The sequence below is a fragment of the Jaculus jaculus genome, chromosome 13, assembly GCF_020740685.1.
Source record: "Jaculus jaculus isolate mJacJac1 chromosome 13, mJacJac1.mat.Y.cur, whole genome shotgun sequence".
NCBI classification, from domain to species: Eukaryota; Metazoa; Chordata; class Mammalia; order Rodentia; family Dipodidae; genus Jaculus; species Jaculus jaculus.
In genome coordinates this window covers 85,446,242-85,590,420 of record NC_059114.1, presented here as the reverse complement: position 1 = coordinate 85,590,420, position 144,179 = coordinate 85,446,242, and the positions used below count along the sequence as shown (strand labels likewise).

At 40.8% G+C, this 144,179-nt stretch overlaps 1 long non-coding RNA gene across 5 annotated transcripts; it reads left to right on the top strand.

Annotated features, from left to right (window-relative positions):
* Positions 1 to 59,020: 59,020 nt before the first annotated feature.
* On the top strand, positions 59,021 to 141,604 carry LOC123454242. 5 transcript variants are annotated; one of them, XR_006633229.1, is made up of 7 exons: positions 59,021 to 59,425; positions 113,676 to 113,773; positions 114,156 to 114,231; positions 117,935 to 118,399; positions 122,361 to 122,441; positions 138,315 to 138,423; positions 139,324 to 141,604. It is a non-coding gene; the product is annotated as an uncharacterized LOC123454242 (long non-coding RNA). The 5 variants fall into 5 exon arrangements; XR_006633231.1 differs by lacking the exon at positions 122,361 to 122,441; XR_006633233.1 differs by lacking the exons at positions 138,315 to 138,423; positions 139,324 to 141,604 and adding an exon at positions 126,238 to 126,603.
* The last annotated feature ends 2,575 nt before the right edge of the window (positions 141,605 to 144,179 follow it).

The following is a 144,179-nucleotide window of genomic DNA, read 5'->3' as shown; positions in this document are numbered from 1 at the left end:
CATGTTGGGTGGAAGAAACACTTGCAAATTGTAATAATGCTTTTAAAATTCTTTTTCTGGCTTCTTTCTCTACCCACACATCTCATATCCTGTGACTGTTACTTAGCAGAAACACCCTCTGGCCCCATTTCAATCTCCAGTCGCACCTCAAACCCCCTTGTGTGAATGCTTCCTCCAGATGGATATCACTATTACCATCGTCATCAGAGCAGATGTGATTATTTGTGCAAGATCCCCTCAAGACTGGGACCATAAATACTCCTCTGTGAAAGTTAGACAGAGCTCATGGGGCTCATAAAGGAATGGCACACGAGAATCACAAGACCCCTCCCCTCCTTGGGCATACGTAAAGCACTAACAGAAGCTGGCATGGACGGATGCCCTTTGGTGGCGTAGTTGCTATCAGTTGCCCATGTTCCTGTAAACAACCCTGATAAGTTCATTCATTTTCCAGGACGGACTTGGGTGGAATCTTTGTTTTGTAGCTGCCTTTCCTCTCTGGGGTGACTCCCGAGATAAAGTGACACGTCACTATCAATCCTATACTGAGCAAGAGACAAGCGTGACCACGGACAGTCTGTTAATGTCCATTTTACAGGGCAAGGGCGCATCTGAGTGTACAGCAAAGGAGTAGCTCTGGTTCAAATAAGAACGTTAAGGAACTGAAGGAGTGAGCTGAGCAAGGGGAAGATTGGATAAAGAACTACAAATAGTGGTGCTTGGGTATGCCAACCTTTTAAAATGGAGTAAAGGAAAGGAATATGAGACAGCAAGAAATAGAGCAAGAGAGAGAGAGAGAGAGAGAGAGAGAGAGAGAGAGAGAGAGAGGGAAACAGAGGGAATATAAAACAAGGCAAAGTTATGATCTAAAGACCAAGGGAGAACAGTGCGTTCGGGACATGGGTGTGAAGAGCTAGGTAGACATTGGTATTGGTTATATGGAGACCTAGAAAGAGCAGGTTCCATGGAGTGTCTGAAATGAAGCAATACTGGAAGGGTTTTATAATTTTTTCTACACTTCTTTCATAGAAATCTCTGTCACCGGGGCCAGGAAGGTGTTTCAGTAGCTAGGAGCACTTACTGCTCAAGCATGAGGACGTGAGTTCAATCCCCAGCAGCTGGGTAAGAGGTCAAATGCGCTCATGCACTTCTGTCACCCTAGTGCCCAAAGGGCAGGGACAGAAGAACGGCATACGTGAGAACAAGAGGCTCCAGCTTCAGTGGGAAAGTGCCTCAGGGAAGCGAGGTGGAAGAGCCGTCCCCCCCACCCCACAGACACAGAAAATCCCTCTATTCTAACAAGTGGGGTGCAGTCCCTTAGCTCTGCCCAGCATGATGTGCTCACTTGGCAGTAAATCATGGTACATTTAAGTCAAAACCAGATATTATGGTTATTGTGTTTCTGTGTACACGGTCAGGGGCAGATGTGGAGTATCCGGGTGTATTAGTCAGGGTTCTCTAGAGGAACATAACAGATAGAATGAATTGTATTAAAAGGGAATTTATTGGACTAGTTTATGTTAATTCAACAATAGCAGGTTGCGGGCCTGAGAGTCAAGGAACCTGGTAGCTGCTCAGTCCACGGGCTGGATGCTGAACTGCCCCAATCCAGCACTGAAGGCCTAGAGGTGTCCTAGAGAGATGCTGCTCTGCAGTCCACACTGCTCTGCAGTCCACACTGGAAGGCAGCAAGCAACACAGGCAGCCAGGTTGGAGGAGGGCATACTTTCATTCCCAGAACTTCTTGAAGAACTCTCTAGAGTGGAAATACTGCTCCATCGAGGTGACCTACCTCTTTGCTTTAGCTCTCAATTCCTTGTGTCTCCCTGAGTATCTTTCCCTTGGCTTGAGGTTAAGCACCACCTCAACCCGCTTCCTCCGGGGTTATGTGTGGGAGTCACTATAACTGACCACTCCTTCTGAAGAAATCTTAGATCTTCAGTCTTTTGTAGGCTGAGATCAGTGACTGGTCAGCAAAAAGACGGCCAGCTTGGCTCCGTTTTCTTCTCACCCTCATTGTAGATCCCAAAGGAGTAGTTTAGCCGTACCTCTATAAAATACAGGTATGCACGGAGCTCCTTGCTTGTACTTCATTGTAGAAGGAGAAAGAGTAACATCTACTAACATGGTATATTCCCAAACTGGAAAGATCCAGAAAAATGGAGATGAAGAAAGCATACAAGGATGCTTTGTCAAATGGAATGTATAAAAATGGCCAGAAGATCCCGCAATGTGAGACATTGGCCACCAAATCTGAAGGGCTGGTTTCGGATGCTCAGAATAGAACCTTTCCAGTTTGGACTTGGAATACCAGACCAGGCATATCTTTCCTTAAAGTGATCTGTCATTTCCCTCGTCCAGGTTTTGACCCACCACTCTGACACTGATGAGAAAGAAGACAGTAAAATCGAAAACCCAGAGGATAAGCATCTAGCTCTGTTTGCTGCATCTTTATGCTTGCATTTCCTTGGTCTTAGGAGACTAATTCTAGAACAAAAACTACAGAACTCTACTGCAGCCTAGACAAATCATGCAGGCAAATTTGCAACCTAAGATGGACCTCATGGAACTAAGATAATTTTGTTAAATTTATTTTTATTAGTTATAGACATACTTAGTATGAAAACAACACATGTTGGTACCGTCCTTTCCCTCATCCCTGCTCCTTTTCTGAAGGGGCCCTCCTCGTTGGGGAGACAGATTATCCCCATGGGGACTGTGGGTCATGCATTGTGGGGGCAGCAGTAAGTTATTGGAGAGAAGCCAGGCCTCTGTGCACAAGGTTCCAACTTGTGTCTCTAACAATCTTCCCACCCACTCAGCCACAAAATTCCCTGAGCCATGTCGGGTGCATTATTAGTCTACTTCACTGATGGGCTCCTAGGAGCCTCTGGATCTCTGCTTTGGTAGGTGCTGAGTGTCCTCAGCATCTGTCTCCTTCGCCCTTGTGCTGACATCAGGTTCACTGAGAAAGCAGCACTTTTTCTCATCTCCCCAATTCCTCTGTGGTTTCAGCTAATCTTGGACTATAAGAGGGATTATGGCCATTAAATTATCTCCAAATTTACACTTCTCATCCCCTTTAACCTGTGTGGACTTCACTCTCCATTGGAGAAATTGGCTTTTCTTTTACAGATGGGAGTGGAACCTCATAAAATAATTTTATTGCTGCTTCCATTTCACATTTTAAATGGAAATAGAAATTTATTGGTTTGAATGATTTGGTGACTCACTGATTATATTGTTCATTTCTTATAGAATGAATGATTCTAGTTATTTGTGTCATAACTGGGACATCTATTTGTGAATTATCTCTGATACTAGATACTAATTTAGAAAGTAAGCAAACAAAAACATTATAGAGACTGACATGTATTCTTAGATTTATTTGCACTAAATATTGCTTAAAAATAACACACTGGGGCTGGAGAGATGGCTTAGCAGTTAAGGCATTTGCCTGCAAAGCCAAAGGAGCCAGGTTTGATTCCCCAGGACCCATGTTAGCCACATGTACAAGGAGGCGCATGCATCTGGAGGCTCTGGCACACCGATTTTTCTCCCTTTCTTTCTGATTCTCTCTTGCTCCCTACTTCTCTGTCAAGTAAATAAATAAATAAATAAATAAATAAATAAATAAATAAATAAATAAAAATATTGAAAAAAACACACTGGTAGGAAATTTTTACCTTGGCTAATCCTTGCTTGTACTTCATTGTAGAAGGAGAAAGAGTAACATCTGCTAACATGGTATATTCCCAAACTGGAAAGAAAGATCCAGAAAAATGGAGATGAAGAAAGCTATTTAGTTATTTAGGTTATTTAGTTATGTGTAAAATCCCTAGATAGGCTTTAATTTGTTTTTTTTTTTTTTTTTTTTACATTGTCAAGAATAATTTAAGGTAGTATATTTTTGAGAATTTGAGAATTGGTGAAAAGAATTATGAACACTATTTAAAGTTATTTAAATCATCCTAACGTTTTGAATTGGGCCCTCCCTGTGCACATTTCTCAGGCATGCGAAAACTCAAATGCATTTCCATGAATCAATTTTTGATTGGGGTGAGTGTGAATTAAGTAATCTATAACTTGGTTCTAGGTCATTTGTCCTCCCCTTTCCCATTTAAGTAGCTGTGTAAATACAACAGTTAATTAGCTCATGGCACAAGGTCACTCAGCATTCTGCAGGGCAAATTAGGTGGAATTTCAGAGATTTTTTTTTTTTTTTTGCTTTGTTTTTGCATTCCTTGGGTTTAAAAGCCTCATTAAGTCATAGGACCACACAACTTGTGTCGCTTTGCTCTTGAAAGTGGTAATTGTTCCACTGTATTGAGTGCTTTCTGCACCTATATCTGTCTCTATAATTGTATAAAAGCAAGACTTAGCTAATAAGGTGTCATGAGATATGCCCTTCCCTTTCAGAAATTAAGGTCATTTTCAACCTGTAATGGTTATTAATGTTAGCTAAGCTATTTCTCATTTGTACAGCTTATTTCAACTCACTGCAAACTTTCAGATGCCCCGTTGATAACCCAAATGACTGCGTGCTCCAGCTTAGTCTGATATTTTTTATAGAAGTTTCTGTCTCATGTGAGCCTGGGAAAGTCTGTCATGTATTAGTGCTGTAGAGGCACAGAAAGCTGCTTTCTTGCACAGCAAATCCAATCATTTTAAAAGGTCTATTCTTAAATCAAAAATATGCCTTCGTAATGATGCTTTTAAACATGACAGTCTTAGAGTTGACACCGGCCTAGGAAGCCATGAGCGTTATTATCATTGGTCAGCTCTTCCATTTGCTAATGCCATGCTCTAGTTTTAAAGTTCAGTATTTCTTACAGCATTTCTTTGTTTTTTTGATGTGCAGTTGTGTTAAAATGGAATGTTGATATGCACAACATTGTAGGCTATAGCATGTTGGGATCTTCAAACAACAAAGGTGGAATTTTCATGCATAAATCAACTGAGAAATTCAGGAAACAAAACCTGAGACATTTAAGGACAGTATTGGTGAATCCAAAGCCACAGCAGAATCTTCAGGGAGGGGAGAAGCAAGGGGAGCCCCCAGAGTTGTTTCAAATGGCAACAAGGAGGCAGGACCCACATTTTATATTGGTGAACATTCATTTGTTCTTGGCTGTCACAGTGGAGGGCAAGTGAGCTTGGGTTGATCACTTGGGTTAATGACTGCTCAGGCAAGGTCAAATCTAGGAGAAAGATTCAGCTGAGGACATTTTTTGTTTGTTTGTTTGTTTTTTGTTTTTTGAGGTAGGGTCTCACTCTAGCCCAGGCTGACCTGGAATTCACTATGGAGTCTCAGGGTGGCTTTGAACTCACGGTGATCCTCCTACCTCTGCCTCCCAACTACTGGGAAAAGGTGTGCGCCACCACGCCTGGCAGAGCTGAGAACTTTTGGCTATCTGAGTTAACTCAGGAGATGAGTGCTTAGTCCACAGGAAAGTTCATATGGCAGATGACTGGGATCAAAACAATAGGCTGAAAAAGTTCAGAAATTTAGGCAGGAAGATCGTTGCTTTAACGGGACACTGAGCTTACCACTTAACATGAAAAAAAGTCCCACAACTATTGAATATGCCTTATTAATTTTTATGAACTTCCTTTAATATGACTTAATAGCACTGCAGTTGCTGAGTCAGTAGTGAGATGAAAATAGGAAGCAAAGATAACTTTAGATCCTAGATTTTAGATCTCAAGTGAGAGGAGAGCAGTTGTTGAGTTTCACGCATTCCTGACCAGTGTCTGTAATGTTCCAGATACTGCAGGGTGTGGAAACACAGAGAAGAAGCATCCTGTCTTCAAGGCTATCACCTTGGTAGACATGTTAGCAGTCATTACATAGCTAGCATGATGCCATGGTGTCACAGGAAGATCGAAGGCAAGTGATGACATACTACATTCCATGGTGCGTTAGAGTTGGCTCAATGCAGCCATTCATCAGAGAAGGCTAAATTTTCAGAAACTTTGCCATCTTGTTGCTAAACCCAGACAGTATTAAAAATAGCATTAACCTGGAGTGGTGGTGCACGCCTTTAACCCCAGCACTTGGGAGGCAGAGGTAGAAGGATCTCTGTGAGTTTGAGGCCACCCTGAGACTACATAGTGAATTTCAGGTCAGCCTGGGCTAGAGTGAGCACCTACCTCAAAAATAAAATAAAATAAAATAAGAAAATAAACTAAATAAGATTATAAAAAGTAACCATACAATAAGTTATTTTAAGATAAGTCAATGGGTATTCAGAGCTCATCCATTCCTGCTTACTTCACTCTTGCCCACACTAGCAGCATTCCTCATTTCCTTTGGGCCTGCCTGAGGGAATTAGCAAACCATAGTGGGCAGTTCTTCATATCTTCCCATTTCTCTTCTCAGGAGCATTATATTGAAAGCTTTGAATGGATCATGGTGGCATTGCCCAACGCTGCTTTTATCACTTCATGTGGCAGTCCTTGATTGATTACTGCATTGACTATCTAGACTTCAGAAAACAATGGAGAAAATGTGAAGAATGTAGAAAAAGTTTACGTGTGCACCGTTTCGCCAGCCAGTACATGGTGAATAGTAAGCAGAACCTGATGAAAGCTCTTCCCAGGGCTTTGTGCTGTCATGGATGAATGACTGAAGTGATCATCTGCATCTACAGTTTTTTCACTACTTTCTTAATGAAAATGAGAATATCAACCAAGATTTTATCAACCAGAAGGTCTTAGTTTCCCAATGATGTAAGCAACTACTTTTTAAAAATATCTTATTTATTTATTCTTGTGTGTGAGAGAGAAAGAAATAAGCAGAGAGAGAGAGAATGGGCATGCCATGGCCCCTAGCCATTGTAAACAAACTCCAGATGCATGTGCCACCTTGTGTATCTAGATTTGTGAGGGTATTGGAGAATCAAACTCTGGTCCTCAGGATATAAATTCTGCAGTATAATTTTATTTAGCCATGCAGAAGACAGAAATCATGACATCTGCAGGCAAGTGGATGGATCTGGGCGTTATTATGGTAAGTGAACTAAGCCAGACTCAGCAAGCCTTATCATTTCATATCTGATTCCACATGCTCTAACTGTTTGGACCAGATGAAAGTACTTAGATGAGTCTCCTTTTTCAGTTGTTCCAATTTTTGCTACAGCCACTGATACATGTATATGATCCCCCTACCACACATGGAATAAATCATCCATTTACTCACTTCCTCACGTGTCTTTCCAGTCAGTCAAGCAGTCATGAAGTATGCAAAGATGAACCTGCATCCTGTTGCATAATGACCACACATATGCCTCTGTCCTCACGTGCAAAGGAAAATATTAAGGTTGTGCCGAAAATGTGATAACAAAAAGCACCTCACTTGTGGGCTGGGGAGATGCCTTAGTGGTTAAGCACTTGCATGTGAAGCCTAAAGACCCTGGTTCGAGGCTTGATTCCCCAGGACCCACGTTAGCCAGATGCACAAAGGGGCACATGTGTCTCGATTTCGTTTGCAGTGGCTGGAGGCCCTGGTGCACCCATTCTCTCTCTCTCTCTCTCTCTCTCTCTCTCTCTCTCTGCCTCTTTCTCTCTCTGTCACTCTCAAATAAATAAAATGATTTTTTTAAAAAAGTACCTCACTTGTACATCTCTGTGTCAAAGCGCTTAGGAAAGTGATAATGACCTTGAAAACATGGAGGAGGATATCAAACTCATGCTGAGACTCCAGACTATGTAAGGGGTGGATCAACACAGGAGGGGAACCCATGACTCACTCCAAACGTACGAGAAAGAATGGCTATGGTTATCTGGCAGGGGAGCAAGAATGTCTTCGTGGACAGGAGATAAACACAGAAGGATACTTAAGGTGCTCCGAGGGTTTCTCACCTTGGTGGAAGTGGTGTAAGGATGAGTTCCCAGGGGGAGCAGTTGGGAAGATGGTGCAGGAATCTAGGTGAAAGCAACTGCTTAGCCCCGTGGCCTCACTTTGTGGCAGTGGAATTGGAGAATGGCAACGTCATTGAAGTAAGAACTGCTATCTCAGGGATCAGGGAGACCATGAAAGGACTCTGATGAATGCATCTGCAATCAGAAGCTACCAGCAGGCATGTATCTGGGCACCAGTCAGAGCTTTGAAATGACTTCTGTCAGAGTACTTGATGACCCACCAAAGGCCAGTGGTAAGACCCTATTGCTGAAGACTCCATACACAGCTGACGCGTAAAATGGAATGACATGGCTGGAAGCCAGGAGAGAGTCAGTCCCCAGACAGTCAGCGTGTCTAGTGCCAGAAGGTGCTGCATAGGCGACTGGGGGAAATGACCAAGATCTGTCCAAGCAACACATTGTTTAACCTAAGTAGCAACAAATAACCGGATGTGATGCCCACACAAGTGCCATAGTGGCACACAGCCATGGTGAGGAATCAATTGCTCTTGATTTGGTAATGATTTTTTAATAATTTAGTTATTGGGAGCTATGGTGTACTTTTTCCACTTGAACAAAAATGGATTTACCTTTGTTACAAGAGAACTGTTAGAGGAAGCAAAGAAGAGAAACACTTGTTTGTTATTCTTTATATTTGCTATATACTGCAGAAGCACTTTCCGGGCAAGATTTCCAATGGTGCCCAATCTACATGCTCATGTCTGGAGTTATGAATATAATATGGTGGACAGATCACAGATATAACCACCATCTCCCATCTTTCTCTCCCTCTCTCTCTCATTAAAGACACTTAAGAGATTTCTATTTAATTTATTCCCATGCCACAGACATATATTTCAAAAATTCTCAGGCATTTGTATGAAAACAGCATTTATTCACTTTATTGCTGGTTACTGGTTCTATGAATTTCAGTGTTGTGATTATTCTGTGGAACCCATAATTCCCATTTTCAAGGGTCTTGCAATTAGTAAAAACAATGGTTATTTTCACTAACATATGTGGGAAGCTCTTATGAAACAATTAAAATTTTTTTTTAATTTACTAATTTGTAAACAGAGAGACACAGAAAAGAGAGAGGAAGAGAGAGAGAGTGAGAAAGAGACCTGGACCTCCAGCTGCTGCAAACAAACTCCAGGTGCATATGACACATTGTACGTCTGGCTTATGTGGGTATTGGGGAATTGAACCAGGGTACTTAGGCTTTGCAAGCAAGTGCTATAACCACTAAGCAATCTCTTCAGCCCCAATTTTAGTAAACTTTAAAAAAACATATTTATTTGCGCGCGCGCGCGCACACACACACACACACACACACACACACACACACAACTATGTGTGTGTTTCATAGTCTTTATCCACTGCAATAAACTTCAGATGCACGTACCACTCTGCATCTGGCTTTATGTGGGTACTGGGGAATTGAACTCAGGCCATTAGGCTGTGGAAGCAAACACCTATATCTACTGAACCATCTCTGTAGTTCTCTGTAATCTTTTCTGAGGGAGATGAAAATCATGGATAAGGGGTTAGAGAGATGGCTTAGTGGTTAAGGCAATTGCCTGCAGAGCCAAAGGACGTCAGCTCCATTCCCCAGGACCCATATAAGCCAGATGCACAATGTGGTGCATGTGCCTGGAGTTCATTTGCAGTGGTTGGTGGCCCTGGTACACCCATCCCCTCCTTTCTCTCTCACTCTCTGAAATAAATAAAAAAATTAAAAAAAGAAAATCATGGATAAAGAGAAAAATCTTGTAATATATGCTATGTTTAACCTCTCCAATTGAGTCATTAGAAAACAAATGTTTCAAATAATAATTATTTAATGAAGACATAGTATTATTAGTTTATAAACTGTTTTAAAAAACTTGAAACTACAAATTTACTCCTATAGTATCTATTTCAATGCTACATAGATAGACTTAAGGATCACCATAAGCTAATGTTATCTTTATTGAATGTTAGATCATACTTAGTGATTTTTATGAGTGGTTTACTTTTATCACTGTAGGTTATTGTTTTATAGAATTTCAAACTGCCCATTTTTGAAGATAATTTTATTTATTTACAGATGAAGAGGACCTTGAATGTCTGAGATTGCCTGCAGCAGTCCTAATAATTAAAGAGATGGTTTAGTTCTCCTAGAAAGGAAATGTGACCCTGGGAATACACCCTTAAGAGATGATACTTCAGTTCAAATTGGGATTTATGGAGTAATAGCAGCCTGTGGTAATGCATCCTCAACCTCTTAAAATAGCAGTTAGGTGGGTAAAGCTTTCCCCCAAGGAATGGCACTGCTCACTAGATGTCTTGCTTCTCCCAAGCCACCAGAGCAGCCTCTGAACAATTCACAAAGAGACATTATATGTGATAGTTTCTGGAGTGGTTTGAAAATTGAGCAGTAACCAAATATAATCTCATCTCTTTTGGACTGTTCTACGAATGAAAAATGAGTCCAATGAATAAGTGGGAGAGCATTTGGAAAGAGAATGTTTTGTGCATTCCGTGTTTCTTTAGCAAATATGAGATTTAAACTTCTTTAAGCTCTCCTGTAGTGTCCAAAGTAGCTGAACAAATTCCTCTTTGTGGAGGTCATTAAGCCTGCTATGTTTGTATTCTGAGGATAAACATGCAAAGTATTGCCATTGTGATCCCCTGTAAGTGAAGAATGACAGCAAATACTGCCTCATTACTCATTTTTCTTCTGTATTGTACAAATTATGACAAAAGTTTTCTCAAGTAGTCAGTGAATAGATTATTTGACTAATATTTCTTTAATCAAAATCTGTACAGGAAATAATAAGATCTTCCAAGATGTCTTTAGATGCGCCTTGCATTTTCATAGAGGATTACAAAGCACACACACACACAAAAGTGAAGATGGAACCCAAGGTGGCCACTGCACACCTGGAAGGTAAGAGTGTGCCGGGACAATGGGTTCTGGGGTGCACAGAGCTTTCTTGTTTGCCTCCAGAAGCTGCCTCTGACAAATCTTGTGGTGGACAGGGAGGCCTGGGCTGGGCTGAGAGAGTGAAGATGATTATAGAAATGCCATGCCCAGGAGGTAAGACGAAGTCCAAATCAAGACAGGTGAGGAGGCTGACTCATGGGAGAGTGTTTTCATTCAAGTAGGAAGAACAAGAAAGTAAATGAATAATAAGTCTTAAGGTTGGGTGGCCAAGGAGGTTGGAACAACTTGAGGAACACAGGGTACTGCAGGCTGACATGATCAGCATGGGAACTCAGTTTAGTCATTGACAAGCAACAGGAAAGTTGACATTGAAATTGATTCTTTTTTTTTTTTTTTTTTTTTAGAAAAAGCGCACAAGAGAGAGGAGAGAAAGAGAGAGAGAGATTGAGAGACAGAGAGAGAGAATTGGCACACTAGGGTCTCAGTCACTGAAATTGAACTCCAGATGCTTGTGCTGCCTAGTGGGCATGTGTGACCTTGCAGTTGCCTCACCTTTGTGTGTCTGGCTTAAGTGGGATCTAGAGAGTAAATCATGGGTCCTTAGGCTTTGCAGTCAAGCACTTTAACCTAAGCCATTTCTCCGGTGCTGAAATTGATTTGTTTTTTTTTCTTTTGATTCTTTGAGGTAGGGTTTTGCTCTAGTGCAGGCTGACCTGGAATTCACTATGTAGTCTCAAGGTGACCTCGAACTCATGGCAATCCTCCTACCTCTGCCTTCTGAATGCTGTGATTAAAGGCGTGAGCCACTACGCCTGGCTCGAAATAGATTTTTAAATAAACTTTTTCGTTCTATTCATTTATTTTTTGCCACATATTGTTTTGCTTTTAGTTAGTGCATAATAATTGTACTTACAAGGCATGATGTGATATTTAGCTACTTGTATGTTTTGTGTGATAAAATTAGAGACTTCCACATATTTTTCTCCTTAGGCATTTATTGACTCTTTGAGATGAGCATTCACAATCCTCTCTCCTGGATGTTTTGAATTACTCAATACAATATTATTATGTCTATGACCTTAATACACAGCTGATCATGAGAACAACTTGAACATAATGGTAACTACTTAAAGGAAAAGCCTTCAGGCCAATAAAGGGCAAGCATAAAGCTGGCATCAAGAACCAAATTTGAGGGCTTAGCAGTTAAAGGTGCTTGATTGCAAAGCCCGATGGCTCATGTTCCATTCTCCAGAAGCCACATATATCCAGATGCACAAAGTAGTTCATCATCTGAAGTTTGCTCAAGGGAAGGAGGTCCTGGAGTGCCCATACTTCTCTCTCTCTCTCTTTGTGTGTGTGTGTCCGCCTCTTTCTCTTGCAAATAAATAAAAAGGTTAAAAAAACCCCAAAATTTACAGATTTCATCCAGATGGGCTGTGCAGGTTCCATGAAAATAAACGGAGATTGGTAGATGCTGTGGTGAAAGAGCTTGCAGACCAGGTGTGCCCACCATAGTCTCATTGATGAAGCTAAGGAATAGGGCAGACTCAGGTATAAGCAATGAGAGGAGCACGAGTCATGTGACTAAGCTGTGGGGGTGCACCGGATGTGGCGCACAGACATTCCGGGGGTCAGTGGAGGTTCTGACCTGTGAGACTGGCAGAGATGCTAGTGGCAGCCACTCCTCAACTCCACCGAAATGAGTGACCTCAGATTCCTGACAATGCTGCAGGAATGTGTATGTGTACGTTCATTTCCCTGTATTCATAGGTGGGTCGAAGGCTCCAGTCAGCCTGATCTGGCTGCTGAATGTGACGTGAGTTGCAATGGTTCTGAGAGATGTGATTGCTGAGTGCATGGAAAATAGGCTGACACACTTTCTTGATATGTGTCCTGATCTGTCTTCTGGGCATGCCACCATTGGCTGATAAGTAGAACTATCCTGCTGTAACCCCAACCTTAGCACATCGAGCTCTAACTTGCAGAATAGGCATGCAATGTGGTACAACAGATAGAAGAAATGATTTGATTTGCTATAAGGCTTAACCCCTACTTTATGAAGTAATTCAATTTAAAAGTAAGAATGGGGCTGGAGAGATTGCTTAGTAGTTAACGCTCTTGCCTGTGAAGCCCAAGAACTCATGTTCGAACCTCTAGGTCCCTCATTAGCCATATGCACACTGATACAAGCATGCAATGTCACACATGCACACAAGGGGGGGCTCACTTGTCTGAAGTTCATTCACAGAGGCTGAAGGCCCTGGCACACCTATTCTCTCTCTCTGTGTCTGCCTCTTGCTCTCTCAAAATAATATTAAAAAGCTGTAAAAGTAAGCATGTAGGTTAGGTAATGGCTCAGTGGGTAAGATCGCTTGCTGTGTAAGCATGATGCTCCAAGTCTGGATCCCCAGAATACACATAAAATAAGACAGAGTAGCTTGCATCTGCAGTCCCTGCACACCTATGGCAAGATGGAAGACAGATACAGGAGAGTGCCTGGAAGATCACAGACCAGCTACCCTGGCATCCACCATGGTGAGCAGTAAAAGAGTTTGCCTCAAAGAAGGTAGACGGTGAGGACTGGCAGCGAAGGCTGTCCTCTGACCTGCACACCTGTGCTGTGGTGCACATGCACAGCCTTGCAGAAAGGTTTCAGAAGAAACCAGCAGGCATGAGGGTACCTTGAGGAAACCTCCCTGGCATTGATGACATGGTCGCTGCCTTTGCATCATCTTCTTTACAGGATTGTACCCGTGTGCCAAGTGGAAGCATTCGTCTGGTGAGGGGAGGCCTCCTCTGTGCAGGACTTTCTTTTCATCTTAGATGCTTCATCCCTCTGTCTGCATTGAGCTCCTCCTTACCCACGACTGCATCCCAAGAGTACAGGTACGTGCGCATAGCTCTACATTTAGCTAATTTCCCTCTAGCTAAGCAATTCTCAGCATGAGGTCTTCAAGGATAAAACTAAAGTAAGTATCCTATTCCCATCTGACCTTGTTTCTGACCTCTCTCTCTCCCTCTCTCTGTCTCTGAGCTCCTCCAACAATTTGTGTATTTCTTGTATTTTTGAAGTTATCAGAAATTACTATGAAGAGCAGACTGGGCTGGAGAGATGGCTTAGCGGTTAAGCGCTTGCCTGTGAAGCCTAAGGACCCCGGTTCGAGGCTCGGTTCCCCAGGTCCCACGTTAGCCAGATGCACAAGGGGGTGCACGTGTCTGGAGTTCGTTTGCAGAGGCTGGAAGCCCTGGCGTGCCCATTCTCTCTCTCTCCCTCTATCTTTCTCTCTGTGTCTGTCGCTCTCAAATAAATAAATAAATAAAGATTAAAAAAAAAAAAAGAGCAGACCAACTTTTTTGTGGGTTTTTTTGGGGGGCGGGGGTTTCGAGGTAGGGTCTCACTCTAGCCCAGGCTGACCTGGAATTCACTATGGAGTTTCAGGGTGGCCTCGAATTCACAGTGATCCTCCTACCTCTGCCTTCCAGTGCTGGGATTAAAGGCATGTGCCACCATGCCCGGCCAGACCAACATTTAAAAATTTTTTTTTTTCTGAAGAAAATCTCATGTGAGAGTTTGAAAATATTTACTTTCATTTTTGGGTGCTACATTTGGACTAAGTTTGATATTTGACAGAATAAACCCAGGCAGTATTGCAGAGCTGCTGGACAAACACAGTTCCTATCATATGGAGGTAGCATGTCCTCAGGTACCTGCCGAGATCATCTGTCTGGTGTCAGCGTGGAGGATGGGCAGTGGGGTAGAGTCTGGCTTCACGCATACTTTTTTTCTGTAGTTCTTGAATTCATGCCAGAGGTCCTGTTACTGGCCCTCAATATACATGAAAGCAGAACCTTGTGTCCAGGATATGGGTTCTTTCCAAAGTGAAATAATACCATTTTCCTCAGGGCGAACATGGCATCAGTTTTCCTAGTCATGAAGCAACCCGAGTTAATTATTAAGGATTAAGAAGGAAAAATGGCATCGTTTTTTATGAACTCTGACATAGTTGAGTTTTGTTTAGTATCTGGATGCACATAGATTTAGCCTAAGACAACATACACCTGGAATGAATCATAAAGCATCTTAGGATGTGTGCCCTGCCTTGTCCATCCTGTTGAGCTCTTAGTTTCAAAGGAGAGAGGCCCTTCAATTCAAGCACAGCTATGAAGAAGTTCCTGGAATTAGAGGAGAAAAATCCTGTCCTCTGGAGTCCCAAGTGCCTAGGCTCAGTCACCTGTATCAATATGTTACTTACAGAAGTAAGAAATTGTGAAAAGCAGAGAAAGGAGATTTGTTCAATGTGACCATATTGGGGAGATACAGAAAGAGGAAATCATGAATGTAGAAGAGGCCTTCAGAGTCCTAACATAAGGTTTAGGTTGAAATAGAGAAAGCACTGGGGCAGGGCAAGATGCGTGCATAGTTAAGGAGTCATGGTCAGCCTGTGGTCTAGTTGATCGTTGCCTCAGCGCCGCTTCTGCAAAGAGGTTTAGAGAAGTCCTTGTTGCTTCAGGGGACAAGCCCGTTCTCAGGAGCTACCGATTACAGTTGACGTATCTGCACAGCACTGCTGCTTCCACGGTTTACAGTACCTGCAGGGCGGGGGTGGTGACTGGAAACTTCCAAATCCCTCTTGAAGCTTGAAGGGACATGGCGAAAGCTGACATTAAGGTACCTCAGGTGCTGTTCTTTAAGTGCCCTCAGCCTTGCGGGGTGGGATGGTGAGCGTGATTGGCTTTAGGTAGATGCCTCTTGAGTGAATAACCCGCATATACGTGGAATTAAGGAAGAATCGTACAGAAATACAGGAGGCAGATACAAAATGAAGGCAGATATGGCAGCCTTCCATCCAGATTTTAGCCACCTTGTAGTCCTAGGGGGGAAGGGCCAGCGCTTTTTAGAAAAAAAAAAAAGCAGTTTTTAAGTACCTCATAGATTACCTCTTATACTGGCAACTGCAATAGCTTCTTATCATGTCTCCACTTCCACAGCGCCTCTGACATGTCTTCATGAAACAGCAGGCATTGAGCTGAGGACTGGATCGCAGCAGCTCCTGACTGAGGTGTGTCAGGGCCCCATGATCGTTCTTAAGATAAATTCCAGTGCCTTCTCTGGCCCATCTGCCTTCTGCTACACAGACGTCTGCAATGCCCGTAATGAGCCCTTCCTCTTCTGTTCATGCTCCCGTGCAAAGCCCCCTTTCTAGGTTGATTTTTGCTTGGGCTTCACTCAGGAGAACAAGACAGCAGAGATGGGGGTCTCACTTCTGTGTTCAGACTTCTAGACAGTTCGCTTCTCAGTTTGTTTGCACCCATGAAGTTACCATGCTGGACAGTCCACAAGGCAGGGAGCTGAGGGTGGCCTCTAGCCAACAGTCAGAAATCGATTGCAGGCCTCAGTCCGTGCAGCCTAGACATAGAACTTGAATTCTGGCCAGAGCCGCGGGAAGGAGCCTGGGAGAAGAGCCTCTGTCGTCGAGCTTTCCAACAGCCACAGCGCTCATCGCTCCCTTGACTGCGGGTCAGGAGGGGACGAGAGTGAACTGGCAAGAGCGACTGCAGAGGGTAAATGGTGCACGCGTCCCTGGACTCAGCACAGCTGCACCAGGATTTCTGACCTCCAGCCCCTGTGAGACAGCTAGGGTTCCCAGCCTTTATGTCTCGGGGTTATAGGTTCTGAAGCAAGAGAGAACTGCTTCATGGCCTTACTGGATCTGGCTGCTCCTGAGACTTTACATTCTTTTTTAAAAAATTTTATTTATTTATTTGAAAGTGACAGACAGAGAAAGAGGGAGAGAGAAGGGGGGGGGAGGAGAACGAGTGCATCAGGGCCTCCAGTCACTGAAAACGACCTCCAAATGCATATCTGTATATCTGACTTATGTGGGTGCTGGGGAATGGAGCCTCAAGCTGGGCTCCTTAGGCTTCCCAGGCAAGCGCTAAAATGCTAAACTATCTCTCCAGCCAGGCTTCATGCTCTTTCACGCCATCTTGGTTTCTTTTCTCCTCTAACTCTGCCCTTATTTCTCTTTTCTTGGATATCCTGAGCCTAGTACAATTCTGAGAACATTCTGTTTGCTCTTCCGAATGTTCCTGAAATGTTCTAGCCCGATGTCTGCCCTTTCTAATTCTAGGCCCGTTTCAATGACCAGCTTTACAGAGAAGCCTGACTGGTGTCCGTCCATGGGGCATCTGCCTCTGCTTCCTCCTCCTTTGTTTTCGTCTCTGTACTTTATTATGAATTATTTTATTGTACTTTTATTGGTAGAGGTGTTAAAGCTTGTGTATACATTCCTGGATAGCTATAACCCTGATCTTGAAAGTTGTATGAATATTTCAGGTTTTTCTTCACACACTAAGGCCTTAGAGACAATGTTGCCTACAGTGTCTGTAGTGCTCCACATTGATGGCCAACTTCACAGGGCCTCGGATCACCTGGATTAGATTTACTGAGCTGAGAAGACTCACCTTAACCGCAAAGGGCAGCATTTCATGGGCCAGCATCCCGGACTACATCAAAAGTGACGAGCAGGCTGAGTTGCCAGCCTCTGCCTCCTCCTGGCTGGACAGAACGAGATCAACTCCCGCCGCCATGTCTTCCCTGATGCCAGGATGATCTGGAACCTAGATCTGCAAGCCAGTGTAAATTCTCCCTCCCTTAAACTGAGTTTTGTCAGGTACTTTTTTCCCAGCAATAACAACTTTACTATGATAATTAGAGATGGAAAACAAACAAACAAAAACTGATTTATTCTCTGCTTGTGTATAATTTTGAGGGAGTTGAACATCCCTGATCCATTTCCACTCCCTCAGAGGAAAGCGGGAGCGACACTATTTGTGTCCATGTTCCTTTGCATGAGCATGCTCCACACACATGGGATATTGAAGTAAAGTTAACTTTTAAAATGTATTGGAAGCTCATTTTGGTTTTAGAATTTTCTGTTGAACTTGTTGACTATAGGAATGCTTATGCATCTTCGTTTTAGTTACTCCATCTGCCTTAACAAATTGGTCTTTCTCTGATGTTACAGCTCAGAGAACACTTCATTGTCCATTCTGCTGTGTTAAAATGATCTTACATTAATCATAACTCTTATTGGTGTCTAAGGTGCTTAGCTGTATAAATTTCTGAGTGCATTAACTAGCCCTCTCCCTAAACTTATGAGGATGCAGATTTCTCATGGATAGGTATATTCACTATTTTGCCTATATTTTAATCTTCAGTGAAGGAATTCTATCTGTGTATAGTAAATATTCAATAAATAATTATTATCTAACTCCCAGGAATAGTCTTGAGAAGCCATGTACTGTTTGTATAATGTGTAATATTGATTGAATTTATGAGTTTTCCCACTTATCAGTTATAACACCATGGCTACCGTGGAAGCTATATTTTCTTAGATTAGACACATTATGGGTGGCTGTGGGAAATACAGATCATTTGTCATTCTGAATCCAGATTAAATATTCCTGCCAAGATTCCACAGTGTACCACAAATCTCTTTGAAATTCTTCTCTGTATGTCACTGAACCTGGAGCTTAAGATAGATAGATGTAGACACATTTTTAGACCAGGCAGAGAGTTCTAGATTTTAATTAGTGTCTATGTGCTACAATATTATAAGACAAATCTAAATGCTGTGGGTTTTTTTCCCCCCTCAGCACATTGTATAAAAGTCTGAGAATAGTTTTGGATTGCATGTAATTCACAATTAAGTGATTTTACTCTGCAGTCCTTGCTGGCAGAAGTTGACATAGTGGTTAATAAGCAAAAAAAATTCTAAAAAGATTTCTCTTGGCATTTGCTAGTGTCAGCAAGCAGACATTGTGCTGAGGTGAGCTCACAACTCTCCTGGGCTCTGGGGGATTGCGGGATCATTAGTCACCTACCATGGCCATAACTGTGGTAAAAAGTGCCTGTGACTAGTTGCCAAGAATGTCAAGCCCACAGAGGGAAAGAAGCTCAAAGGAACCCTGTGATTCCACAGCATAAATGTCTCAGAGCTGACTCCTACTTGCGGCCAGGATCCTGATACCATGGCGCGGACCTTCAAAGAGATTTCTGTAGTGCAGAAACTATTCTTAGGACTCCAGAGCTGTAGAAATTCCTCCACGTCACAGGCCACCTCAATCTCACCCAGACCAATTCCCAGTGATCTTGGGCTCTGAGGACTTGCATGGAGAAGGCATAAAATTTCCCCTTCATGACTTAATTACATTGTTTCAGATATTCACATTTGGAGGCCATCTTGTGATTAATTCATGAACCCCTTTAATATTAAAAGAAGATCCAGGATTCTTTTTTAATTTTACTTTTTTATTTTTAAAAATATTTATTTATGAGAGAGGAAGACAGAGTGGGTGTGCCAGGGCCTCTAGCCACTGCAAAAGAACTCCAGATATATGTACCAGATTGTGTATTTGGCTTACATGGATACTGGGGGATTGAACCTGGCTCCTTAGGCTTCACAGGCAAGCACCTTAACCACTAAGCAATCTCTTCAGACCTAAATTTCTTTGTGTGTATGTGTGTGTGTGTGTGTGTGGTTGTGGTGTGGTATGGTGTGGTGTGTGGCACATGTGGTATATGTACATATATGTGCCCATGTGGTGCCCCATACACTCATGTGTAGGGGTCCCAGGGAATGTTGCCCTTCTGCCCATTCTAATGTGAGCTGGAATCTCTTACTGATTCTGGAGCTGCTGTGTTCTTATAAGCCCTGGTGGCTCTTCCGTGTCTACTCCTCGCAGAACTGAGGTGAAAGATGTATATAGCCATGCCCAACTACTAATGTGGGTCCAAAGAATTGAATGTGAATGACCTCTGAGGCCCTCGTGCCTGCAGAGGCAATGATATTAACAGTGGTGCAGTCTACCTAGCAGCAGTATTTTCTTCTGGCATATCATTGGGTAATGAGGGCACCCTTCAAGCAGGCATTCTCAGTCTGAATAATTCTGCTTAAGAAGAATTAAAATGAGGAGCCCTATTGCAAAAGTATCTTAATGACATATTTGTATCAATTTTGAGTTAAAAGTGCCTTGGTAGTCAAAGAACTCCAGGTATGGTGAAGATAGTTCTGGATTAAAAGTTGTGACATTCAATGGTACTAATTGCATATGATGAGCTAACTCATTCTTCTGTAAGGCTGTTTCTTTGGTAAAAGGGTGGATGAGGAATGACACATGAGTTTTAAGGCAAATGGTAATGCTTTTCTGTATACTGAGAAATGGACGCCTTGACGCTTATAAGTGGTGAGCGTGTGCAGCCCGCTTCCAGGCTCCTCAGCACCTGTGAGGGTTGTGAAAGCCTCCTTCAGAGTCAGAAAATGCCTTGGATGCTGAATGACTAAGCTGACCTGTAGGTTGCCTTTATGATAAACTCAAGCTGATGATAGGAAAAAAGCTACTTAGACACATGCTCTCCAGTTGGGAGAACGAGAGAGAAAGGAGCGCTGGCTTTCTTCTCAATGTGCCCACTTGCCACAACTTCTTGCAACTCTCACTCTCAGAGACCTCGAATTACAGAGGCCAGGATTTTAATTATAGAAACAGAAATCAGTTTGAAGATGGCATGTCACAAAGAGAAGGATGACCTCAAGATAGCCTTTCGTCAATTTAGCCCTAATTGAATATCACAATGGCAGGATTTGAGTGATATTTAACTGACAGAGGCCACTGCAGTCCCTCAGAAAGTAAAAGGGATTTATTTCCCCACAGCATAAGAAAATGATTTGATTTTTCATATAATCAAGGGTTTCCTACTTTCTGCAATAAAGATTGGCTTAGAAAATCCTAGTTAAAGCCAGTTATCCCAAGGTATTCCTGGGCAGAGAACCAAGTCTGGCCCAGTGAAATATAAGAGAAGGTTTACTTGGAATTTTGTGGAAAGAAGTGCTCTCAATCTTAATAAAACCTTCAAGAGAAAGGCTCTTTTTATTTCCCTTGAGACTGATGTAATGAGGAGACGTACAAGTGTTCAATTCATCTCTCTGAGCCCAAGGACCAAAGAGTAAGAGTGGAACCAGGGACTTGGACCTTAAGTTGTCTGGCATGTGCTTACCGCCATCCTTCTAGCTGTGACGAGTTGACCAGGATCAATCTTGGTGTGGGTTTCTTTCGGCTTATCTTCTTTCTGGTTCTACTGTTTTCTTGACTCAACAGTTACAGTTTTTGCCAAATGTGGAAAACAATTTAATACTTTTGTGAGTTTTTTTTTTTTTCTCCTCTCCATCAAGGGCTTACTCAGAAGACTTGAATTTTAGACAACCTTTTATACATGCTTTTATAAGTTCCTAGGATCTTTCCTTCCCATACTTATTTCCATATATGTTCTCTGCTTTATCTTTGAGTTCACAGTTCTTTCCTTTACCTCCTCAGGTTGCTATTGTGCCCTCCACTGACATGATCGTTGTTATATGCTTCAACTTTCTGCCATCTGAAGTTTTTCCTTTATGTATTTTGTTTAGTCTTTCTATTTTTTCATTTGTTGTCAATGGGCTTGCACATTGATTATTTATGTTTATGATGATTGTTTTAGAATCATTTTCAGATAATTCCAACATCCTTGCCATGTGGCTATTAGGTACCTTAAGGGACTATGAAGAGTTCCCATTGACTTCTCGCCTTCAGTACTGCGGTAGCAGAGAAGGACGCCTTTACTGAACCCGTGGGCTGTGAGTGTCTCGCTTCAGCTCCAAGGGGGTAGAAGTCTGAAAATCTGGGTACTCCAGCTGTTCTTTGATGAAGAGTGTGGGAGAGGGGTCACTGGGTTTTCCCTTGTGCTGGCTGGAGCAGAGTGAGTCCTGTCTAAAGGTGACTGTCTTGCTAGGCTGGTCTTTGGCCAGAGAGAGAGAGAGAGAGCACACTTTCCTGGGAGTTGGTTTTGGTCTTCATTACTGAGTCACATGTGGTCTTTGAAGCCCAAGGGTGGGCTGAAAGAGGCACAAAAGACAGCTGGGGTGCTTTCCTTGATGGTGGCACTCCATGTCTTCAGGCCTGTCTCCTGTCTTTGATTCATAACACTCTATAATGTGTGGTTTTAGATAATGGCAGTGAATATTAGAGTCACCTAGTGGACTAAAAATGGTATGCTTACTCCATTTTCTAGAAGTAAGCCTTTGCATTATTTCTGTCGTACATTTATTTTTATCATTTATTTATTTGAAATAGAAAGAGGGAGGGAGGGAGGGAAGGAGGGGGAGAGAGAGAGAGAGGGAGAGAGAGAGAGAGAGAGAGAGAGAGAGAGAGAGAGAGAGAGGAGAAGGAAAGAGAGATAATGAGCTTGCCAGGGTCTCCAACCACTGCACAGCAAACTCCAGACACATGAGCCCCCTTGTGCATCTGGCTAATGTGGGTCCTGGGGAATTGAACCTAGGTCATTGGCTTTGCATGCAAACGCTTTAACTACCAAGCCATTCCCCAAGCCCCATCTTACATTTTTAACCAATTCTTTGATAAGACTAGATTTAAAATAAACTTTACTAGAAGAGACATAATAACAAGTGAGATATGGGCCAAACACTACCTTTCTCTCTAAGATTTTGCCCTTCTTGTCTTAACAACACCTGGTGAATAATCCATCTATTTCTCAGAGTCTTAAAGTGGCAATGTTACCATGGACTGTTAGATTTAATATTGCATGTGGAGAAATTCCTTCCTTCCTTCCTTCCTTGGAAAATATAATTTAACTATATTATTATATATTACATATTATTACATTAACATAGTATATCAATATATTAATATAATTAATTAGTAATTATTATATTATTATAATTATTATTGATAATAATTAATTATTAATAATATATTAATATGTTAATATATTATTGTCCAGAAATTTCATGTGTATCTTTGTGTTTTCTTTCCACAGACTGTTATTTTTAAATAAATTTTGGGGCTGGAGAGGTGGCTCAGTGTATAAAGTAGCTACTGTGTAAATGGAAGTACCTGAGCTCAGGCCGCCAGTGCCCATGGGCATGTCAGTTGCTGTAGTGAGAATCTGCAGTCTCAGCATGCCTTGGAGAGGAGAGATGGAGACGGGAGCATCTCCCGTAAGTTCACAGGGCACCTAGTCTCGCTAATGCGGGGGTGGGCAGGGAGCGACGGGAGACTCTGCCTCAACAAGGTAGGAGATGTGGGCCGACATGTGAAGTTTTCTAAGGACACCCCCTCCACGGAAATAAAGTGAGGTAAAATAATAAAATAAGATGTAAAACTTTCTTCGGCTGAGAAGACGAATCAGCCATGAAAGGCAGTCATCTGCAGAGCCTGCTGGCCTGGGTTGGGTTCCCTGGCACCCAAATCCAAGGCTGGATGCGAAGTGGCACCTGCATCTGTGCTGCTGCCAGGGTCGCCTTGCTGGCAGAAATCGCCCGACCAAGAGCAGCTTGTGGGGGAAAAAAAGAGGCTTATTTTGGCTTACAGGCTCCAGGGGGGAAGCTCCATGAGGCAGGGGAAAACGATGAGCAGAGGGTGGACATCACCTCCTGGCCAACACAAGGCGGACAATAGCAACAGGATAGTATGCCAAACACTGGCAAGAGGACACTGGCTAAAACACCCATAAGCCCGCCCCCAACAACACACTGCCTCCAGGAAGCTTCAGTTTCCAATTGCCATCAATCAAATGGGAAACTAGCATCCAGAACACTTAAGTTTACAGGGGACACCTGAATCAAACCACCACACATCACGCTGTGATCCCCAACTTGCTGAGGACAATGAAAAGTGGTTAGGAGATTCCGAAACTCATAGGCCAGCTCGTGTGGCATTCATTTGCAGCCTGGCAGTTCTTCTGCACTGGCGAGAGATCCTGTTTTGAGGAAGGTGGAGCATGGACACACTGATGTTCTCCTCTGACCCCCATAGGTGTACAGTAGCGTGCGTGTATGCACATACATGCAGATAAATACAATACAATAAGATAAGACAGGGCTGGAGAGATGGCTTAGAGATTTTGCTTGTGAGGCCTAAGGATCCATGTTTGACTCCTCAGATCTCACTTACGCCAGCTGCGCCAGGTGACGCATGCGCAAAGTTGTACATACGCACAAGGTGGTGCGTTCATCTGGTGTTCAATTGTAGTAGCCAGAGGCCCTGGCATGCCAATTCTCTCCCTGTCTCTCATCAAAAAAAATGAAAAAAAATCAACACGTTCTTGTTTGGATTTAATATTGCAAATATTAAATACATTAACAAGATACAAAATGAGTCATTCAAAAGTAGTCTCTGAAATTATTTATGATTATTTTTGTGTCTTAGTTTGATATGATATTCATTCTTGCTAAGTTTATTTTTATTAGCTATTTTATCTTAAAGAAGCAACAGAGATATTCCCTATTATTTTCATACCTATTGTTTTAGGAAAGAAATACATAGATTTTATTATTAATTTGGCAACAAATAAATTGCCAACAAATCAAATGCTCTTGTAACAGTTTTTATTCTATGATATTCAATTATATTAGCAATGTAAAGTTTTTCTCTTTCTAATTTTTAAATTCCTTTTCCCATTGTTTGCCACTAGCAGGTTAAGAGTAATCTTAGTTAATGTTGTGTCGCAGACTTCATCAAACTGAAGACAGAAAGGATGCTTTGAGGGTTCAGGAAATCAAGTCCAGAAGGGGTCAACAACCACTCCCCAAGGGTGTGCTCGCTGGAAACTGAAACATCCCTTCCTGGGGAGTGTGGGGAGCAGGAAGTTCCTGAGCGAGAACGGGTGGTAAGACCATGTCCCAATGCTCTGGAAGGGCCCTGCCTGCAAGAGGTGCAGTGAGCTCCAGAGAGGAGCTTCCCTGAGCAGTTGCCAACGCCGAGGTGGGCTTTGTAGAGATGCAGCCACCTTTGAGGTGGAGGCCGTCCTCCAGGGTGCGATGAGACGTCTCGGGGTGCGGTGTTCGAGTCATCTAGTGCTCCTGTGATAACCCCCCACCCTGCTCTGTAAGTGACCCCCATCAGCACACTGGCTCACCAAACTGGCTTTGGTGTGATTGTCCTTTGCTCTGTCGTCTGTGTCTTGCCTGAGGAGAACACGTGTGTTCATGTCAACCCAGGGAAAAGGTGACAGTTAATAAAGGAGATAGTAATGGGCTGTTATCTGAAATAATATACTACTAATATTTAATCAATAAGTATAGCCCTGGAATTTGGTTCATGATGTGAAAAGTTCATAAAGTAGTTATCTACTTGTAAGTTATTAGAAGCCTGAAACTGTAGGAAGAAATTCTATCAAATATTTACTTTTGTAAACTCATTTGGAGAATGCTATCAGATGTTCTTTTGGAAACTAGAACGTGATCACCACATTTCGTTTCACCTCATTTGAGCCATGTGTATTCAATTTGATATTAATTGTTAAGTCACTCTTGCATTGTTAAATTTGGTCATCAAGGAATGTGGTTCTGTTATATTTTAAATGCTGAGACTTCAGTTTACTAATGTTTGAGAATTTTACATTGGTAATCATAAGTGAGATTTGTCACAGGGCTGTCTTGGTTTTCATGTGCTATTTTCTTTTTGCGGTAGGGTCTCACCGTAGCCCAGGCTGACCCGGCACTCATTCTGTAGTCCCAGGCTGGCCTCCAGCTCATAGCCAACCTCCTACCTCTGCCTCCCAAGAGCTGGGATTAAAGGTGTGTGCCTCCACACCTGACTTTGTGCTACCTTTTCACTGATATTAAAATTGAAAAATTTTAAGAGAAGCACTGGAAACCTTTCCTTCAGAAAATTTAAATAGTATTCAAAATGCCTGCTTCTTATTATATTGTTAAAAGTGATGAACTCTTTTGGTTTGGTATTGTTTGAGGAGGCGCTATCTGTTTGAAAGTTGGCCACTTGTTCACATTTATTTTTATATTAATTGATTTGATTAGTTACTTTGAGACAAATTCTCACACTGTAGCCCTGGCTGGCATGAAACTCACAGCTATCCTCCAGCCTCAGTCTCCCGAGTGTTTGAATGAAAGGTGGGAAACATCATGGTCATATGTAATAGTCTGAAACTCTGACTGGTGTCATTAAGATGAAAAGAAATCTTATTGGAAGTTTGTTTTATTACATTAAACTTTTTTTCAGAAAAAGTTTTTATTTCATCTAGTTTAAATTTATTGGCATGGTGTTAAGCAAAAAACTCAGTCTTTTTTAAATTCCTCCCTGTATCTGTGCTTAGTTTAAGCCTAGAAGTGTTTTTGCATTTGCGTCCTTAAGTTCTTTCTGCTTGATTGTAATACTTTAATGGTTTACATAATATTTTTGTAGAACTGGCTCTTGAATTTATTGATTAGTTCTACTTTTCATGTGCCGAGCTTCTCCATTTATTTTATTTCTTAATAAAGTTATAATTTTACTCTCTTCTTTTTTGGTATCTTACTTTGAAGCTTTTCATAGTTTCTTGGGTTAAACATTTAATTGGCTTATTATTATTATTTCAGGGTTTCTAAAAGTTTGTAAAGCCATACATTTTAGGTGCTATTTAACTGTCTATTACATCTTTTTTTAATGTACTTTTTTCATTACCTTTTCCTGAATTACCATATTCTGTAACTTTAGATTTCATTTCTTTAAGATAATTAATATTTTCAGTTAGTTTAAACATTTTTTTAAATTTAATTTAATTTATTAGTTTTCTTTTCAGCAAATACAGGCAGTTTTGGTACCTTTGTTTAGGTTCATCCATGACCTACCCCCTCCCAATGGACCCTCCTTGTTGATGTAAATGGGTCGTGCATTGTGGAGTTAGCCCACAGTTATTGGTATGATAAATGTCTCTGCATATCATGACCCAACATGTGACTCTGACATTCTTTCCGCCCCCTCTTCCACAAAATTTCCCTGAGCCATGTTGGGTTCATTTTTGGTCTGCTTCAGTGCTGAGGTGTTGGGGGCCTCTGAGGCTCTGGCTCTGATTTGGTAGGAGTTGATTTTTCTCTGTATTGGTCTCCTTCCCCTTTGTGCTGGTATCCAGTTCATCAGGAAAACAGCACCCTTGCTTATTTTGCCAATTTTCTTTAGTTTCAGTAGAGTTTTTCACATTGCATTTTAAAAATAATTTATTTTTATTTATTTATTTGACAGAGAAAGAGGGAAAGAGGGGACAGAGAGAGAGAGAATGGGCACGCCAGGGCCTTCAGCCACTGCAAATGAACTCCAGACACATGCGCCCCCTTGTGCATCTGACTAACTTTGATCTTGCGGAATTGAACCTGGGTCCTTTGGCTTTGCAGGCAAACACCTTAACTGCTAAGCCATCACTCCAGCCCTCATATTGCATTTTTTCTTTTTTTTTGGTTTTTCGAGGTAGGGTCTCACTCTGGCTCAGGCTGACCTGGAATTCACTATGTAGTCTCAGGGTGGCCTCGAACTCACAGCGATCCTCCTACCTCTGCCTCCCGAGTGCTGGGATTAAAGGCGTGTGCCACCACGCCCGGCTCATATTGCATTTTTAAGAGAAAGTTTTCTCTTTCATTTTTATATTTTAGAAGTAATATCCAACACATAGAAGTTTTGAAAATTTTCTCTGGAAACTTAAGCACTTTTCTTGAATGTTTTTTATGTTTGAACATATATTGACCACAGATAAAGATGGATGATGTTCCTGGAATGATTTGTACTAGTTTCCCTATATGTCATTCGGTGAGTTTTCTCTTGAATATAGGTTCTTTTTTGTACTTTTTGTTTTATTTTTATTTATTTATTTGAGAGTGACAGAGAAAGAGAGAGAGAGAGGCAGAGAGAGAGAATGGGTGCACCAGGGCCTCCAGCCACTGCAAACGAACTCCAGATGCGTGTGCCCCCTTGTGCATCTGGCCAACGTGGGTCCTGGAGAATCGAGCCTCGAACCAGGGTCCTTAGGCTTCACAGGCAAGTGCTTAACCATTAAGCCACCTCTCCAGCCCTACGGTTGTGTTTTAACATAAGGGGTCAGGGGGTCAGGTTTGGCACACATACCTATAACACGAAGATCTGAAGGTGAGTTTTGGATAAGCCTGAGTCCCCTCCTCCCGTGAGCACCCCAAGGTGAACAGCCTCTTTAGACTTCCGCTCCCACTGCACGTGCTCGGCCTCTCTTTATGTCCAAAGCCATGGAGCCAACTGCCCTTGGGCTAAACCCTATGAAACTGTCAGACAAAATGAACTTTTCTTTACCTTCCATCGTATTTTGCTATAGGGAAGGAAAATAATACTGATTGAACCAATGATAAGGAGAATTTCAGACATGTTGTGCAGGAAAATAGCAAATCCCAAGGTAAATGGACCAAACACCAGGTACTGAGATGGAGATGGTCGGAAGAGGTTAGTTTTCCTCTAGTTATGCCTGGCACAGTTCTGTCTGAAGGAAGGAGGTGAAATGTTTAGGAAAACAGGCAACAGGAAGGGCCAAGCAAGCAGCTGGGAGGGAGAAATCTCTGAAAAGAGAAAGGGTGCTGGACAGGTACACTGAGCCCTCCGTGTCAGGAGAGATGGTGTGTCCCAGACGCCCTGCGAAGGCTCTGGGAAGCACACAGGGTCTCCTCCCCTCCCCACACCTGTGCTCACCCCAAGTCGCCCCAATTTTGCTTGTGGAGCTAGCACAGGTTTCCCACAGGCTTTGCTTCCACCTCAGCTCAAGACTCCCTGAGTGAGACCGTCACAAAGTGTGGACGTTGGGAGAATATGAACTGCGTGATTTATAGTCTTAACCACTGCCTTTCCTTGAATGAAAAAAGCTTCTGGATTTTCCTTTGTCATTTATGAGACAGAGTCTGGTTACACAGCTCAGGTGGGCCTCAAACTGGTAATCCTCCTGCTGCTACCTCCTGAGCTCTAGGCATGTTCTTCCACATTTGGCTGAAAAAAAAAAATTAAGTATTTTCAGAAATGATGTTAAGGAGCAGAGGAAAGGGGCAATATGACTTCTTGAAGGGATGTTATGTATAATAACTAATCAGGAAATATTAACAACAAAACCTTGTCATTTCTTTGTTGTCTACACTAAATGGTGCTCAGGAGTCAATGATTTGCATATGTGGGCAAGACGACACATGGCCACATTTTGATGACTAACAAATCCTGCTGGCCCCTGAACTCATAAACCCATGGATCTTTAAAACACCCAACTGCCAAGGCTTTCTCTTGTCACTCGCAGTGAGGAAGAAAAATCTAAGTGGTTTATTTTACTTTCTTTTTTTAAAGGAATTTTATTTTTATTTATTCATTTGCGAGAGGGAGGGAGAGAGAGAGAGAGAGAGAGAGAGAGAGAGAGAGAGAGAGAATGGACATGCCACTGGAAAACACTCCAGATACATGTGCCACCATGTGTATCTGGCTTACTTGGGTTCTGGGGAGTTGAACCTGAGTCCTTAGGTTTTGTACGCAAGCCCTTCACCATCTCTCCAGTCCTATTTTACGTTTTCTAGTCAGTCATCAGAATCTATTTTAGGACTTGGGAGTTGGCGAGTGGGTAAGAGGACTTGCTGCTCAAGAAAATCTGGTGGATACCCCTACATCTATCGATAAGTCAACTTCTTGAATGCAATGCTACTTCTTAACTAAACCTTTATCACAGTAGATCACTGACTGTGGTAATGACTAAGCACTTGCTGATGGAGCAAAGGAGTAAATAAGTTAAAAATAGAAGTTTTCAGGCAAAGCTCTTCCTCTCTTACTAGAAAAGATACCTACAGCAGTCCTGTCCTTTCCAACGGGCACATCCTAAGAACTCCTCCAAACCTTGAAGCGTTGGACACCCTATGTGGGTATATTTCTTTAGTATATGTACCTCAGAGAAAAATCAGTCTATGAATTAGGGATAGCAAGAAATTAATAAATTAACAATCAAATAATTAAAGCAACATAAGTCATTAGGTTGTATGAATACGGCCTCTCAATATTTTATTATACTTTCCATTTTTCACTGAAAATAGTTGCTTGTTACTAGTTTTTAAAAAAATTAGCATACAATTTAATTGGCTTCCTTATGGCATTTTCACACATACATTACTTTTGGTGGTCTTCCTCCCCATTCTCTCCCTCTCTCTCCCTGCCCCCCTTCTGCTTGTTCCCTTCCTCCCTCCAGTTACCCCTTTCTGCTTTCATGTTCCATGCATTCACTTATCCTCATTTTCCCATCCTCAGCCTTCCCTTAAGACACCTTTCTTCCCTGACACATCCTCTTTTTAGTTTCATGAACTGTACCCCATTATACTTTCTATCATGTATCTATGTATCTATGTATCTATGTATCTATGTATCTATGTATCTATCTATCTATCTATCTATCTATCTATCTATCTATCTATCTATCTATCTAACATGTATCTATCTGCATATCTATCATCTATCTATATCCATCTATCTAAATCTATGATACACATATGAGAGAAAACCTGTGGCATTCCTATTTCTGATATGTATATTTACATAGGTCATATTCTTGTATCCCTTAAGCCCTAGTGGGCCCTCCTAAGTAGGATCCTTAGTGCTCATTGTGGGGTAATTAGGACCCTGCCAGTCTCTGGGAGGGTCTGAGCCTCCACATGCTTCTATTGATCATGCAGTTCTTACATGACCACCTCTTCTGCCACAGCCCTGGAAGCTAGGATGTTTTCATTGGCATCTATTTAGGACATCCAAATTGCCAAAGTCACTACTTTTGTACTTTAGGGTCATTAATTTAGTAAAATAAAGGTGACTTAAGCACAAGCACTTTCTATCTAAAAACTAGAAAGGCCACCGAGTGACTAATTGGTGCAATGTATTCAGCAGTAATCCGCTGAGCAAAGGGATGTATGGCTTCCTGGGTAAGAAGGAACAAGATAGCATAAGATGTACTCAAGCAGTCTACAGTTTAACTTATTTCTGGACTTTTCTGTTTAATATTTTAGGGGTGCAGTTGATCGTGGGTAGCTGAAACTATGAAACTTCCCTCCTTATTTGTCGTTACTTTAGTTGGAAATTCCTTCCCTACAAGCTAATCACTTCTCTTTTGTCCACCTTTTCTAAATTTTTTAAAATTATTTTATTATTGTGAACTTCACAGTATGAATACACTACATTTTGGGCACATTCCCACCAGGTTATACTTTACTATCTCCTCTCCCACACCCCATTCCCCTGAGTGGCCTCCTCAGTGTTGGTGTTGGTATTCACTGTGTAGTCATGAATGAACCAGTATTTAAGGTGTTTGCCTTTGAAGCCTGAAGACCCATGTTCTACTCTCCTGATCCCATGTTAATCAGACACAGAAAGGTGAGACAAGTGCAAGGTTGCACATTCCCACTAGGTGGCGCAAGTGTACAGAGTTGGATTGCAGTGGCTGAGGCCCTGGCATGTCTCCTCTCTCTCTCTCTCTCTCTCTCTCTCTCTCTCTCTCTCTCTCTCTCTCTCTCTCTCTCTTTCTCTCTCTCTCTCTTCCTCTCTCTCTTTCTCGCACATTCTAAAAAAATAAAATAAAATAAATTAATCAGGCCAAAAAAAAAAAAAATCCCCAATAAGCAAAAAGAAGGAAAAAAAAAACAGTGTCAGATCTTCCTAGGAAACATGTTTTATGTATTGGACAGGGGAAGAGGACTCTATATAGGATAAAAGCCTTGTCCCTCAAATAAAGAAAGACAGCCTAAAACCATGTCACTTTGGAGGGAGGAAAGGGAATAGTTTCAACATACACATTGACCAACTCTTTCTACTGGCAGATGAGGCTGTCATATACATTAATCTCCAACCATTTTTTTAAAAAAATTATTTAATTTCAAGAAGAGAAACTAGACAAAAAGTGCCACAGAGAGAGAAAGGGAGAAAGAGGAAGAGAATTGGCTTGTTGGGGCCTTCCACCATTGCGAATGAACCCCTGACATGTGAGCCCCGTGCGCACGTGTAACATTGAAGGCTTGTGTCGCTGCGTGTCTGGCTTACGTGGAACCTGAATATTCAAACATGAGTTCTTAGGCTTCTCAGGCGAGCACCTTAACTGCTAAGTTATCTCTCCAGCCTGTTTTTAGAACTTTATTTTGAGAGAGAGAGAGAGAGAGAGAAAGCCAGAATCCAACCACTTTTAAAACTCATTCTCTTTATTCTTCTGGCTAGTTTGTGTTTACCTTCACATCCCAGCATCACTGTCCCACTTGTTGCATTTTGTCACTTAGAAAAGTTTATCTTTTGTCTCACTGGACACCATCACGGGGATGGCTGCCTCTAGGTCTCCCTTGTTTACAAGCTAGTGAATATTTTTTGGAGTCTTCTCTACTTCATTTGTCTATTATTTTTTGACTCACATTTATTACTCTTCTCTCTTTACCTGCTTCCCTTTCTTCCAGAGTCTTCTGTTCTCTGCTCGTTCCTTCTCCTACAGACCCTTTCTCTATTCTCTCAGTGGAAGTTGCTCAGGGATGTATCCGTGTTCTCCCCCACTGACATCCTTATTAGGAGATCTTATGTATCTCTGAGCCACACTGATGACTCCCAAGTGTATATTTTTAGACCTGATCTTCCCTCACACTAGACCATCTAGGTAGCAGTGTATGCTCACCTGCAACAACTCAGCCAAACAACTCGCCTCAGTCCTCTTCCCACTTCTCTTGCTGGAGTCCTTATGCTGAGGAGTCAAGGTCACTAAAGTCATCAACAGGAGGATCATTTAACTTCCTCCTCTGCCTCACTTGGAAATTAGACTTTGATCAACATCCCCCTATCCTGTGTTTTACCGCATAAAGCTGTGTTCTCAGTGTCCACCAGCCAAACAGGATTTCATGGTAAATGATTGTGAGTTCTAAACCATAAACCACTTCCCGTACACACGGGTGAGCTTCCTGCTACGCTTTCTGCCATGGGCAAAAGAACTAGATCCCTAGAAGGATGACGCCTACTGGAGCCCTTCCATATCTGGTTCTGGCCATCTCTTCTGACTCCTGACTCACCTCCAGTGAGTACTGAATGCTCACAAGTTTGCTTCCAAAGGTCTCTGTTTGTACTTCCTGCCTACCCTGGCTGCCCTCACTCCCATGGTCATCTTGTGTCCCGATGACTTAATTCTTAAAACTTTGATTTGGTATCCCAACTTCTTTGGAATCTTTCTTCTGTTTTTAGCCCAGCATATTTTAAGGATCTGCCTTTGTGAGGCCTTAGCTTTCTAGGGTGTGTGTGTTTCTTTCACTGTTCTGACCAACGTGCACCGTGGCTTCTCATTTATTCATCTTTTTGCCTCTTTTTATGTACAAAGTTGTTCAAGTGCTATGATAAAAATGATCGTTTCTTTCTCAAACCAAGTTCACTGAATACCTAAGTGAAATGCTTCAGAGATTTTTGATAGTGGATTAAGGGCAACCTGATATGATTTAACCTAAGCCAACTAAAGTATCAACTGTTTTATTCATTTTAATCTTAATTCTCTTCCTGTCATGGTTTATATGCAAACATGACTTCCCAGTTACCTATATTTCATTGTCTGTCATTAATTTTAACGGTATTTAATGTTGGTCCTCCATCTTTACAATTTTTTCATATGTAGGGACCTTATTTCACTAAATTACTAGTATCATTTATTGGCATAGTCTGTTATTTCTGGCCAGTAGAGTTTTATGTCTTCTCATTTATGAACAAGACAGCTTTGCAGTTCTTACTGGATATTTTCCCACCCCAAATGCTCACTGTCAGAAATGTAGTTAAAGCAGGGGCCAGGTACAAGCCCAGTCCAGGACTGTCCTGCCTTCGCAGCCAGGGGGTGTCTTTCACTCACACACCATCACTTCATTTTTTCTAGTAGCATCTTCTTTTGAGAATAATGAGATGAATACCAGGTCAAAAACAAAGAAGGTGGCATATTACCTTAGAACTATTGAAAGAGAATCATTGCTATGAAAATTGGATAGATACCCCATTTTATTCAAATATGTGAAAGGGTTGAGCTCAGAAGAAATTAGCACTTGGGTTTTAAATTCATAACCTTAGCAGGTACCAGTGATGGATTGTCCTACCCTCTGTTTCTCTGAATTTTTTCCCCATTAAAGTAGTTGTTAATAGACAGATATTGGCTAAATTATCAAAGCACAGAACCTGGAATATAACTCCACGGATATCTTTGTTTTAAAACTTGGCTTACATGTGTTTGTGTATGTAGCATGTATGAATGCAGGTGCAGGTGTATTCAGGTGCATGGGCACAGCCATTTGCATGTGTGGAGAGGCCAGCGGTTGATGCTGGATATCTTCCTTGATCGCTCTGTACTTCAGTAAGGCAAGGTCTCTAAATGGAACCCAGAGCTCTTGATCGCTCTCTATTTCAGTAAGGCAAGGTCTCTAAATGGAACCCAGAGCTCTAGATGGCTAGTCTAGCTATCCAGCTTGCCCTTGATACCTGCGTGTCTCCATGCCCCAGGGCTGGCATTTGTTTGGTTTCTTGGGGGATGTGAATTCCTTTTCTTATGTTAGCAAGGTATAAGCCATCTGTCTAGCCTCTTGTGGGCATTTTGAGCTTACACAGAGCTCAAAATATTTCCTGTATGTACTTATAGCATGGAGTCTCAATAGCTCATTATTGTGGCTATTCAGCTTTCAACAAACCTCAGTATTTTGACACCTGCCTTAAAAAAATCAGGGCTCCTTAAACATATTATACTAGATGTGATCTGGATCGATTTCCCTAGTTCCGACACATGCTGCGTAGCTGCATAGAAAAGCTTGGACTTTGTCTCCATCTTGAAATCTCATCATTATTCAAAACAGAAATCCAGTGGTCATTTATTATGTTGTTGTCTGTTGTTTTCTAGAAGGTACCCTTGGATTTTCAAATGTTAGCAATAAGCTCAGGTAGACTGTTTAAGGTGGGAGTTCCGAGCCCTGCGGGAAGAGAGAGTGTCATGACGGCACAGGAAGGGACCTACTCTGAGCTAGTCAAGACTTCACCTTTCTTAACCCGCTCCACATCCCCTTATCCAGCCCAGGCACGGGGCCAGTCTTGATCCGTGCAGGCTCGCCTTTTGTAGGGACGGTCTCTTCTCCCTCTACCCATTACATGGCCAGTGGATGATGACGTATGTATTTTTTTTTGTTTAGTTATTAATTCATTGTCTGTAATATTAGTCAGTCCCCGTTATATAACCAAAACTTTGGGAAATATAAGGAAGCATTCAAAATGTGCTTTTAGTATTAGATTACATATTATAAATGACTTCTACCTGTCAGGGTCTCTTTTATGGGAAGCTATTTTGATTTAAGCATCATGACAACATTCCCATTGGTGATCAATGTTACTGATTCTTCTTATTTTCCTGACCACTCAGAGGGTCATGCTGCCCTGCACATTAAAGTTAGGCATTCCAAGCACCTTTCATAGTCAAGAAAATGTGAGTAGAGACTCACTTCTACATACAGTGCTTAAGATTGTCTTCCTCACTAAAGATACTGGAGGGAGAGGGAATTCATGGCGGGGGGGGGGGGATCGAAGAAAGCAGGGAGACAAGGATCAACAAAACAAATTGTGTCAGAACTTGCCAGAATGAATAATATTTAAATCTCCATGTGCCAACTAAAATATTAAACTATTGTTTAAGAGCAGTATGAGTCTCATGGTGGTACTTATCCATCAGAAAAAAAAAAAAAAAAAACAAAAAACAAAACATAAGTGGCTTTGTCTTGAAGAGGCCAGTATCAATAAATTCTTAGGTCTGTACTACCTGGCCCTTGAGTAATTATAATGGACAGAGCTTTAAATGTGATCAAGGTTGGACAAGCAATCTGTATGAGATTTACAGTAAACACTCATTAAGTACATCTGGAAAAAACCGTGTTTGGATGGTTTGAATACAGAAGTTGCCCCCCTCATGAAGTTGATGTTTTGAATGGCTGACTTCCAGGGTGGCTCTCTGGGGAGGGTGTGGAAACCTACTGTGGTGGAGGTCTACCCGAGGAAGTAGGTAACTGAGCCATGTGGTCTTGCAGGTCATGCCAGGTCCCCCGTCCCCTTCCCTTTCCTGTCGTTGTGAAGTGAAAAGCTCTCCCCTGCCACACGTCCCTCTGACAAGATGCTCTTCCCAAGATCCTGGAGTCTGCCAACCACGGGTTGAGTCCTCTTGAAATCGTGACTCAAAATATATCTTCCATCTCCTAAGTGCTTTAGGTCAGGTAGTTTGGTCGCAGTGATGAAAAGTAACTAATACACCATGCATGAAGTTCTTTTAAGGAAACGATGCATTATTTTGGTGGAAGAGCATCCCCGAGTCTTGGTCCCTAGACGGGCTGTCTCTGCTTCTATTCTGTAGGGACAGCGTCCCCAGCGGTTATTCCCCCAGCTCTCTTTCAGTAGCCTCCTTCCTCATCTTCTACCTCCCTCTCTTTTCTTTCCTGCCAGTGTGTGCACATGCTCATAGCACGTGGGTGTCCTGGCACACATGTGGGGTCAGAGGACGGCTTCAGGCCTGGGCGCCTACCTCCCACCTTGTTTGAGGCAGGGTCTCCGAGAGCGCTTGCTGGTGCATTGCTTCAGGCAGTTCTCTCTGTGCTTCCCTTCTCGCCCTTTGAGGAACAGGGTTACAGACACCAGCAGTACAGTGTATGCTCTTACATGGGATCTGGGGGCCCAAACGCAGGCGCTCTCGCTGGTCCAGCAAGCTCTTCATGCTGTGTGCCATGGCCCCAGCCCTAGAGTAGCTTTTGCAGGAGAGATCTGTAGAGGTTTGAGGCATATGCAAATTTTGCCATGTAAATATACTTTTTCAGTCTTAATGATCTTCAGGCCTTTGTGGATTATTCCTGAAGTTCAGAGATATAAACTGACTCAGTTTTGCTTCAGTTTCTCAGATCAAATGTGTGTCCTTTAAACGTTAATTTTGAGAATAAAATTGTTTTTTGTTTTTTTTTTCCATTATGGGTTGTCTTACTGAGAGTTTTATATGATGTGTTGGTTAAAGCACTGCCTGAAATCCATTATTCAATATATTTTGGTTAAGTGAAACTGAACTACACAGTACAGAAGTCAAACTCAGAGAGATGAAAGAGAACCAAGACATCTTAATCTTTATCTTTTCGTGTTGGCATAGAAAAGTCAAGACTTAAAATCTGAGACGTGGGAGACGCAGGCTATTTTAGAATGTAGAAATATTTAATTGGCTAAATTTTATGCATATTAAAATGGAAGATTGCATAATTGAGTTAAGAGAAATATTTCAGCCTGTTAAAGTGGTACCGTCCATTTCAGATTTTAGACAGTCATAATAATTGCCAAATCCCAATTTGCTTTCAGTAAAGGAGAAAATAAGCAGAGATTTAACTGCCTCAGGGATTTCTTCAACACAGCATCAGCTTTTATTAGATGTATGGTTGATTTTTAAATGACCAACACGGGTTTGTGTAGTTAGAAGTAAGAAAATAGAGCAAGCATCATTTTCCCTTTGATTTTCTTCAGGTTAGTAAGCAGAGTGAGTGTGGTGTCTCTCTTCTGCTTCCGTTGCTGCCAGTTAACTCTTGCCATGTCAGTAATTTCAGATGTGGGTGGCTGGGTCTCCTGGGGACCACTCTAATCAGAAAAAGAAAGAAAACTGTTGGCTAGGAATATCAGCATTTGTGCTTCAAACAATGGTGGTCATGGTATAGGTTCTCAGTGATAGTTAAAATGGTAGTAGAGAGCTGGGCGTGGTGGTGCACGCCTTTAATCCCAGCACTCGGGAGGCAGAGGTAGGAGGGTTGCCGTGAGTTCAAGGCCACCCTGAGACTACATAGTTAATTCCAGGTCAGTCTGGACCAGAGTGAGACCCTACCTCAAAAACAAAACAAAATAAATAATAGATGGTAGTAGAGCTAATCTTGAAAATTTGTCATGTAGGAACTCAATGGCAGACTGAATATAAATTTATTTGCAAAGTATAGGCTAAGCAAAGGGGAAAGATCGTATTTCAAGAGCGTGCAATTTATAAACGGAAGTAGATTCTGCCCCCCGCCCCTGCCCAAGAAGGCCCAGTGGATTAGCAGCCAGAGTGGCAGTTGGAGATGTGTATTGTCATAGGGTATAAATTAGCTTAATTCTGCAATTAGCAGTTGAGTGGATGAACTTTCCATTTTTTTCCCTAACACGATAGACAGGTCTGTTTCAGAGTGCAGCTGACTAAGCATTACTTCCCAGTGTGTATTAAAGGCAAGTAAAGCTTTCTTTCTCTTTTCATTTGTGTCAGTAAGTACTATTTTGACATTTTATCAAACTGGATTGTTTGAGCAAAAAGAAGATTGTATAGAGAGCCCATGATAAATTAATCAACTGCTCTAATACAATATTTACATGGATTATCATTTTTAAATTTTTATTTATTTGTTTTTTAAATTTTTATGAGAAAGAGAGAGAGAATTTGTGCACTAAGGCCTCCAGCCACTGTAGTCAATCTCCAGATACATGGACCATCTTGTGCAAATGTGTGACCTTGTGTGCCTGCGAAGGACTGGAGAGTCAAACATTGTTCCTTAGGCTTTGCAGGCAAGAACCTTAACCACTAAGCCATCTCTCCAGCCCAATTGTCAATCTTTTTAAAGGCAGGGATGGTGGCTCATGCCTTTAATTAATTAATTAATTAACTTATTTGCAAGAAAGAGAGATAGAGAGGGGAAGAGGAAGAGAGGAAGGGAGAGAAAGAATGGGTGTGCCAGGACCTCCAGTCACTGCAAAAGAACTCCAGACATGTGCCCCCTTGTGCATCAGGCTTACATGGGTCCTGGGAAATTGAACTGGGGTCATTAGGCTTCACAGGCAAATGTCTTAACCACTAGCCCATTTCCTCAGCCCAAGATTATCAATTTTTATAAAAATATATTCTAATATTTATTAGAGAAAGAGAGAACATGAATATGTGAAGGTGTCTTGCTGCTAAAAATGAACTCCAGACGCAAGTACTACCTTGTATATCTGGCTTTACATGGCATAGTGGATTAAATGTATGACTCCATAGACGTCGATGTCTTTGATTAAGATAGAGCTTGCAGCTTGAGCCTCCAGCTGGGGAAGAGGTCAGTCACTAGGATCTTGCAGTCCATCCCTGTGGTGTGTGAAGAGCAGTTCGAGCTCTGGCTGTTTGTGTTTGCTAGCTGTCCAGTGGTGTCTCTGTGCTATGAATCTGTGCAAGTGAGCCAGCCTCTCCTAACCATGACGGAACCTCCCCTGCATTCTGTAAGCCTGAAATGAGCCCTTTCCTCCCATAAGCTACTTCTGGTTGGATGTTTGTCCCAGCAACAAAGGTATCTGCAGCATGTGGGTACTGGAGAGTTGAACTTAGACCAGCTGGCATTGCAAGTAAATTCCTTTAAGTGTTGAGCCACCTCCTCTGCCCTGTACTGTCCATTTTTATCATGTACTATGTGAAATGAAATGTTGTATTAATAGAAAGGGCCATTCCATTGTTTCTCACTGTTTAATACGTCAATTCCAAATACTTATTTTCTAGTCATAGAAGTACTGACATCAGATTCTTCTAGCATCTTTGATAAAGTTCTCAATGACTTTATATTAGATGACTTAGTGATAAAAATTTCTGTGTTTCATTTGTGTGCATGGAAGAAAACAAAGCCTACAGTTTTCTAAAAGCATTTGGAAATTCCTTAATAAAATCTAGTTTAAATCAACCCCTAGAATTTCAAAGCCACATCAGTTCCGTCCTAGGAGATGTGACATGTAAATTTCCTTGCCCAAATTCACCTATGGAGGCAGTGCAGAGTAATTATAAGTGGTACCCTGGCAAAAGAGGTAGGTTCTGAAAGATGCCACATCGACCTGGCATCTGCCTTTGAGCCCAGATTTATCTGAAGGACTTCATATCCATTATTGATCTCTTTACTCACATGTTGAAACGTAATAGTTGCTGTGCTTGGAAATATCACTACAAAATTTTTCAAATGGAAAATGGTATTGGTACTGAAACTACTTCGATTACATTTAAAAAGACAGTTTTATCTTGTCCAGTGTTGCATCTTTCCACTGTTCACTTTAATAAATACAGTATTTTATGTAACCAATATCAATCATTACATCTCAAGATCATTTTGTAGCATCTTTTTAAATTTTTTTATTATTTTTTAATCTTATTTTATTCTCAATTTTTTAAAGCAATTTCCATGATTATAGAAAATATCCCTTGGTAATACCCTCTCCCCCCTTCTCCCCTTTGAAATTCCATTCTCCATCATATCCCCTCCCCATCTCAATAAGTCTCTCTTTTATCTTGATATCGTGATCTTTCCCTCCCCTTATCATGGTCTTGTGTAGGTAGTGTCAGGCACTGTGAGGTCATGGATATCCAGGCCATTTTATGTAGCATATTTTTTGTATGTGTGTGGTGTCTGTGTGTGCGTGTCTGCGTGTGTGTGTATGTGTGTATGTGTGTGTGTTTGTGTGTGCATGCGCATGTGCACGTATGTGCACATGGAGGGCATAGGTTGCTGTTGGGGTCTTCCAGCTCCTACTTCATTGTGTGACACAGGTCTCTTGCTTATTGCTGAGTTTGGAGCTCACAGACTCTGCTGGACTACATAGCCAGTGAGGGCATTTCCTGTGAAAGAACAATTGATTTTGGTAGAATTGCCTGCCTGCGCACGGTCCTCACAGGGAACCCAGACCAGGGTGCTTAAATCTTTTTCTTTTATCCAATCAACAAGATACATTTCCTGGACCACATAGGCTGGCATCCAACCACTAGGTGAAGCAGGGCATCTGATGAAAAGTTTTGCTAAGAAAGTTTTAGTACTCTATATCAAATACCTCTTTGGCTTAATAAGCTTTCAACATGATTTTCAGCCTTTATTTATATACATCGTTTTCTGCTCCCTTAACTAAGTATTAAATTGTTCTTTCACCCAATGTTCTTTTAAGTAAAAAGGGAGGCAGGGGAAACATGCATTTTTGTTCTGATATCTGCTACAGGGAAGTGCTTACTTCTGTAAGTTACTAAGCTCTGCTCATAAGTACCACCACTTCAAGTTCTACAGAGGTTGCTCTTTTATTTTAAAAATTTATTTATTTTATTTATTTGAGAGAGAGAGAGCAAAAAAGTGGAGGAGAGAGAAATAGGGAGAGGGAGAGAATGGGCATGCCAGGGCCTTCAGCCACTGCACACGAACTCCAGATGCATGCATACCTTGTGCATCTGGCTTACATGGGCCCGGGGAATCGAGCATGGCAGGCAAGTGCCTTAACTTCTCATCTATCCCTGCAGCCAGAGGATGCTCTTCATTAAGACAAAGATGTAGGTCACTTCTTCTGCACTCTCCAGAAATCCTATTATGCATTTCAGGGGTTTTGGTGGCCATCCCATCATTAAGGTCCTGTCACCACGTTGGTTTCAGAGACTGTGGTTATAACATCTGATCCTCTTCTGAAGGATGCTGATTCTTTCCTTGAATACCTGTGAACAGTGCTCGTCTCAAGCATCTTACCTTATTATGAACTCATTGGCATGTGAGATTGTGTGCAGGTAGTTGTAATGGAAGTCCACTGAGATGAGAAATTGAGCAACTGTGAATGTGATGTTGAAAATTCAGTGATGCACCTGGAGCAGGTTGTGTGGACCCCAGGAGAGGCTCTGTCCCTTGAAGTTTTGGGATGTATTCATGCCCATTCACTCTGAAATACCAGGATGTCAGTTTTTCTTTTTTCCATGCAGACATTTACTATTGTCTGCTTGTGCTGCACGGTTGTATAATCTAGCGCAGAATATTGCAAACTCTGAATGTGGACCTCAGAGGATACTGAATACCTTTTAAGGGGTAATTCAGATCAAGATCTGTCAACAATATTTTATGTCTTTTTTGCATTGAAGCTGTCTAAATAACAATTGCACAGCACCTTTGCCTGAATTGAGGCAGCAGCACAAACCATAACTAGCCATCACTGAATTCTATTTTTGTTTTGTTTTCTGAGGTAGGGTCTCACTCTAGCCCGGGCTCACCTGGATTTCACTATGTAGTCTCAGGGTGGTCTCAAACTCATGGCGACCCTCCTATCTCTGCCTCCTATCTCTGCTGGGATTAAAGGCATGCACCACCACATATGGCTCATCACCGAATGCATTTTCAGCTTTTAAAATGTTTTTTAATATGTTGATTTCACTTGAACATGTCTTTGATGAAGCTGGAAAGTTATTATTTTAATTAAATCTCTACTCTTGGCTTCAGCATTCTTTTAATATCCTGCTGATGATGTGTGAAGTTTTCTGAGGGGAAAATAGTCAGGTGTTTGTTTGCTTGACCTGTGAACGGGCTTCCTGCTTCTATACCATACTGTGAAGAATGACTGGCAGATGAACTGTGGTCTTGGACGTACAGGTTTGGTAAAGGTTTTTCTCAGTAATGAATTATTCCAGCCTGTCACTGCCAGGGAACACTGTCAGAGGACAGTGTATTTTAGCCAGCGGTAAGGTTTGTGACTTTGAGTGCAAACAGTCATTGTCATCACTGAGTCTGTCAGCTTTGTGGTACATGAAGTCTCTGCTGACAGGAGGGTAATAATATAGTGAATGTGGGTTGTGATGACATGTAATAAACTCATAAAATATTTGGAAGGTCTGTATAACCTCTAGAAATTCTCACTAGTTGAGTTTGCTAAAGTATCAAAGGCGTGTCGGCTACCAATTAAAATGCTCCATGTACGCACCTGTGGGGGCTGCAGTGTCTTCATGCTCATATTTTATTGAGAGATTTTATGACAATATATCACAGCAGATTGAGAGGACAATCCTGCATAAGAGCCAAACTGTCATCTAGACAATAGAAAGCAAAAATACAAAAAGCATTTTATAACATTATTTTCCTTTGAAAAATGTATTTTTGTCACATTTTCTTAATATATAAAAACATCACCATTGTTGCCTTTTTTTTCTTTTGGCACACATGTGTGTATGTGTCTGTACATATTCATGTGTGTGAACACAGGCATGAGTGTGTGTGTGTGTGCATGCATGCACACACGCATGCCCATGGTGTGTGTGAGAGGTTAGAGGACAACTTTGGGTAAGGTTCTCTCCACTTCCGTCTTGTCTGAGGCAGGGTCTCTGCTTGTCACCACCGAACTCACCAGGCTAGCTGGTCTGTAATCTTCCAGATGATTCTGTCTCTGCCTCCCATCTCACCACAGGTGTGCTGGGACTTGGGAAGCCCTCTATAGTGTCCAGCTTTATGTGGATTCTGGGGCTCAGAATTCAGCTGACCACACTTTATCCTCTGAGCCATCTCCCCAGCCCACCTCTGTTAAGTTTAAATGATGTAATAAAACAGTTCAAACATTTTTTTCAATTTCAATTTATGTGGTAAATAAAACCCACATAAACAAGGTCTATTTGATATTTTTAATCATTACTTGGTGTAAAGTCAGTCCCAGGGCCTATCTTTTGAGGAGCTGAACTCACCATGGGAGGTTCACCTTCTCCGTACATTCTGCCTTTCCCCATTAGAGTCACTTCCACGGCATTAAACAGTGACTGTTGCCACCAGGGCCTGCCTGGGTGAGCTGGAAACTGGCACAAAGATCAGCTCCTTATGATGCCCAGGGGCAAGGCTTGGGGCTTTGACTTTGTGGTACTTTCTCATGTGTCTGCTGAGAAAGCCCTGCTAGGTGTGTGTCCAGAATGTTCTCATTAGTCATGTGCAACTGAACCTGAACTACTGTATATATGATATGCTCTCCTTCTCTGTACCTGGCCAAGAACAGACCAAACCAGTCAACTATCATACTATAAATCCATCATGCTAAGCACGCAATGCGGACTCCTCCCCTGTGATCATCAAACCAGCCAGTCTTGTAGGAACAGCTTGATATTATCATGTTGTAATTGATTGAATGTTAAGGTATGAAGAGAACCAACTTCACTTTTTCTGCTACTAACCGTGAAAGCCTGGACTGTGTGTATGAATCAGTCTTTTGTTGTCCTTTGATGAACTCTCAGGTTGCATCACAGTTTTGCTCAACTTAAGCTTAGATAATAAAGAATTCAAATAAAACTCTAAAGAACACCCTGACTGCAGCTATTAAAATGACCAGAACAGAGTAGAAAACAAATCAGAGATTAGAAAGTAATGCTTCCTTCTACTTGGCTCTGGCTTGAAAGGGCTACTCACTCAAAATCCCCAAATCAACCTCCCTCCCTCCCTGCTTCCTGCTCCTCTCCCTTCCTCCCTCCCTTCTCTCTTCCCCTTCCTCCTGTTCATTCTTTCTGCTCTAAGCTCAGGCCAACAGCATCAGCTCCTCGCCTGACCACCAATTCTCCCAGTGTGAAACGAATTCCAGTCAAGGTGGCCTTTTGTCAATGGTGGAAACCAGCAAATTGATACGATGTGGAAATACTTCTCTTTAAGTGTTGGTTCCAACTTCCTTTTCAATCAGGCACCTTTCTCCTATGACTGCCACATGTCCACCGTCCAGCAATTAGAAGGTACTTTCTAGCACTGCAGGCTCCAGGATGCCTGGCAAAGCTTGTCAATGCCAATGGGGCAGCAACTTCATAATATGTCCAATATCACCCCCCAAAAAAGCCATGCCCCCAAATTCTGTGTACCCTGGCTAAGCACCTTAGTGGTCCCTTCTGACCCTTCCCTGCTGGCTGCCTTCACACTTCATGGGCAGTTCTATCCAAAGAGAGGCCCTCGTTCTCCCTGTGGGCCCGTGACAGAACTGTGTCAGGCTACCCTTTGTCAAGTAATTCATGGACCATCCTTGCCTTCAAACAGACAGGATGCTTGGCAACTTACCTTCACGCGATTTGGAGGTTTAGATGAAACACTAAAATGCTCACCTATTATGCAGTGAGCACAAATCTGTCAAGAAAATTCACATATTTAACAACTGCATTTTTGGTGATATGTTAATATTAGCTCTGTACGGAGATGTAGAAGGTGTTTTTTCTTTGAGGGACTAGGGATAATGTTACATGACTAAGGAGACTAACCTGACAAAAATTTAGAAATAAATCTTGGAGTCTGTGTATAACTATTTCCATAACTCATTAGATACACATGCACAGTGATACAAAAATACATATGTGTGCATATAATACTTAACTCTTCTCTTTTTTTCTCACCTGTCATCTATTCTCATCTCTGTTCTATGAGTTTCTTACTGGAGCTCTATAGCATCCCAGGAAAAGGTATATGCACCTACTTAAAGCAAAAAATCTACCATACCAAGCAGGAGAAATGAGTCTTCTGCTTGTAAGAGTGCCAAGTGCTTAGTCAGCATAAAGAGAGGAGTAGAAAGGATCTAATTGTTCCTGTGATGCACTTTGAAATAGTAGTAGGTCAAAGATTATGACGAGGAAGTGAATCAGAACAGAGAACCTAATAAGCTTGCTAATTTACCTCAAATGAGCACAAGATGAATGTGCTGTGTTTTGAAAGCATTGATGAGTTTTTGCCGAGGGTCCTTGTGTGTTTGTGGTGGGGTCTTCATACGCCAGTGCCTCTGCCTAATTAGGGACTGACATTGCTAGTGCAATGAATGTCATGGGCCTAGCTTTCCACAGGTTTTCACTGTCCAATCAATAAAGAATTACCTATGGTCTTCATTCACACACTCAACTAATCCTGGATATCCCTTTTCTGTACTTAGTCATGCTCATGCCTCAGATAGCTCTGATGAATTTGAAAACCTTTTGAATGTGAAACTAATGAATTAGAGGCAAAGAAAGATTGGCAAGTTTACTCAAATATATCAGGACTATATCACAAAACATATGCTACACCACAAAGAAAAGAAAAAAACAAAAAACAACCCTGATTTAATCACGTCTTCTATCTGTGTACTCAGGTAATCCTCAAATAGAAATGAGGGAGATGAAGCTGTAGTTAAGAAGGAATTCACTAAATTAACCTTAAAAAAGTATTGTTTCTGGTGCTGGGGTAAAGTGGGTAAAGTCATTGCTCTGCAACCGTGAGGGCCGGAGTTCAGTTCACATAGCTCCTTGGCCTGGTGGCTCAGGCTTGGGATACCAGTGCTGGGGAGGTAGAGACAGAGACCTCCAGGGCTTACTGCTCTGACAGTCTAGTATAATTGTTGTGCTAAAGGCTATTGAAAAGACCAGGTTTCTGGGCCAGATCGATGGCTTAGTGGTTAAGGCATCTGCCTGTGAAGCCTAAGATCCTAGGTTTGACTCTCCAGGTCCCAGGTCAGCCAGATGCACAAGGTGATGCATGTATCTGGAGTTCATTTGCAGTGGCTAGAGGCCCTGACATGCCCATTCTCTCTCAATCTTTCTCTCTGTCTCAAATGAAAATGAATAATATATGTGTGTATATATATATATATGTATATATATACACATCACAAAAGAACAGGTTTCCAACAAAGGTGAATAGTGTTCCTGAGGAATAACACCCAATGGTTTACTCTAGTGCACACACACACACACACACACACACACACACACCATGTTTGCTTTTTAACTAGAACAAGTCAACTTAATCTCACAATATCTTTAAAGCCACCACACATGATGTCAATTATGCACACATTTTACAGTTGATAATTTTAGCTCAAATTTGCTGCTCTGAAGAAATATTGGTGCAAATTGAGAATTATAATTGTGTGCAAGGGTGGGTTACCAGAACAGACACTAACTAGATAACCTTCTTGACCATATTATAGCAACTTATGAGAGGACTATGTTGGGCTTTAGAAACAAAACCATGCTTAAGCATTCACTTACTGTTATGTGCTATTCAATTTTACTTTCAGTGGTAAATAGCTGCACTGTCATCTCAGAGGTCATGGGCCATGCTGCTCAACACACGCCTTCAGCGTGCAGCGAGGGCAGAAAGCGAGGCAGTCTGGCAAGCATGCTGCCCTGTGCCTATGAAGACAACAGTAAGGCTGGAGTGTTGTTGAGGGATTTCGTCACCCTCTTTACCCGCGTGATCAGCCATCTGCTGTTTTAATCACACTGTCGGTGACCAGGTTTTCACATGTTCCTAGAGGGATCATCTCAGGGGGCACACCCAGCTACATTTTAAATATCTAATTTCTGCATTGAGGATCAGAATTACACGGCGCTTCTGTGGACCTTTTCTTCTTCCATTATGTTTGTCACTTTGATCATATGTTCCTAACATTCAGCGAAGCCTGTGTGGGTGGACAGTGAGGAGAGCTGGAGTGGTAGAATTGTGCGGCATTCCCAGAAAAAGCATCAGCGTGAAAGGAGGTTAAGGAAGCCGTTTTATAATGTATTCATTGAAGACTTGTGACAACAGAAGTGCGACGCCCAGGAAGTCTATTTTTTGGGGAGTCATGTCACACCCCAGTCTCCACTCTCCCAAAGATTCCCGAGTTGGTCTTACGCTCTTCATCAGCCCTAGATTCACATCATTCTGTCTCTGACCCTGCACTCTCCTTCCCTGCCCACACGCACACTTCTGACTCTCTTCTCTCTTTTCCCGTTTTCAAGATTCTGCATTTTTGGAACCAAATTTTGCCAGTAAACAAAGCCCTTTCATGCTTAACTTCTATGTTCTCAAATATCCTTTTCAAGTCCACACCGTTACTGGTTTCCATTGTCCTTTTTTTTCTTCCCCCCTTGGATTATTTCTTCATTATTAGCCTTCCCCTCATTCTAGGATTCCCCCGAAAACATTTTATATTGAGCTGACAAGGAAAACGTAAAACACATCATGCTCACAACATTTGTGCAACTTCTTGTCTGTCATGGATTCAAAATGACTCTACTGCTAAATAGACAGTGTGCTTGATGGTTTTCCCCTAGCTTGTATGAACACCTCTGCACTCCCAAGTGTCTGCCCATGAATGGTCACGGTGTCTTGTATTTATAGTCACCCCCACCAATGGTTACCAGAGTTGGTGTTGGTGATGAATTAATTAGATAAAACACACAATGTGTGTGTGTGTGTGTAAGTTGTAAGCTGTGATATGTCAAAGGGACAAAGGTGGCAACTGAATGAGGTTTCAATTTGCAAAATAACATAGTGTGGGATTAAAAAACAAGGTCTACCTAAACCCCCACAACTTCATTGGGGAGAATAGACATGTCTACTATGAAAATATTCCAAATATTTTTCTGTGTATCATTTCTCCTCAAGGAAATAGGAAATATTAATGTGTGTATAGAAGAGGAGTCTTGGTAACTTATTTATAGAGTATTTAGAGTGGGAAATGATGAGGAATAAAGGAACTTTCCACTGAATGAAGGTAAAAATCCCCATGGAGGACAGATGGGAAAGCTTATAGAGTCAGTGAAAAGTCAAGTTGTTTGGCCATGTTTTGACATGCTGGGATCGTGGCATCTCAGCTCTGAGGTTTGCTTCCTCAAAACCCATAAGTACGGAATAATCATGAGAACACTCCCAGCTAAACTCAATTTAGGGCAAGTTGACAAAATACCAACCAGTATACACCAAAACAGACTCATAGAAAGGTAAAGTTCAAAAACATTCCACAGCCAAGGGGTGTCTCAGGAGAAATAATGTTGAATGTGATGTGCATCACTGGAAGTGATCCCATAGTGGAAGAAGATATCAGGGAAAAGTTAGAGGTGACAGTTGATTTTCACCCTCAACTCCACTGGATTTAGAATCCCCTAGGTTGCCTACTTCCAGGTGTGTCTGTGGTGGTTTCCCAGAGAGGCTAACATAAGGAGGGAAACCCCACCGTGAGTGTGGTTGGCGCCAGCTGATGTGCTAGGGCTCTGGAACGCATGTAAGAGATGAACAGGAGAAAGTGCTCTGAGCGTCAGCAGTCCTGACCACACCTCAGTGTGCTCAGCCCCTCCCTCTCCTCCCACCGACCTTTCCCCTCCATGATGGAACATCCCCTCACACTCTCAATCCAAACAAATTCTCCCTTCCTTCAGTTGTTTTTGCCCAGCATTCTGTCATGGCAATTATGGAAGTAACTAATACCTTAGGATATCTGGTAAAGTATTGATTTTAGTTAACAATCATGAAATACAGATTATATGTATATATTCCAACAGCACGACTTGGCTTGTAACAGCCTGAATTGTGAAACACTTTTTTTTTTATTTTTAAAAATATTTTATTTATTTATTTATTTGAGGGAGAGTGAGAGAGGAGAGGAAAAGGCAGAGAGAAAGAGAGAATGAGGGAACCAGGGCTCCCAGCCACTGCAGAAGATGAACTCCAGACACATGCACCCCCTTGTGCATCTGGGTTACTTGAGTCTTGGGGAATCAAGCCTGGGTCCTTACGCCTCGCAAGCAAATACCTTAACCAGTAAGTTATTTCCCTATCCCTGTGAAGAACTCTTACTGAGTCAGCAGCCCGGAGGGAGGTGCGTGAACACATGGGAGATTGTGTGTTAGGGGAGATATGCACATGGATTTGGAGGAGCTCGATGGAATATTTTTATGGTAAACTATATAGACTATTCCAGATGAAATCTGTAAAACTGTGTGAAGTGCGAATCAGCTCCAAGAATGTTGGGCCATGGCATAATGCAGACACTCTTCCTTTGTGAGTGATTAAAGGCTAGCTGTACAAGTGTTTGATTCTTTGCAGTGTGGTTTTCCATTGCTTTGCCATGGTGGAGAGCATAGATTCTCTACAGATGATTATTCATCCAGAAAGCTTAGTAAAGTGAACGTGAGTGGACAGCATTCAGGTCATGGGTGAGGATATGTATAATACTTGAAAATGAGAATAAGGAGCTGGACACCAGAGACCATGAACAGGTTTGCTTGGCTAAAATGAGCCAGACAGTCCTGGATGTGAGACTCATGGAAACCAGTCAGCAATGAATCTTGATGGAATCAGTAGCTTGGTGGATAGAGGGGTGACAGCGGTTAATAGTGAAGTTTTGATGTTTAAAGATTAATTTTATGTCTAGTTGTAAGAGAACCATTAAGTTACACTGCCTCTCCCTCCCCTACCTTGCCCCCCCCCAGCACACACACTGAGGGAATAATGGCCTCATGCCCTTCTGATATATTAGTATTTTCTCAGGTGCTTTAATTGGATACAAAGTGGTCTTTGCATTCAGTGCTGGGTAATCTCTTTGCCTAATTTGTCAGGAGGTGATAAATCCAATGCCTTGTTGAGCCAGGCTATTGGGTTATTAGCCAGGTAAGTAACTATTCAGCCATGGAAGTCTGTCACCCCTGTTAGGGCTGAGGGAACACTGCAGAGGAACTGGTGGATTGAATATGAGAGTTGCTGTCACTGGCCGCCACTTAGCTGTCTTGGTGGAGATGGTGGTAGACACTGCGGAGAAATAAAAGTATTCAAAGTAGGAAATGAGAGGCTGTCAAGAGCTCAGCACTGAAGGAGAACTCTAAGACGCCCTCCAAGGCTCAGGGAACATTGGGGGGGAGGGGTGTAAAGAAAGTAAGAGCCACAGGGGGGGACAAGTACTTTGGACCATTCATGACCTCACAATGAATCCTGACACCCCTAAAAGACATGCACCGTTATGAGCCCATAACATCTTGATACAGAGGAGGGGGGGTGGCAAAAAAAGAATGAGACAAGACAGAGAAGGAACTGCCTTGAAAGAGGAGGGTCCTCAGTGGAATGGGGTTGGTGGAGGGGAAAAGGAGGGAAACATGATAAGAACATGACCAACTTATAGTAGGCTCATATATTAAAATACCCAATGAAAGGCTGGGGAGATGGCTTAGCAGTTAAAGCACTTGCCTACAAAGCCTAAGGGTGCATGTTTGGCTCTCCAGATCCCACATAAGCCAGATGCACAAGATGACACAAGCATGCAAGGAAGCACATGTGCACAAGGTGGTCCACATGTCTGGGGTTCGATTGCAGTGGCTGGAGGCCCTGGCATGCCAATTCTCTCTCTCTCTCTCTCTCTCTCTCTCTCTCTCTCTCTCTCTCTCTGTTTTTCACTGTCTACATACAAAAGGCCAGTCTTTGGGGCATGGGTCAAAAAAAAAAAAAACCTCCAATACAAATTAAAAACATCCTAAGACAAAAATAACCAAGTTTTAATGTTAAATTATACTTCAAAATATAAAGAAGTACCTTGAATCCATACTCACATGAAAAATAAGCAAAGATATATATATATGTATGTGTAGCATTTTTCCATTCTCAAACTTTCCATATTAAATATGTTACATCTAATGAAGTTCGCGTGATTTCTGATTAGCTAAAGATTGCCTTTTTATCCTTGGGTGGCAGCCTCTCGAAGGTCCTCATCCTGCCACCCTTTTGTACTGGCGTCTGTGTAATCCTGGCGTCTTAAGTGCGCACTGTACATTACAGCCACTTCAAACACAGCAGTATGGCAAAAGGGGCAGGATGTCGCTTTGGGGATTGAACTACAAAAAGGACATGACTTTCCTCTGTGTGTCTGTGTCTCTATTCTTCTCTCCCTTATTATTATTATTAATTATTATTATTATTATTATTATTTTGCATTGAGAAAGCTAGCTGCTGCGCTGTGTGTTGTCAGTAGTTTTGGGGGTGCTCTGGTAACAATTGAGTCAGGACCTGAAGCCTGCCAAAGGTACGTGAGTGAGTCCCAGAGGCATTTCCTCCTCTCGCCGCACGCTGCCACACTGTGGCCCCGCTTGAAACCTTCATGGCAGCTTCAGAAGAGATCGTGAGCTAGTGAACTCAGCTAAGCTATGCCAGCAGCCCAATCCAAAGAATCTAGGAGATAACAATGTTCACTGTTTTTAGTTGCTAAGTTTTGGAGTAGCTTGTTATGCAGCATGATACAACTAAACCAATTATATGAATTTCATGTCATATGCAAGCCAAGCCACCAGAGAAGCTGCTGCTTATTTATTTATTTATTTATTTTAAGTTAAGGTCTTTCTTTAGCCCAGGCTGACTTGGCATTCACTATGTAGTCTCAGGGTGGCCTCGATCTCATGGCGATCCTCCTACCTCTGCTTCCTAAGTGCTAGGATTGAAGGTGTGTACCACCCCACCCGGCAGCTTTTGCTTTTAAGCAGGGTAACATTGAATTGGCTGTGAAAATACCTGTGAAAGGTTTGAATTTATGCTCACAGAATTCCTTCTGTAACATGGATGATTTTGAAACTAAACACTGAGAGTGCTATTTCTTTCCTTTTTGCTATGAATAACAAACAATATGTTCCGGATTTCAAAGAAAATTCCTTCATAGCTGTGTGAACACTCACAAGTCATCCTCTGCATATCCATTTGGTCTACCTCCCCATTAACCCACTGGCCAATCATTTACAGAGAAAACAAGTGTGACTTTCAACATGACATCGGATAAAACTGAATGGTCTGGTGACATCTCTTTGGTGCGATGCGTCTGTCTTTAGCTTGTGGGAGGTACCCGCTTCTTGCGCGTGCCATTGCTAATGGAGCAGAAGGGAGGATGTTTCAGAGAAAGAAGTAGGCGAATGAGGATGGGAAGGGAAAAGAAAACTGCTTTCCTGACTAGGAGAGTTTTTTCCAAGTGGAATGTACCTGGTTTCTTATTCATATCACTTTCAAAACCATTCCTTCCACTGAATTCTTCCTCCTGCCCAAATGTGGCCCACTTTCTTTTCATGCCCTGTGCTAATGTCCCCCGTATGCACCACCAGACCTCACTCTCCCCCACGCTCCTCTCTCCTCTGTTGGCCTGTGCTCTGCATGCCCACCGTGTGTAAGCACACTCGCAACGCTTCCAAACCCGACTTAAAGTTTGAAATGTATCCGTCCCTCACTTTGTATTTTTATACCTTTGGAACGTGGCAAACGTTTTCCCCATTAAAATTGGACTGATCTGTAATTCCTAGCAAGTTAGTTTCCAAAAAAAAAAAATGCATTGCCTTACACTTTATTTCATACTTAGCCCAACTCTGTGTTCAGAGAATAATTCATAAAAACAAAACAAACAACAACAGCAACAAAAAACCCATAGTAGTGTATCAGCAGATCCCCTTTGTTGGACTGTGGAGGAAATCCTGGCAGATGGGGCATCTTCATGGGTAATTGGATGAGATCAGAAAGTTCTTTAAACTTCCAATAACTTGTCTGTTGACAGCCTATGTTGACTCAAGAAAGGTACTCAACATACTTCAGCAACTGAAGTTTTTTTTTTTTTAATTTTTATTTATTTATTTGAGAGTGACAGAGAGAGAAAGAGGCAGAGAGAAAGAGAGAGAGAGAGAATGGGTGTGCCAAGGCTTCCAGCCACTGCAAACGAACTCCAGATGCGTGCACCCCTTTGTGCATCTGGCTAACGTGGGTCCTGGAGAATTGAGCCTTGAACCGGGGTCCTTAGGCTTCACAGGCAAGCGCTTAACCACTAAGCCATCTTTCCGGCCCACTTTTTTTTTTTTTAACCACAGGAGTGGAAGCTAGTCAGGGGACCCTATAGTTTAAAGTGTAGGACATAAAACTACTTGGTGCGATTGCCACAAAACTAAACCTGTGTTGTTAAATTTTTTCCTTATAACTGTTTGTTCGCAAGTGAAAATACCTACAAATATGGACATTGTCCACCATGTGACAGGTGAGAAAAATAGGCAGGTACACCTCATGGAACTTTCTTCCTTTCCTCTCTTCCCTACTCTGCTTTCTTAGATCTAGCTAGAGTCCTTCTCTCCACAAACCCTTTAGCAGTTCCTTCCATATTGATCTCAACTTCCTGAATCTTGTGCAGTATTGACTTTCTCATTTTAGTTCTTAATCATATACACTTACGCAGCCTGGAATGTTCTTCCTTTTTTTCTGCCCAACAAACATGTACTCATTATTAAGAGATGGTAAACAAGTATTCTGAGCGCACCCCTTTCTGCTCCCATCCTCTATGTAAGAGAACAGATATGTACATGACCCTGCCCTACAGCGTCCTGCGCACTTGAGAAGGGAGGCTGTAGTCCTCTCTTTGACAGACGTTTGCTGTCCCCACCTCCACACTATAAAGCAAGCTCGTTGTGATCTATTCTGCCTATGGACAGCCAATTCTGGGAACTTAAAGAAGGTCAATGGATATTTGATGACAGAAAAAAATGAATGAACACAAAAGAAAGAACAGACAAATGTGAAGAGTTAGTCTTTACATTGTTATATGTATCAAAAACGACCAAATGGGGGCTGGAGAGATGGCTAAATGGTTAAGGGCACTTGCGTGCAAAGCTCAAGGGCCTGGGTTCAATTCTCCACTATCTATGTAAAGCCAGATGCAGAAAGTGGTACATGCATCTGGAGATTGTTTGCAGTGGGAAAAGACCCTGGTACACTTATTCTCTCTCTCGCCCTTTGTCTCCCTTTCTCTGTCTTTAAGTAAATAAATAAAATTTCAAAACATGAAGAGATGCTTATAATTTGGTCCATTTCATATATTATAAATAAAACAACCATGTAGGTGAATGAATCAACCAATTATTATATCAATTAGCTTATGGACTTCGAGTTCATTATTAATATATATCAGCTTAGTATCATTTTCATATGCATTTCTTTCTGAATAAATAAACATTTGTGGATCAGATACATGGAGATTTCATATTTAGTTGACAGAAGAGATACTATAATCACATTTTATGCATTTTTAAATAAAAGGATTTTATTAGAAATATAATTTACTAGATTTAAAAATATAAGAAAGTAGGGAAGAAAATAAGATGGAAGTTATCAATGATAATGATAAAAATCCTTTACAATTAAAAAAATAAAACTTTTATTGAAAATTTCCATAAGTCTAGACAATATACTAGGAATATAATTCCCTCCTGTGATCCCCAATATTTCCCCTTCTTTTTTAAATGTTATTTTATTTATTTATTTGGGAGAGGGGAGAGAGAGAGAGGGGTGGGGGAGGGAGAGAGAGAGAGAGAGAGAGAGAGAGGGAGGGAATAGGTATGCCGGGGCTTCCAGCCACTGCAAATGAATTCCATATGCATGCACCATCTTGTGCATCTGGCTTACGTGGGTCCTAGGGAACTGAACCGAGGTCCTTTGCAGGCAAGGACCCTTAACCACTAAGCCATCTCCCCAGCCCCAATTTCCCCTTCTTAAGTCCCCCCTCCACTCTACCTTTTCTTTCCAATTAGGCTCTTCTATTTTGATGCCAGTATTATGCAGGCCTTGTGTAGGCAGGGTCGGTCACTGTGAGGACATGACTATCGAGACTACTTTGCATCTGGAAGACAGCATTGTAAGGAGTCCTCCCCTTCCTTTGGTTCTTGCATTCTTTCCACCATTTCTTCCACAATGGTCTCTGAGCCTTGGAGGGTCCAATAGATAATCTCTCTTAGTGTTGAGCACTCCACTGTCACTTCTCAGCACTATTGTGAGTTAAACCACAGCATGTCCAATGTCTTCTTTCCATGGGTTTCATGTAGGTATAGGCGTGCTTTACTATTCTGTGTGCTATTATTAGAATGACCAGGTACTTATCAATATCATAGACTGTCATGGTAGAAGCTATTGAAATCTACCTTCCTTAGACCATGAGAACCCATTCCTGCCATGAAGGAGAACATTCAGGAAAGGAACTGTGTCTTTTTTGGCAGTAGGGTTCTGAAAGGTTTGGGAATTATAGAGTGTGATTTTTATGGGTATTAACCAGGAGAGGACCATGCCCTACTTGGAGGGTGTTAGAAGAGAGAACCAGTTTACCATTTAGCTCCTTCACAACTACTCTTCAGTAGGTGAGAGGGGCAGGGCAATACTTGTGGTATTGGTAAATAAAGAAATAAGCACTTAGTGGCAAATAAATAAGAGCAGGTTAGTGTGAAGAGGGTAACGTTTATTTGCCTTGCCTGAAGCTTCGCTTGTTTGTCTCCACGGGAATGGAGGCCCGTGTCACCTAATTTTGTTAATAGTTTGGGTCCATCATTTCTCACAGTCCAGTGCATAATGTCCCCTGTCAATTTCATTTTCTGAATTATTTAGCTAGTGGGATATTTGTGCTTTTTTATTTTTTACATTTTTCCTCACTGCTGGCATAATAGGTTGGGCTATAACCAGTGCACCGTTTCTTTCAAACTAAAGCGCCAGAGACGGCTGCTAGTGTCTAATGAGTGGTCACTGCCCTGGCTCTAGTCTGTCGCCATGTCTCTCTGGCAAGTGCTCTGCGCCTTTTTGACCTATCAACGGTGCTCTGTGATGTGACACCTCTACAATTACTGTGCATTCCATATTTAAAAAATAGACTCAGTAGGTGAAAGTGGAATTTGTCTTTTAGCCACATTTGAGCTGATGTGCTCACTCGGAAGAGGAATGATGAGCCTGAACCCACATCGCTCTTGTTCTCTGTCAATTGGCTAATTGAAACCTCATGCTTCTCGCTGAATGTGTGCTAGCTTTAAGTACAAAGTCAAAGACGCTTTTACGGTTAGTTAAAATAATTTACAATTTCTTCCTCACATGTGCAAGCCAAGCATGTTGACTTCTTCCTGGAGAATTGGGGTCGTGGCCAGTGGAGGCTCAGGAGGGTGAGGAAGGAGGGAGGGACGGTGGCGTGGGGAAGGATTAGATAATGGGTACGAAATTCAGGTAGCTAGGAGGCCGTGGCCTCAGTGCTAGCCACAATCTATACCAGCTAGTGTTTGCTTCAAAATGGCCACAAGACAAGTGCTTAATCACTCCCATCACATTAAATTTTCAAGTGTTGGAGGAGACAGATTTGATAATTATACATTATGTATATGTATCAAATTACCATACCTCACTCAACATGTGTAATTGAATGTGTCAATTAAAAATAAGAAATGACCTTTACCATATTAAAATTTTATATTGTTCAGCAGGTCAAATATTTCCCTTGGTGTACATGATTCCCTTCTTACTCTCATGCATCTTTTCAATCGCTGAACCTTGTTTCTGGTATTAAGTCCAACTAATCTATCTGGAATTATTTTGAGGCATGGCAAAAAATACCATTCTAAAACATTATAAATATATTCTTAATTATCCTGTTCAGTAACAGATATTTTAAGTAGCATCTTAGAACCTACTTCAATAAAGTTGATAATAAAATTGAATAATACTTTTAAAATGATGTTTCACAGGACAAACTCTTTAATTTCTTGAGGAAAAAATTGCTATTGGCAGTCATAACTATAATGGATTTGTCAATAGTTATGGGAAAAAAACAACTGGTTATAAGCATCAAGCAAAATATCAATATTTTTGAGCTGCAAGATCCTCTATAAAATCTGTGCATTGAATTTTCAAACTGAGATCATTGTGTTTTATTTTAGGTAGCTATATTTGTGATAATTTGTTATTACATAGTAGTCGTATGCAATTATTCTATGTTCCAAATGATTTTGTTTGGGATTCATCTGTTGAATAAGAGAAACTTCTTGAAGAAAGCTGTCTATGATGTTTGTATCTGAATTTTTGTTTTATGCAAGCTTAGCTTCAAGTTAGACTGATAAAATCCTGGAGTTTATCTCATAAATACTTGTTGGATGACACAATCCATAGTTAAATTAGAATTTCTGAAATCTAGCATTTCAACTTCATGTGTTACCCCAAATCAAATTGGACAATTAAGTAAATATAAAATATAAGAGGCATCTGAACTGACTTGGAATTAATCCTCCTTGTCAAAAGTTTTGAACTGACTTTTCATATCTGATTGCAGCTTTGAGGTGGAAAGTACTTCTTGGTTGCGGAATTGGCTCAGTGGTTAAAGGTGCTTGCTTGTAAAGCCTGACAGCCCAGGGTTTGTTTCCCAGGATGCATGTAAAGCCAGATGCACAAAGTGATGCATGCGCTGGAGTTCATTAGCAATGGCAAGAGGCCCTGCTGTGTCTGCCCATTCTCTCTCTCCTCTATCTCTCTCTGTCTCTCTTTCTGCACTTGTGAATATAAATAAATAAATGATTTAAAAATTCTTGTGGGCTGGAGAAATAGATGGCTTAGGGGTTAAGGCATTTGTCTGCAAAGCCAAAGGATCCAGGCTTGATTCTCCAGGGCCCACGTAAGCCAGATGCACAAGGGGGCACATGCATCTGTAGTTCCTTTGCAGTGGTTGGAGGCCCAGCTGCTCCCATTCTCTCCCCCTCTCTCTCTCCATCTCTGCCTCTTTCTCTCTAAAATAAATAAATTAAAATATTTTTATTTATTTATTTATTTATTTTGAGAGCGACAGACACAGAGAGAAAGACAGATAGAGGGAGAGAGAGAATGGGAGCACCAGGGCTTCCAGCCTCTGCAAACAAACTCCAGACGCGTGCGCCCCCTTGTGCATCTGGCTAATGTGGGACCTGGGGAACCAAGCCTCGAACCGGGGTCCTTAGGCTTCATAGGCAAGCGCTTAACCGCTAAGCCATCTCTCCAGCCCAATTAAAATATTTTTAAAAGTACCTGTATTCAGTGACATCACAAAATATATGTTTAAGTTGTTAATGTATTAAATATGATCTTAAACATTTAAGTCAAATGTCCTTATAATAGATGCCAATATCCATGTACATTTTATATGCATTAATTTACTTGTATCCATCAAGAATATGTGTTTAGGGGGTGAATAGATGGCTTAGCAGTTAAGGCGCTTGCCTGTGAAACATAAAGACCCAGGTTCGATTCCCCAGGACCCAAGCTAGCTGCGCAAGGCGGAACATGTGTCTGGATGTAGTTTGCAGTGGCTGGAGGCCCTGGTGTGACCATTCTCTCTCTAACTCTCATAAATAAATAAATAAGTAACAAAAAGAAGATGTGTTTAAAATTGATATTGCTTTTAGAAATGTAAATAATTCTGTAGGTACTGAAGGCCATTGCTTTCCAGAACTCCCTTCTTTGAATGTGATGTGCTTCATTCATTTATGACAGTCTTGTGACATCAGTCAGGTCTGGCAGCCAGCTACTGCAGCCATTATATCACTCAGTATTTTCTTAGTAATTATTTTTATATCTTTTTCATACTACTTTGTACAGTATGTTTACTGTCATTATATGGCAGCAAACAGTTTAAATCCATGTTCATGGGATTTTAGCCAATGTTTATTTTTTTTTCTTATTTTGGGTTATAATAAATTTTGTATTGATGCATCTATAAGATACCTGAAAATTTTTTTTGCTCTTTTTTTTTTGTTTTTCTATTTGAGGTAGAGTCTCACTCAGTTCAAGCTGACCTGGAATTCACTGTGTATACTCAGGGTGGCCTCAAACTCACAGCGATCCTCCTACCTCTGCCTCTAGAGTGCTGGGATTAAAGGCGTGCGCCACCACGGCCAGCTTAATTTTAAAATTAAACGTGTCTCAATAGTACAATCTAGGGAGAAAAAAAAATTCTACTGTCGACAGTGAAGCTTAATTCATTTTTTTTCATTTCTTTTTCTTTTCTTGGCATCGGAAAAAGCAACATTCACGTCTGCTGTGCCATCCCCAGCCACAAGGTTCTGATTATGATTAACGAATGCTCTTCAGAATTCAAACATCTTGAAAAACAGCCAGTGCCTTGAAAATAACAATAAAAGTAAGGTGGCGCAGGCTTTTGAAGTCGTTAGGGAAACGATCACTGTGATCTTTGTACCACGGCTGCAGAGAGAGGACATCATTTCACATTTTTGGCGTTGTTAATGACAGCACAGCGACAGAAAGCAAGCAGGAGTTTCTGGGAGTAGCGTTAGGATGCGGGCTCCTGCTGAGCGCCCCATTCCTGGCTCTGCACAGCTGCCTTCTCAGCTGGGGGTTTGAAGTCAGCACTGAGAAAAGACAGACGTGCCCGTGGTGAGCGCATGCTCCTCGCTATGAGACAAAGGTAATGTTCAATTAATGCTTCAGGCTTCTGCTTGGTGACTTATTTCTGTCTTGTTTGTACGTTTTGCTTTGCATCTTTTTTTTAATGGTTCATTTTCTTTAAGTGGAATAAAATGTCTGAACTAAAAATTTCTTTGTGCAGTACTTATGGAAAGAACCTACACTTGGCAGCGTTATTGAAATCCGGGGGAACGGGGTGTACACCCAGACTCCCCGGGCTGGGCTCTGTTTATGCTCTGCTTGCATGTGTTATCAGTAAAAAATACCACAATTAAAAAGTAGAGTCCATGTCAAAAGTCACTTTTTAAATGCAGGGTTTGACTTGGTGAGAGCTTATGTGGAGTTTACAGACTCCTCCATTGTAAAATTGCATCTTCCACAGTATTAATGTTGATCTGTCTTTTGCATATGAATTAAGGCACGAAAATATTTATTTTCGACAAATCAATATTTAAATCTTTCAGCCATAAACAATTACTTCACCTCCATTTTTGTTGGTTAAAAATTGTACCTAGGTTGCATAGATAAAGTTTAAAAATAAACATGAGTTTATAGAATCCTATTCTTTAAAGAGTTATTTGATTTTATTTCTTGGAGTAACAAGCCTCTGGGAAGTATTAGCTTATTTACCCTCCGGGAATAATTTGCTTTAATAGTATAGGTCAAGCGATCTGAAAAACAATTCTCCATTGATGTATGAGTGCCTATATATATCCTGAAATTTGACTTGGGTCTTATGAATTTTCTCTGAGATTTTCACTAGCCTCTGGTTGGAAATCTGAATACTTTTGAACTTGTACAGTATTCTTGGAACAGGGTTCATGCACTGACTGTCTGCCAGAAACAAGTTAAGTGAGCTATATTTTAATGGTGTAGACTAAGGCATTAATTGATATCACTTTGATGGGCATTAACAATAAAATCATTTTTAGCAACAAAAATCCCCTCATTTTCTAAATCTGGGTTTGATGAAGGGAGGAATAAAATCTCAGCATGTGGTCCTTGCTCTGAAGCCATCTCTGTCTCAGCTGACCAGTGAGGTGTTTGCTGAGGGGATGGGATTTAACTCTCTTGATATGCAGCCCAGGCTATGAGGGAGTTTTGTAGACATCAGCGAATTTTATCTCAGGCTATACAATATTCGTTGATGACTGACTGCTCCGCACCAGTCACTGTTGTAAGCACTCTGATAACAGCTGCAAGCCAGGTGAGCAGTGCGGCAGGGAGCCAGGAAGAAGAAGGTAGGACTGTGTTTCAGCCTTGCTTTCTGAAGGATGAGGGGGTGAAAATGCCCTGGAAATGGGAGCTGCTGGCCTGATCCCGTGGCAGCTTCTACAGCCCTCTTCCTTTTCACATGGTGTTACACTGATCGGCAGGAAAGGAAAGAAAGCTGTGTTAGGAGAGTTGGGAGTGATTTCAAAGTAAGTAAGGAATAGCTCGTGATAGTGTAACAAAGCCTTCCAAACTCTGCGTTGAAACGCATATGAACGCTACTAATTTTACTCACAACATTGAGAAATGCAGAAGTAGTTAGAGTTTCTTACCTGGTTCTTTCCCTAGGCTTGCCCACCGGAAAGGCGCACTGTGTCTTTCTGTGTGCTGAACTTGCTTGTCATCTCTGGCTATGAGTAGCACTCTCTACAAAGTGAGCAAACTTCTGATAGTCCCCTGTGGAGCCAACTTGGAAACGTTTATATGTGGTTGCATTCCCAAGCCTTCTGCTTGTTTAGCATGTCTGCCTATCATGTATTATCTATTGTCTCTATCAGATAATTGCCTATTATTTCTCTCTCTACACATATTTATATATGTTAGCTATTTACCAGTCATCTATCATATATATTTATCTATTGTCTTTCATATAAATTATCATATTGAATATCATATCCAAATGAACATAGTATTTTCACTTATGCTCAACTATTTCTACTCTATTTTTCCATTATCAGCTCGGCTGTATTAGCTCTAGACCTAAGCTCTCACATTCTCTTGTAAGTGAGTGGTCATATCCTTTGATTATGGACAATGAGACATGAATATAAACTTCCTAAGTTTATGCACGACTTGGATTTCCCTGATATATGGGTACTGCATTAAGGCATTCCTGATACAAGTTCTGGCATGACTCCTTCACCTTTGTTTCTTGAAAGCAGATTGTGATGCTGAAAGCTGCTGTATCCACTTTGTGGCCATGAGTAGACAAATATGAGAATTTTGGAAATGGCAGCACCAGTGTGATCACACCTTTGGCTCAGCACTTCCTACATATCCCAAGATGACTTGTTTTAAAAATTATTCATTAATATATAATCTTTGGGCATATTTATTGGATTCATTATGTTATTGTTATACATGCATGCCCTAAAATTGACCAATGTTTACTAAGCCTCTCTAAATATTGTTTCCTGTTTATCTTTGAGAATATTGGTAACCAGCAACACTACAAATGTACACATGAAAAAATTGTTACAGATTGTTGAAAGTTAAACATTATTTTCAAAGAAAACAAGAATGCAGTTAAAGGCAAGTGTAATTTTTCTTTTGAGGCATTAGTTTTTTAGTTTTAGAGAGACAGACAGAGAGAAAGAGAGAGGGAGGGAGGGAGGGAGAGAGAGAGAGAGAGAGAGAGAGAGGGAGAGAGAGAATTGGAGCTCCAGGGCTTCAGCCACTGAAAGACAACTCCAGATGCTTGCGCCACCTAGTGGGCATGTGTGACCTTGCACTTGTTTCACCTTTGTGCATCTGGTTTACGTGGGATCTGGAGAGTTAAACATGGGTCCTTAGGCTTTGCAAGCAAGCACCTTAACTGCTAAGCCATCTCTCCAGCCCAAGGCAGCATTACTTAATGTAGTCCAGGTTGGCCTTAAACTTTCTCACTAAGGATGACCCTCAACTCCTTCTTCTACCTCCCAATTGCCTATGTCACCCACATGATTTATGTAGTGCTGGAGACTGAACTCAAGGCTTGAGGAACCCCATTCCAGCTTGGAACTCATTTTGTAGTCAAATATGAGTTTGAGCTTGATAGCCTCTCTTCCCCACCTCCCGAATGCTGGGATTACAGGTAGGCACTACCATTTCTGGTGACTATTCACGGTTATTGAACCCAAGCCTTTGTGCGTGATAGCACACTTTTTTCACTGATCTACATCCTCACAATACAAAAGTAATTCCTTCAGTGAAGAAGTTATGGCAAACGTTTATATATCAATTAAAAAATCAGTAGATTTTTGTTTCTGATTTTCCTCCAAAGTCTATGACTAACCAGTCCATTTGGTGATCATTTTCTCATATAAAATAAGTGGTTGAATTATTTTTCATGTTCATTGTAGATGTAAATTTACAAGTGAATTCGAAGAAAGTATACTTGAAACCATGAATTTATAACCCTACTTGTCAAATGGTATTGTAACATGTATATTCCACACATTGGATGTGAGCAAGGGCATTGTACTTCTGTTCACACTTTGGCCTCTGATACTGTTCACTGAAGAAGATAGGCTAAGTTTTAGCCTTTAATATGCCATTTTCCACACTAAAATCCAATTTATCCATTTACAGAAACACAGTACCTGTAAGCATCTCTTGGATGCCTTCAATGATTTTTTTGTGGTCATTAAATCCAGACAAAGCAATTCTACTAATGCGGGTATGTGTCTGAAACATGAGACTTCCCAGGTTTCTTGACATATCCATATCCAAACATCACCAGTTGTAAGAAACATGAGTTCCAGATCCTCTTGGAAGGAAAACCATAGTGAATGTTAGTATTTTATTTGAAAGCTGTGAACAAATAAGAACTAAAGGGAAATTTATTATAAGTAACATTGACTTCAAGAGCTGTTGTAGTTTTCCATCTCTCCTTGCAATACTACGGGACTACATGGGCTATGTAGTTTGGGCTCCAAACATGTCTTTATAGCCATGACATGTTGCTTAATTTGATCTCTAATTTGGTTAGTATTAGAAACTAAGATATTCAAACAAGGCATTGCTAGAGGTAGGAAATAAGCAAAATGGAGAAATGTAGTAAATTGATAGGAAGCATAAATATTTACCACATAAAATAAAATGACAGGTGATAGAAGAATGATCTACGTGTGTGTGTGTGTGTGTGTGTGTGTGTGTGTGTGTGTGTGTGTTGGCATACCTGAGGTCCTTTGGGTGGGAGATAAAAATATGCATCAACATGGAGGCTGTATCTTTTTCCTCAGTGCAGGAAACAGTTGCCTGGTAATTAAGATTCCCTCTTGTTTTGCAGAGTAACTTGCATTCTGCCCCCGAGAGCTGACTGCTACTTAAAAATGGAGGCTCTCTCTTTCTCTCTGAAGCAACACGGCATCTCTGGGTGTAGCTGAGTACAACACAAACAGACACACATTTTTCCCTACATGCTGGAAGCAGTTACCCGGTTGCCAAGGAAACGTCCTTATTTGGCCAGGGTCACCTCTGGAAACAATTGCAAGACTTCAAGAGCAGATCAATAGGGAAAAGCCACCAGGACCTCCACTTGCCAACATTGTCCCTATTATAAATGTCATTTTCAACAAACACTTGCTCGTGTAATTACTACGTAGCATGGAGTACCACATCAAAACGGAATGTGCACCAAGTCGAGCCCAGTCTTTGTGAAGCTTTGTGCTGAGAAGCCCAAGACTTTTATTAGAGAGACTCTTAGTGTGGCTATGAGCAGGGTCAGCAGCCTGAAGGTGGACCGGATCCAGCTTCAACTAGACTCCATTTAAGACAGCATTTACAAGATTCATTTACTATTCATTTATCTAAGCTAATGAGATTTTCATTTTAATTTCTGAAAATAGTTTAGCGTATATTAGATTGGTGCAGGTTCTTCTTTGTCAACAAGACACTTTCATTTATCCATTCAATGGGTTAATTTATTCATTCCTTTATCGGGTAATTTTGTTTTCATACCATGCCTTGTAATCCTTTGAGCATGAAAAGTGACTACAATACAATCCCTACATTTAAGGGTTGGGAGTTTCAATAGGAAGGAAAATGGCAAGGAAAATGCTTGCCCTGTGGGGCCTGTTTATCACCCAAATAAGCAGTTCTTCTGGGCTCACCAAGGAGAAGCTCTGGGGGAGAGCAAAGGTCTGCTCTTAGCATGAGAGTGGATAAGCACAGCGCCAGGAATCCAGGCCTGGGAGACCATCCTAGGGCAGAGATATCAGCAGACACAAAGGGCAGGGGTGTGGGGAGGAAAATGCATCTCTGGATGCAAGATGTGCAAGGGAAATGTGCATGGAGTTGAGGCTGGGAAAGAAAACCGGGACTCAGTAGAATTCTCTGTCATCTAGAAAATATAGACTGCAAGTTTTCCAGACTTTCTCTGTACATTATAATGAGCTTTAACTAGCTTTACATTTTCTTTCCTTTTCCTTTGACAGTCCAAGATTAGTTACAAATACCTGTGTGCTCGGGGTTGGCCTCATGGGATTGGAATGTCTGTGGTTGTTTATCATTTAAAGCAAGAATTGTGAAATCTGACATCCAACCCTCTAGCTTTTAAAATTCATAATGGTATCTGATTAATTAAAAGACCAAATGCTAAAAATTTATAGTTAGGCTTTGAGATGATTTCCACTTTGAAAGTAACCGGCGTAATTAAGAAGTTGGCACGGGTTATTTTGCAAATTAAGAAACCATTGCTTTTCTCAGAAATGTATAAAAAGCAGGATATATGCAGAGAGCAGTCCTATTTACATAAACGCTGTGAGTCACACTGAAATATACCTTGTTAGCTTTTCTGTATAGAGGACAAGAATCCACTTTGTGCACCAGAAAGTGTGACTGTGCCAGTGTTACAAAGCAGACGCTTTCTGACAGCATCTACGTTAGCCACCTGTTCTAGCCTGCATTTGCTGAATAGATTAGATGCTCTTGGGAGAGTGTAACTAACTGGTCTGTCTTGTTTCCAAGGCAACCATCTTTCTCTCTGTGGTATGACTCTGAAAGGGTTCATAACCCATTAGTGCTCCTCCGGGCAAGGATACGTGAACATTCTTTTCTTTCTTTCTTTTTTCCTATTCCATTTTCCCTCCTTCATTTCCTGTGGAAGATGATGTATTTAATAGATACCTTTACTGTATCTGCTGATTCAAATAGCACAACTTCCAAAGGAATGAGAAATTCAACTGTGAACCTTCAGAGCACGTAGTAGCTAAATGGAGGGATGTGAATAACTGTGAATGGAAAAAAAAAATTCAATCTCAAGTGCTTTCAGAAAATGAAAATATTTGTCATTAAAGGCCTGTACATATAGAAACACAGATTCAATGATGTCAGTGAAGGAAAAGCCATTGCATACACGATTAAAAGTATAATCTCTACCAGCTTTTTCTCACTTTGCAGAGCCAATATGGGCAGAAAGGACAACATTTAGTGAAGTTTTATTTAAAAAATACAATTTATCAAATCATGAGTTTGGGGCCAAATGATCATTTTCTGAATGCCTGAGGGCCAAGGGAAATGAGGGATGAAGGCCAGCTGACCTTCTACTCTGGTCGCAATGTGAGAATCCATACATTATGCCTGGGCCCATTCCCAGGTGACTTTCAGAATCAAAATACTCATTTTCTTCTGCTTTTAATATAGACTTGTTGTTTCTTTCACCTTTTGTATGTTATCCCATGAAGGACTTGCAAATAGGCACATTTCTCAATGACCATGTTCATTTCACGTGATCACACTTGCTCACACTAACTCAGTGAGCTCGATGCCATTTATCTTGCTTCACACTTGGGGAGTTTGAGGCTAAGGAAAGTGGAATTGGTACTTAGACTGAGTTCTAGTTCATTCTAAAGCAATGTTTCTTCACTGTGATTGCCCAGTCTATAAAGTTCTGAAACAATATTTGTAAAATACAGCTTTTCTGTGCCTTCAAATGTTGGGAAGAATAAAAATTTTGATGGAAGCATTGAAGTTTCACTTCTAGGAAGGTTCTGATTTGTTATTAATTATTAATTATTGGAAAACTCACTCCAAGTGTTTCCAAATTCACTAAAGATTGAAGAGTTATATATATTCCTTATAGGAAATGACTTCACTGTACAAGCCAATTCCTCTAACACTTCTTTATATCATCTTTCTATTAATGCTAGAGGAAATAATTGCATTGAGTCTTCAGCTTATGACGACATAATAACATAAAAAATTACAAGGGGTAATCTCAGCACTCAGGAGGCAGAGGTAGGAGGATCGCCATGAGTTCAAGGCTACCCTGAGACTACAGAGTTAATTCCAGGTCAGCCTGGACCAGAGTGAGACCCTACCTCCAAAAAAAAAAAAAAAAAAAAAATTACAAGGGATGCTCCAACCTGCGTGAGAAATGAGGTCCAGTTTTTGACTGTGGACAAATGTTAGTGCAATTAGACTTCCCCTGATTTCTGATTTTCCACTTATTTACATCCCAAGATCTGAATTCTCAAAGGCATTTTTTAAAGTAAATGGTTCTTTTATTGATACAGCGGCACTTTATGATCTGATCACATCCTTCATAAACAGTTCATAAAAAATTAGTTTATAATAGTATATAATAAAGCAGTATAAATATTTTACTTAGCTTAGAAGAAAAATTGCATATATTTTATTTTATTCATTTCCTCAATTAATTCTGATTGATCCTGGTTCTAGTTAAAGATTAAGTTGTCACCACATAATAACAAATATTCTGGAGTAGCTCAGAGGTATTTTTCTCTAAGAATAGAATGATTTGACAAAAGACGAAATACTTTATTTGTGATAAGTAAATTAAAATTACACCTTTCCTTCCTTTTTCAGCCTCATATTAATGTTTGTCATTTAGAAAGGTATGGAAGTTATTTTCAGTCCAAAAAGAATGTCATAAAAATTCATTCTATTTACATCTTTAGCAACTTCTTTACTTTAGTGTCTTGGCTTATGCCCTTCCCCCACCTCCACCCCCACAGTTATCCGTGCTAGATTTAAATAAGACGTTTGTGCTCCACAGATTGCTCTTTTACCCTAGCATATTCAGTAAACGAGCTTTTAGCAAACATTTGTGGTCTCTGTTTGGCCAGTTACTCTGCTAAGTGCAGCCCCCCCCCCCCACACCCAGATCAACAGGCAACCCCCTTCCTCCCTAAGCTCAGTTTGAGGAACAGCTCCAAAGCAGACATTGGTCTCAGGAGTTTGGTCCTCTCAGAGTCTGATAAGATCATGCACAAGTTCATTGGTTAGGTTTATTCCAATATGCTTTAATTTTTTTTGAGCAATTGTGAATGAATTGTTTCCTGGTTGTCCCCCTCAATTTGTTGACTGCATATAGAAAAACCACAGATTTTTGTGTGTTAATTTTATAACTTTCCATCATGTTGCAAGTGTTTATCAGCTCTATGAGTATTTTTTTTTTAAACATTATTTGTTTTTCAGTACTGAAGTTCAGACTTAGGGCCTTCCACATGCTAAGCTACACTACAGACACGACATAGCATTGAAATCATTTATTTGGTCATTACTAAACTTAGAAGCTGTTGACATATCCACCAGTGGTCCGTGGCTGTGTGTACAGGAACATTTCTTTCCTGAGGGATTCTCAGGCTGAGTGAGTGTGTATTATAGGTGCCCTTGAAACACAATTATCACAGCTCATAGGTGCCAATACATCTGTGTTGAACATTTCCATCCCTATAATCAAGTCATATGATGCCAACCACGCTGCCAACTGTAGAGCATCTTGACTGTAGTTATGAAAGTGAGCGGGAACCTCCTGAGAGCATTGGGAATAGACATAGCTCCTCCATCAGAATTTATTCTGGGGTTTTACACGGAAATCTTCAGCACCATTCTTCCTCACAAAGGGAATTACTTTGAACATGCTGATACGTAATATGCCCTGTTGGTCATTACCTTTCCTATACAGAAAGTCCTTAATCGATGCAACCATGCTTGTCTATGTTTTGCTTTTATTCCCTGTGCTCTAGAGACTCCATGAAATCCTAGACCTCACAGTCTGACTGGCTGGCTCCTCAAGCACATGGGCACCAAGATTCTTGATCTTTTCTTGTTTCTGACTTACAATAGCCACAGTCTCTATCGTTCTAGCCTGGAAAAAGTTCACAAAACAAGAATGGAACCATTATTTTGTTTTGTAATGATAAAACATTATACTTTATTGAAAGCTTTCAGGAAAGACATAAATCTGAAATGAATATAGAAATCATACAATGAAATCCTCAACCCTAATGATGATTATTGCTATCCTTTTGTTGCATGTTTTTAGACTTAATTAAATTTGTACACTTTATTTTAACTGATCTGTACAAGTGCAATTTGCATCTCTCTAGACACAGTAGCTTAAGAATTCTACCCTGTCCTTTAGTGCCTGCTTGGGAATCTATTTGTCCTGTAATTTAGATAACAAATCCCCTGCTCATGGGTACTGAAACATTTCCTTTTTTTTTTTTTTTTTTTTATTTTTATTTATTTATTTGAGAGCAACAGAGAGAGAGAGAGAAAAAGAGAAAGAGAGAGAGAGAGAGAGAGCAAGAGAATGGGTGTGACAGGGCCTCCAGCCACTATAAATGAACTCCAGACATGTGCGCCCCCTTATGCACCTGGCTAATGTGGGTCCTGGGGAATGGAGCCCTGAACCGGGTTGCTTAGGCTTCACAGGCAAGCGCTTAACCACTAAGCCATCTCTCCAGCCCAATTTCCATTTTTTAATAATAGATAAATTCAGAATAGGTATATCACTACAAGTATCTGCACCTTTGTTCATTGTTACCTAGGCTGCTTCTGCTTCAGTTGTGTAATCTCTGATTAGAGTTAGGAATGCTAACTTTAAAAAAATATTTATTAATTTGAGAGAGAGAAAGAGAGAGCACGAGATACAGAGAATGGGCAAGCCAGTTTCTCCAGCTGCTGCAAAGGAACTCCAGGTGCTTTCACCCACTTAGTGGCACGTGTGTGACATTGTGTGCCTGCCTCACTGTGTCAGGTTTATCTGGGACCTGGGATGCCTGGCTCACACCTACAGATATGGCTTCCTGCTAAAATTTATTTATTCTTCCACCTTTGCCCTGAACATACTTTTCTGAGAGCTAATTTTTCTCTTTCAAATATGAAAATGCTTTCCTTTGCATTGGATGTTTTAAATGTTTTGTTTATTTACTTATTTATGAGCATGTCAGAAAGAGGGAGAGACAGAAAGAGAGGGGGGTGGAATTCCAGGGTCTCTAGCTGTTGGGCTCTGAGAGGCCCAGACATGAGGCCTAGTGGAACTTCCTGAGCCTGGCTAAAGTTTGGCGACCTGTCTCTGGCCAGCTAGGACTCAGTGAGATGCCTAATGGCTTCTGGCCTGCTACTTCTGCGCAGGAGTTGAAATTACCATTTTAATAGTCACAGTTTACTATTAGCCCTTACCTCCCCCAACCCAGTCCTAAAATCCCCGCCTTCATCCCCAACAGGATATAGGCAACGGCTCATAGCAATAAAGCGAGGTTTTTCTGTGAGTTCCTGCTTCGAAAAGACTCCCGAATCAGTGTGGTTTTTCTCTGGTGGCCAGGAGAGGTTTCTGAGTCGTCGTACGCTCATCATCCTTCTCAAACCCTAGGGAGGAACCAGCAGGCCTGGTCCTTCCCTCAGCACTACCTACCTGCCTGGGAAGGAGCCTGGCAGCTGGCGCCCAACGTGGGGCTCTGGGACCCTGGCAGACTGGTGCCCCCGTGAGAGGCAGTCGTTGAGGAGATAATTGGTGTACATGTGCGGGTGAGCGTAACCCCACGAGTTATAAGGCAATCTTCATATTTAATGCACTAAACTTTGCTTCTATAACCTGTACTTGTTTGTCAACATCTCTTTGTTCCCTTTCTCTTTCCCTTCACCTTCGGTTCGACAGCGGCTTTTGTATTTCTAAAGGCTTGTGCTTCTCTCTCTCTCTCTCTCTCTCTCTCTCTCTCTCTCTGCTTGGGCCTGTGAAGGCAGGCCAGCTTTTTCTGCCATTATGGAACTTCTCTTGGATCCGTAACCTTCAATAAATATTCCTTCCTCCATAACTGTACCTGGTATGGAAGTTTATCTAAGTGAACCTAAAGCTGTCTGATGAGCTGAGATAAACCTGACCATGTGGATGTTAATCTTTTGGAACCTTTGTTTTAAAGAAATAGGCATGAACTTGATGCTTACAACTGAAGGTGTCTTCTGGAGTGGTAAGCCAAATTTTATGGACTATTCAGATGAAAGTTTAAAAATACTAAGTGCAGACAGCATTAAACTTCGAGGCTTGGCTTATAAGCTTTCTAAGAGGAAAGAAAGACTACAGGGAACTTCATTGGAACTGGGCTACTGGCATAAGGGCTGGCTGCGTCCTGCTGCCCAGGCCCAAAGAGTTTAATCAAGGTTAAATTTGTAATAGACTGATATGCTTAGATAAAGATATTGGATTAAGAGATTTAAGATTTGGTGGGTTGTTTTTGTTGTTGTTTTTTGTTTGCTTATTTTGGTTTCTTGAGGTAGGTTTCACTCTAGCCCAGGCTGACCTGGAATTCCCTATGGAGCCTCAGGGTAGCCTAAAACTCATGGTAATCCTCCTACCTCTGCCTCCTGAGTACTGGGATTAAAGGTGTACACCACCACACTCACCTAAGATTTAAGATTTTAAGCTAAAAAAACCTCAAGCAAGTTAAAATTACAGACACAGAAATTGGCTTTAAATTAGAAGTGTTTAACTTATTTAATTTTACAAATCTTAATATCTTAAATTGGTCAAAACTGAGGGGACCTTTAAAATTAAACTGAGTACAATTTATAATATATGATAATTATAATCTATTGGAAGACAGGGGTGGAATTTGGTAATTTAAATAGATGGTCCCCCTCCTGGCAGCTTGTGCCCAACCCTCCCCTACTTGGAAATGGCGGGCAATCCACCTCCTGGGAAACTTTCATGTGGTCCTCTTGGACTGACCCAGGTGGGGACAGGGGTGAAGTCCGCCCTCTCATGGTGACTGGGCTCACTGACCTTTTCCCGTGCCTACTGGGCATCAGCACATGCCGGGAAAAAAAAATCTAAACATGACATTAGTCATATGCTTCAATGTTTTGCCACTCTCAGGCTACCTGATCAAATTAAAACAAATAATGACCTCTGCTTCATAAGCAAGGCCTTTATAGATTTTCTCCAGACCTGGAAAATCTCACATTTCACAGACTTCCCATACAACCCCTGGGGCCCAGCTATCATTAAAAGATATAATCAAACTCTCAAGTCTCAATTACAAAAACAAAAGGGGGAATCCTTACCCCCACACAACCAACTAAAAAGGCATTATTTACCCTAAATATTATTTATCCTAAATATTTAAATTTTTCTAACAATTTATAATGTGTAATAGTTATAAATCTATTGGGCTCCACAGGCAGAATGTGGCAATTTAAATAAATGGCCCCCAATATATTCAATTGTTTATCTTAAGGTGTGATAGTAGGTTTCAGATTTCAATCTAAAGTTATACAAAGTGTGCCTAGCAGGAGTTACTGAAGTGTGCTGTGACATTTGGCTTTAGGCTTGTACTTTTAATGTCTAACTATCCTTCATACTCACAGCTTTAAAGTAGCTCCTGAGAAAATTCAAACTGTACCTCCCTTTAAGATCTTGGGCTCAATCCTTACCCTAGATACAGTTTCACCTGTAAGACGCTCTGTATACTAAGGTTAAAAGTTAGAACTCATTTGGAGTGTCGTGTACATTTTCAATGGATTTGTGTTACTTCTTAAAAAATATAATAACAGTCAACAGCGTTAAAAAATCCATTTAAGAGGCATTTGGCATTACGATAATATTTCCTTAGATCTGATTCAGTTACATTCAGAGATTTTGTCTTTACAAAATAATCATCTTATTTTTGATGCAACTAAAGCTGCTGACAACTTAGTATCTGCTTTTAAGTCTGCCTTGCCTGGATGAAATTCTCTCACTTCTTGGATAGAAAGCTTTGCTGCTACAGGTGTTTGTCTTTTACTCATTCTGTGTCTACTGCCCATACTTGTTAAATGCCTTTTAAGATCCTTTATGGGTATCCATGCAGAAGTACATAGAATACAGCTGCAGACCCAACCCCGGCTTCCTGAGACATTATCTTAAAGCCCCTGCAGAGGCTGGTAGTCAAAGATAAGTAAGATTCTCTCAAGTTAGGTCAACCTAAGACAGGGCATGAATGATGAAATTCATGTACTGATGATGGGTAATAGAGGACAACCCAAGACAGACACAGTCTTTCTGCACTGTGGCCTGGAGGGGCCCGGTTAATAAAAAAATAATAAATAAAAAAGGGGAAATTGTCTACAACCATTTGGCTGGCCTTGTGTCCATAGCTCTGGGCCATTTGACAACAAGACTTTAACACTTATATGTAAGCAAGATTATGCACATTCAGTGTTACTGATAAGAGCTGGCCATTCCTTAATATTTATGCTTATATTGCTAAGATCAAAGGGTTTGTTTGTTTCCCAACCTTTGTACTAAGAAGTGATTAAAATGCAAAAACTCTGTAACAAAATAAAGTTTTTTGATAGAAACTTAGGTAAAGCTCATAAAATTTTTGTCCGTGGAAAAACTTTATTAAAAAAAAAAAAGACCCATTTGGGTACCAGCGAGAGACCTAAAATATTTGTCCCAACAAGGGAACACTGACAATCACTTCTCTAGGGAGTGTCCCACCCCTGAGGACTGTTTCTAAAATGGTCCTTCACCCTGCTAAACTAAGTAACTCCCTCCCTTGTGGAGGATTGTTGGCTTTGCCTCCGATCTGGGCCACTCTGGCTGCTTGCAGTACAGTTGCCCATATGATCTTAAAAATATTGCTCAGCCACCTTAATCCCAGATGTAGATATCATTCCTGGAAATGAGGCCCTCCCTATGCCTTCTTTTGATTATAGCAGAGGGAGACCTATCTCCAACAACAGCTAGATTCCCTGGCTGAGGTAGTCCTACAAAACAGGAGAGGACTAGACCTACTAATGGCCGAAAAGGGAGGTGTATGTTGGTTTTTACAGGAAAAATGCCACTTTTACGCCAATAAATCAGGAATTGTCCAGGACAAGATTAAGAGGCTCCAGGAAGACTTGGAGAGGATGCAACAGGACCTCCAGGACAACCCGCTGTGGACAGGCCTACGTGACTTCTTACCTTACTTTCTCCCACTACCTGGACCCCTCCCCCTCCTTCTCCTTCCCCTCCTCCTTCTCCTCACTGTCGGGCCTTGTGTAATTAACAAAATTACACAATTTATTCACCAGCGGCTAGAGGCAATAAAATTTCATCAGGTCAAAATACATTATCATAAGCTGGCAATCCAGGAATTAAGTTCCTCAGATGACCCACTGCCACCTCCTCTGCCCTCCATGTAACCAATGATGGGTAAGATCCCCAGAGGGGGACAACCTAAGACAGGGGCCATGGTGACTAATGCTCTTACAAAAACAAAAGGGGGAGATGTTGTGCTCTGAAAGGTCCAGGCGTGAGGCCCAGTGGAACTTCCTGAGCCTAGCTAAAGTTTGGCGACCTGTCTCAGGCCAGCTAGGACTCAGCCAGATGCCTAATGGCTTTTGGCCTGCTACTTCCGTGCAGGAGTTGAAATTACCATTTTAATAGTTATAGTTTACTATTGGCCCTTACCTCCCCCCACCCCATCCTAAAATCCCCGCCTTCATCCCCAACATGATACAGGCAACTGCTCAGAGTAATAAAGTGAGTTGTTTCTACGAGTTCCTGCATTGAAAAGACTCCTGACTGAGTGTGGTTTTTCTCGGGTGGCCAGGAGAGGTTTCTGAGTCGTCGTATGCTCATCTTCCTCCTTCAACCCCTTGGGAGGAACCAGCAGGCCAGGTCCTTCCTCAGCACTATCTGCCTGCCCGGGAAGGAGCCCAGCATCTAGCCACTGTTAACGAATTCCAGACACACATGCCACCTTCTGCTTGTGGTATGTGGTTACTGGGGAACTTAACTGGGTCCTTCTGCATTTGCAGCCAAGTGCCTTAACAGCTCAGCCATCTCTCCAGCCCTTTGTTGGGTACATTATCATCAATAGTCAACCTATTCATATTTGTCTAGGATTGAGTGATGGTAAATTGTTTCACCTGAAAAGCAAGCACAGAAGACCCTAGTGAGTGACATTAGTAATGCACATCAAATTACAGGAAAAATCCCTGAGTTGTTTTTTTTTTGTTTTATTTTTTTCCTTGAACAACCATGTGAACAAATTCTGTGGCTCAACTTCCAGATTCCAAGGACTACATCAGACATAAGACTTGTCCTTTGGAAGTCACACTGGCCAGAGAAACCCCATACACCTTGGGCATTATTTCTGTCCTATCTTCGGTTTCCAGTATACTCATGTGCCACAAACTCAACTGTGTTGGATGGATTGGGATCCTGGAGGAGATGTCTATTCGCAACTGACAGCTGAGGAAAGTCTAAGGCTATTGCATTTCATAGTTCTGCCCTTGTCTTCATGGGACCAGATACCAGAAACCTCTACCTCCACTGCTATATATTATTGTTTGAATCAGGCAACACTTTCCTAACCAGTTCTTTCTCATTTTGTTTTCTTCCAATAGCATATGAGTTATTTAAGGTCACAGAATCTTTGTAAATGATCTCAGAATCCTCCACACTCTCATTCTGTCACAGGATGTATTTAGGATTCAAAAGGTACTGAATGAATTAACTTTTAACTATGACTCATGCTTCCAAGGAAGAAAGCAGATAAATCAAAGGTATAATAAATTCACAAGCCATTTCTATTTTATTGCCACCACATTGATTCAGGCTACCTCTAATCTCCTACACCTCAAAGCTTTACCCAGCAACACAGAAGAGGTAAATGGCCGGGCCTGCCTGTGATCTTCATGGCCTGTAATCTGTTTCACAGCCAAGGAATTTGGTCCTGTGCAGAAGGCATATGGTCCCTGGTGATTCAAAGGTGTGCTTCTGTCTTTTATCTTGGGTGTGTTGTGGATCTTTGGTCATACTCTCACATACTAATGCTAATGTCTCCATATATATATATATATATATATATATATATATATATATATATTTGCCCATTTGGAAGCAAACCTTTTCAAGGCACTTTATAGAGTTCTTTTCAGATTATTGTTTTGCAAGGACAGAAAAAAAATCCGTTGAGACCTCTTAAATAATCTTTTCAAAAAGAGAATCAAGATGAGCGCCGGTTTTTTCTGGCTGTGTCATTGCTTTTGAGCCAGGATTATAAACCCACTTGAAGGGACTGACCACATACAACCAAAGGAAAGTTGGGCTTTTCTCATTATACATCTTTCTGTACATGAGGGAATAAAGTCAATTTCAATATTTACATATTTAATAATTCCTCATCATGAGTCTAATAACAGCTGTGTACTGATATCTAATCATCACGAACTTGTGGAATCTTTGGCTAAGACTGGTAGTGCGTCATGAAATTTGACCTGCAGGAAGCCCATGATTTAGAAAAGATGAGAAAAGTAAGATAAATAAGAAAACCGTGTTCCTTCTGACCACACGCAGTGTCATTGACTGTGCAATCTTGCCGTTGGTTGGTGTCAGTGCTTACAAACCTCACTGCACGCTGAAAACCCAGGAAAGGCTTTAGTGGTTCTAATAATGATGGCAATAAGTATGATGGTGTGTAGTGAAGGCTGCCTCTCATTCTGAACATTCTGCTTCACATCTGAGATTCCCGTCTGTATATTTCTACTCCTAACACTTTTAAGCAGTACTAATGCAGTCTGCCTGGAAACCACTTGTCAATACAGTAATGCATCGCCACATTCTGATAGTGCCCTGGAGTGATTGCCTACCAAATTTGTCATAAATTTTCTTAGTTCCTCACAGCATTAGTACATTGCCCTGGCATCCCTTAGATATTTTATGCCAATATTAAAAATATATTCTTTTAATAAGTATATTGTTTTCTTTTGTCATCATTGGGACAAAATATCAGAGAAGCCACTTAGTTGAGGCATGTTTGATTTTTATTTTGGTTTGCTTGTTTTGGATGGAGGTGTGCCTTATTTTGGTTCGCAGTTTAAGGATACAGTCTGTCCTGGCTGGGAAGGGAAGGGCAACTTATGGCTCAGCGAGTGATATGTCAGTGGGCCAGAACCCAGAATGTGATGAGAGGGAAGGCAGAGATCATAATTCAGGAGGGAAATAGGAGACTGGAATGCCTGTGATAAAAAAAACAAACAAACACGAAATTTACTGGAGGAAGGAAGGAAGGAAGGAAGGAAGGAAGGAAGGAAGGAAGGAAGGAAGGAAGGAAGGAAGGAAGGAAGGAAGGAAGGGAGGGGACCAGCAGAGAGCAGGGAACTGGGGGCGGGATGAGTGGGAGCCAAAGATAATGACATTGAATGATGCCATGATGTGGCCCATTCCTTTGTCTACTGACTTTAAAAATTAATAGTTGGTGGCTGGGGAGATGGCTTAGCAGTTAAGGTGCATGCCTGCAAAGCCTAAGGACCCAGGTTCGGTTCTTTAGGTCCTAGGTAAGGCAGATGCACATGGTGGTACATTTGTCTGGAGTTCGTTTGCAGTGGCTGGAGGCCCTGGCATGCCCATTCTCACTCTCTCTGTCACTCTCTCTCTCTCCCTCTCTCTGTGTCTAATAAATAAGTAAATAAAAATAAATATTTAAAAAGTACATTTAAAAAAATTAACAGTTGGGGGCTGGAGGGATGGCTTAGCAAATCAGGCATTTGCCTGCAAAGTCAAAAGACCGTGGTTCAATTGCCCAGGACCCACGTACAGATGTACAAGGTGACACATGTGTCTAGAGTTTGTTTGCAGTGGCTTGAGGCCCTGGGGCACCCATTCTCTCTCTCACCTCTCAAATAAATAAATAATAAAATTAGAAAAAATTAACAGTTGGAATGAGCGTGCGCGCGCACACACACACACACACACACACACACACACACGAGGGAGAAAGAGGGAGAACAGGACTGGAAGCCTATGGCTCTCAAGGCCTGCCCCACAGCTTCATGCGCCAAAGCTCCCCCCTTTGCAAGCAGCGCTACCAGCTGGTGAGCAAGCGTGTAAACGCACCAGCCCGTGGGTGACATTCCACCATCAAACCTTAACTCCAAGGAGAGAATTCATTGCTCCAAAGGATTTTCCCTGAAGACGAGTTTTCACAAGATGAAAAGGAGCATCGCTCAGTGCGTGCGGTCGGCAGCGGCTGACTCGGCGGCGCCAGCTGTGGTTCCATCGGGACTTTGGTCCTCAGGCCCTGGGCAACTCAGGAAGACAAAAGTATGCTTGCAGTTTGTACAAGAAAATGCCAAGCAACTGGCTTTCCAGCCTCTTAGAAACAATGTTTCTCCCTCATGGAGATGAACCCATGAGCACTTGTTCTTTTATTATTATTATTATTATTATTTTATTTATTTGAGAGAAAGGAGAGAGACAGAGAAGGGTCGCAGCAGCGCCTCCAGACACTGCAAAGAAACGCCAGACGCATGCACCCCTTGTGCACTGGGTTTACGTGGGTCCTGGAGAATCGAACCGGGATCCTTTGGCTTTGCAGGCAAATGCCTTAACCGCTAAGCCATCTCCCCAGCCAGCCCCCTGACCTTGTCCTTTACTGTGAATCTGCCCCTGTGCTCTCGGGTGACTTCCCTGCCCCTCGGCAGCCATCTTTAGCTTATTAAATGAGCACCACGCTGCTGTGTCTGAAGGAAATTCTACACCATCCTGATCGAGGTAAATAAATGATACGGCCTCTCTAAGAAGCCTTTTTTTCTTTTTCCTTTTTTTTTTTTTTTTTGTTTTTTCAAGGTAGGGTCTCACTCTAGCCCAGGCTGACCTGGAATTCACTATGTAGTCTCAGGGTGGCCTCGAACTCAGTAATCCTCCTACCTCTGCCTCCTGAGTGCTGGAATTAAAGGCGTGCGCCACCACGCCCGGCCTAAGAAGCCTTTTTAAAATGTGATGATCTAAATACACAGACATATACATCGTAGACATCATCCTAGACAAATCTGGAATTCATCCATTTGTCTCTTTGACTTCTGATCCCAGGTCTGAGCTATCATTTTCCCCTGGAACAAGTAATAAACCCTCCACTATTTTCTTTTTTTTTTTTAAATGTATATAAGTCTTTTTTAAATTTATTGTTATTTATTTGAGGGGGGTGGAGGGAGAGAGAGGAGAGAGAGAGAGAGAAGGAGAATGGGCACTCCAGGGCCTTTCAGCTACTGCAAATGAACTCCAGATGAATGCAGCCCCTTGTGCATTTGGCTTACATGGGTCTTGGGGAATTGAACCAGGGTCCTTTGACTTTCCAGGAAAATGCCTTAACTGCTAAGCCTTCTTTCTCTTAAGCTCTCCTCCACTATTTTCTGAGCATTCATTCTTATTGAAGTTGGGGGAGTGGGGAGAGGAGTCACTTTGGCAGCCAGAAAGGAAGAAGTGGAGTCCGCATTTACACTACAGTGAATTCTGAAACAAACCTGAGTGAACTTCCAAACAGACGCATCCCTTGTTGAGTTTGCTAGTAGAAGTGAAGTCAGCCAAAACTCTGATGTCAGCCATGTGAAATTCTGTGACCAGAGAACCCCGTTAAGCCAGGTCTAGCTTCCTGATCCAGAAAATTATAACATAATAGATGTGTATCAAGACAGTGCACTTATTTTTGCAACTTGTAAGCTTTCAGACAACAGCAACTGAGACACCAGCTTCTCTGAGAACCTGTGTGGTCCTATGTCTGGTCCATGGCCGAAGTACAGAAGTGATGTACACTGTAATAAGGCCTTGCTCATAGCACTGTCTGTAAGATCCTTCTCCTACAGCTGGGGAGATGGCTCAGAGGTGAAAGGCACTTGCAAAGCCTGATGGTCGGGGTCCTATGTTGCAGTGGGCACGTAAATCCAGATACACTAAGTGGCACATATGTCTGGGGTTCACCTGCAGTGGTAAGAGGCTCTGGCATGCCCATACTTTCCCTCTTTCCCAATAAATAAACACATAAATAATATTTTGAAACAATAGATCCTCCCCATAATTTTTTTTTTCAGTTGGTTAGCCAAGTTCTGAGCAGAGATTTCAAGTACTTTAGGGAGTGGTTGAGATAGAAAATGGATGAAATCTTGGCTAGGAATTGTTGTGTAGGTGGCTTGCCAGTGAATAACCTCAAAAACAGTTGTTTATTTACTGTATTATGTCACTGTATTTTATATTTCTTGGTTAGTCATTTATGTTACTTAGCTTAGCCCAAAAGAAATGGTCTTGGGTTAAGTAAATAATATTTGACAGCAGGCCCATGTCTTAAACTTTTATCAACAGCAGACTAGAATGGAATCCCATGGTGGAAGACTGAGACGATCTTTTATGATTTCCCTCATGCCTCTGGGAACAGAACGTGGGCTTTTCTTGTTCTGTTATCAAGACTTGGCAATAAAATGGAAGAGCTGCTCTTCTGGCTCCACTGAAACATTCCTTTAGAAACCACTGAGGACATAGTTAGGCTCACTTATACCCTTTTGGTATTTCTGTCATATTCTCAGAAATATTGAGAAGATTAGCTGAGCCAGCCAATGAGATGGCTTGCTTCATGTTCTGTCACAACTCATAAATGAGACAAAGGGTTGATGACAGTAAATCATGATTGTTAACTTGACTGGATCTAGAATCGGCTATGAGACAAGTCTCCAGGCATGTTTATAAGGTAGCTTGTAGATTAGGTTAAGTAAGATGGGAAGGCCCACGCTAACTGTGGGTGGAACCATTCCATGGACTGAATGAAAAAGAGAGAGCTACTACGCAGGAGACCACATCTCTCTCTGCTTCCCCAGTGTGGACTGAATATGGTTAGACACATCCTTTTTGAAGGTACATCATGCTTTGTTACAACAAAGAAAGTAAATAATATGGGGTTGTGTCTGTAGCGTGACTAGAGCTTGCTCTGACAAAATGTTCTTGTATATGATAAATGACTGTCTTTTTTTTTTTCCAGTTATTTGTTTGCACTGGGTAGAATATTTCCATGTGATCTGAAACACCATCATACACAAACTGAAAGAGACCAAGTAAACCTATAAGGAGAATTTAGGCAACATCTTTGTTTTTTGGTTTTTTTTCCTTTTGGGGATATGGACTTTAAGATGTCAATAGGACACTCACAAGGCGGCTGGTTGGTAACTGGATTGAATTTAACATGTACTTTCCCGTCTGATACCCACGTCACAATCTCCCTGACCTCAAGCTCAATCCGTTTCTATTAAAGCCTGTAATTTTTTCACTCTAGTGCTCATGATATTCGGGTCCATGGGAGTCAGGATTCCCCGCGCCTTCCCCACAACAGCAACTTCCGCCATCGCCTGTCTTTGCAGGTTAAGTTTCTAGCAATTCTACGTGCAATGTTGGTGTCATCTGCATTAGTCACATACATTTTGATGGAGTTCCATTTCCTTGGTGACAAAATACTAATTTTTATAGAATTTGTTAATTGTGTTCTATACTAACATTATGATAATAATACTGTCCGCCCTGTGTTGAAATGATTGTTTTACAACAAAAAAAAGTACATGACTAAGTTAGAATAAGAACAAATAGAATGAAGTCTAAAATTATGGAATGATTGTTAGCTTTAGCAAGGTCCCTAAATTCAATCAACAGTAAATTCAGTGAATGTCAAAAGGTATAGAGGCCAAAATATAAATTAATGAGTGAACAAATAAGAGAATAAATAAAATCCTTGTGCTGCTTTTCTTTATCAGTTCTATGTTTGCCTGATATTGCCTTCACATCCCTGCGTGCCTAATGTTTACTCCATATCCATTTTGAGTATTTCCCAAAGCACAGATTAGAATGTAGTAAGAATTCACTATGTAAGAAATCAGGAGCTTGCAGCATGCTTTCACCTATGGTCACTGCACTTTCCCTGGAGACTAAGCCGAAATCAATCCTTTCCTTCCATTAGTTGCTTTTATTTGGGTGTTTTGTGCCAGCAGTGAGAAGGGAATAACAGCAGCAGATTTCTGTGCCCTTGTGAGGTGTTTTTTTTTTTTTTTTTTTTTTTTTTAAGAGAGAAAGAGAATGGGCATGCCAGGGTCTTCAGCCACTGCAAATGAACTGCAGACACATGTGACCCCTTGTGCACATATGCGACGTTGTGAGCTTGCAAAACTGCATCTGGCTTACGTGGAACCTGGAAATTGGAACACCAGTTCTTAGGGTCCACAGGGAAGTGCATTAAGGGCTGAACAATTGCTCCATCCCCCACTAGTGAGATTTAATAGAAGTGCTGGTTGAGAGTTGGGATCAACAGAGCTTCCTTGAGAAGGGAAGCTTTAGTTTCGATCTATAGGACCTGTTGAAATTAAAGAAAGCATGTTTTTGAGGAGGTGGTTGGTTGGGAGAACTCATATAAAGGAATAACTTGTAAAAACCAGGTAAGATTAACTATGTCAAACAAGATATGAATGAAGAAAAAAAAAAGATATGAATGAAGAAGGCATAGACATAATGAAATTTCTCTGGATTGGAGGTGGAAATATAGCCAGAAAGAAATAAGATCAGATATTGCAGACTATGTCAACAACTTTGTCACAAGCATCCAACTTTGTTGTGGAAAATTGGTACCAACACTTTACATGAGTACTAAGTTAGTCTGAACACTATAGTGAGTGTCAATGCTTTATATGAGCAAAAAGTTAGTACCACCACTGTCCCTGACACTGAGAGCTAATTGTGGAACAGAGTTCGGAAATGAAATACAAAATGTTAGTAAGGCATTAAATATAATATAAAATATATGGAGTGAGTAGGATTTCTTTCAACAACTAAATCTTCAACATGATGCCCCTGACTGCTTTCTGTGTGATGAAAAACTGGTGATTTGGAAAAGGATCCTTAAATCAGAAGTGTTTCTGGCTGTAAGAACCAGAGCCTGACTGACAGTAAACAATATGACATTTAATGTTTGCCTCAAAAGGTATTTTAAAACAGCTAGAATGAGGAGATGAACCACCCCTCCTCCTACATCAGCCAGAGCCCAGGTGAAACCACAGAGGAACTGGTGAGAGGAGCCAGAGAGCTGCTTCCGCGGTGAGCCTGGCAGCCAGTGACGGACAGGTGGAGACAGGCTCTGAGGATGCTGAAAACTCACTACAGCAGAAATCCAGAGCCTCCGCAAAACACAACACTGAAGTAGACTTAAACCACATCTACCACAGCTCAGGGAGTTTTGCCAAAGAGGTGGGGGAAAGATGGTAAGAGCCACGGGGTGGAAGGGTATGTCCAGAGGCATTGCCCGGCTCCCTTACAACACTGATTGCGGCTCCCGCATCTCATACCCGCAAGGCAAGAGGAATACCAGCAATGTCACTGAGCAGGGCCGTCCGCAGATGGGGGCAGGGAGGAGGGCAGTCATGGTGCTAACATGTGATGTATCCATACAACCTTCTACTGAATTAAAAAAAAAATTTAGAAACAAAAATTCAGAAGCAAACATGTGCACAAACTCTTAACTTTCTGTTCTTAAAATAGTAAAAATTCCTTTACTTTCATGGGTATGAGCTGTCTACTACACCTGCAGATATTAAGAATGTAAGATCCAGGAGATGGGGAGGAGAGCCTTGGAGCACCGTGTTCTGGACACAAGGTAGTCGTCATCTTCATGACCGCACACCAGTTATTGTGCCCATCCGCCGAGCCATCATGGATGACGGGGGAAAGCATTGAAAAATCAAACTGGAAGACAAGCTAGGTGGAAAAGAAGAAGGAGTTGTGTGAAAGAGGGAGAGAGGACAAAAGAAAATAATGGGAGGATATTATGAGGAAAATGTATTATGTGCATGTATGAAAATTGTTAGTAAAATTATAAATAGGAAAGGAAAACAATAACAACTAAATTCAAGGAAGGGTAAAGAAAGGCAAATAAGACATTTTCCCAGAAATTCGAACAAATCCTCTCCTTACTTCTGACTGGCCAAAATCAAATCAGTGATACTATATCTAACTAAAAGGGAGTATATGAAAATAAGAATTTGGCATTTCTCATCCTCAGTAGATAGCATCATGGGGGAAAGGACAGAAATGTTGCTTGATTACTCAATAAAGAGTGTAGGGCTGGAGAGATAACTTAGCAGTTAGGGCACTTGCCTGCAAATCCAAAGGACCCAGGTTCAATTCTCCAGGACCCATGTAAGCCAGATGCACAAGATTGCATATGCATCTGGATTTTTTTTTTTTGCAGTGGCTGATGGCCCTGGCACACCCATTCTCTCTCTCCCTCCCTCTCTCTCTCCCTTTTTTTCTCTCTCTCTCTCCCTCTCTCTCTCTCTCTCTCTCTCTCTCTCACTTTCTGCATCATCCTCTCTCAAGTAAATACATAAATAAGATGAAATATTAAAAAAAGAACGTGAATGCTGACATCAGTGGCTTATGAGAACACTTTCTTTGGAGATCAAGAGGTGCATCCGATTTTGGGCGTAAATATACATTGTGTTTCTGCTTTTGCAGTAGGGGTTTTTAGAATATTCTACTGTGATAGCTCAGTTATATGTTTTTATTTTTGTGATCACAGGGGTCCGTTTGATGTTGTTTCCCATAATCATATGTTGGGCCACATGGATGATTGAGCTAGAGCTGATCCTTGTTTTTATTTGGAGTTTAGATAACCTCAACTTCAATAATGTACATTTGATGGTTACCAGAAACTGAAAAGAGGAAAGAAGATAATTAAGAAAGTACATAATATTTCTCAGAAATGAAGGCCAACATTTTTCATGAGTCATTGTGCAAATAAACTTACTACATGTGCCTAAGTAGAGAAGAGTGGTAGGTGACGGGAGTTAGCAGATGGCACGCATTGGCATGGGCATGCCAAGTGCTGTTGAAACTATGATGTGGCATTCGGTATGGTATTCAAATGTGAAGCAGATTAAGTTTCAGAGTGTCAAGATGATTCATCACATTAAATTAATAACATTCTTTTACATTTTTCATATTTTCTTTTTTATATATTTCATTTACTTATTAGAGAGATAGAAAGAAGAGGCAGAGATGGGGAAGGGGTCGCTGGAAAGAATGGACATGCCAGGGCCTCTAGCTATGGCAAACAAACTCCACATGCATGTACCACCTTGCCCATCTGCCTTCCGTGGGTACTAGGAAACTGAATCTGGGTCCTTACGCTTTGTAGGAAAGTGCCTTAATTGCTAAGCCATCTCTACACTCCAGTAATATTAATTTTAATGATACTGGATTTTTACTTTGGTTTGTATGCGTTACTTTATTTTTATTGACTATTAAGTCACCTGACCACAATATATTAATACTTAGGTTTTTAAATATTTTCAAATTTCATTTTAGTTATATAAAAAGGCAAGTGGTTTATTATGGCAGTTTTACACCTATATGTTTTATTCAGCTCCCTTTCCTACTGTCCTCAATCATCCTTCCCCTCTTTTGTGGTTCCTTATTTCCACCAAATAACCCATCCTTCTCCTTTCCCATCACATGTCAAAATGATTCCTGAAAAATAAATGGATATGATTAAAGAATCTTATCAAAGATTGCGGGGGGGGGGGGCTGGAATCAATGACTACTTGGAACGAGTCTCTTTCTATTTAGCTGCCACATCCTGGCAGCAGATTGTGGTGGTGGTCTATGTTTAGAGTGGCATATTTCCTGCTCAGCATACACAACACAGTACCAAATCATGAACTGCACTGATTATGACCTAAATAAGTACTGCTCAAAAAAAAAAAAGCAACTCAGAAAATTTCTCTGACTGCAAATTAGGGCAGAAAGCCAGGATCCGTCAAATAGCTCTTCAGTTCTGAGTGGGGCATTAGCAACTGGCTTCCTTTTCTCTGGTACAGTCCCTTTGAGTACCTGTCGGCCATGTTTTCTGCTATCAGATACTGTTGCTAAGGCAACCACCTCCTCTGCGCAGGCTTCCGGTAGCTACTTCTGTTTGGAAATGGACTCTGGGCTAGCTGCCAGAATTTTAGTTCTCAAATTCAAGGCTCTCCTATATCATGCTTAACCCCTGGGAAACAGAGAGCACAAAAGCTTTTTAATTTTTATCCTCAATGGGAAGCAGAAACTATCATATGACTGAAGTCTGGAAGTAGACTTTTGTCATAATATATTCTATGTTGATCAGGAAAATAAAGGATATTTTCTTCAATAGATAAGCAGGGGAAACGTTATTGATATTTCTCCAAACAAATCCGAAGGGTTTAAGGATTTAAGTAGATTAAATCTACTCTGATTCTCACCCAATACACAGGAGGAGTAATCAATTCCTACTAATAAAAGGTTCCCTTCTGAGATAGTGTTTTCGTAGTTACATTAATTTTAATTCATATGATAGCATTAATATTTGTGGAGAAGGCCGCTGTAATGGTTTGAAGAGAAGCCAGGGACTCGGCACGGGGGCCATGGGAAAGATCCCCCCGAGGCCAAGACCCTGCCCGTCAAAGGCCCTGGCTTGTGAAACCACAAGTGCTTTCCTAAAGAGACAGCACAAGCTGGGCGTGGTTGCGCACGCCTTTAATCCCAGCACTTGGGAGGCAGAGATAGGAGGATGGTCGTGAGTTCGAGGCCACTCTGGGACTCCATAGTGAACTCCACCACAGAATACACCAATATTATGAAAAGAAAAGAAATGCTTCTGAATTTAGTCTCCTTTCTGTCCGTTGAGTCCCTGTTCTTTGCGTATTTGTTCTTCCTCGGCTTGCTTCTTCTACCTCTGTCCTGCTTGACTTCAGTACTGAGAAGACACCCCATAGGCCTTAATGGCATATACCCTCTGACTCTCTTTGTTTATAATATTTTATTTATTTGTTTACTTATTTCCTTGAGAAAGAGAGAGAGAATAGTCATGCCATGGTCTCTAGCCACCGCAACCCAGCTCCAGCCACATGTGCCACCTTGTGCATCTAGTTTTATGTGGGTACTGAGGAACAGAACCAGGGTCCTTAGGCTTTTCTGACAAGTGCCTTAAGTTCTAAGCCATCTCTCCACCCCTCTCTGACTCTTTCTTGCTCATCGATTTCGGAAACCTTCCATTTTTGAGCTGTAGTCCTTAAAAGTCTTTACATTTTGTTGAGATCAGTAAGTAACATCAGTTCTTAGGTTCAGTGTATATCTTTAGTAAACTGAATTTAAAATAGCATTATTGGTCATTGCCAAGGCTTTCCAAGGGTTTCCACCAGGAATAGAGGGGTACGACTCTATTGCAGAAGACTCCACATACTTGGGATGCAAGGTTATTGAGAAATCTTGCTAGAGCTGAGCTGAAAACCTCCTCCCTGACTGACAGAAAGGTGGAAAAAGCTATGCTGCATGCAGCTCTATGGGACAGAGAGAGAGAAGTTATCAGTGGAGATAAATAACAGTGGACACTTGTGATGGTTAAATTTGTGTCAACTTGGTCTGTTTAGGAATCCACAGACATTCCCCCTAAGCGGGTCTCAGAGGTTGCTTCCAGGAAGGATTAACTAAAGGAGGAATCCTTCCCCCAGGGTGAGCCGGCCCCCAGAGTGGGTGGCCCCTCTGGGAGGGGAGGCTTTATCAAAAGCAGCTCAGGGGAGAAAGGTGTGGTCTTCTCCTCCCCGCACCTGGCTGCTGGCGCTGCTTGTTGCTTGCTGTTCACTGCTTTCCAGTGTGGACCAAAGACCAGCATGGACTGCAGAGCAGCGGCTCTCCAGGACACCTCCGGGCCTTCAGTGCCGGATTGGGACTGCTGAGGCCTTCAGCCTCGTGGACTGAGCAGCTGCCAGGTTCCTCGACTCTCAGGCCTGTAATCTGCTGTTGTTGGACCGCTGTAAACTAATCCAATAAATTCTCTGTTTTTTTTGGTTTTCAAATTTATTTATTTTTATAATTAACAACTTCCATGTAGTAAACAATATCCCATGGTAATTCCCTTCCTCCCCCCACTTTCCCCTTTGAAACTCCACTCTCAGTCATATTCCCTCCCCTTCTCAGTCAGTTTCTTTCTTATTTATTTTTTTACACAGAGACATTTCTACTACCCGTAACTGTGGGCTAACTCCACAATGCATGACCCATATACCTCAACAAGGAGGGGCCAGGGAGACAGGGTAGGACATGGACGAGCCTAAAAAGGGTACCAACTTGACAGCATTCACTGAGTACAAAATTAATTAATAAAAAATTAATTAATTAAAAAATAAAAATAAATAATAAAAATAAATAAAAATTTCCTTTTAATACAATTCATTCTATCGGTTCTATTCCTCTAGAGAACCCTGACTAATGCAACACTGCAAGCCTTAAGTTTGGCCAGCAAGGCCAAATGAGCCCACAGGTACAATAGCAGCATGTCCTTTATGGGGGAAACCCACCACTCTAATTGGACTGGAGGCCCACTCTACAGGAAAGAACACATACCTGATACTGAAAACCTATGATGGGGAAGTCATGAGCCCTAGGGGCGTAACGCCTGCTGGTGCCTGACTAAATGCGTATATTATGCTCACCAAATTATCCAATAAGCACTTCTTTAAATGCTCATACTCATATATTAATGCTACTTTCACATTTGGTTAGAGAAGCTTCCCTTTTCAGATGGTGGTGACCTCTGGGATGGCTCAGAAGGCCCCATAGTGCTGAGAAGAAGTGACCGAGGACTGCTCGGCACTGAAACATCTCTATCACCTTCCAAGGCTCAGAGTCCATTGCAGAAGGGGCGGTGGGATGAATGGAAGAGCCAAAGGAAGGGTAGGACTGCTTACAATGCCCTCTTGCCCTCATGGATGCCCATGACCTCACAGTGCCTGGCACTACCTGCACAAGACCACTATAGTGGGAGGAAAAGGTGATGACATCAAAATGAAAGAGAGTCTGATTGAGAGGGGGAGGGGACATGGTGGAGAGTGGAGTTGAGAAGTGGATAGTGGGGGTAGAGAATTATGATGTTTTATTGTCTATAATTATGGAAGCTTCAATTAATAATATTAGAAACAAAGAAAAACAAAAACTACAACCAAAGAGCTGGGTGTGGTGGCACACACCTTTAATCCCAGCACTCAGGAGGCAGACGTAGGAGGATTGTGATGAGTTCAAGGCCACCCTGAGACTACATAGTGAATTCTAGGTCAGCCTGAACTAGAGTGAAACTGTTCCTCAAAAAAAAAAAAAAAAAAAAAGGTTTTGGGCTGAAGAGATGACTCAGAAATTAATGTGCTTGCCTGCAAAGCCTAATGACTCAGGTTCTATTCCCCAGTACCCACTTAAAGCCAGATGCACAAAGTGGCACATGCATGCATCTGGAGTTCATTTGCAGTGGCTAGAGGCCCTGGTACCCTGTTCTTCTCTCTCTTTCTGCAAATTAATAAAAATTATTTTTTTTAAATCAGTTGATTTTATTTATTTTTTTTTTAGTAAAAGAAAACTAAACCTTTGACCATACTGTAGCATACTATTAAAGTTAAAATCATGTATCAAGCTTTCTCAAGTATAGTGGCCATGGGCTTATGCCCTCAAAAGACCTCTTAGCAGCGTTGCTGAACCCCTAAAGGCCCAGAGGCCAGGGCCTCCTGTTTCTCCAGCCTTTCCATCTGATGACAGACCACAGCTGCCGTACCAAAAGCCATTCCTTCCTCTAGCAGTCCTCTGACAATCTGCTTATGGTTTGAAGACTTCCATAGGTATATTACTTAGTGTTTTTGTTACCGGCACAAAACGTAACAGAAACAATTTAAGGGAGGAAAGATTTACTTAGGTCATGGTTTATGGGGTACACTTTCTTGTGGTGAGGAACATATAGGGGCTGGGGGACTTAAGCTGTGGTGGCTGGAGTTTGCGACAAGGCTTGTTTTATTTTGGTGGATGAGGAAGTAGAGATCTTGCCTAAGAAATGCTATCTGTAACCCCACCCCCCAAATTGCCTCAAATGTATATCCGATTCCATTTTGTCGTTTGCTTCTTAGGGTCTTAAACTGACACACTGTTTCTTTTCCAACCTAAATATTCTCAGTACATTGGTCTTTGTAATAATGCATGTGTGGTCCTTTGCAGACATTTATCTGCCAGGCACATTCCGGCTTCTCAGTGCTCCTCTTTAGCGAGACACCCATGCAGAGCAAACATCTTCACTACTGTCTGAATAGTGTAGGGCTGCCCTTGTCCTCAGTGCCTTTATTCTGAGCACAGCATTATTTTCTTGCTGTATTACAAGATAACAATGTTTTGGTTAGCCTCATCACTTGGTTGATTCATGTAGAAAACCAAAAAGGAGTTTGGATTCAAACAGGATTCCAGGGCACTTTAGTTGTTTTATTCTCGCCTTTGCAATATGAGATGACTGAGGCTTTTCCATATGACCTGTGTAATAAAATTCTCCCTTATTCTTCTATACAGAGAAAGAAATCAGTGAGGCTTTTCCATTTTCAATAGCAACAGAAAATTAAATACCTTAATGTAACACTAACTAAGGATGTGAAAGACCTATATAATGAAAACATTAAAAAAAAATCCCTCAAAGCAGGGCATGGTGGCACACTCCTTAAATCCTAGCACTCAGGAAGCAGAGGTAGGAGGATCACCGAGAGTTCGAGGCCATCCTGAGAATACAGAGTGAATTCCAGGTCAGTCTGAACTAGAGTGAGATGCTGCCTTGTAAAACAAAACAAAACAAAATAACAACAACGACAACAACAAAAACTCAACAACAATAAAAAAAAAAAAAAACTCAAGAAAGAAATCAAGAAAAAAGGACTTGAGAAGATGGAAAGACATCCCATGCCCCTGGACATGTAAAGTTATTTTTTTTAATTAGTTTTCTATTCAGCAAATACAGGCAGTTTGGTAACATTATTAGGCTCATCCGTGACCTACCCCCTCCCCATTGACCCCTCCTTGTTGAGGTATATGGGTCATTCATTGTGGAGTTAGCCCACAGTTATTGGTACGATAAATGTCTCTGCATATCATGACCCACCACGTGGCTCTGACATTCTTTCCGCCCCCTCTTCTGCAAAATTTCCCTGAGCCATGTTGGGTTCATTTTTGGTCTGCTTCAGTGATGAGGTGTTGGGGGCCTCTGGGACTCTGGCTCTCTGATTTGGTAGGAGTTGATTTTTCTCTGTGTTGGTCTCCTTCCCCCTTGTGCTGGTATCCAGTTCATCAGGAAAACAGCACCCTTGCTTGTTTCACCAATTTTCCTTAGTTTCAGCTGGGGCCCTTTTGAGGTATGATGGGGTGGCTCTCTCCTTAGGATCTGCACCTATCTGAAAAAGAGAAGCAGATTCTCCAACGGAGAGTAAGTTAGCACCAGGACAAATAAGATAACCCTTACTTTTTTTTTATAGAGAGTTTAATAGGTGTAGGCCCTCTTGTAGCCCATGATTGATGGTAGCTTGATATTGGAGAGAGGGCTTATGTTTGGATATGGTCTGACTTGTCTCCCAGCTCCACCTATGGGTCCCATACCACTGAGGGGATCAGTTAGCCCAATCAAGAGCAGTTGGTTCCCCACCATGGCTGTGTGCCACTAATTCACTTATGTGGGCATCACACCAGGTTATTTGTTGTTGCTAAGTAGGTTAAACCATGAATTGCTTGGACAGATACTGGTCATTTCCCCCAGTCACCCATGTAGCACCTTCTGGCACTAGACACGCTGACTGTCTGGGGACTGACTTCCAGCCATAATGTTCCATTTTACCTGTCAGCTGCATATGGAGTCTTCAGCAATAGGGTCTTACCACTAACCTTTGGTGGGTCATCAAGTACTCTGACAGAAGTCTGTCATTCTTTTAGGAAACCTTGTAGGTCTGTCTGATCAAAATCTCATTGTGGATGGTAGCCCCAAACTGGTAGTGGGGGTTACAGGTCAGTGCCCACTAAGAAAATGAGGAAAAAGATAACTAATATACAAGAGAGAGAAGAGAGAGAGGGGGGGAGGGGAGGGAGAGGGCGAGGGAGAGGGAGGGAAGGAAAATATAGAAGATTTAGGTTAGACTTGATTCTACCCTCTCCAGTGTCTTGTGGTTCAGGTGTTTCCTGTAAGCGCCTGGTGAAGGTTCAGCCATTTGGTCTGGCTTTTAGGAAGTAGAATTTTATGGTACCATTGCTGTTTGGGTCTACATTAGTGTTTACCACCCCTTCAATGCCCTCTCCTCCCTCCCCATCCATCCTAGTATCTAGTCCATGAGATGCTTGCTGGGTATGTAAGGTATCTTGGGTAGATTCAGGTTAGGTGCTGTAGATGAGTAAGACTATGTGGCGATTTTTTTTCTGTGATTGGCTAAGTTCACTGAGAATGATCTGTTCCGGGTTCAACCATTTTTCCTCAAATTTCTTTGTGTCATTTTTTTCTTACTGCTGTATAGAATTCAATTGTGTAGATATACCACATATTAGTTATCCATTCTTCTAGTGTTGGACATCTGAATTGATGCCAGCTCTTAGCTATTACAAATTGAGCCACTACAAAAATGGTTGAGCAAATCTCTCTGGCCTGTGGTTTGAAGGTTTTAGGGTAGATGCCCAGTAAGGGAATAACTGGGTCTGTTGGTATCTCTGTAGTCAGCTTTTTCAGGAGTCTCCATATTGTTTACCAAAGTGGTTGTACCATCTACATTCCCACCAACAGTGGATGAGTGTTCCTACTTCTCCACATCCTCGCCAGCATTTATTTTCATTTGATTTTTTGATGTTTGTTATCCTTATTGGGGTAAGGTGGAATCTCATAGTTGTTTTAGTTTGTACTTCTCTGATGATTAGGGATGATGAACATTTTCTTAAGTGTGTGGTTACCATTTGTGTTTTTTCCTCTGTGAACTGCATGTTCAGCTCTTTGCCACATTTTGTGAGTGGGGTGTTTGACTTCTTACTGTTTAGAATTTTGAGTTCTTTGTAGATTCTAGAGATTAGGCCTCTGTCAATTAGATAACCCGCAAATATTTTCTCCCATTCTGTGGGTAATCTATTGGCTTTGCTTATTGTATGCTTGTCTGTAAAGAAACTCTTCAGCTTCATGTGATCCCATTGGTTGAGTGACTGCTTAAGATCGTGAGCTACTGGGGTTTTGTTCAGGAAGTCTTTTTCCATTCCTATACCATGGAAAGTACTTCCTAAATATTCTTCCAGTAGTATTCGAGTTTCTGGTCTTATATTGAGGTCTTTGATCTATTTAGAGTTGAGTGTAGTGCATGGTGAAATGTGTGGATCAAGTTTGTTTTCTGCATGTGGTTTTCCAGTTTGTCCAGCACCATTTGTTGAAGATGCTGTTTTTTTTCCAGCCTATATTGTTCAGGCCTTTGTCAAATATCAAGTAGTTATAGTTGCTTGGCCCAAAGACCAGGTCCTCAAGTCTATTCCATTGGTCTATACTCCTGATTTTGTGCCAGTACCATGCTGTTTTTATTACTATGGCTTTGTAATATAGCTTTAGATCAGGTATGGTGATGCCACCAGAGGTATTTTTTTTTTCCTGAGGATATGTTTGTATATGCGAGGCCTTCTGCCTTCCCATAAGAAATTTGAGATCATTTTTTCTATCTCTGTGAAGAACACTGTAGGGATTTTAATTGGAATTGCATTAAATCTACATATTGCCCTTGGTAGGATTGTCATCTTCACAGTGTTAATTCTGCCTATCCAGGAGCATGGGAGGTCTTTCCATTTTCTCAAGTCCTTCTCAATTTATTTTTTGAGTGTTTTTATGTTTCCATTGTATAGGTCTTTCACTTCATTGGTTAATGTTATTCCAAGGTATTTTATTGTTTTGCTATTGAAAATGGGACTATGTCCCTTATTTCTTTCTCTGTATCTTTGTCATTTGCATATAGAAATGCTAATGATTTTTTGTGCATTGATTTTGTATCCTGTTACTTTGCTATAGGAGTTAATCACCCTCAGGAGTTTTGGGATGGAGTCTCTCGGGTCTCTTACATATACAATCATGTTATCAGTGAATAGAGTTAACTTAACTTCTTCCTTTCCAAATTGTATCCCTTTTATTTCCTTCTCTTATCTTATTGCTTGAGCTAGGACTTTCACTACTATATTAAAAAGCAGAGGTGAGAGAGGACAACCCTTTCTTGTTCCTGATCTTAATCGGAATTCCTCCAGTCTTTCTCCATTAAGTATTATTTAGGCCTTTGGAGCTTTGTGTATTGCCTTTATTATGTTAATATATGAACCAACCATGCCAATTCTCTCCAATGTTTTGATCATGAAGTGATGTTGTATCTTGTCAAAGGCCTTTTCTGCATCTATTGAAATGATCATGTGGTTTTTGTGTTTAACCTTGTTTATGGGGTGTATTACATTGACAGATTTCCATATGTTGAACCACCCTTGTGTTCCTGGAATGAATCCCACTTGGTCAAGATGGATAATGCTTTTGATGTGTTGTTGGATTTGGTTTGTGAGGATTTTGTTCAGGATCTTTGCATCTAAGTTCATTAGGGAAATAGGCCGGTAGTTTTCTTTTCTTGTGGCATCTCTGCCTGGTTTTGGAATTAGGATGATGTTACTCCAAGGTATTTTATTGTTTTGCTATTGAAAATGGGACTATGTCCCTTATTTCTTTCTCTGTATCTTTGTCATTTGCATATAGAAATGCTAATGATTTTTTGTGCATTGATTTTGTATCCTGCTACTTTGCTATAGGAGTTAATGACCCTCAGGAGTTTTGGGATGGAGTCTTCATAAAAGGAGTTGGGTAGCTTTTCCTGTTCTTCAATTGTGAGGCACAGTTTTAGGAAGATTGGTTTGAGTTCTTCCATGAAGGTTTGATAGAATTCAGCTGAGAAGCTGGTGTCAATGTTTAGAGTCTTAATGATAATATGTCTTGGAGAGTTTCTCCTTTGGTCCAGTCTGTTTGGAGTTCTGTTGGCTTCTTATATCTTGATTGGCCTTTCTTTTAGGAGACTGGGGAAGTTTTCTTCAATTATTTTGTTAAATAAGTTCTCTATGCCTTTGGTCTGAAATTCTTCTCCTTCGGGTATTCCAGTGATTCTTATTTTAGGACATTTAAGTGTATCCCACAATTCCCTCATGTTCTGTTCACAGGAACTTTTGAACTTACTGAAATTTTTGAACTCTCGAACTGTTTCTTCCATCTTGTCTTCCAGATCAGAGTTTCTATCCTCCACTTCTCTGACTCTATTCTTGAGAGCCTCTAGAGAGTTTTGGACTTGTTCAATTAAGTTTGCATCTTCTACTACTTTTCTATGTATCATTTCCATTGCTCTGTCAAGCTCACTTTTCACATCATTTTCTGATTTTCTTGATGATTCTTGGAATTCATCCTTGTATTTCTTTATGTCTTCATTTAGTATGGCCAGCTGATTTTTAAGGTCCTCTTTTTTTTCACTCTCCCTCAAATCTATTAACTCTCTTTTAACTCCTTCCAATCTCTTATCAATTAGTTCTAGCTTAGTGATGGTAGCATCCACACAATTATCGGTCCTTTGTTGATTTCCTGCAAATTTTACCAGTAGGTTGGTCAGGGTTGCATTGCATTGTTCAATTTGATGTTCTGATCCTAATGACTCTTCTTTGTTTTGGTTGGATGTATTCATTGTAGGACTGGGTGATCTAACTGAATTTTCTTGCATTTGATTTTTCATGTTATTTCTTTTGCGCTGTGGTCTGCCCATGACAGTGTACGGGCAGGTAGGTGGGTGGATCAGCCTGGGCTGTAGTGCAATGGGATTCTGAGGCAGCCTGGGGCAGTTGCCAAGCAGCCTGGGCTTTAGCTCACACTTGCCAATGCCTCCTGTCTACTGCCTGAGAGGGGTGCCAAAGTTGCCTGAATTCTCAAGCAGTAATGCGCCAAAGCTGCCTGCATTCAAGTTTGGAGGAGGACTGAGGTACCAAGCCCTGAAGCAGCCCAAACCCTGGCTGGGAACACTGGGACCCAGAAACAGTCTGCACTCTCCTGCCAGAGGAGAATGGGGATGGCTGGTGTGGCAGACAATAGGGGATGGCACCTAAGCTGGAGCAATTGGAGTATGGGGGTGGGGCGTGGCGGCTATTTGGTATTTGGTGGGAAGGGTGGCTTACCTGATCATAAGGGGATCTGAGATTCCCTGTTTTCCCCCCTCTGTGTTCTCCCACTGACAAGAAGACCCAGAAAACCCCCTTAATGTCTTGCCTTTCTTTCCCTGGGATTTGCAGCACAGCTAGGTGGTCACCATCTTGGCTGGAAGTCCCTGTAAAGTTATTTTTGTGAAAGTGGCCATTTGACCAAAAGCAATATAGAGATTTAATGCATACCAATGAAAATACCAGCATCATTATTCACAGAGATAGGAAAAAAATATCAAATTTCATATGAAATGGAAGCAGGCCTCAGATATCCAAAAATATCCTCAGAAAAGAAAAAAAAAAAAAAAGAACACCTCTGGAGGTATCATCATACCCAATCTAAAGCTATATTACAAAGTCACAGTAACAAAAGCAGCATGGTACTTGCAGAAGAATAGAAACATAGACCAATGAAACAGAATTAAAGACTCCATCCTTTGCTTAAGTAACCATAGCTACTTGATCTTTGACAAAGGTGCCAATAATGTAGACTGGAGAAAAGATAGCATCTTCACCAAATTGTGTTGGACATATTGGATGACCACATGTGGAAAAGTAAACAGAACCATTCATCTCTCAATACATAAAAATCAAGTCCAAATTGACTGACCTTAATATAAAACCTGAAACTGTTCTCCTACTGGAACAAAAAATAAGAGTTCATTTTCAGTGGCTGGAAGCCCTAGTGTGCCTGTTCTCTTTCTTTCTCTCTCTGTCTCAAATAAATAAATAAATAAATAAATCCAGAAAAAGTTTTCCTTTAAATGAACTGTAAGTTTTTTCACTTACCCTTTTTAGCAATCGTCATTGCTGTGTACATATGTAGCTTTTTATTCAGCATCAATTGCCTCCTAATCAAAAATCTTCATGTAACATTTGATCCCTTGATTTTGGCTGATGATGGACAATTCTTATGACTTTAGTTATGTCTAAGAAATTGTTTATTTTGTCCTAATTTCTGTAGGATAATTTTCTTAGACATGGAGCAATAGGCCAAAGGGGGCTGTTTATTAGTGTATTATTGACTTGCATGACTAGGAACCATTAAATTCATTTGTGTGTAAGATAATTTTATTCTGTCTTAATTTTTGAAGAATGATTTTCTTAGGTATAAAACTTTAGGTTAATAGGCTGTTTTATTTTTTCCCATCAGTACTTTTCAGCACACTTATATGGCTATATATGATTGCCTTTCTTTCTTTAATACATACATATGAGTTAAAAAGCTAATTAAATCCTCGCACCCTCTACATTCAGCTTCTTTTATCATTTTTGGAACAGATTCTATTCAATTATTTTTCTTATTTTTAATGCCCTGCTTTTCTTCGTTCATGCATAGTTCTTTTTATTGAGAGCTGAGTTTCATAAATATTATGTTTTTCAGAGCAATTTGTACTTTTGTTTTTGAGAGTGTTGGATTTTGTTTTGGCAAAGAATTAAGTTACTATGAGTGAGTTGATCTTTTTGATCCTTTCTGTAAACTGTATTAGAGTTGATCTAATTAGCCTTTTGTCTTAAGCACGCATGGATACAGCATTAGTGTGCCTCCATGATTAAGCTGGGACCTCTCATGTTCTTGGCAACACAGGGTGTTCAGCAAAAACATATTTTGTTCTGCCTCATCAAAACTTAGACATCTCTAAGCTGGATGTGAGTTTTGGAAATTACACCAACATGGTAATTCTTTGCCTCATGAGGCTTCATTCTATGCCTCTGGGCCTTAGGGTGCAGCAACATACTTATGAGATCACCTACATATGTGCCCTGAGCTCTTTTCCTGTATAAAACCATTTTTTTCCCCCGTACTTTTTCTTGAAAATTTCTGGCATCTCAGCCTTTCAAAATTCCATCTCTGTCTTCACAAACTGGAGGGATGATTTTATGTTTGTTGAAGTTCTCTTCTCTGCACTCTTTTCTAGAAGACATGCCAAGTACAATGTGTGCAGTATCTAGCTTATCTTGGCTTCTCTATCATGTCAGAGTCCTGGACTCCATTGTCCATTACCTGTACTCTTTCACACCTTTTGCTAGGGAGAGAATAATTGTTCACCATAGTCCAGAGACCAAAAGTAAGCTTTGAAGAAGATATTACTCTTGAAGTTGTATGGCTGAAAGTATGTTTTTCTCTTTTTAAGAAATGAGGGCTGGAGAGATGGCTCAGTGGTGAAGCGCTTGCCTGTGAAGCCTAAGGACCCTGGTTCAAGGCTTGGTTCCCCAGTACCCACATTAGCCAGATGCACAAGGGGGTACAGGCATCTGGAATTCATTTGCAGTGGCTGGATGCCCTGGCATGCCCATTCTCTTTCTCTCTCTCTCCCTCTTTCTGTCACTCTCAAATAAATAAATAAAAATGAGCAAAAATTTTTTAAAAGAGAAATGAAATGGTTTAGGTTCTGTTTTTATATATTAAACTCATATTTTCCTTCCTGTAATATGCTTCCACATTTCTATACATATATGTATATGCATATATGTATATTAATCTAAAGGCTTTAGCTGTACTGCTTAAGACACTTCTCTCACCTCTCCCTCCCTCTTTCCCTCCTTTCCTTCCTTCTCTCCCTCCTTCCTTCCTTCCTTCCTTCCTTCCTTCCTTCCTTCCTTCCTTCCTTCCTTCCATCCTTCCTCTTCTTTCCTTTATTTCTTTTCTTCTTTCTCTCACATGGTAGCTATTTAGACTTTAAAAATGAGTAGTTTGTCATAAGAAATAGATTTTTTAAAAAATCTTTCATAACTTTAGATGCTATTGGATAGTATCATAATAATAATAATTTCCCTACAATATATAGTCCAAGAATAAAAACAGCACTCTATGAAATCATGCATGTATAATTGGTCTAACACTGTCAAATGATGCATATTTTTCACTTATTCACTCTCATAAAAATACAGCCATAGACTCTATGTCAAACAAAATGTCACTTTTAACTTGGATCTTTCTAGAAAATGCAAGAACAATGGATCACATAGATTGAGGTGAAAGTTCAGCTGAAGATATCTGATGTGTCTCATTGTTCAAACTTTGCCCACATTCTTAGAGGTACAAACACACTTGTTGATACTTCTCTGCTCATTGCCCCTCTCTGGCTGTCTCATATTATACTCCAACAATCACTTGAACCATTTAAAAACCTGATTTCTTTCTGATATTCTCCAGATGTTTCTTGGTAGCTTGTTTTCTTAGCTAAATATTGCATGCCATTGAAGAATTTTCACAAATACTGGTTCATCAAGGACTAAACTATTTAAAAGTACGAGGATTGAGTCACATGTTCCTGTCTTGCAGCCATGAGCCTTTAAATCTGTTGTTTCACTTCATGGATGTTGTCAGAATTTCTAATGTACTAATTAGAAAGTTGTCTAGTATTTCTCACATTTTATTATATTCATTTAGTAAAATATTTGAGAAATAGTGTACATTAAATGATGCTTATTAAGGAGAAAACTAGGTCTAAAAATTAGGAAATTAAATTCTGGAAAAATTAAGTGACTTGTATAATGACATAGAGTTAAATTTTGATACTTATGAAATAGAGCTAAAATATACATGCATTTGAAACCTTGCTTTAATGATTTTCACATGTTAAGCATAGGAAATGCACATAGACTTTTTATTATTACTATTGGTAAGCCCACATGCTGTTCTAGAAATCAGTGTTAGGTAACTGTTGGTCTATGAGGAATTTCTTGGATTGTATGCTCCTTGGGAAGCAATAGAGAGGGAATTGGAAGGCAAGGAAAAACTAAAGAAAGGACAACGAAGGAGGTGTGCTACTCAAGGGCCTGTCACTTGACCTCAGAGTAGTACTTAATGGGCAGCCCTATTTCCGGAGAGGGTATACGATCAAGTAGTCTCATGACGGACTGGGGAGGAAGGAGATGCTTACCTGGGGGCTTGGACTTGTACCATTCTCAGATTCCTTTAAAGGGGGACTAGAGTGAAACCCTACTTCACAAAACAAAAAAAAGGGGGGGTTGTCTATACTTCTACATGGAATTTGCATCACGATCAACTGGATTCCAGGATGTCCTAAAAATCAGGGTGAACTTGTTTCAGCCAGCTTTACTTGCCATCTCCACATGCAAAACCACCTTGTCACTTCACTGTGTATCTTTTGCTTGCTGTATTAGATTTCAACATAGTAGAGTTGAGTCCTTGCCAAAGGTGAGATGGCAATCTAGTTCCTTTCTTCCCAAAATATTTTGGTCCCTGAATGTAAAGAAAGGAAGCAATGGGGCTGGAGAGATGGCTTAGTGGTTAAGCACTTGCCTGTGAAGACTAAGGACCCCGGTTCGAGGCTCAGTTCCCCAGGACCCATGTTAGCCAGATGCACAAGGGGGTGCACGCATCTGGAGTTTGTTTGCAGTGGCTGGAAGCCCTGGCGCGCCCATTCTCTCTCTCTCTCTCTGCCTCTTTCTCTCTCTGTTGCTCTCAAATAAATAAATAAAAATAAAACAAAAATTAAAAAATAAAGGAAGTAATAGCTGCACCATGGAAAAAAATTAGGCCTATTGAAGTTTCTGTCTAATTTCCTAAATAATAGCAAATAAAGAAAACTTTTTTGGACATATATATTTCTAATGCAATGCTTATATCATTAGTTTCTCAAATGTATCAATATTTTTGTCATTTCTGGCTTGATTCTACCAAGAATTCTGAAGTTATAAAATATTCTTATTGTTTTTATACTTAATGCTTCAATTTATTATAATTATACTTTGTAGAATACCTAGAGGATATATACATGTACATAGATAGATAGATAGATAGATAGATAGATAGATAGATATAAAATAAAATTTTAGTTTTGACAATTTCTTACATGTATACAATACATTTGGATCCCCCATTTACCCTCTTTCTTTCCCTTTCCCCTCCCAATAAAACACTTCTTTTTCCTATTATATCCCCATCCTATTTCAGTGGGTCAAAATGGTGAGGAACAGAGGAACACAGACCATACACAACAAGCAAACACAGGAAAGATTAACTTCCAAATGAGGCTAAATTTTATAAGAGAAATTAGCAGAATTATCACAAGACTGACTTAGAAGAGGCACACGTATGAAAGCCCACTATGGTGGTATTTTAAAAGTCTCATATACTTTCTAATTCTTTCTTCTTTCTTTCTTATTTGAGAGAGTGGAAGATATAGATAGAGAGAAAAAAAATTGAGATGCCAGGGCCTCTAACCACTGCGAACAATTATGTGGGTACTAGGGAACTGAACCAGGGTGCTTAGGCTTTGCAGGCAAGCACCTTGACAACTGAGACATCTCTCAAGCCCTACTGTGGTGGTTTGTATGTGAATGTATGTCCACCATAGCATCATTAAAAAAAAATATTTATTTATTAAGAAGCCAGGCATGGTGGCACATGCCTTTAATCCCAGCACTTGGGAGGAAGAGGTAGGAAGACCACTGAGAGTTCAAGGCCACCCTGAGACTACAGAGTGAATTTCAGGTCAGCCTGAGCTACAGTGAGACCCTACCCCCCAAAACAAAACAATACTACTACTACTAATAATAATAATAATAAAAGCAAAATAAAATAATTGATAAATAAATATTTATTTATTTATTTTCAAGGAGAGAGAAAGAGAGAGAGAATGGACAAGCCTGGGCTTCTAGCCACTGCAAATGAATTAAGTATAAAAATGTATCACTTTTGTGCATCTGGCTTTATATGGGTACTGGGGAATTGAACCTGGGTCATTAGGCTATGTAGGCAAGTGCCTTAGATTCTGAGCCATCTCTCTCGCCCAGCAACAGGTATTTTTAAAATTTTTATTTTTCCAGGCATTTTTGATTAAGGAGGAGTTGTCACTGGGGATGGATCCTGAATCCAGTCCTAAGGTGTATTTGGGGGCAGATCTTCATTCCAGCCCAAAGGTGCAGGCGGAGCCCTTGGGGCTCTGGCTGTTTGTGCTTGCTGGCAGTGGGGTCTACTGCAGTCGTTTTTCTGCTTGGATCTTGGGAAGTCAGCAGCTTCTCCCACCACTGAAGGGATTTTCCCTGGATTTGTAAACTGAAATAAATCTCTTCCTCCCATAAGCTGTGTCTAGTCGGATGTTCACCCAGTAAGGAGGAGCTAACTATAGCATGCATTGTTCTGTCAAAGGCAGAAAGAGAAGAAATTGGTAACAACTGTATGAGGAATTGAGAATTGGCTGAGAATATGGTGCTATGGTCCTGTCTACAATGAGAGTGAATTTGTATTTAAGCAAGAAGCACCCAAGAATTATTTTCAGACAGATGAGTAAGGATTTAACTTAGATACTTAAATGAGTATTTTATTGTTTATGCCAGCAATTGACTATAAGGAGTTAATTGTATTATAATAATGATAAAAGTATTCCATAAAATAGTAGCCAAAATTTTTGAATGAACCCATACCAACTTTATGGAAACATTTTAGCAAATATCATTTTTATGGATATTTACTCTTCTGTTTGTACAATATTTGTCCTTTCATTTGTTTGACCTTCTTTTGTAATTAAAATTTATGCTTTTTAAGACATTTGGAGCTGTGAATTTTGTGTGAGGTTTAAAGTCAGGTATTCTACATAATTTTAAACATTTGAATGTGACATTATTGATTATTTTTATTTAAATTAAGTGCTATTCACTTTTATATATTGTTTTAAAACCTGGCAACCTAATCAAAGTTTCAATTACAAATTTTTACTCTGGAAGATTTTCATACAATATTTATTTTTTCACTATTTATATGTCCTATAATATTTTCTCCCTCTTTATTTCCTTTCTTTTTTCTTCCTTTTTCCTTCCTCCCTTTCCCTGTTTTCTTTCTTTATTTCCTCTCATTGTGCCTTTAACTCATGATTCTCTTATGTTCACCTCCAAGTACTGGGACAACCTGGCATTACCATCCCTGACTCTAACTCATATACTGACAATGACTTAAAGGAAAACAATGATATGGGTTGATTGAAGAATACTTAACATTTTATTAAATGTGTTGTTGCATAAGTGTATTTTTCTGCTCATGCTTAATGCAATAAATTACCTCATTACTTTTTAAAAAAAATTTTTTATTTATTTATTTGAGAGCGACAGACACAGAGAGAAAGACAGGTAGAGGGAGAGAGAGAGAATGGGCGCGCCAGGGCTTCCAGCCTCTGCAAACGAACTCCAGATGCGTGCACCCCCTTGTGCATCTGGCTAATGTGGGACCTGGGGAACCGAGCCTCGAACCGGGGTCCTTAGGCTTCACGGGCAAGCGCTTAACCGCTAAGCCATCTCTCCAGCCCCTCATTACTTTCTTTAATGTTTTGTTTAAATGTATAGATTGCCACTTACTTTATGGTATGAATTCATCTCATATATCTAGAGTAGTATTAATCCATCATATTTTTCCATCTTTGGGCTAGCTTATCATCTTTATAGAAACATTGAAGAATTTTGTGTTTCCCTATGATTTTGAGCAAATTTAAAATCTTAAGCCATTGGGAAGACATACCTATAATGTCACTGATCTGGTGCCTTTATGAATATATTCAGTAACTTTGAATCATGGGTCAGGCAAGGTTGTTCATTTATATGCTTCCATGAAATTGCTGCATTAAAAGTTTATTGGTATCCTTTTATACTTTATTGCTATGTAGTATTTGACTTCTAAATTTTTTTGAGGTAGGGTCTTTCTGTATCCCAGGCTGACTTGGAATTCACTACATAGTCTCAGGTGACCTTGAACTCATGGCAATCCTCTGACCTCTGCCTTTGAGTGCTGGGATTAAAAGTGTGTGCCACCATATCCAGCTTGACTTCTTCATTTTAACTTTTTTTTTTTTTTTTTTTTGAGGTAGGGTCTCACTCTAGCTCGGAATTCATTATGTAGTCTCAAGGTAGCCTCGAACTCACAGCGATCCTCCTACCTCTGCCTCCCAAGTGCTGGGATTAAAGGTGTGCGCCACCATGCCCGGCCATTTTAACTTTTAATCATTGCCTATGTGGATATTTAAAAAAAAATCATGTCTCTGATATTAGGAATGTTTGAAGGAAGATTTTTCTCCTACTAGTATACAACTAATATTAAAATAATTGTTTCTATTTCAATTTTGTTTTCCCTGTGGGGATACTGATTACAGAGCATATGTGGAAGGGTAGTTCTTAATGGAAAGAAACTCATATTCCACTAAAAGAGAAAGAAAGTAATGTGCGTTCATTATGTATATCACTCCGTAGGACCTGCTTTAAATTTTATTACATATTTTAAATTTCCTTTGATTCATCTGTTAGTAGTGTCGTGTCCTTGATTGATGGGTGCCGTGTGTTTTCCTTTCCCCTGGAAAATGCTAGCAGTCACTCTCCTTTCTTACATTACCCTGTGCCACGGAAAAGTGTCACTCCTTACCTTTGTTTTAGCATCTTTTCAGGATCCTCAGGACCACTCAGTGTTGCATCACCTGACAAATGGGCTGGTACATACGTGGATGCATTTATTGGTGCAGTGTAAACTGGAATAGACTTCTGCAACAATGCCCTGACCCAAGAACCAATGTGGATACGCCCGCAGGTGGAAGCTTTGTTTTCTTTCTTCTAAAAAAACAGTGTGAATTGCTTCAACCATGTGTTTTGAACTTAACATTTTGCTTTCTGTAGTTTTCTTTTTTTTTTTCCTCTACTAGAGGAAAACTAGATAGTGATGCTTTGAGAACATTTCCTTTTGCTGGCTGTGATAGAGTTATCCAAGTTCCTTGATTTGCTGCCCAATGTCTATTTTCTAAATTTCAGTCCTCTAGGGGAGACTATGTGGCGAGCCTGTTTCTGTACTGGATTTTATCTGCCAGTATTGAAAATGAAGGGAAATATTGACTGATGAAATTAAGGTTCCTGGAGCTTTCCTTGGCGTGCTGAGTCATTTTATGCTGTGGGTGTTCGGGGAGCTGGAATTTAGCTGGGGAGTTCATCTTTTCTCCCAGTTTTAAGATCAATAAACAATGTTTGCTAAGGCATAATTCCCATTTTATTTAGTGATTGCTTCATATTCCAGCACAGTGCTAATGCTCCCATCAGTTGCCTTATGTGTCCAGGAATGGGGCTTCTTGAAAAATGCTGCAATCTCGCACGTGGCTACTCACACTCTCTTTCGACTTGGTGTTTTGTATTATTTTGTTGATAAAATAGTATCTCCACCCTTAAGGGAAGCTGTTATGTGCTTGAGTGCAGTGAGGAATGATACCTACTTGTAAGTGCCAGGAAGACAATGTTTGGTGTCTTGTCCACTTGTTCTCTTTATAGCATGATTTTCCTCCTTTTTCTCATCTTCAAACTTTTGTTAGTGATTAGAACAATTTAGATGAGGGCTATATCTGAAACAATTTTATATTATCACAAAATTATAACTGAAAATTATGTTCCTTTAAAAAAATTTTATTTATTTGTAGAGAGAAGGAAAGAAGAGAGGAGAGAAGTGGAGAGGAGAAGGGAATGAAAATGGATGCACCAGGGCCTCTTGCTAATGCAGACAAATTCCAGACATGTGCCACTTTGTGCATCAGGCTTTAGGTTCATGTTTTGATTGCTTATTTAAAATTTTTTTTTTTTTTGTGTTTATGTGTAGGTGCCTGTTGCATTCAGGTTCACATTGCTGGTAGAAATCACCCAACCAAGAGCAGCTTGTGGGAAAAACAGTTAATTTTGGTTTACAGGCTTGAGGCGGAACCTCCATGGTGGCAGGGGAAAATGATGGCATGAACAGAAGGTGGACATCACCCCCTGGCCACGCATGTGCAAATTTTCATGCTTGTGTCACATTATGCGTCTGGCTTCTATACTTACATTGGACCTGGAGAGTTGAACATGGGTCCTTAGACTTCTCAGGAAAAGTGCCTTCACTGCTAAGCCATCTCTCCAGTCCTCTAACTATTTTTTTTTTAATATATTTGCTACTTTTAATATATGTTGTTGGGTTATGACCAAAGATGTTCGTGTTAGAGAGTCCACAATGATGGTGAACAATTTGTTAGGAATCCAGTTGAAATGGGTGAGGATAATGGTCTTGTTTGTCCTGAAGACTTTTCACTTTTTAATTCCTGAAAGTGAAATGATGTACTAACACCTCAAGGTATTTGATATTTTCTCCAAGTTTTACGTCTCTGTAATAGAAGACTGTGGAACTAGAACCTAATTCTCACAAAAATGAATATGGATACAGCTCTCCTACTGTTTAAAAACTGTTTCATTTTTATGGCCACAGATAAGGCTTTGGTCAAAGGTTCACATTCAGGAATAATTTAGCTGTGTTTTGCAGATCTGGCCCAATAAGGCTGTTTGAACTTAGGTAATTGTCAAGATAACTTGTGAGACTATAGTGGAATCTAAATGGCCTCATTTTAAATATATTTACCCAAAATTACCTCTTTAACTTTAGGAGTGAAAGAAGGATGCCATCAAAACATGGTTTATCAAGCATCTAATCTGTGCCACATACTTACCGAGCCAAGGAAGATGTGCGGAAGTAGATAGAGCATGATTGTGAAGGATTTGTAATTACGTGGTTGAAGAAAGAGGCAATGAGGCTTTGAAATTATCCACATCGATGTGCTCATTGGCAGAGACAATAACCATTATAAACAACTGCAACAAGACTAGAAAGATACAGTCAGCCTAGGCTTTTACTGTCAGGACAGCATCTTTACGATGCCTCGCAACAGGACTTGCTCAGGCAGGGATAACTAACAATAAGTTTTCTGGAGCATCCTGGAGAATTTGATCTCCCGGAAGACCTGGCTGTCTGTCCTGTCACTGTGGATACTGTGGGACCTGCGGGTTGGCCGTTTGGCTTCAGTTCTTAACCCGTTAGCATCTTCCCTACTTGGCTCTGCATTTCTTTGACCCCTGGCTGCCCTGCCCACCCCTGTGACCTAGGTCTTAACCAGGAACTGAACCTGCTGATCACTTGCTGCTTTTTAGTACTGACTGCGCAGATTCCTGATCTAAATTCTGCAGAGCCCGGCAGTAAGTGCCAGCGGGGACATATGTAGGCAGAGCAATCGGAAGGTTATGTAACTGCCCAAGCAACTCTTGCCAAATTCAGTTCAGCATTCAGAAAAGTGTTCAGTTAGATATAAACTCAGTACATACTAGACAAGCACCTTTTATCAGAGTTCTTAATTTGTGAGTTCTGATATTCAGTGTGTCCTACGAGAAAGGGTCTTAATTTTACATTTTTTGACTAAGTCATTGTTCTGAGTACAAAGAATTAAAATACAATCTATAACCCAGTGATCTGTGGAAACACAGGCAATACCAAATGACATTTTTCTGAAGAAACACCATCTCTATCAGTGATGTGGGTTTTAAAGTGTAACAACTTCCTATTGCATTTGGACGCTTCAAAAATCCCAGTGGACATAATTAGCTCTGTTCCCCAGGCCCTGGGTTGAATGAGATTTCTCTTTTCTCCATCTCACCTCCCGTTTCCCTCTTTTGTCCTCCATCTATCTGTCTCAGTTTCAAGCTGAATAAATCCACTGTGGCAGCCCTTATAGGACATCAATTTACAAAACAAATGAATTGCAATTAATGTCTTCAGGCAAGGCTGGGCTGGAGCTCACTCTGGGGCCCCTGCTGACGCGAGGTCAGCCTTCTCCTTCTGCCTGTGCTGCTCTGGTCCTGGGAGCACAGGTGTGTGTCCCTGTCAGATTTCTCTGCTTAGATCCAGAAGGTAGCATGAGCTTTTTTTTTTTTTTTTTTTTTTTTTCTCTCCAACCCAGCATGAGCTTTTTTATAGTGGAATTTCTAGCCCTGAAATGAAAATGACTGCTCTGTTATGAAGAATCAATTAGCCATGAAAACCAAAAGGAAAAGTGGTCAAACTTTATGAAATTTCAGTTGCTCATTTTTGGGGGGGATTTCATTATTTTTTTTTAAAGGTAGGGTCTCACTGTAGCCCAGGCTGACCTGGGACTCACCCTATGGTCTCAGGCTGGCCTCCAAGTCACCACAGGCCTCCTTGCTCTGCCTCCCAAGTGTTGGGGTTAAATTGTTCTTTATCTATATGTGTCCTTTTAAAAGTAGGCATTCTTATAGTTGCATAGCGGTATTTAGGTATGGTTTGGATTTGCTTTTGCCAAAGCACTAATGAAGTTGGATAACTTTGCTTTGCACATGTATGTGTAGATGCAGGTGAGGATGATGATGATGATGATGATGTGTGTGTGTTTTCATGCGCAGGGGCCCATGTACATGTGGAGGTCAGAGGTTGGCATTGATTGTTTTCCTCCATCACTCTCCACCTCTTACTGAGACGGCATTTCTCACTGAGCATGGAGCTCAGTGATCTGACTCGACTAGTTAACCAGTGTGTCCAGGGGTTCTATCTGTCTTTGCCTCCCCAGCACTGAGAATAATGATACACATTTTTTTTTTTGTACTGGGTTCCTAATTCCAGTCCTTATGCTTACATGTTGCACACTGCATCCACTAAGCTATCTCCCCCCCACCAAATGATGCTAATTTTTGATATTCTCATGTGTCATGTTCCTCTTACAAGTGACTGTTCAAATCTCTAGCTCAAGGTTCACAAGCTGTTTCCCTATTAATCACTTGTGAGAGTTCCTTGTAACTGTCCTTACCAGATGTGCATTATGAAAATGTCCTTTAAGTTTGTGGTTTGGCTATTCATTTGTGCGTTTCTGCCTTCTTCCCTTTCTTGCCACAAAGACTTCCATACATCGGGGAGCTCCCTTGATGACATTATTTGGAAGAGCTTGGTGCAGCTAAGGAAAGCCTGCCAATCTTCCTGATACTAGCGAATGTCAGGTTTATGCAGGCAGAGCCCGGTTTGCAGAGGCACGTAAGGACACGTGCATTTAGTGATGGGTGGGGTCTCACAATAGCAGGCCTGTGTGGTATAGACAGACCTTTACAAATGCCTAAATGATTTTTTTTACTTTTAAAATTTTTATTTATTTATTTGAGAACCACAGACAGAGAGAGAAAGAGGCAGAGAGAGAGAGAGGTAGAGAGAGAGAGAGAGAATGGGTGCACAAGGGCCTCCAGCCACTGCAAACAAACTCCAGATGCATGCACCACCTTGTGCATCTGGCTAACATGGGTCCTGGGGAATTGAGCCTTGAACCGGAGTCCTTAGTCTTCACAGGCAAGCACTTAACCACTAAGCCATCTCTCCAGCTCTGCTTAAAAGATTTTATAATATAACTTTTCAAAATCATTTATTTACTTATGAGAGAGAGAGGCACACAGGTAAAGAAAGAGAGAAACAGAATGGGTATACTAGGGCCCCCAGCCACCGCAAACAAAATCCAGACACATGCGCCACCTTGTGCATCTGCCTTACTTGGGTACTGGGGAATGAAACCTGGATCCTTAGGATTCACAAACAAGTGCCTTAACTGCAAAGCCATCTATCCACCTCCAAAATCACTTTTTAAGGAATATGTTTAACTATTTTTTCTGATATCTTAAGTTCATATTGGCCAACATGTTCCTCCCACTGTTATTTTGTGTTTACGTTGACTGATACACTTTGACCATTTATTTCCCTTTCATATTTTTCTCAGTGATGCAATTTACCTGGTGCCCAGCTGTTTTGATTTCCTTTTTTCTTTTTTTTTTTTTTTATTTTGGTTTTTCAAGGTAGGGTCTCTCTCTAGCTGAGGCTAACCTAGAATTCACTATGTAGTCTCAGGGTGGTCTTGAACTCACAGTGATCCAACTACCTCTGCCTCCAGAGGACTGGGATTAAAGGAGTGGGCTGCCACACCCGGTTTTGTTTTGATTTCTACCTATCTATGCAACCAAAGTAACTGAGTTCAGCTCTAATGCAGGAATTTTCCATCTGCATTATCTTGACTAAAGAAAACTTAATCCATTTTCTCCATTCATGTTTAACTCCTTCAGCTTTTGAAACAAACCTTCTTAAAGGTGTCAGTAATGATGGATGAGAGATTTTGTGTCTGAGTTCAGGCTATGACAAGAAATGGTCACAGGTTACATAGGTTCTACAGCACAGCACTGTGTCCCTCACAGCTGGGAGAGCTAAAAGTCTGAAGCAAGGGGGCCGGCCAGCAGAGTGAGGTGCGTGCCAGGGCCCACTTTGCTCTGTGACTGCGTGCTTCCCCTTGTAGATTCCATGGGTGGGGGGGGAGAGGAGTAATGCCTGGAGTCTCTTTGATAACAGCACTAATGCTGAGTACAAGTGGTGCATCCCAGTGACCTAATTACCATCACATAGGGGTTTAGGATTTCAGCATATGAATGTTGAGTCCAAGCACCCAATTCTAAACAGTTAAGTTTATTGAGCTCTCAGCCCCAGAAATATGTGGGAAGTATCTATGCTCATGATACCTCCCCAATTATTATTTGAGGCTCGCTCTCTCTTAGAGAAATTGGTAACAACTCTGAAGTTTTACTAATTCTTTAGAAGTTTGCATTTTCTCAATCATATTTGGATAACTATTAAAACTTGTATGTTTCTACATCCTTTTATGTAATCCTCCTACCAAATATGGAATATTCTCTCTCCAGGAGTCAGCTGATACCTAGGACTGCCCAGCTCTTTGACTGGCTGCTCCATTTTCTCTGGGTCTTGGTGGGTCTTCCACTCCGTGGAGAAAGCAGGCCCTGAAGTGTGCGCATTCCTCTGGGGCTTTAACGCCGTTTGATCACGAGTTGTTTGTAATCACAGGACATAGCTCAGCAAGTGTGATGTCCTCAGTATGTGTCCTAGCCTCCTTTCTTTCAGTTACAACATAAATATTTTACTAGATAGAGTTGGCCCAGAAAATGGGTGTCATGCTACATGTTTATTGTGGTTTGGAGTAGAAAAGAGAAAACGAAAATTTTGAGGATCTTATGCTCCGACTGGAAAAGAGCTCATAAGTGGCTGAGAACTTCTCACACTGTTAGCAAATGTTACTGAACGTGAGGTGGGTCTCTGTATTAATAACACTGGTAATTTGGTTATTGCTATACATTTCATTTGCTAGGAGACAAACAAGAAGTTTTAGAAATGATTCTTCCATCATGTGATCCTAAGCACATCAGTAAGTAGCCCACTAATTAACCTTGTGACCATCAGAGACTTCCCTCTGGGCATACGAATCCTGTATTTACACCAAACCTTGCTGATGCCAAGTTCCACAGAGGATTTGAGTGACAGAATGTGTAGATGGATGGCCTAATTTTTCCTTTTACACTTCAGTTACTATTTCTCATTCCGTACTGAAATATCCACCATTTTCTTAACCTCTATGAATAAGTATTCTATTAGAACTTGAAATCATAACATCATAAAAGCACAATGGCGCCTCTGCTACAGTGAAATACTTCTTTCTGATCTGTAAATCCAGACATTTTAGGTTTTAGAAGATGAGCTAAGTTATCTTGCCAGGCAGTAATCATGAGGCTAATACATGGACAGATGATCGTGGGCTGGAGAAATGGCTCACTGGTTAAGGAACTTGCTTCAATTCCCCAGGACCCACATAAAACAAGATACACAAATGCTGCATGCATCTGGAGTTCATTTTCCAGTGGCTGGAGGCCCTGGTGTGCCCACTCGCTCTGTCTGTCTCTCTTTTCTCTATCTGCTTGCAAATAAATAAATCAATAAATAAATAAGGCATATTTTTAAAAAAATAAATGTAATCATCAAGGGCACCAAGAACTATAAGACAGAAGTGGGATAGAGAGTGCCAGTAGGGTAGGCTTTTGAGAATCATTTAAGATTTACTGAGAGTCAGTGTGGAGGGCTGGCTTAGCAGTTAAGGTGCTTGCCTGCAAAGCCAAAGGACCCCGGTTTGATTACCACAGACCCATGTAAACCAGATACACAAGATGACACATGTATCTGGACTTCACTTGCAGTGGCTGGAGGCCCTGGCACACCCATTCTCTTTCTCTTTCTCTCTCTGTCAAATAAATAATTAACAATAAGATAGAAAAAGTGGCTAAAAATATTATGTCTATGCGACTTAGCTCCCACCGAACATATGATTGAGTTTGATCTGTCAAAGGCTCGAGGTACTATAACTTTAAGCAATTTCCAAGTACTTACTCCAACAAAAGATCTCTTTCCACATGTACCAACTATTATTTTAGCCAAATAGGTGGAGAATCATCATTAACTTTATTAAAAATTTTAATGGCCTTGTATAGGCTTTTATCTATGTGGAAAATTGTGCATAAATTCACCCTCTGATAGGTGTTGACAAAGGGAAGGAATGAGGAGCACTAAGGCCATAATGAGATAGGATAAGACACAGGGCTGTGAGAGATTCTTTGCAGTATGAATAGATTTTTTGAGAAAAAAGATACATAATTAGCATTACTTACTATTTTGTTAGATTTCTCTAATATTCTATTGTGACATATGAACTCTTTAATAAGAGCCCAGTATTCAAAACTGTTTGCTAAGAACTGGTATTTGCCTGAAGGTAATATGAACAAATACTGTGTGACTTGGTTCAACACAGAGTTGGAGAAAGGTGCAGGTGTTAGAGGGAAAGAGTGGATTGGGAAAAGCAGGAGGCACCAAGCTCAGTTCTTGGAGTTAGAGATAATTAGGAAGAGGTTAGGTTCTAACCGACTCTGATTATTGGCCCTGAGGCATTGTATGTTTAAGTTTTAGAGAACTTTAAGACAGCCACCTAGTCTGAGAAAACAATTCTGGAAGAAATAACAATGTAAGAGAATCTGTTCACTCACTCATTATAGAAACAGCATGTGTTCATCAATACCAGCGAGATGGCAGAGGAGAGATCTCACGCTCCACACTTACAACCTCTGGAGCAGGGGATCCCAGAGGTGGAGACCCAGGAAAAATTCAATCAGGAAGGAGGAGTATGATATTTCGTTTTCAATTCCCTTTTCACTGTTTTTCCAAATCAGAGAGGGTACATATTTAATTATAATATGGAAAATATTTGAAATTCTATTTGTAGTTATGAATTCTTTATTTTCTGTATAATGTTTTCCTTTTCTAGTTTTAAGCATATCATCAGAGACATGTCTTGTTCATCAAGATCTTCCATGCTCTTCTCCTCAGAAACAATTACTTTTACAAACATATAAAAATAAACAATACTTTCACCAACATAGAAATGTTAAGTTTAGCATTTTGCTATTTATCATTTACTATAATAAAGTCTCATTCTTAGAAATTATTCTTTTCTTAAAGTTTGTAATTAAAATTTTTCCAGATTTTCCCCCTTTTATAAATTGATGTCTTAAATTTTGTATTCCTTTTGAAAATTTGTAAGATGTATCAAGGTTTTTATTGACTTTTTATGATATCAGTTTTGCTTTATTTCACATGGGCTACTCTCCTGGTCTCTAGCCCTTGTACTTTTCAATTCCCAACATTGTATTGTTACGATCTTCTCTCTCTCTAATTATATTTGTTGTTAAAAGATTTTCAGATTATATTTTATGTTACTTACTATGGCTTAGAGAGAGAGAAAAAGAGCCAAGTAGATGTGTATATGAATTGTGCTATTAATGATAAAAACTTTGACAGAAAGCATTTTTAATATTTTATTTTTATTTATTTGACAGAGAGAAAGAGGGAGAGAGAGAGAATGGGCATGCCAGGGCCTCCAGCCACTACAGATGAACTCCAGACACATGTGCCCACTTGTGTATATGGCTAATTTAGGTCCTGGGGAATCAAAGTTCCTGGGTCCTTTGGCTTTGCAGGCAAATGCTTTAACTGCTAAGCCATCCCTCTGCCCAGGATGTATTTTATATGTATTGATCTTTTAAATATTCAGAACATTTAATGATTTAACTTATACTCAAATAGATGTACATTTTACCAAGAAGTTGCACAAGATAACTTTTGGGGATCAATACTCACAATGAGCAGACTGCTTTTATCTAATTCAATAAATTATATTGACTTTTAACTACTCTCAGAAATTCAGCAGTTATCAGACTTTTTGGTATATTCACAAGAAGTGTTCAAACCTAACTTTAGAGTAGACAGAAGTCCTTTTATAAAAACGAGTAAAAATCAACCATTAAGCAGCAAAAGTTGTGGGGCATTAATACTCTTCAATTACTGGGAATTTGGGCAATTGAAAATAATGGACATACAGATACTATCATGCAGTTAAATTTACAGCCTCATTATGTGGCGTAATAGTGAGAAATGATTAGGCAAAATTCTAATTCTGTGCTCATCCTCGTGGCCTCACAGATTTGAAAGTTCGCTTCAGAATCGTGCTGAACATCAACACAGACTATGTATCAACAGTCTCATCAAAACCGTCAACTAACCTGGGCCTGGTGGCGCAGGTATGTGAATCTGCTTTGTGAGGAGGCCAGGAAAGGAGAACCACATGTTGAGGTCTTGCCTGGGGGTATTAAGTGTGGTGATGAACTCAGGGAACAAATGGTGGGAAGAGCTAAGGAGCCTATGGGGATGTACTGTGGGGCTATTTATTAGGGACCTCACAGATACTTTTGGGATATTATTGGTGTGACAGGCTAAAGTCCCCACTTAAAACTTGCTGTAAAGTCAATATTGCAGCTGTGTGATACACCCACTTAAAGGAGTGACTGGGTCTCTTCTCTCTTGGTGGACCTCTGGCGTGGACAGCACATGTGATCAACATTGACATGCAATGTTTAGACATACTGACTGGTCTTAAGATATGCTTTATGCTCCTTTCCCCAGAGGCCTGGATGAACTCTCCACCCAAACTAAACATACGTGCACAAGAAGTTCTGATCATGGCGCTGAAGACAATTAGGTCAGCAAGTATGAGCCCACAGATCTGTTGAAAGCAAGAGGAGGGCTTAGTGTGATTCCTCTTGTGATCAGAGTGCATGCGTGATCCAGATCAGCAGATCCCAGTAGGTCATATCCTTAAATCCCTTCCTTTAACAGATGTTGAAGGATCACCCTGAGTCAAAGGTTCCTTGCCCTTTGCTCATACCATGAACTGCTTATTCCCATATTGCTCATTTCTGTCTGTTTAATAAAAATACCAATGTGTGCCTATGTGCAGAGGTAGCCACAGCCACAGTAATAGCAGTGACAGCAAATGCAGCAGGCTTACTAATGACTTAACCTGAACTTCTCTTCAGTTTCTTTTTTCCTTGTGCTGTTGCTGGTGACAGCTAGCCCGCTCCTGAAATAAGGGTTTCAGTAGTTAGCTCTCTTACTTCTCTGGCTCTGCTCTTAGAAGCAACTTGCCTACTTCTAGAGCGGAAATTTCCAGATGTTATTCTTCCCCAAATCAGGACTATTGCCCACAAACAGGGTAATCAAGTGTGTTTAAGACCAGCACAAATAACTCAGTATTAACCCGCCTCAAATATAAGTAAAAGAAGAAGAGACAGAAAGAGAGACAGAAAGAAGGAAAGAAAGAAAGACAAGACTGAAGAGAGGAATGAACGTTGGGAGGCAGAAGGGGGGAGGAGGGACTGGGGAGCTGGCTCAGCTGGCAAAGCACTTGCTGCACAAGTGTGAGGCCCTGAGTCCCTAGACCGACATACGCACTGGGGGCATGAGAGCCAACAGCAGCCGCGCAGATGCACAGCGCCAGTGCTGGGCAGTGGAGACGGGGGGATCCCCAGAGTCTGGTTTCTGGCTTGTCTGGCCAACAGGGAGACCCTCGGTCAGTAATAGACCCTGTCTCAGAAGATAAAGTTAGTAATTCTTGAGAAAGACACACAACCTTGACCTCTAGCCTCTATGCCAAGTGTGTTAACACATATTTGAACATGCATGTATACCCACCTATGCACTGTACACAAATGCACACGCAGAAAGAGAGGAAAAGGAAAGAGCAAGGGCTGGAGCTCTGTGGTCGAGCACTTGCCCAGCCTACACGGGGTCCTGGGTTTGGTCTGTAGCACCACAGACTAACATATCTTCAATGAAAACTGGATCTCTAGAAAAATATGCATAAGCATTTAGGCCTATGTACAGGAATCAGGTCCATTTTTGTTTTTGAGAAATATTTGGCTAAACTTAAATTACGTAGTTGATATCTGTTTGCTTCAGTCATATGCATAGTTTTAAAGTTTTTTTTCACTTCTATTAGTGACAACAAACTTTAGCCTTCACTGTGGAAGAAGGTACAGTGTTTCTTTATTTCACTGAAGAGTAGAGTATTTTATTTGGGATTAAAACTATAGTAATGAAGCTTTTTCCTTTAGAAATATTCCTTTGGTTTTTGTCATGAAGTAAATCAAGATCAAATGAATTTTGATTCCCACCATTTCCTGTGCCTCTCCATTCAGTGTTGCATTAACATGTAATGACACCGGAGACATCCTCCTTTTGAAACCACCAATCATCATTTAATTACCTTTCAACAGGGTACCACCAGCCTTAAGCAAGCAAAGGCATGAAAATGAATGAGCTGAGTCCCGCCAGAGACATTTTACTGCATTCCCCAGGAAAAGCCCTGGCAGTGTGTTAAAATGTAAAATAGTTCAACCGCAATTTAATTAAGACTGCCGTTTCTCTCACTCCATCTTGCCCTCTGTCCATGGAGCACAGGTTCTTGCAACTTTGGCATGAGTTAAGAGGCAAACAGAAGGGACAAGCCCACTCTGTGTGCAGCAGGAGAGATCTGAGTGGCTCATGGTCATGTCCTTGTAAGGGTCCATTTTACCTGCTGCAGCTAATTATTTCCTTTAGCCCACAGCACTGGGTATATAAGAGTCATAACGAAAAACAAAAATACAGTTTGAAATGTGCAGAGCAAGACATGAGTTCTGGGAAAATGTGTCCAGTTATCAAATGAGTAAAGTGGGAAGTGTAAGATCTGGTTTGGGGGTTGGGGCTTCGTGGGTGAAGCACTTGCTGTACATGCAAGTCTCTGAACTCGGATGCCAGGGCCATGCTAAGCACCCAGTTCTGTGGCAAGCAGCTGTAACCCTGCCCACCCAGGTGAGATGCGTGGCAGACACACAAGAAGCCACAGAAGCTGGTGGGCCATCCAGCCTAGTGAGCAAGAAAGCCTGCCTCAGACAACCAGAAGACAAGGACAGATATCCAGGGTCGTGTTCCGTTTTCAGTAGCATGCTTCGGCATACACAAACAGGTACACACACACACACACACACACACACACACACGCCCTTTTCTTTTGGGTGGGAACTTCCTTTCTTTACGGCCCAATGTTTGGCGGCATCCCACAGGCGGCACACACATCCTACGTTCATGCGTACTGGCTCCTGTAGCTTGGATGGCAGCTCTTGTGCTGAGGCCTAATGACGCAACAGAAATTGCAAGTTCACACGTCAGCAACATGGCAAAGTAGCCTGAAGTAGTCCCACATCTTTCATCATGAAGTCATGTCTACAAATGACAATTATGTAGCTTAAACTCAACCGGTGATGGTTCAGTCTGAGACAGGTGTCAAAAGTTCTTTTCCAAAAGGCATTTGAAGTCATGATTTTCATACAGATATAAAAATAATGGGTTTAAATAATTTGGGTACCAATTATAAAACTGATTAGATAATAAAAGATAGAAAATCAGTTCAACAGGACAGACACACACACAGACACAAACACACACACACACACACACACACACACACACACACACACACACACAAAAGAATCCCCATGTTTGGGGCTGGAGAGATGTCTCAGAGGTTAAAGGCACTGACTTGCAAAGCCTGATGGCCTTGTTTTGATTCCCCCGCACCCATGTAAAGACAGATGCGCAAAGTGGCACATGCATTCTGGAGATCATTTGCAGTGGCTACAGGCCCTGGAGTGCCCATTTCCTCCTCCTCTGTGCTTTCAAATAAATGAATAAAAGCATTTTTAAATACTCTTTTCCTCAAACTATACCACCACAGCATCTACTGTGTCCTTGTACAGGCTGGATTCCAGCCAGCTAAGCCCCAGGCAGCAGTTGGTAGCAGAAAGTATGGGAGGATGGCTGGCCATAAGACAAGCAAGCTCATCAGCAAAAACCAACAGGCAGAGTGAGTTTCCTGCCTTCCCCACAGCCTTGACCTCAGCCAGGCTTTTCCGAGGAAAATAGCAGGTAACTGCTAAGATGAGTCAAGGAACTCTGGAGGAGGAGGAAGCTGTAGGGAGGGAAGTTCAACACTGAGTTTTGGCTGCTGTGGGCAGCTCTTCAGCTCCCCCAAACTTACTGAATGTGCTGCACACTATCCAGAAAGAAGTCTGCCCAGTGACCGTCTAGGAGATGCCAAGAGGGAGAAGGACACGCCTCCAGTAACTGGTGTTCGATGTCATGAAGAAAGAGGATAAGTGGGAGTCTAATACCCAAAAGAAGTGAATTTCCCCTGTGGAAAGCCAAAATAGCAGCTTGGTTAAAACTGGGGCCCAGAGCCTCAACAGGTGTGAGTAGGAAATCAAAACTGCTAAAAGGGAAAACATCAAATGCAGATCCACACTGCCAGGGCACAGGGTTGCTAAAGCAGTGTTCTGATTATTATTATTTTTTTTCTTTGGAAGGCGCAGGAGCAGGTGGAGAACCCAGACTTTCAGCCGTGACTCAGTTAAAACCAAATTGCTCAGCCCAGGACCTGTCCATCTCACACTGGCTGGCCAGGGAGCACTTGCACGCCAGGGGTGACCTGAGCTGAGGTGGCCTCTGAGGACTCCAGCCCCAGCATCCTTCCTTAGGAGAACCAGCCCTGGCCACCGATGCACTCTGTCTTCCAGCCTGACGACAGAGAGTTTTCCAGTTCCTTGACTTCAACTAACTGGCCCCTTCTTTCCACATCACCCTGGTCACCTGACCAAACAAATGGAGAAATCTTCCAGAAATGAGCCAAAATGCTAGTTCTGTGGCCTATGCCCATCCTCAAAAATGGTCTGAAAGCTCCACCATGAAAGCAGACTTCCATCCCTTACTTTAAACTGGAGTATGTTCATGCTGGAAAACCAAAACCTACTGTTACACGTTCCAGTAACTCTGTAAGTATTACTATGATGCAACCTTTATTCAGGCTGGCTTTATCATTCTGTTTCTGAAATAGCTCTACAGCTAGGATGAGCACGTGCACATGCGCGTGACACACACACACACACACACACACACACGTGCGTGATAGTTGTATACAAATAAACAAGGTATTTGTTGCAACTTGCATGTTTATCCACAAATGACTGAAGAAAATTGCTGACATTAACATGCAGCTAAATTGTTGCTTTGGTTTCGTCACTAACAGAAGTGCCTTGCCATAAAAGTGCACTTGGTTTTTAGGGTGCCATATTGTTAAAATTAGATAGAATATGTTGAATAAATGAATACATTTTGAAGGTAACAAATTTTTATTACACTGACTAGTTTTAATGCACGTGGATACAGTACTTCCATTGTTTGGGCATTCTAGATGAATCTGAGCTTTATTTTATTTTATTTTTAAACTTAGTTGCCAGCAGAGAGAAATATAAGAGACAGAGAGAATGGGCTTGCCAGGGCCTTCAGCATCTGCAAATGTACTCCTGATGTATGTGCGACTGTGCATCTGGCTTTCAAGGGTACCAGGAAATTTATTTGGGGTCATGAGGCTTTGTAGACAAACAACTTACAATGAGCCATCTCTCTAGGCCCAGATCTGAGACTCCTTTTTTTTTTTTTTTTTTGAGGTAGGGTTTTGCTCCAGCCTAGGGCGACCTGGAATTCACTATGTAGTGGATTCAAAGCTTCAATGCAATTGGAAATTGGAGATGGTCAGTTTAAGTGGAATTCATACCTACTTGAGTCTGATCTTTCACATTTGTTGTGCCTTTGGTCTTGCGTCATCACCAAAGTTTAGATAAGCCATAATCAATAACAAGGGGAAGAAGGGCCTGGGAGATGCTCAGTGGTTCAAGGTGCTATCTTTCAAGTCTATCCACGCAAGTTAGATCCTTCCCAGTGCCCACATAAAGCCAGATGTTATGTGGCCCACACATTTGTGATCCATGATTTAGCTGTTAAAGTGCTTGCCTCCAAAGCCTCAGGACCCAGGTTCAATTCCCCAGTGGTTACACAAGCCAAATGCACAAGGCAGTGTATGTATCTGGAGTTTATTTACAATGGCTGGAGGCTTTGGCATGCCCATTCTCTATCTGCCTCTCCTTTCTCTCTCTCTTTCTCTCACTCACTTGCTCAAATAAATAAATAAATTAAAAAGACAGATTTAAAAAATGGGGGAAGAAAATACAGGAGTCACTGATGTACTCTAACTTGTACACACACACACACACACACACACACACACATGCAAAAGGGAAGCACTCCTGCCCCCCCCCCCCAGGTTTGCATGTTGGCCTTTTCTATACTCTTTAATTCATTTCCTTTTCAGCAACACAACCTATCACACAGTTTTCATGAACAGGGATAAAGGCGCAGGCCAGCTGCATTTTACACAGTCTCATAAAGCAAAAATCAAGAACCAGACAGCTGCCTTCCTTTCTGAAATGGAGTTTTTATTCAAGCTCAGATGGTTGTTAACAGAGGAAACTCCTTCTGATTTGAGGGCTGAAACCCCAACACCTTGGCTCTTAGAGAAAGATGACTGTCAAATGGCAGAGGCCACCACAGCTCCTTGTGTCTAGACCCCCTCCATAGAGGTAGCTAGTAAAGGTCCTGTTCACCTTTAAAACTTACGATACTGATTGAGTGAGGCCCACTCAGTCAGGAATTTCTGTTTCTTTTATTCTTCCAGGTTTTGAACTTATATACTTAATGATTGCTGCTGCTGGAAAGATTTCTTTAAAAATTTTTAGTTTACTTTTAGTGTCTTTGAAGTTATGGTACGAATTACTCAATCAGCATTGATGCTCTGCTCTGGAGGAAGAACAGTGTATATGTATCAAATTATGCTGTTTTAGCCTTTGCGGAAGAGTGTAAGAATACAAACAAAAATATAAGATGTCATTTATAAGAAGGGAAAAGCCCCATTTTAACTTTCTTGTTATTATTTTATTATTTATTTAAGAGAGAAAGAAGGAGAGAAAGAGAGAGAGAGAGAGAGAGAGAAGGAATGAATGGGCATACCAGGGCCTCCAGCCCTTGAAAACAAACTCTAGATGCATGCCCACCTTGTGCATCTGGCTTACATGGGTATTGGTGAATCAAACCTAGGTCTTTAGGCTTCATAGGCAAGTGCCTTAACCATTAGGCAATCTCTCCATCCCATGGTAAAAGCCCAGGTTTTATTTTATTATTTTTATATATTTATTTGAGGGAGAAGAGGGAGAGAGGCAGAGAGAGTGAGATAGAGAATAGATGTACCAGAGCCTCTGGCCTCTGCAAAGGAAGTGCAGATGCATGCACCACCTTGTGTGCATCTGGCTTACATGGGTCCTGGGGGATTGAACTTGGGTTCTTTGGATTTGTAAGAAAGAACCTTAACCACTAAGCTACCTCTTCAGTTCCCAAAGCCCCCCCACCCCCCGCCTTTTTTTTCTAGGTAGGGCCTCACTGTAGCCCAGGCTGATCTGGAATTCACTAAGGAGTCTCAGGGTGGCCTCGAACTCTTGGCAGTCCTCCTACCTCTGCCTCCCAAGTGCTGGGATTAAAGGTGTGCACCACCAAGCCTAGTCCAAAGCCCCTTTTTAGTTGAACAAAAGGTGTAAATCACAAGCTCATGAAGTCATGCACCTAAACACATGGATGTACAAAGACAAAATAAAATGTTAACCCAAACTAAGAGATTTTAGTCATTGATTGATACCAATATATATATAATCTGCCAAGCTAGACTGAATGACAATTAAGAATTGTAAATATAACCAATACAGTAGAAAATGACTCAATGCCATGGTATAGCTGAAGCCCATACTCCATGACTGATAAGTTTTAATAGTCAGTAAACAAGGAGTGGAAATGCAGGCCCCACCAATATTATGCTAGGACATTAAAATTAAACCATGGTCACAAATAGCTTCACATACTTAAAAATAGCAATATTGGAGCTGGAGATGTGGCCCAGTGCATGTCTAGCAGAGCCCTGGGCTCAATATCCAGCACCAAAATATATAATAAAAGAAATATAATAGTAATGGGAAGATTGAGATGGCTGGGTTGTGGAGTAAAAGGCAAAATATACAAAAAAAAAAAACAAGAAAAATCACAATACAATCCTTTCTAGACAGTACATATGGCCCCTCTGAGAACAAGAGAAGGGTCTATGATGGCTAGAAATCATATAGCTTTCCAGATTGTTCCATGGTTGGCTGTATTCATAAAAAAAATAGCATACTCTGAATTGATGTTTTGAGGGGTACAGAACATGCTTACCTTGCTTTATTAATTTCATATTTTTTATATCAAATCACTTTAAATTCCTCATATTATTTTTTCTTTCTCAAGCTTGAATAGCATTACAGTTTTTTTAAATTTTTTATTTTTATTTATTTATTTGAGAGTGACAGACACAGAGAGAAAGACAGATAGAGGGAGAGAGAGAGAGAGAGAATGGGCACGCCAGGGCTTCCAGCCTCTGCAAACGAACTCCAGACGCGTGCGCCCCCTTGTACACCGGGCTAACGTGGGACCTGGGGAACTGAGCCTCGAACCGGGGTCCTTAGGCTTCACAGGCAAGCGCTTAACTGCTAAGCCATCTCTCCAGCCCAGCATTACAGTTTTTGATCTGCCTTTGTGGAATTGTGCTATGAGGCTAGCTACAAGTTTATGCATTGGCATTTTGACTTACATAAAACTAAAATAATAATAATTCCAACATAGAACTAAACACTTATGTTTTTCCAGTAAGAGATTTGTAAATAATATTTATTGTAGGAGGTAAAACTAGGTCTGTTTAATTTTAATTATTAAATATCAATTTGGGAGACCATGTTATTATAAAGTGGCTTTAATAAGTTAATGTGAAATTTGTCTTCTATCTGACATAATATCATGTTTTTAATTGCTTTCTTGGCACAGAGGTTATTATTCATTGAGGTTCATCAAAGCCATTTTATTTAAAACTCTAGACTGACAAGATAATGAATTTCAGCTGATGTGGTAAGTGATAATTGATGGTGGGATTTGACCGTCTTTCCTCACAGTGATACTACAGAGACTGCTCCTTAGTTTGTAATCAGCACCATTATAATACATTTACACTGAATAATTTAAGTGGCTTCCTTGAGCACATGGAGGCATTGAACTGATTACAGGTGAATTACCTGTTTATGCTGCCCCAGGTGTTACATGTGGCTGATGTAAACATTGAACTCTAGCTCGAACATAGGTAATTCCTTTTAGTCTAGCGTTGTGTGGATGACTGTGTGCATGTCTGTAATGTGCTCTTCACATTCACAGTGTGGCGAGGCAGCCTCCACCTCTGCTTCCACCACCTCTGCTTCTTTGCCCACATCTACCAGGCAGCCTGGAGAAAATGGTTAGCAAAGGATTCAACTGAGGGAAAACAGTGTACTAATAAGATGGGATAGCTGAAAAGTTGGCATGAGAACGAGACTGTTAATGCTACAACTTAGCTGCTTCTCTCTGCTCTAACTCACTTCACATAAGATCCTGGTGATCTTCTGAGATCTCAGGCTATCAAAATGAGCAGTGTGTGTTTTTGTCCCAGTTTCTACTCCTTATTTTCTCTTAACAAGCATTATCAAATGCTTGACTTTAAGTTGAACTCATGAAACTAAGACAACTTAGCAAAATAGTCATAATTTTAGGATTATAAAAAAATTTAAGCTTTGCCTATCTTTGAACTTTTATTGTTTCCAACTTGACTGTGAACAGAATTATCAAACCTTTTCTGAAGTGATTGTGAACTAATAAGAATCATAAATAAAGTAGCCACCTTTAATCCCAGCACTCAGGAGGCAGAGGTAGGAGGATCGACATGAGTTCGAGGCCAGTCTGAGAAAAGAGTGAATTCCAGGTCAGCCTGGGCTAGAGTGAGACCCTACCTTAAAAAAAAAAAAAAAAATCATAAATGACATTAATCTATACAATCAAAACAGGCAAAAATCTTTTAAATTAAATAAAATGATAGTTAATAAGTATATCTGTCCTGCTAATATACCCTTTTGGAAATTTTATTATATATGACTTAAAATATATATCCTGAAATATTAATTAGAAATCTTAAAAATAGCTATCCTTATTGTATTAGTTACCTGGCTTTATCAAAATACCTCAGTGATCACAGTAAACTGTATTATTGGAAAATATTTTGGCATGATTAACATTTAAAAGATCATTGACACTTCTGCCACCTGCTGTAAAATGCCTAAATTTAAATAAACTGCAAGAACCGGCTGTTGGTGAGAATGTAGAATAAATCATGTTTCCAGTTGGGACTCCCTGTGCAGATCATGGGATAGCACCATCAACAAGTTAGGAAAATTGAACAATGTTTTAGTAAATTTATTCATATGCTGACATCGTGAAATAAACATTTAATTCCTGGCTTCTTATTCCAAAAAATAAATAAATAAATAAAATGGAAAAGTACTAAATACAAATAGCTAAGTACTAAAATATTCATATCAGCTTTATCTTATAATATCCCAAACTGAATGCAATCTAAATAACTCTCCTCTGGTAAATGGATTAACATCTTGTAAGTATATTTAGTGTACTCAGGAATGAACAAAATCTATGAACAACTGGTGGACACAACACCATGTATGAATACAAAAGAATTACTTTGAGCCTGGTGTGGTGGTGCACACCTTTAATCTCAACACTCAGGAGGCAGAAGTAGGAGGATCGCCTTGAGTTCAAGGCCAACCCTGAAACTACAAAGTGAATTCCAGGTCAGCCTGAACTAGAGTGAGACACTCCTTTGAAAAACAAAACAAAACAACAAACAAAAAAATTACTTTAAGAAAAAGACTCCTTAAATGAGTATGTACCACGTATAGGCACTTATATGAATTTACAGCCCACACAAACCAAATAGCAAGGCAATCAAGGCCATACCAATTTGGAAGAACCAGGGAATATATTGGAAACTTTAGAGGACAATGGAATTATTCTGTACTTAATCAGAGTATTGTATACCTGTGTGAATACCACTTATCAAAATTTAATATCCTGCGTACTTAAAATCAGCACATACGGTTGCATTAGATTGAATTCAATAAAAGTAGCAAATAAAAGATAAAAATCAATAAAGGGATTATTGTCTATTATCCTTTGAAGAGGTAGCTGATTCTGAATTTTAACAGCTTGTTTTGTGAAGAAAGACGTGTTTTCGTCAAAGGCACAGCCATAGTGAGTGCTCAATGTAAAGTCTAAACTAGGACACTTTTGAGACGAAAGGGGATGCTATTAATACATTTTCTGGGTCAGAAGTCCTAAATCAGAACTCTCTGGGAGAAAAAAGAAAATCAAAAAGGGATTTTTCACCAGCCATGTCTGTTTTCTAAAAATAGTGACTTGAAGGACTGGAGCGCGAGGAAGCGAGGCTGCTGTAGAGCCTGACACTGGATGCTTGCTGGACCACTCCTTCCCTTGCTCCTCAGCACCGCTGTTGATGCTTGTAGCTGCAGAAGCTCCAGTTGGCATCAAGATGAGCTGATAAGCCTCGGGCGCGCGGGGCTTCCAGGATGGTTTGCAGATGCGCAGACTCCACCCAGGGTGAAGTGCAGGGAACCACACACCCCAGCGCGGGCTTCTGCTGCGGCAGTCACGGGGGTCCCGTTACTTCTCAGCCACGCCCTGGGGTGTGTTCTCACCCATCCACACACCTTCCTCTGATGGCACAAGACTTCCTCAGCAGGCCCCGAGAGCAACTTCTGCAGTTGGAGGGACTGCACACGGGGTGTGTGGCTGGTACCTCGGTCAACGACGAGTAGCCCACAACTTTCCACAGAGCCAGACTAACCTAGCAATGTGGACAGGCTTAGCCGCGTATATGAAGAAGAATCAGAAATGCACGGTGTACACATTTGGGTCGGGAAAAGATTTGCTGAAGACGGTGATCCTTGAACGTGGTAGCTGAGTCTAAACAGGCATCGTGCAGACAGATGGAAATAGAAACAAAATGCAGGCGAAGGAAGCAACAGGAGATGCGCCGAGGTGCGCAAAGCAGGAAGCAGTCAGGAACACGCGCGCGCGCGGTTGTCACCGCAAAGAGGAAGGTGTGAGCAGGGACAGAAGGTGGAAAGCAATGCCAAGGAATTTTTCTACATTTTGCTTTTCTGCTAAGTGTTGTGAATGCACGACAGCTCCACTCCTCTAAAATGCCTCAGAATGCGATGGGGTTTGAGGGTAAAATAACCCCACGTGGCTGACCTGCCTGAATACGCGGTCTCCAGCCAGCGATGCGATCTGGGAAAGCAGTGGACTTAGGGGGTGGACTATTACCCGAGGTAGTGGGCTATGGGTGTGGGGGAGGGGGTGGCCCAACTTCCGGTCAGCGCTCTGCTTCCTGCTGAATGCAGGGTGGCCTGGCGACCTCCTACTCCTTCCTGCCCTGTCTCCCCAGCCACAGAGGAAAGTATACCCTTGAGGTGCGAGTCAAAATAAACACTTTTTCCTTAAGCTGATTTTTGTCAGGTGTTAAGTCACAACAGCAAGCAAAGTGACTAACACAATACGTAGATAACAAAATTTATCAACTTTAAAGCAAAAGGCTAGTATCCAGTTGTTTATGTTTCTGAAAGAAATGGTCAAGTATAGCACATTTTATCTGTCACGGTCTTACTATAATATTTGTAAATATTATATATCTTTGTTTAAATGTTCTTGCATTTTGAAGAGTTCAAATATATTTCAAAAAGAAATGAATATGAGCTGGTGCTTCCATATATTTGAGTAGAATGATTTGTACTCATTCATCACTTAGGTGTTGCTGCCTACAAACCAGCAGAAAACACAGTGTCTTCAACAACAATCCCTCAGAAGTCTAAAGAAGGCTGTGCTGACTCAAGTTAGGGGGCCGATGCCACACTCATTTCTGTTCTGGAGATCGGCTAGTGCTCTGTCTGGGCGCCAACTGAACACCCTTTGGCATGGGTGAAATTTTACTCTTTAGAGTAATATTTCTTTTTTAAAAAATAGTTAATATTTCAGGTAATATAACATGACAATTTGGGAGACTTTATTAATGTGTTAAAGATCGTAGGCTCTTTTTCTTGCCTGTGTGTGTTTACATTTGCCTGAATGTGAGTATATGTGTATGTGTGCATGTGAAGTCCAGAGACTGACATTGCAGGCCTTATTTAGTCACACTGCATCATATGTGTGTGTGTGTGTGTGTGTATGTATGTATGTATGTGCATATATATATATATATATATATATATATATATATATATATATATACACACACACACACACACACATATATATGATACACACACACACACACACACACACACACACACACAGTCTATTGGGAAAGCCAAAGTGCACCAAGTCAAGTAGACTATGTATCCCGCAAGCCACAGAGATCCTTCTGTCTCCACCTGTCCAACAACTGGATTTCAGGATGTGTCACCATGCCTGTGTGAATGCTGGGGATCCAAGCTCAGGCTTTCATGCTTGTGCCCCACTCATTTTACTGGTGGAGTCACCTCTCAAGCCGGGATCTTGGACTCTTAATGAAGACCCCATTGAGTCATTTCATAGGAAATGTATGTGCTTATCTATTAGCAAATATGTTTTGTAAATGGCTTTTTACCAACTGGCTCAAGGACCTTATTTACTAGACACTTTGTTCATTATTTTCAAATTCCCATTTAGCAATGCAATTGTGTAGGTACATTATCAGCTTAGAATTTATTAGCATAGATTATGTAAAATTAATGAGCTACCAATAGTCTTTTCCTTAGAAGGTTAGAGCAGTAAGTTTTAGCATATATTTCAGGAATTAGAAAGCTCATGTCTGAGCATATGGAAGAGCAGCATCATTAGCATGACAATTTTATGTGTATTTCTACTTTATGTGTACATATATCATGGCTGATTGTTAGTGGAAATCTCAGCATGTGATGTATATGTTTTAGGAGACCAAGTAGTAGTCATTTATTTCGTCAAGGAGACTTCCCTGTAGTAAACTGGAAAAACGAGAGAGATTTGGCTGCAGCTGTTCTTATGTTTTTCCTGGCATGTGGCTGCTCCAATGTCCTGTGTGCCTTTCCCCTGTTCTGCTATACAGATAAACTATCAATCCTTCTCTACTGTCTACCAGCGGCAGCTCCTGGAAACAGTCCTCATTACAAACCTGTCATTTCTTGCAGTCAGAACCAGCTAGGAGGCTTCTACAGGAAGCATCACAGATGCACTCATTGATTAGCGCTTCCTCACAGCTCCACTGCACAAAGCTCTAGAAGGTATCGGACCGTAGTCTACGGCCATACCACCCTGGAGGTCCCCATGTCATCTGATCTCAGAGGCTGAGCAGGGTTGGGCCTTGTTAGTACTTGAATGGGAGGTAGGCTGCTCTCAGAAAGTACTGCACTCCATCAAATGCACTTAGAAACACCCTTTAAACTCTCATCAAACAACGTAAACTATGTGTCAAATGCTTAATTTCCATTGTCCCTTAAAATCTGTAGAAGTTAAATATTGCATGTTCAGAGTGGTCTGGAACCCTGCCCCAATCTTGTCAATGTACCTCTGACTGAGAGAGAATTTTTCCCCTATGATCTTTGTTGAAGAGTAAATCTCGGGCTGGAGAGATGGCTTAGTGGTTAAACACTTGCCTGTGAAGCCGAAGGACCCCAGTTTGAGGCTCCATTCTCCAGGACCCATGTTAGACAGATGCACAAGGGGGCACATTCATCTGAGTTCATTTGCAGTGGCTGGAGGCCCTGGCGTGCCCATTCTATCTCTCTCTCTCTCTCTGTGCCTTTCTGTCTCCGTCTGTCGCTCTCAAATAAAAAATAAACAAAATAAAAAAAAAAAAGAGTAAATCTCATTTGCCACTGATCATAGGTTCAACCTCAGGATCCAACCCCTTGCTTTCCAGAGTGAACAGTATTCATTCACAAGTGAAACAGAGCAACTGTAGGAAGATGGTCTGCGATGGCATTCAGTATGGAAAGCTCTGAAGATGGCTCAGAGAAAGCCAAGTCTCCAAGTCTTCTCCCCTGCTGGTTTTTCAACAGCGTGCGTGTAGGTTGCCTATTCTTCAGACAGTAAAACCTGTTCTTCCTCCTTCATTGTCATTTCTCAAGGTCAAACTTCATTTGTCAGAGATTATGCATTGTAGCTCCCAACTGTGAAGGAGAAGGATATCTACTTTTAAACTTGAGGCGGCATTCTTTGTAGGCAATGTTGGCATACTTAGTTTTTACTTTTAATTTTATCAGAATTTTTCTTTCAAATTAGAAATCATTACGTTGATGAGCCACCTAACTTTTAACAGGGCCACACTTTCCAGTTTCAGAGGAGATAGATAGAAGTCTAAGAATTAGTCAAATATCAAAGATACATAAGCCTCCTTTGTTTGGGTGAACATAATGACAAGCTTATTTTTCTGTAAATAGATTTCCATGAATCATTTTTGATACTTTGTTCAGTGCAGATTTATATCCTATTTTGAGCTTATTCGTCAGTTTAGAATGTTTCAATAAGCGAAAAAATTTATGTATGAAGAGTTTGGAGCAAATGCCAACTGTGACACACACAGGACCAACATTAAAATTTTGAGGAGGAGGAAGAGAAGGCCCTGTGGCTGAAGAGTAGTGTATTCAATGTATTTCCCAAAAGTACACCTGTTAGGAAATAGAGACTGGAAAGGGTGATTATGTTTCATGTACAAAATTCAGCATTCTCATTTGGAAAATAAATTGGAATTTTAAAAACATACCTTGGTATTTTCCCTGTTAATCAACAAGTATGTCCAAGAACCATCTAGTATCAGGAAAAATTAGAGCAAAGGGCAGGCAACTGTGTGGGAGATTTAGAACATATCATACTTTCCCTTGAAAAGGAGAAATGAAAATAAAAGTTTTCTAACCTGGAAATTTTGAGGTGGCTCTTATGATGTTCCCTGTGGTTTGTATTTTTTTTTAAAAATTATTTACTTATAAAAGAGAGAGAAAGGGGCTGGAGAGATGGCTTAGCGGTTAAGCGCTTGGCTGTGAAGCCTAAGGACCCCAGTTCAAGGCTCAGTTCTCCAGGTCCTACGTTAGCCAGATGCACGAGGGGGCGCACGTGTCTGGAGTTTGTTTGCAGAGGCTGGAAGCCCTGGCGCGCCCATTCTCTCTCTCTCCCTCTATCTGTCTTTCTCTCTGTGTCTGTCACTCTCAAATAAATAAATAAATAATTAAAAAAAAAAGAGAGAGAGAAAGGCATATAAAGAGAGAGAATTAGCATACCAGGGTCCTTAGTCACTGCAAATGAACTCCAGACGCATGTGTCACCTTGTGCATCTGGCTTATTGGGCCCTGGGGAATCAAACCTGGGTCCTTAGACTTCACAGACAAGCATCTGAACTGCTACACCATCTCTCCAGTTCCACGGTTCAGTTTCAAAGGTGCTGTATTTCGTGACTGCATTATTCCCTCCTTTGTGGATATGCAAACCCACAATGCATTTAATGGCTAAGGTATAACACCGGGACAAGGTTGCTAATAAAAATGGCCTTGGGAAAGAGGTAGAAGAAAGGCTGGCATGACCTTCACTGTCAGCATGCAGAGTTCCCCTAGTGGGCACCATGTCTCCTGTCAGTCATGAAGAATCTCCCAGCTGTCAATCATGGGCTGCTACAATTTGGAGAAATTTGCTGAGGCCAATGCTGGACACTCAGTGCTGGTGGCATTTTTTTTTTTTTTTTTTTGTTCAATAGCATCATGAAGTCCCCCAAAAACATTGTTGAAGCGATGGATCTAAAAACCATGTTTGCTTAAAATCTAAAGGCAAGCAAAACATTTCTTTTTCCTTCTATTCTGTGAGCTGAGTGAAAGGTTTGTAGTGTAGGAATTGACTTTCTTGTACCTTTTCCATAAGAAAGGATATATGTAAAGATATCAATGTAGGGGCTGGAAAGATGGCTTAGTGGTAAAGGTGCTTGCCTGCAAAGCCAAAGGACCTTGGTTTGATTCCCCAGGACCCACATAGCCAGATGCACAAGGTGGCACATGTATCTGGAGTTCGTTTGCAGTGGCTGGAAGTCCTGGTGTGCCCATTCTCTCTCTCTGTCCCTTTTTTTCTCTCTCAAATAAATAAATAAAATTTTTTAAAAATAAGGTGATGTTTATTCTTCCTTTGAGAAATCTTGTAGCAAATAAAATACATAAATTTTACTTACACTCGTTGGAAAGTTATTTCTATTCCCATGTAAATTTATGTAAATTAAACAAAAGCTAAAACAACTATGAATTGAACAATACTTCAGAACATTAGCATTTCTCTTTTTTTTTTTTAAATTTTATTTATTTATTTGAGAGCGACAGACACAGAGAGAAAGACAGGTAGAGGGAGAGAGAAAGAATGGGCACGCCAGGGCTTCCAGTCTCTGCAAACGAACTCCAGACGCGTGCGCCCCCTTGTGCATCTGGCCAACGTGGAACCTGGGGAACTGAGCCTCGAACCGGGGTCCTTAGGCTTCACAGGCAAGCGCTTAACCACTAAGCCATCTCTCCAGCCCTAGCATTTCTCTTTTTGTGCAAATGCATGTGTATTGTATGTGTTGGTGTAAGTGTGTACTTGTGGGTTTATGGGAAGAGTGTAAGAGTGCGTGGGTATGCATGTGTGTTCACTCGCTTGAAGCCACAGCTTGCGAATTCGGCTAGTTCACACAGCCCGCTCGCTCAGGGGTCCTCTGCCCGGGGCTAGTGCTGTTTGTAGCTGGCCCCGCGCCCGCGCAGCATTTGCACGGGGTGCTGCGGCCCTGAACTCAGGATCCCACGGTTGCACAGCAGTTGCTTTACCCACTAAGCCACTGTTCAAGCCCTTCCTACTACATGTAATTTTCTATTATTCAGATAGAAGTTGTCTCAGCCAGGTTCCCATTGCTGGTAGAAATCACTCACCCAAGAGCAGCTTGTGGGAAAAGAAAAAAAAAAGGTTTATGTTGGCTTACAGGCTCGAGGGGGAAGCTCCATGATGGCAGGGAAAACGATGGCATGAGCAGAGGGTGGACATCACCCCCTGGCCAACATAAGGTGGACAACAACAACAGGAGAGTGTGCCACACCCTGGCATGGGGAAACTGGCTATAACATCCATTATCCCGCCCCCAACAATATGCCACCTCCAGGAGGTGTTAATTTCTAATTGCCATCAGCTGGGGACCTAGCATCCAGAACACCTAAGTTTATGGGGGACACCTGCATCAACCACCACAGAAGGCAAAGCTGGAAGGCCTTTGTTGCTTTGCAGGTTAGGAGAAACACAGGATAGTAGGGTTTTCAGTTCACATGTAGACTTTTGAGAGCACCTCATTGTATGGTCACAAACAGAATTAAAGGCAGAAGAGATTATTGAGTGGGTAAAGGCATTGGCTTGTGAAGCCTGCCCACATGGGTAAATATCTCAGTACCCACGTAAAATCAGATGTACAAGTTTTGTATGCATCTGGACTTGGCCTGCAGTGAAAGGGGCCCTGGTGTGCCCATTCTCGTTCTCTCTCACTCACTAATTGCAAATAAATAAATAAATAAACAAAATATATTTTTAAGACCAGTATTGCATATAATGGCTGATCTTGGAGCAATTATTCTATTTAAAGAGACAATTTAGATGTTAACTGGAGGAGACTAAAAATGGTATGAATTGTCAAGTAACAGAATAGTGCCTATGGCTAAAAACAAGCCAATCCATTTGTAACTGGGGTGTTTACTCAGCTGGAATCCTAGCAATATGTAGCCAATGTTTCTCCACTTACTGGAGAGGGAATTTGCACTCTTTCCTTCTTTCTCCCTCAGACATTAATACAAGAGTGTGGCTCTTGTTCTTAACCAAATCCCCACTGATTTGAATACTAATTAACCACCTCAAAAGTAGAAGTCACCCTGAAGCCTGGCTTGGTGGCACATGCCTTTAATCCCAGCACTCGAGAGGCAGAGGTAGGAGGATCGCCGTGAGTTCGAGGCCACCCTGAGACTCCAGAGTGAATTCCAGGTCAGCCTGAGCCAGAATGAGACCACCCTACCTCGTAAAACCAAAAAAAAAAAAAAAAAAAGTAGAAGTTGCCCAATACAGCTTTGGTTCAGGTAGTCTCTGAGTTGTTGTTTTTTAACCCAGGACCGTGTCAGTATTGGCTTCACATTTCCATCTCTCTCTGTGAAACTGTAAATACGCCATACCTAAAATATTAGATTTAGAAGTATTTTTCACATACAGAGATTTTTTTTTTTTTTCTGTTCTCACTTTAAATTTGTCTCATGTACTGAGTTTCCAGGAGGAATCGTACTCTGGTAGCGTGTGAATGAACACTCTGCTATGGTCTGAATGTTGAAATCCTGACACACATGCTATTGGTATTACGAGGGGATTAGATTTAGAACAAAATCCAACACATCTTTTGCTGAGAGTTAATCTTCCTTGGTTTTTTCCATGAATCTTATGAATAGGATTAAAGGCCTCAAAAAATCCAAGAACAGTCATTCCCTTTTCTACTATTTGAGGATATTGAAGCAAACATTGGGTCCCTACCAGAACCTAAAACTTAGGGAAATAACACTCCTTTCCTTTACAATTTAACTTTCGAGGTTAACACTAGGCAAATGCTTTTTTTGGGGGGGCAACTATGAAGATTTAGGACAGTGTGTACATCACAACTTTTGTTGAGAGATAATCTTTCATGGGTTTCTCATGATTCTACACATTTCATGAGGAGTGATGCTGTCTTGGGATAGCTTTCCTGACATATTTTGATAAAAATAACCCTGACAGACAGAGATAATATCACCCATGAGGCAACAGTTTTCTCATGATCCATTATGTAAAAACTTCTGGTCCTTTGTGCAAATGTACCACATCTTTATTATCCATTCATTCATCTGTTGAGGGACATCTAGGCTGGTTCCATATCCTAGCTATTGTGAATAGAGCAACAATAAACATGGTTGTGCAAGTATCTCTAAGGTAGTGAGAAGAGTCATTAGGATATATGCCTAGGAGTGCTATACTGGGTCATATGGTAGATCTATTTTTAGATGTCTCAGGAACCTCCACACTGATTTCCACAATGGCTGTATCAGATTACATTCCCACCAACAGTGTAGATGGGTTCCCCTTTTGCCGCATCCTCACAAACATTTACTGTCATTTGTTTTCTTTGATGGCAGCCATTCTGACAGGAGTGAGATGGAATCTCAAAGTAGTTTTAATTTGCATTTCCCTGATGGCTAATGATGTAGAACACTTTTTTAGATGTTTATATGCCATCTGTATTTCTTCCTTTGAGAACTCTCTATTTAGTTCCATAGCCCAATTTTTAATTGGGTTGTTTGATTTCTTATTGTTTTGTTTTGTTTTGAGTTCTTAGTATATTCTGGATATTAATCCTCTGTCAGATGTAAAGCTGGCAAAGATTATTTTTTCCCATTCCTTAGGTTGTCTCTTTGCTCTCTTCATAGTTGTCAATAAAAAAAAGTTTTTAAAAATAAAAAATATAATAAAAATAAAAAGGAGGTTGCAAGCATTCAAACAAGAAAAAAACTGAAATGAAATGTCACTTAAATGTTGTGAACTTTATGGAGAATATGGAGCTTGACTACATAGGGAAAACACTGCTAAAAGTTTTCCAACAGGATCACAGCCTTGAATATGAAGAAGGGATTGTGAGTCTGTAAACTCAAAGTCCTTCCTGCTTCTAACAGCAGACATGGTGCATGGTAGTGGGTACAATATTTGTGTGTATGTATAGAGAGTATTCCTACTAGTCCCAAGAGGGACATTTTACAAAGTGGAAGGAAAGTCCTAAAAGCAGTGAAATTATTCAATCTCTAAGGGGGAGCCAAGCACTAATCATATGTACGTTTTGGGCATTTTCATTCTTTTGATACTTGAAATGAAGGTGGCAAAGAATTCCAAATGACATTTCATGCTTTGTGGACAAAGCAGTAAGACAACAAACATGTTTAAAGCTGAAATAATAATAATAATAGTAATAATAATAATAATAATAATACAAATCAACAACAAAATCTTCTGTCGCTTTGCTCTGAGGTAAACGTACTGCAGGCACAGCGCCCCCTCGTGTTCATCTGTGCCACCTCTAGGCGATTTGTAGAGCAAAGGGAGACAACAGAGCCTTAGGACTCCCGCAGCTTCTGGGATGGGAATAATCATGTCTTTACTCTCAAGAGGCTTTGTTTGGCTTCCTGGGAACTTCGAGTTGTTGCAGTGCATGTGGAATCAAATTCCAGGTTCTTCCCAGTTGTTGACAAATTTTTGAAAAGATTTGCAGAACACATAACTTGTCGTATAGCCAAGGAAGAAGGAAGGTCCCACGATTTATGCGCTTAAAGTTTAGAAACTGGCATTCCTTATAATTTGGGAACCCAGAAAGAGTGAAACGCAATAAACACCCAAGGTTCTTCTGCCAATGGGTCTTACAACTTACGGGGGGCATTTAAAGGTTTATCATTTTTGAAGAACCAGGTGGAACATTGACTAGCAAGCCTGGGATTGCCTTGTTCCTGCAATACCTCCAAGAAGCACACTGATATACTTCTCTTTTAAATCACAGCTAAAGCAATGTTAAATGACCATTAAAATTGTATCATAAGTAGGCGATAATACCTTTTCAATTATGTGAATATTCTTGCACGCTTTGAATTAGAAAGGAAGGAAAACCCACCATAAAAGTCACATAAGCTTTAAAAATGGAATGACTATGGTATACTAGGGTTGGCATTTGGTGTGTGTGTGTGTGTGTGTGTGTGTGTGTGTGTGTGTGTGTGTGTGTGTGCAGATGTAAGCACTGGGTGTCAGGCCAGGGGAGAATGTCGGCCTTCCTTCCCTCATCACACACGTCTATGGATTTCTTTGAGATGGAATCTCAGATTCTGAAGCTGGCTTTGGAGCCCCAGTGACTGTCTCTGATCCTCACAGTGAAGCAGTTACAGATTGTGTGGCCAGGCCTAGCTTTTTACATGAGTGCTGGGGAATTGAACTCAGGAATTCTCAGATCCTCTCATGCTTGGACAGTACCTTTACCCACTAAGCCAGCTCTCCAGACTTCATTTTTCTGTGTGTGTGTTTGGTAACAGAATTACATTACAGAGCTCAGGATAGCCTTGAACTAGCAGTCTTCTTTCCTCAGCTTTCCCGAATGCTGTGATTATAGTCATGCATCATCATGACTAGCTAACATTCTTACTTTTCACTGTTTGGATTCAGACTGGCTTTAGTGCTTTCTTGAGAATTTAATCAATAATTTACCTTTCCTTGCTAAATGTTGACACCTGTTAGGATTATCAAGTGTGTGTGTGTATGCACATGCATGTGTATGTGTGTGTATGTGTTTGTATGCTGTTGTATGTTGTGTGCTTTATCTTAATCCCAAGAGTCCCTGTGAATCATTTATACTTGATAAGCGAAGGAGGATTTACAGGATATAATACAATTAAGGGTATATTGTAAGGATTTGAATTATAGCATGTGGGAGTTACTTTCATCCTCCATGTGAATCTATTATTTTGTCTGGTTTTATTGGCTCAGGTCCACAGGATAGGAGGCCAGAAAAGAAAAAGAAATCGATATACACTGGTTGTTTCTAGACAAAGTAATACTGAAGGGGCTGAAAGTGAGTAGATAATTCTCATAGCTTTCATGGCTCCAGCTTCAGTGAGGGGCCTTCTACAGGATCAGCTGGTGCCTTCCTTACAGGGTTCTGTATGTGCCTGGCCCACACTGTGGAGAAACTGACTCAATAGGTCTGGAAGGAGCAGAAGCAGCCATCTGAAAACACACACACACACACACACACACACACACACCCCTCCTCACTGCAATTTGACATTAAGAACAAAAAGTGGGCTTGGTGAAGCACTGGGACGTGAGGAGATGCTTTGGTTGACCCACGGTAGTGTTTGCTTGGACTCTTGCCATGAGTGAGTCATACTTATTTTAGGCCATTATTTCTCCTTTAGTGATTATTTAAGAACAAGAGCAGCAGCAAACAAACAAACAAACAAAAGCAATAATAATGTTCATCACTTTTCTTATCAATTTTACCCAAAGCCATCTCTAAAATTGAAAACTGATTCATTTAGATTTGTCATGTTGTCTGTATAAACTTTGGATAAATTTTACTCACATTACAATGGAACTAATATGAACAAAGTTTTCACAATGGATATTTCTAGATGATTACTGACAGGGTTGTGTCTGTATCCAATCCTTATGACCTGATGGCATTCTACTAACTTTCCACTTTTGAAACCTTGACTCCCAGATAGAGGTATATTCTCTAACTACTTAATGGCTCAAAAGATGCTTTATACCACAAAGAGCATTGTCATTGTTCTGAATTTCTACAGAAAGAGTGACTGTCTGTACCTCTTTGCCAAAAGTAGTCACTTAATGCAAATTTTAAGTGCAATACTATTGGCAATTTAAAACATTTCATTGCTTTCATCATTAAAGTGTTTGCTCTCGTCATAGTCCACTGACCTCTGGTTTTGTTCATGCATTGCATAATCTTGTTAGTTGCTTTTCTCATTCTGTTTTTAACTATTTTAGTTTTATTTATTTGATAGAGAAAGGGGGGGGAGAGATAGAGATAGAGATAGAGATAGAGAGTGAGAGAGAGAATAGGTGCACCAGGGCCTCCAGCCACTGCAAATGAACTCCAGATGTGTGCACCCTCTTGTGCATCTGGCTAACATGGGTCCTGGGGAATTGAACCAGGGTCCTTTTGGCTTTGCAAGCAAACGCCTTAACCACTAAACCATGTCTCCAGCCTCCTTTTCTCATTTCTGCAACAAATACCTAACAAAAATGATTGAAGGAAGGAAGGGCTCATTTCGGGTTATGAAGGGACACAGACCAGCATGGTAGGAAAGCATAGTGTCAGGAGTTTGAATCAGCCACTTCTATTCAGCCAATCAGAGAGAAAGAGAAGAAATCCTTCACAGACATGTGTCAACGGCAAGATGGTGACTCTAAGTCCTGTTACGTTCATATCTGAGAGCAACTATCACAACTATTAGTTTGATTTTTCCAAGCAATGTTTTCAATAAATTAAAAACATTTGGATAAAGGAAAGATCTTGATTGAAATGTATTTTTAAAACTTTTCTAGATGCAAAAAATAATATCATTAGATTATTTGATATTTGAAATTTTTTAAAAATATTTTTTGTTCATTTTTTATTTATTTATTTGAGAGTGACAGACACAGAGAGAAAGACAGATAGAGGGAGAGAGGGTGAATGGGTGCGCCAGGGCTTCCAGCCTCTGCAAACAAACTCCAGATGCGTGCACCCCCTTGTGCATCTGGCTAATGTGGGACCTGGGGAACCGAGCCTCGAACCGGGGTCCTTAGGCTTCACAGGCAAGCGCTTAACCACTAAGACATCTCTCCAGCCCAATATTTGAAATTTTTTAACTAGTAAAGTGCACAATGTTTTGGGAAGAATTAAAAATAACACCTTTAACCAATAAAATAGTTTCTAGATAGTTCAACACAAAACCTTTTCTCAGTGGCTGAGGCTACCTGCATAATAAAAGGAGAAATATGATGAATTCAAGATAAAAGACAGACTACTTGGAGAGAAGAAAGGATCAATGGATGGAGAATTTGGAAGGGGTGAAAGGGAGAGGGTGGTGGGAAGGGACTATAACTATGGTATATTGTTTATGTTTATGGACATTGTCAATAAAATAGTTAAAATAAGAATTCTCAACCAGTGTTAATGTTTGACAGTTACTCAGAAGTTACACATGCTTTGCACTACATTTGTTATATCTGTAGGTATCTGGCTCTATATTCATATTTTCTTGATGTCCTATATAACAGGGAAATAGAGTTATAAGAGGCCAGACATGGCAGTGCGCACCTCTAATTCCAGCACTTGGGAGGGCAGAGGAAGAAAGACAATGAATTTAAGGCCAACTCAGTATACAAGGTAAGTTCCAAACCAATTTAAGGCATAATAACTCTCTATCAGAACACCATCTCTCCAAAAGACTTGCACTTATGAAACCACTTGCTGACCCAATTAATTTTAAATGGAAATTTTGTTAGCTGATTCTTGGCTTCTACTGGTAAAGTTTGCATCTTTCTTCTCTACAGTCACTGATTTCATGCCAAGTATAAAGATGTAGGTATAAATATTTTATGCATCTTCTTGTCTTGGCTCAGTTATCATGCTATTTAATATTTATCATTTACTTTATAGTGTTTTTTTATTAATGCATTTGCCTGTAGGACCTAGGAATATCATGATGTGAAGAAGCAAGATAAACTAATAACTTTGGGGACTTTCTTATTCCTAATTAAAACAAGTTTTGTGGACAGAAAAGAAAATTAATGAGTATAACAGGATGTCACACATATGATTTTGGAGTGATGTTCAAGATATTTTGGTAACTCAGGAGAGCCATTTCATTCTGACAGGGAAGAATTCCAGAAAACATCACTTGAGCCTTTTAATAACAATGTGAACACTGTATATACTTACTGAAAAGAAATTTCAGACAAAGATGTATAAAAGTCATAGTTGAAAACTGTATGTATTATTTATTGAAATATTTAAGGAGACATATTTAAGATAAATATTTAAGGAGAAATATTTAAGAGAAAAGAGATGGAATCTGCCCAAACTTGGAATTTATTTAAAGTATTTTTTGTTTTTTTAGTTTGGAGAAATATATTGTAGAAATGAAGGCTTAGACGGATTGAACTGGGTGAAGAAGATTCAGCAATTGCCTTGTTATTTCAGTAACTTTTCTATAAGTCTACAATTGTTTGACGATAAAATGCTATTTAAGAACTGAAAGACAATCTGTTTTTATTTTTCCTACAGTGAGCAGTTCTGACATGCTGTTGGCCTGGAGATTTACACTGCTTGTCAACTCAGCAGGAGGTTGGGTCACCTTGCGGACAAACCTCTGGATATTTCCCTGAAGGACTTTTTGCACTGGATTAATTGGGGTGGGAAGGCCCTCCCCCCCACCCTTTCTGCTTGACTCACTGAAAAGGAGAAAGACAGTGAAATGCTAGAATTATCTCTCTGCTTTGTGACTGTGGAGTCCACGTGCCCAGCTGTTGCACACTCTGGCCTCTGTATCTTCCCCACCACAATGGGCTGTATCATCCCACCAAACTATAAGCTGGAGCCTTTCTCCATCAGTTGCTCCTTAGGTTTGTCTGCTGTTCATCTGTAGCCATGGGATGAAGAATTGATACAACTGTGCCATCTCTACTGCAATAGCAAGTAAACTTTCAGGCGAATATACACAAAATATCCAGTTTTTAAATGCCTACAAGATATTCTGTCAGGCTAATGTAGATATTTATATTCATCACATAGAGTGGATTATTTTTCTGCCTTAGTAAGATATGGTAGATATTTTTTCCTTGAATCTTCTCTCTTGTTCTTGAATACCATTAAATGACTAAAAAGTCTGCTTTCGGGGTGACTTCTCTTCAGTGGTGTGCTCCAATACTGATGGTTCAATGTCTTGAAATTTATGAAGCAGTTAAGCATGCTTGTTATTTAAAATTAAACCTTAAAATTCTACACTTAAGTCTTCTGAAACAAAATGATCACTGTTCAGTACTTACTGTTTTCTAATATTTGGCGTTGTCTGTATTCTTGCTATTGTGCCTATTGAATTCAGATGGTAAAAAGACCCCCGCATTCGGTACTTTTGAACATCCCTTTTCACCGTTGCCGTCACTGGCGTTAGTCACGTAGCTTGAACCACCTACATGTCTTTGAATAACTTACATTTTCATTTTGAATATTGTCAAATACTACAAGCCAGAGGCTTATTTCTTATATTGCACTATAACAAACAATGGTCCTTGCTGTGGATTCCAGTGTCTCCTATCTCCATAAATCATGCAAATGGGAAGTTTTCTCTTTGTTTCTGTGGTAAAGAATATCCCTGTTAGAAGCTGGCCTTGTCAGTGCACCCTTTCAAGCTTAACACCCAGGGGGCAGAGATAGGAGAATTTCTGTGAGTTCAAAACCAGCCCTTAGACTTCATGTTGAATTCCAGGTTAGTTAGCCTGGGCTACAGTGACACCCTACCTCAAAAAAAAAAACAAAAAAAAAAAAACCCACAAAGAATATTCCTATTAAGTATTTATCCTAACTGCAGTTGCAGAGATCACCAAGGAACTTTTCAGTGATGCATATGAGAGATCCGTTTTACCATTCTTATGGTCTGGCCTTCTGGGGATGAGCACTAGGAAACAAAATCAACTTGAAACAGGAATATATGTGGTGGCCTTTTCCCTGATTATGCCTCCATCTTTGATTTCTCCTATACTCTTTCCTTCACTGAGGCACTTCTTTTGGCCAACTACCTCTAAACATCTTCCAGTGTCTGCATTCTAGTGCAAGATGCAGTATTCTGTTGTCCCCAAGTGAAATATTATTTCTATAAAAATCACTGGTCATATTATTGATTGTTCTTCCACCAACCTGCTAATTTCATATGTTGGAATTACAACTTCCATTACTTCAGAACATCACCTTATACATTAATAGGGCCATTGCTGATGATAGTTGAATTCATTTGTTGCAATGTGGTTTTTACTAAAATAGTCATTAAACCCAAATGACTGGTATATTTATAAGAAGGAAAACTTAGAGTTGCCGGGTGTGGTGGTGCACGCCTTTAATCCCAGCACTCAGGAGGCAGAGGTAGGAGGATCGCCATGAGTTCGAGGCCACCTTGAGACTACAGAGTGAATTCCAGGTCAGCCTGGACTAGAGCGAGACCCTGCCTTGAAACACCAAGAAAAAAGAAAAAAAAGAAGGAAAACTTTGGAAACATGCACACACACACTTATTGCTATGCAAACATGACAGCAGAAAATAAATAAGGGTGATAAATTTTAAGTTAATGAATCCCAGGTTATAAAAGAAATACCCCCCCCCACACACACACAAGGGCCAGTGGGAGGGGAGAGCATTATGTTTTTCCTCCTGTAGAAGGACATGACCTGCTGAGGCACTTCTAAACGTTTAGCCTCCAAAATGGTGAGGCAACAACTTCTTGTTGATGCTACCGAATTCATCCTGCTATTTTATGGCAGCCATGAAACTAATAAACCATCAATTTTTACATTTACCACTGTGATTATTTCAATTTTGGCTGTACGTACAGTATTTTTCTGACAGTAGAGAATGCATCTGTTTTGTTCACCATTATACTGCCTTGCCTACCTACCATAGTGCAGGAAATACATTAGATGCTCAATAAAAATGTCTGATTGGATAAAAATGCTATTGCTCAGCAGAGAGCTTGCTACTGTGATGGTTAGCAGGATTTTGTATAGAATTTATCTGTCAAATATTCTGGTGGACAATTCGGGGCTGTAGGACTTCTGTGAGTCTCTCCTTGAGATGGCAAAAAGAGGGAAGTCCCTTAGTGGGTTTGTGTGATTATGTTGATGATAGGGGTCTTTTATTTTCACATAGGCTAAATTTACTCAGTTTTGGCTGTAGCCACGGAATACGTGCAAAAGCCCGAGAGAGTGCGTGTGGAATGTGACGACAGTGCCGTGTGGGACTTGTGTGGTGTCTGGACAACAAGCTGTGTTTCAATGTTTAATTTAATTTAAGGAAATCTGACTCTGACAATAATAAGAGTTGGAGATTAAAAAATAGAGCTAAGGGATATATATGGAACAGAAGTCTATAATATTAAAATGCTGCTGTGGCACGAAATTATATATATATATATATACATATATATATATATATATATACACACACATATATATATATATATATATATATACACATACATACATATATATATATATATATATATATATATATATATATATATATTTGTTCTTGCATAAATATATAGTGATTTTATAATGTTCCATTCACCTAGTCTGTGTCCCAAATGAATATTGTCACTTTAAATGTAAGAAATCTTAGTTTTTCTGTTTTGTGCTGTTTATTTTGGGTGATTCACTTATTATTATGCCACTTAAAATGTTCTTTGTGAGCTATTTTTTAATCTTATTCACACATGACATTTTAGGAATTGCAGCAAAGTTTTGGACACATGGTTGGTTTCTATAAATTAAAGCATATGGATTAGCATAGGGAGTAAGACATTAAGCCAGAGTTCATTCCTGAGGAGCAGATGCCATTTCACTGTTTTTGGCACTAATAACATAATTCGATCACAAAATATTTTTCTAAATTAATATAGGTTATCTCATTTTAATTGAATATTTTATTTGTGGGTGTAGTTAACTTGTATATTCTTTTGTTAGCCTAACAAATATAATTATTTTCCCATAACCTCAGCATATGACATCATTTGGTAAAAATACATTTGAATCATATCTATAAAAACACATTTGGGTCTTTCAGTACTGGAAGATTGCAGAAGTGAAGTAACTCAAATAATTACATTTTATGCATTTGGAAATAGAATGAGAAAATATTTCTAGTAAGTAACACAAATAAACATGCATATAGCAACAGACACCCATACATACATATATATCAGGAAAGTCATGTATGTACACATCTCTATAATCTCTCATGAAATCAATGAAATAAAGTTCAATGTTTTAAAGAAAATCTTGCCTTGTACAATTGAAATTTTTGAGCTTGCAACATACAACCTTAGAGATTTTGCTTCATGGAAGTTAAGTTCCAATTCTCTAAGAATAATTTCAAACTTAAACAACTATAGGTTTTTGTGAATCTCATAATACATTATATAATATTTTTTAAGACATACATGAAACTAATAATTAAATTTCATTTTTCTATTATTTTTAAAAGATAGCTTCATTATTTGGAGAAAATTTTTCAAAAAGGACATCCACAGTTCTAACTCTTGCTAAGCATTCTTATTTTCTATATCTTTTTTGACCCAGTGTGGAAAAATCAAACATTATCTTTGGAAAAATGCTAGATTTAAAAATGCTAGTCCCTATAATGATACACATTTACTTCATAATTTATTAAACACATTTAAGCATGGGGTTAAGACACTGAGTTTCCAGAGAAAAGTAGCAAATTAAGTGAAATGTCTTTCTATTTCTGAAGATTGGCTGTTGTTCCTGTAAGATAGACACAGATCCTAAGGACAGAGCCACCCCATCACACCTCAAAAGGGCCCTGGCTGGAACTAAGAACAATTGGTAAAACAAGCAAGGGTGCTGTTTTCTTGGTGAACCGGGTACCAGCACAAGGGTGAAGGAGATCAATACAGAGAAAAGTCAACTCCTACCAAATCAGAGAGCCAGAGACCCAGAGGCCCCCAACACCTCATCATTGAAGCAGAGCAAAAATGAACCCAAAAATGGCTCAGGGAAATTTTGTGGAAGAGGGGGCAGAAAGAATGTCAGAGCCACATGTTGGGTCATGATATGCAGAGACCTTTCTCCTCCCCATAACTGTGGGCTAACTCCACAATGCATGACCCATATACCTCAAGAAGGAGGGGTTGGGGGGAGGGGACGGATATGGAGGAGGCTAACAATGGTACCAACTTGACTATATTCACTGAGTACAACACTAATTAGTAAAGTAAAATAAAAATTCAAAACAAAAGCTAGAGACTAGTAGGAGAAAAGAGATGCAAGTTGCTGGCATTAAGGATCTAAAGAGAAAAGAGGGAAAAAGAATCCTTTTTCACTGTGGTCTGTCTTCCCATGGACCTCTGAAAA